This window comes from Diospyros lotus, chromosome 10 (assembly GCF_014633365.1).
Source record: "Diospyros lotus cultivar Yz01 chromosome 10, ASM1463336v1, whole genome shotgun sequence".
In the NCBI taxonomy this organism is placed as follows: Eukaryota; Viridiplantae; Streptophyta; class Magnoliopsida; order Ericales; family Ebenaceae; genus Diospyros; species Diospyros lotus.
Window position 1 is genome coordinate 15,556,265 of NC_068347.1, and position 121,896 is coordinate 15,678,160.

Below are 121,896 nucleotides of genomic sequence, written 5' to 3' on the forward strand. Positions count from 1 at the left end.
ACCCAGCATAGTGACACGCTCGGTTAGAAAAATCGGGGTGTTACACCTCCATTCTAATATCTGGCCTCCCAAAGCCCCACACATTCGGATGCCTCCTCTTAAACCCTCCTAACCCTTAACCACTCATCTTAAATATTCCGAAACACTTACATACACACTCACACCATGCCAAAACCCAATTTAACAAATAATTCTACCCATAAGACACCAAATAAGATCGAGTTGTTCATTAATATCGGCCCCCATCTTCAGGTCGTTACACAATTGATCAAACAATTCCTCAATCCTAGGGAGTGGGTATTTATTCTTTATGGTAACCTTGTTCAACTGTCGGCAGTCAATGTACAGTCTCATTGTTGTGCTATGAAAAAATGGGAGGAAAAAATGAGGAATTTTTTCAAAAATGAATGAAGGTGCGGCTGGAAGTTTGCTGCGAGGGCCAGCCTCGCGACAAGGCTGGTTGCGAGCTGCCTCATGGCAAGTGCCCCCCTCTCAATGAAGCTTAAGCCCCACTCAGCAATCACCACGTGTCAGCACTAGCCATCCCTGAGAATCGTGCCTTATAAATACCCAATTATAGGACATTGAAGGGGAGTTTGAATTTCGATAAAATTTAGACGCTTTGACTGCATCTTTACTGTTTTCGTGAATAGTCATTAGGATCCAATATTGACTTTGGCATCAGAGGGTCGTCACGGGAGAGGATTCTCGCTAGCCTTCTAACCCATTTTTGAGTGTCAACAGGACAATATCCCTGGGGCTAGGCCTTATGGCGAAGATAGAACCTTGTGGCGAGATCTTGTGGTAAAGACAGAACCTTGCGGAGAGACCTCGTGGCGAAGATAAAATCCTTGCGACGAAGCCTTGTGGCAAAGATAGAATCTTGTGGTGAGCCTTATGGCGAAGATAGAACCTTGTGGTGAGCCTTATGGCGAAAACAAATCCTTGTGGCGGAGTTAAAGCCTTGCGGTAAGACTTTGTGGCGAAGGCCAAACCTTGTGGCAAAGCCTTGTTAGGAAGGAGATTATGGAAAAACCTCGTGGCGGAGGAGCTTGTGGCGAAGACCTTGCGGCGAAAAAGCTTGTGTCAAAAACCTTGTGGTGAAGGAAGATCTTTGTGGCAAAGGAGCTTGTGGTGAAATCCTTGCAATGGGCATCCTTGCGGCGAACTCCCTTGAGGCAGCTTCTTTTTCGGCAACCTAACTTCACCTAACACCAAGCTCGAGTGAACCCCACATCATAAATTTTAATTGTTGTATTTTTGGCAACAACAATTTGGCATCATTTGTGGAAAATACAACAAAAAGTCAATCTTAACACAAGATGCCGAGAGGGACAAGATCAACCGGTTTGGTGAACCCGCCTAACCACACTCGAAGGAGCGCTCATACCAGGACAGGAGCCACAAGAAGCCCCAGTCAAATGCACCCTACAGTATCAGAATTTTCGAAGGATCACCCTGACAACAAAGTGCGTTCAGGGAACTTTCCTATGCTCGAAGGTGACCAGGGAGCCGGATTAGGGGGCATGGAGCGTTTAGAAGAATTAGAAGTACACATAGTTGGATTAAGGAGACATGCGACAGGGCGAGGGAAATAAGTCCCACATGCAACGCTCGTTTGTCAAGAACAACACTTTTTTGGGCAGTCTTCAATTCCGAATGGAAACCTCATGGTGACTTCAGGGATAGCTCCACCCACAGTCTTACTCTCAGATTATGAACTATTACAGAAGAATTTTGAGGAGCTGAAACAACAGAATGATGAACTCAGGATGAATAATGAGGAGAATATGAGAAGACTATAGGGAGTCACTACTTTGTTATGTGAACTAATGCCGAACATTCACATTCCCCACATTGGACAAACTAATATGATGGGAGAACACCGAAGATCCCAAGACAACCCTCCAAGGACCACACGACAGGGGATAACAATCAAAACTCCAGGGCTAACTAGCAAGTCCCAGAAATAACAGACTCGAGAAGGAAACATGACAGGAGGGCAAGGAAAGCTCCCATGTATAAAGAGACAGCAGAAAGCACCTACTCAAGAGTTCCTTATGACCCATCTCTTTTCCAAAATGAAGCAGAACAGGAAACACTCAGAGCATCTGACATCAAATGCCTCATAGAAGAGGTGCTAGAGCAGAAACGAGTAATGATGGTGCCAAAGGTAACTCCCCTGAAGGGGTTTCCTCTATCTAAGAAACTCCGAAGGTAACCAGTGCAACCAGGGTTCGAACTGGCGCAGCTTTCAGTATACTCAGGAATGGAGGACGCTGAGAAGCACCTACAACACTTTATCACAGTAGTCGTGTTACATGAATGGAATGAGGTCACTAGTAGGACATATACAATCATTCGAACAGTTAAAGAAAGAATTCCTAAATGTTTTCTCCTTCTATCTCCCGAAGAAGAAGAGTGTTATATATCTAATGAGTTTGCAGAAAAAGTCGAATGAATCCCTAAAGCAATATATCGAGCGATTCAGAGCTGCGACACAGGAAGTAAGGGATCTCTCAATCGGATTGGCGACGTCATCCCTACTAAATGGAACTACATACGCCCCGCTTAAAAGATCCCTAGCCTTCTCCGAGCCAAATTCTATGAATGAATTATTCGACCGAGTATAACAGTTTATCATCCAAATGGAAATTTTGGATGCAGGGGAAGGTAATAGATGAGGAAGGGAAACCCAGCCTGAATTATGAAGGACCCTACAAAATTCAGTAGATGTTAGGCCCTAACATGTGCATACTACAGACGCTACAAGGCGACGCGAAAGGAAAAGCTTGGAACACTGTGCACCTTAAGAGGTACTTCCCAACTTCACCAATCATTAACCCTAGGGAAAGGGACGAAGCGCGAGACACAGAGCCGAGCCTGTCACCAGAAGCGTTACTCGATCCGGTTAGGGGTCAAGATTGTCTTTAATTTTCCATTGTAATAAAATCCCTCAATAAATAAAAGAATATACCCTATGTATTCCCATGGAATAGGAAAAACTATAAGCCGAACCACGTAAAATCTCCATGGGCCCAGATTATTTGTATGTGTCATAGAATGTGATGCAGGTACGGTGGCTCAAGCACAGCCCACTCCCGAAGGTCAAGTCGCCTAGTGACAATCTGGTGTCGATGACCACAAGCTGGCCCGGGATCACCAGAACATTTGATGCCTATGCCCATAGACTCACCCAAATCCCTAGTTTGAGTTCGGTGCTATGCCTTTTTAGCTAAATCCAACTCCTTGGTTGATTTGGCGTCTAGGTCTCCTGGCAAACTTGGATGACTGGTAGGAATCCCGCGCTAGACCAGACCACTGGTCAAACCCAGATTCCATGAGGTAGACTAGCTCTAGGAAGGTGAAAAGAGGTGAAGCGATCACATGACAACTCTAACATGAGCTCGCTCCCAAAGGTTAAATCACCCAGTTGTAATCTAGTGTCGATGACCACAAGTTGGCCCGAGATCTCCAGAACATCCGATGCCTATACCCACAGACTCACCTAGATCCCTCGCTTGAGTTCAATGCTATGCATTTTTGGCTAGACCCAACTCTTTGGTTAATCTAGTGCCTAGGTCTCTTAGCAAACTCAGATGTCTGGTAGGAATCCCGTGTCGGACCACTGGCTAAACCCATATCCCCTGAGGCAGATTGGGCCAAAGAAGGCATGAAGAGAGATGGAACAACCATATGATGGTTCTATTATGATTCCGCTTATCGGAGTTAAGTCACCCAGTTGTAATCCGGTGTCGATGACCACAAGCTGCCCCAGGATCACTAAAACATCCGATGCCTATACCCGCAGGCTCACCCAGATCCCTCGTTTGAGTTCAGTGTTATGCCTTTTTTTGCTAAACCTAACTCCCTGGTTGATCTGCTGCTTAAGTCTCTCGACAAACTCGGATATCAGGTAGGAATCCCGCACCGGACCACTAGCCAAACCCAGATTCCCTGAGGTAGACCAGCCCCAAAAGACGGACATGGAGGATACAATAGCTAGTACGCTATGATCCATCCCGGGATTACTGGATGCATCGAAGCCTATGCCTGCAAGCTTACTGGGATCCCTTGATTGAATTCGGTGCTACGCTCCCAAGCTAGACCTGACTCTTTGGCTGATCCGGCTCCTAGACCTCCTGGCAAGTGATAGAGCACATATTCTCATATTATTTAGCCCTCAAATTTAGTCTTTTTTGCACATTAGTTGTGTCCTTTTTATTCATCTTGGTTTTATTTTATAGAAATTGGGCTTCACACTATTTTAATTTATTTTTCCAGGTTTAGGGCTATGGGAGCATGATATGGGGCATGAAACGTCTTGATGGCAATGAGATATCTTGGAAATTGGAGATAGAGAAGTGAGGGCCATTTTTAGCAGATTTAACCTCCTGCACTTCCTTCAGTATTTTGGCTTAGATAAAGTTCCAGAATGAAGATGATGTCTTCAGAGATATTGTAGAGGACTTCTAGGTCTTTCTCTAAAGGTATGGTTTGTCCAAATCCGAGTTCGTTTGGGCCTTCAAACAGCACTTCAAAGTCGGGGCTAGGAAGTTGGGTCAAATTAGGAAAGCTGCACAGATGCTGATTCCTTGAAAGGGCCATATCTTGGGCGTCCGATATCCAAATCAAGTGATTCAAAAGCCCTAATTAATATAATCTTCCTGATCTACAATTCTTATGAAGAGGCCGAAGCCCATAACGCGCTCTAACTTATCCGAAATCGGCTGTGAAGTGGCAGTAACCTAGGGTTTCCTCCTTAAGCCCTATTTAAGCACCTTAAGTGGCCGATTTTGAGAGGATTCTTTCGAAGGGCGTGAACAGTAGCCAGCTTTCATTCTCCCCATTGTTCTTGTCAAGATGGAAGGCTAAGGTTCTGTAATCATTTGCAATACCATCCTTGTTCCCGGTTTGAGTCTTTGGTTTTAATGGAAATCTATTTTTTTTAGTTTTAACTTCATTGTTCTCTTGTTTCTGTTCTCTCTTAAATCTGTGTATGTGTTGATGCCGGTTGGATGAATGCATGCATTGTCTTTGTTTGAGAATCCAAGGTTTTTGTGCTCGGTTGAGGCTTTAACTAGAAACAAGAACAACCTGTTTGAATGGTATTTCAATCAATCTCAAATCTGTACAATAAGGGGAATCAAAACTGATAAATCGAACTAAGAGGTTTCTGAAATCTGTTTATTGGTTTTCTTTCCAATCTTTGGCGGTTGTTAAAGGATTATTCTGGTTTTTGATTTGAGAATCGAAACTAAACAAATGGTTTATTGAGAAGGCGATGAAAACTGGGATAGAAGGTTGGTTTGCAATTGATTGCATCTTGATTTCTTGTGTTCTTGCTTGTTTAGTTTTCTGTTTTTCATCAAAACTTCCCCCCCCCCCCCCGTTTAACCTTGTTTTGACAGATTCGTTGAAGGTTCGTTGGGAGACGACTTAGGGTTGCACTCTTGCTGCAAATCCAAATCATCATTTATCTAATCTATCGGTGTTCGACAGCCCCGATCAGATTTTGGCGCCGTTGCCGGGGAACCAATCTCGTTTCTGTCAAAAGAAGACTGATTCAAAAAAAAGATTATATATATATATTCCTTGATAATCTAATAGCAGATATTGTGGTTGCTACTTGGTATATAGGTTGGAAACTAGCTGGTTGCGGGCTACTGGTCCAAAGCGAGTTAACCATACTCGGCACTGCTAGATACAATGCCACGTACCAAGTTTATGCCATAAATCAAGAAGTGAACATGCTTTCAAGAATAGCTGCTGATTGAAAACTCTTATTCTCTGTTTTGTAGTGAGACCAGCAAGCTGCATCCAAGTGCAAGAGATAGAAAAATTCAGCAGCTAAGTTAGAAAACTCAGCAAGTGCAAAATTCAGCAGTTTTGACAGCCTCCATGACAGATAGCAAAATTTAAGGATTGAGAACAAGATACCGGTTCTATCCTCTTCCTTTCTCATCCTTACTTGATGTTCTTTCATGTCTTTATGCCTCCCTTGATGTTTTCTTGCATTTAGAGTGGTCTTTGAGGCAAAATAGGAGCTGATTTGAAAAAAAACGATTTTGACAGTTACTGTTCACTGCTTCCAACTTTCTCCGATTTTTCTGAAATTTGGTGTCCAAAGAAATGGGGGTGTGAGGATTATGAGTCACCGCTATGCGGTGAGGAGATCGTTTTTTGGCCAAATTCCAACGTTTAGACCACTTTTTGGTCCATTTTTTGTTTCTCAGTGGCTAATTTTGTGTGGTTTTTAGTGTTTTTAGGTCCCTCAGTGTTTTAGTGGTGGAATTTTGTGAAAAATTGCAATAAAAAATCATCTAAGGGCTTCTTGTTTGACCTGTTTTAGTGTTTTAGTGTTTTTGTGTTTGTGTGTTTTTTGTGTTTTTCAGTTTTTGGTGTGCATAGGCCAGTTTGTGTGCTGTTTTTTGTGAGTCATTTTGAGTGTGTTTTCGTGCTGATCTTTAGTGCATGACCAGGTCCTCTAAGGACATACCAATTGACCTAGACCTTGAAATAGAAAGGACCCTTAGGAAGCAAAGAAAGGCTAGAGAGTTAGAGTTTCGGATACCTGAGAATCCTCCTGCCTCTTCTGCCACTGCATCTGATATTCCTTCTGTTTCTATACCTACCCCTGACTTCAGCACAATGGCAGGTAATGGGAATGAACACAATAGGAATGGAAATAATGTAAATCATGGTCATTTGGATGGTAGAACCATTAGAGAATTGGCTGCCCCTGATGTGCACTACCAGTCTTTATGTATTCAATATCCCCAATTGGATGCAACCTTTGAATTGAAATCTGGGCTAATCCATTTGCTTCCCAAGTTTCATGGCCTTGCAGGTGAAGATCCGCACAAGCACCTCAAAGAATTCCATGTTGTCTGCTCCACGATGAGGCCACAAGGAGTTGATGAGGAGCAGATAAAACTTAGGGCTTCCCATTTTCATTGGATGGAGCTGCAAAGGATTGGTTATACTACCTACCACCTGCTGCCATCACAAGTTGGGATGGGCTAAAAAGGATCTTTTTGGAGAAGTTCTTTCCAGCATCCCGAACAGTCGCCATTCGAAAAGAAATTTGTGGCATAAGGCAGAATCATGGGGAGACATTACATGAATATTGGGAGCGATTCAAGAAACTTTGTTCTAGTTGTCCACACCATCAAATCAGTGACCAGCTGCTGGTCCAATACTTCTATGAAGGTCTTATTCCAATGGATAGGTATTTGGTGGATGCAGCTAGTGGAGGAGCCCTCTCTGAAAAGACACCAGCAGCTGCTCAAGAGCTAATCTCCAAGATGGCACAGAATGCCCAACAATTTGGTACCAGGTCAGCCACTCCCATGAGACAAGCCAATGAGATTGGTGTTGCTGCCATCAATGACCAACAGAGAATAGAGAACAAACTGGAGGAATTGGCCTCCATGGTCAGACAGCTAGCCCTTGATAAAGGACAGTCCAAATCTCAGCAGGTATGTGGTATTTGTTCATTATCCTCCCATGGTACTGACCAATGTCCTCAACTGCAGGAGAATACAGAAGCTTGTGCTGGCATTTTTCCTGGAAGACCCTTCCAGCCACAGCAACAAAGATATGATCCATATGCTGCCACCTATAATCCAGGGTGGAGAGATCATCCGAACTTGAGGTATGGAGGTCCTTCCAACCAGCCATTCCAGCCACCACAGCAGCAGCAGCAACCTCAGCAGCACAGATTCAATGCACAAAGACCAAGTCAATCAATGCAACAACCCCAACCAGCTCCTAAATCCGAATCAAGCTTGGAAGATATCATGAAGCAGCTCGTTGCCAACAATCTCCAGTTTCAGCAAAGGACCGACACTGCCATACAAAATTTGGAGACACAGATTGGACAACTGGCAACCAACTTCAGTGAGCTACGGAGTCAAGGTTCGGGTCAGTTGCCTTCACAACCAGTTTCAAATCCAAGGGGCAATGTAAGTGCTATCGTTCTCCGCAGTGGCAAAGAGTTAAGCAGCCCACCCTCTCCACAACCAGAACTTGGGCAGCAACAAGAAAGCCAAAGGGAAGATCAACCTCCTCCCATTCAAAAGGACAAGCAGCCCACCACTATTGATCAAGATAGAGGAGAGACTTCTTACAACCATCCACTGCCATTTCCTCACCGAGCCACTCAAAATAAAAAGAGGGTAGAAGCTGAGTTGGACAAGGAGATCATGGAAACTTTCAAAAAAGTTGAGGTGAACATACCACTCTTGGAGGCCATCAGACAGATTCCCAAGTATGCCAAGTTTCTCAAAGACTTGTGCACCCACAAAAGGAAACTGAAAGGAAATGAAAAAATCAACTTGGGAAGAAATGTGTCAGCATTGATTCAACCTGCCATGCCTCAGAAATGCAAAGATCCAGGGACTTTCACCATTCCTTGCACTATTGGAAATTTGCAATTTCATAATGCTATGTTGGATTTAGGAGCCTCTATTAATATGATGCCTAAATCTGTATATTCTTCTTTGCAGGCAGGTGCAGGCACATTGACATCTACAGGAGTGGTGGTCCAGTTGGCAAATAGGAGCACAGCATACCCTGAGGGAGTATTAGAGGATGTATTAGTAAAGGTAAAGGATTTCATATTCCCTGCTAACTTCTATGTTTTGAATATGGAGGATGATCGCACACCCGGACACGCACCACTCATTCTAGGTAGACCCTTCTTGAAAACTGCAAGGACAATAATTAATGTGCATGAGGGTACTTTATCTATGGAGTTCGCTGGTAACACAATTCAATTCAATATCATTGATGCCATGAAGTATCCCTTAGAAGATCATTCTGCCTTGCATGTTAACTTTATTGACTTAATGGTGGAGAAAGCATGTGTTGAGTTGTATAGTCTTGAGTCTGAATTCCCCACCATCCATGATTTTACTGATGATATGCATTGCCCTCAGTCTCATGACAGACTTAGTAAGTGTAATGCTTGTTCTGAAATAGATAAGTTTTTGAGTATTGTTGATAGTGCACCTTCTCATACTATATCCGATTCTCATGTGCCTCCCATAGAGGAAGTTTCTGTTGTTGAGAATGTAGTGCAGGTAGGTGGCAACATAAGCAGACTGGTGCCTTCAATTCAACAGCCACCCACCTTGGAGTGTAAGCCCCTGCCCGAGAATCTGAAGTACGCTTACTTGGCGGATGGAGACAAGCTACCCGTGATCATCGCCGACAACCTTCAGCCTGACCAAGAGGAGAAGTTGTTGAATCTGTTGAAGCAACATAAGAGAGCCATAGGTTGGTCACTTGCAGACATTCCCGGTATATCCCCTTCCTTATGCATGCACAGGATTCATTTAGAGGAAGGAGCTCGACTAGTGAGACAGCCAGTGGGTGAGTCCAGTGCAGGTAGTTCCGAAGAAGACAGGATTCACAGTGGTAGCCAATGAGAGGAATGAGCTAGTGCCCATGCGAGTGCAAAACAGCTGGAGAGTCTGCATTGACTATAGGAGGCTCAACCAAGCTACCAGGAAGGATCATTTCCCACTCCCATTCATTGATCAGATGCTAGAGAGGTTAGCTGGAAAGTCCCATTACTGCTTCCTTGATGGTTTCTCTGGTTATTTTCAGATTTGCATAGCACCAGAGGATCAGGAGAAGACCACCTTCACCTGCCCCTTTGGCACTTTTGCATACCGGAGGATGCCATTTGGTCTATGTAATGCCCCAGGTACGTTCCAGCGATGCATGGTGAGTATATTTTCAGATTTACTTGAGCATTGCATGGAAGTTTTCATGGATGATTTTTCCGTCTATGGGACCTCCTTTGATGAGTGTCTGATCAGTTTGGGTAGAGTCCTAGAGAGATGTGTTGAGAAGAATCTTGTCCTAAATTTTGAAAAATGTCATTTCATGGTTGAGCAGGGGATTGTTTTGGGTCATGTTGTGTCCAAGAGAGGTATAGAGGTTGATAAGTCCAAGGTCGATATCATTTCTTCTTTGCCTTACCCCGCGTCTGTGCGGGAGGTACGTTCTTTCCTTGGACATGCAGGATTCTACAGGAGATTCATCCAAGACTTCAGCAAGATTGCCCTTCCAATGTCCAACCTGCTTCAGAAGGATGTGGAATTCAAATTTGATGAGTCTTGCAAGATGGCCTTTGAGGAGCTCAAGAGGCGCTTGACTTCTCCACCCATCATCCAACCACCCAACTGGGACTTGCCATTCGAGCTCATGTGTGATGCTTCCAATTATGCAGTTGGTGCCGTCCTTTCACAACGAGTGGAGAAGAAGTCACACGTCATTGCTTATGCCTCGCGCACTCTGGACAACGCCCAAGCAAACTACACCACTACTGAAAAGGAGCTTCTTGCCATTGTGTTTGCTTTAGATAAATTTCGCTCTTATCTCCTGGGTTCTAATGTTGTCGTGTTTTCTGACCATGCAGCTTTGAAATATCTCTTGAAGAAGCACGATGCCAAACCCAGGTTGATACGGTGGATGCTCCTGCTTCAAGAGTTCAATGTTGAGATCAAAGATAAGAGTGGAGCTGAGAATCTTGTGGCTGATCATTTGAGCAGGCTTCCTTCCTCTTCAGATGCCACTACCATGGACTGTCAGCCTATCAGAGATGACTTCCCAGATGAGTTACTCTATCACTTGCATGGTACTGAGCCCTGGTATGCTGACATTGTTAATTTTCTAGCTGCATCTGATATCCCTGCCCATCTTAAGAGAGATCAGCTAAGTAAATTTAAAAGTCAGGCCAAGTACTATGTATGGGATGATCCATATCTATGGTGCATGTGTAGTGACCAAGTCCTTAGGAGATGTGTGCCCGATATTGAGTTTTCTTCAGTCTTGCATTTTTGTCATTCACTTGCATGTGGTGGATACTTTGGTCCTCAACGCACAGCTAGAAAGGTCCTAGACTCAGGTTTATATTGGCCATCCCTTTTTCGAGATGCTCATACATTTTGTAAGAATTGCACACGTTGCCAGCACACAGGATCAATATCACGTAGGAATGAAATGCCTCAGCAACCCTTACTATTTTGTGAGATCTTTGATGTTTGGGGCATTGATTTCATGGGTCCTTTTCCTGTCTCCTTTGGTTTTGTGTACATTCTTTTGGCTGTGGATTATGTTTCGAAATGGGTGGAAGCTAGAGCCACCAGGACTAATGATTCTTCTGTGGTTGCAGATTTTGTTAGATCTCATATTTTCTGCAGGTTTGGCATTCCCAAGGCCATCATCAGTGATCAAGGATCCCACTTCTGTAATAGAACGATGCAATCCATGCTTCGAAAGTATGGAGTTTTACATAAAGTGGCGACGCCCTACCATCCACAGACCAATGGGCAGGCTGAGGTTTCAAACAGAGAGATCAAGCATATTCTAGAGAAGACAGTCCAGCCCAACAGGAAAGACTGGAGCAAAAGGTTGGAAGATGCACTTTGGGCCTACCGCACGGCCTACAAGACTCCTATTGGCATGTCCCCATATCGACTGGTCTTTGGAAAAGCATGTCATCTGCCGGTAGAGATCGAGCATAAGGCCTATTGGGCGGTAAAGCAATGCAACATGGATATGACAGAGGCTGGTTCCCAACGAAAGCTTCAATTGCAAGAGCTTGAGGAATTGAGATTGGAAGCATATGAGAACTCCAGAATTTACAAGGAAAAAACTAAGGCTGCTCATGACAAATTCATCAACAAGAAAGAGTTCAAAGTTGGCCAGAAAGTCCTCCTATACAACTCCCGTCTAAAACTAATGCCAGGTAAGTTGCGTTCTCGTTGGATTGGTCCTTTTGTGGTTACTCATGTTTTTCCTTATGGTGCAGTTGAGCTTATGGATGAGTCAACCGCAAAGCGATTCACAGTCAACGGGCAGCGGCTTAAGCCATTCTACGAGAGCTTTCAGGAGCATACTATGGAAGAGCTGCATCTCCTCAACGCCGCCTACAATTGACAAAATCAGGCTGTTCCTCTCCTCTTTCCTTATTTTTTATTATTTACTTGTCCTATACCTGATTCTTGCTGCATGCTTACATTGAGGACAATGTAATGTTTAAGTGTGGGGGGAGGAGTTTTAGAAAATTGAAATAAAAATAAAAAATAAAAATAAATAAATAAAATTTTTTTTGCAAAATGAGGCAAATTGAGTTTGAAAGAATTTAGCATGATTAGAAAGTTGATCTTATCTTTTTGGGCTTTCAAGTAAATTGGAAATGAGTTTGGCTTTGGTGAGTTGATTGAGGTAGCCTTTGTGGGGATATTTGTGCATGTTCTTGTCCTTTCTTATGCTATGCCTATATCCACTAATTATGGGTATCACTCCAGAGCTTGTTTTGAATCTTTATTGAAGCTATCAATGCTCATGCATGTAAAAAAAAAAAAAAAGAAAGAAAAAAAAAAAAAAAAAAAAAAAAAAAAGAGTTATCTTTTCCCTTCTTTAGGTTGAAGAACATTCATTGCATCCCTTGATTATGGCAACATATTAAGCAAGTCCTTTGGAATCAAAAAGAAAAATAGATAGAAAGGCCAAAGGCCAAGGTGAGATGGAGCGTAAAACGCACTCGCCAAGGTGAGATGGAGCGTAAAACGCACTCACAAAGGTTGGGATGGAGCGTAAAACGCACCCACCTTTCAAAAAAAAAAAAAAATTGTGTCTATTTTCTGCTTGCTTAATAGTTCTTCATTGATCTTGGGTTGTCTTGAATGTTTTCTTCCTAAGGTTTACTTTACTTTTCATTGTTATCTTCCTATCCCTTTCACCTTACCATGTTTGAGCCTTGAATAAAAGTCCTTTTGATATGCATGCATAAAGCACTAAGAGTGGAGATTTAGAAGATGAGCATATCTGGTAGTGGAATTATGATTGAGTGGAGTTGGGCATAGCATTTGAGGAACTTGAAAGCATGTTCTTATTCTATGAGGGTCTGCTTATTTTGACTCGCCTTGCCAAGTAAAATTGCCATGCTACTTGTTTGTTTGGGAAGTGTAAGAAAGATGATCTTTGAAGTGTTGAATTCCTATAAAACTTGCCATGCCTCTCATTTTGCATTCTTTGCATCTTTTTTGTTCGAAAGAGTGAATGTTAGTGTTTAGTGTTTTGCCCAGGAGTGCAAAAGTCCAAGTGTGGGGGAAATTGATAGAGCACATATTCTCATATTATTTAGCCCTCAAATTTAGTCTTTTTTGCACATTAGTTGTGTCCTTTTTATTCATCTTGGTTTTATTTTATAGAAATTGGGCTTCACACTATTTTAATTTATTTTTCCAGGTTTAGGGCTATGGGAGCATGATATGGGGCATGAAACGTCTTGATGGCAATGAGATATCTTGGAAATTGGAGATAGAGAAGTGAGGGCCATTTTTAGCAGATTTAACCTCCTGCACTTCCTTCAGTATTTTGGCCTAGATAAAGTTCCAGAATGAAGATGATGTCTTCAGAGATATTGTAGAGGACTTCTATGGCTTTCTGTAAAGGTATGGTTTGTCCAAATCCGAGTTCGTTTGGGCCTTCAAACAGCACTTCAAAGTCGGGGCTAGGAAGTTGGGTCAAATTAGGAAAGCTGCACAGATGCTGATTCCTTAAAAGGGCCATATCTTGGGCGTCCGATATCCAAATCAAGTGATTCAAAAGCCCTAATTAATATAATCTTCCTGATCTACAATTCTTATGAAGAGGCCGAAGCCCATAACGCGCTCTAACTTATCCGAAATCGGCTGTGAAGTGGCAGTAACCTAGGGTTTCCTCCTTAAGCCCTATTTAAGCACCTTAAGTGGCCGATTTTGAGAGGATTCTTTCGAAGGGCGTGAACAGTAGCCAGCTTTCATTCTCCCCATTGTTCTTGTCAAGATGGAAGGCTAAGGTTCTGTAATCATTTGCAATACCATCCTTGTTCCCGGTTTGAGTCTTTGGTTTTAATGGAAATCTATTTTTTTTAGTTTTAACTTCATTGTTCTCTTGTTTCTGTTCTCTCTTAAATCTGTGTATGTGTTGATGCCGGTTGGATGAATGCATGCATTGTCTTTGTTTGAGAATCCAAGGTTTTTGTGCTCGGTTGAGGCTTTAACTAGAAACAAGAACAACCTGTTTGAATGGTATTTCAATCAATCTCAAATCTGTACAATAAGGGGAATCAAAACTGATAAATCGAACTAAGAGGTTTCTGAAATCTGTTTATTGGTTTTCTTTCCAATCTTTGGCGGTTGTTAAAGGATTATTCTGGTTTTTGATTTGAGAATCGAAACTAAACAAATGGTTTATTGAGAAGGCGATGAAAACTGGGATAGAAGGTTGGTTTGCAATTGATTGCATCTTGATTTCTTGTGTTCTTGCTTGTTTAGTTTTCTGTTTTTCATCAAAACTTTCCCCCCCCCGTTTAACCTTGTTTTGAGAGATTCGTTGAAGGTTCGTTGGGAGACGACTTAGGGTTGCACTCTTGCTGCAAATCCAAATCATCATTTATCTAATCTATCGGTGTTCGACAGCCCCGATCAGCAAGCTCGGACACCTGGCAAGAATCCCGCAACGGAACCTATTCTTGAGGGCCTGGTTACCCAGAGGTAATCAGGTACCTAAGGCCCCGGCCAACGTAAGATCTTCGGGTATTCTGGAACCCTTGATTGAGTTTAAGTGCTAAACCCGACTCTTTGGCTGATATTTTACTCTTCGATTTTATCTAAAGACAAAATAGAAGAGTGGGGGGAAATTGTTGTGCCATGAAAAAATGGGAGGAAAAAATTAGGAATTTTTTCAAAAATGAATGAAGGCGCAGCGGGAAGTTTGTAACAAAGGGCAAGCCTCGTGACAGGAGCAAGCCGCGTGAGCGAGCCTCGTGGTAGCCTGCCATGAGCTACCTTGTGGCAGTGCTGGCCAAGAGGGCCACTATCGCGAGTTGCCTCGTGGCAATGCTGGCCGCGAAAGCCAGCCTCGTGGTAATGCTAGTCGCGAAAGGCTAGCCTCGTGGCAAGTGCCCCCCTCTCGATGAAGCTTAAGCCCCACTCTGTAATTGCCACGTGTTAGCGCCAACCATCCTTGAGAATCGTGCCCTATAAATACCTAGCTATAGGACATTGGAGGGGACTTCAAATTTCGATAAAATTTAGATACTTCAATTGCATCTTTACTATTTTCGTGAATAGTTATTAGGATCCGATATTGACTTTGGCATTGGAGGGTCATCACGAGTGAGGATTCTCGCGAGCCTTCTAACCCATTTTCGAGTGTCAATAGGACAATATCCCTGTAGCAAGTCCTTGTGACAAAGACAGAACCTTGTAGCAAGACCTTATGGCGAAGACAGAACCTTGCAGTGAGACCTAGTGGCGAAGACAAAATCCTTGAGGCGAGGCCTTGTGGTGCAGACAAATCCTTATGGCGAGACCTTGTGGCGGAGTTAAAGCCTTGCGGTAAGACTTTGTGGCGAAAGGCAAACCTTGTGGCGAAGCCTTGTTGGGAAGAAGCTTGTGGCAAAACCTCGTGGTGAAAGAGCTTACAGCAAAGACCTTGTGGCGAAGGAAGATCTTTGTGGCAAAGGAGCTTATGGCGAAATCCTTGCGGCAGGCATTCTTGCGGCGAACTCCCTTGAGGCAGCTTCTCTTACGACAACCTAACTTCACCCGACACCAAGCTCGAGTGGACCCCACATCATAAATTTTAATTGTTGTATTTTTGGCAACAACATTCATACTACTGTCTTTTTTCTTTACGAAGAGTATCAGGGCTCCCCAAGGTGACATGCTTGGCCTAACAAATCCCTTATCAGTCAGTGTTTGCAACTGATCTTTTAGCTCTCTCATTTCAGCTGGGGTCATCTTGTATGGTGGTATGGAGATAGGTTGGGTGCCCGGTACTAGATCTATAGAAAATTCAATTTCTCGATGGGGAGGTAGACCTGGTAAATCCTCGGGAAAAACCTTCGGATACTCATTCACGATCCTTATCATCCCTAATTCTGGATTTTCCTCTACTACATCAGGTTCTATTGATACCAGCACTTGCAATGCTACGCCCATCCTTTCATTTCCTTGCCCTTGGAAAATGACCCGTTCCCCGTTCCCCGTTTGGTTTTAGCAAACTTATCGACTTACCTTTATAGTCTATCTTAGCGGTATGTAATGATAGGAAATCCATGACTATAATCATGTCAAAGTCTTGGATTTCTAATAGTGTCAAGTCCATCCTACAATCTTCTCTTCCCATTTTTAAATTGCACCCACGACATCCCATTGTTGTTTCTATAGTTATACCCATAGGGGTAGCTACTATGTAATTCCTCGTCAGTACTGATGTTGATGACATTTTCCTTGTCTTCGAGATCTGCAGCAACAACATCTCCTGAGCTCCTTCATCCATGGCCTTTTCAAACAAGTCCACATACTAGCTCGAATTCTCACACAAAAGTCATACAAGGTTTCAAACTCCTCATTCTACTAAATCCACTGAGCATAAGTCTTCCATTCCCCTACCAACATAGCATAAGTCTTTCATTCCCCTACCAACAAGTTGATAAGATAATCAATCTGATACTTCGCTAGGTCTTCTAGCTGGTGATAACTAAGGGGTACGTCATCTATAATATCTTCCATTGCATTCAGAAATTCAAGCACGTCCTCCTCTTGTGGATTTCCTCGAGCTTCGATTCTTTGCGCCCAATGAGTCAACATCACTTGATCAACCACTATTGCTAATAAAATATAGATTCTACTCAAAAACCTCAAGCGTATATTTCCTAGAGTTTCCCTATCATTTTCCTCTAAGTTTTAAATGTCTCTTAGGACCCATAATCCTATTCTAAGTTTTTGTCCAACAGTTCAAACCAAGCTAAATTCGACAACTTAACTAATCTAGGGCTCTGATACCAATTGTAACACCTCGCCACGTCGGGCGTGTCACTATAAGGAGTTACCGGGATTTCCACCATACATAAGATCCACACACACGTAGTGTGACCAAAAGAACAATCTTCACATGCTAACAGAATCCTAGAACCCCAGTCCAGCCTTTTTAATTATTAAGACCAATAAATCTAAACTAAACAAGGCATAACCTCATGCAACAGAAATAACATAACTTGATAACGTAGGATACTACAACCGTTCATACAAACCGTCTTCCAAACAAAATAAGGATTACATAACTGCAAAAACATAAATAACATCTGTATCGCTTGTACTACATCGTCTCTATCCGACCACGTCATCATCCCTACTGTGACCCTCGTCTAGAACGTTTGAATGTTCTAGGGGCAGAACCCAAATTAGATGCTGAATCATCTAAGTGATGGCACAGGAACAATTTTATAGAATACATGAATGAACAAAAGCATGGCATATACAAAACAACACGACACGTCAACCTTGAGAAATCTCCCTGGCATACTCAACCTCCCGTGGAAAATCCATTCCACGTCATACAGTTGGGATTATCCTTACCACGACATACTTAACCTCAGGGTGCACATCATCGTTACCCGATCAACAAAGATTAACCTTGCCCCATTCTCAAGAAGACCCTATCCCATCCCACCGGAACATGACATGATTCAAAAATAACAATGCAATGAAATCACTTGCCATGCATTTTCACAAATCATATCCAGTTAATGCATCACGTAAAAAAAACTTGATACGCACAATATACTTGTAAGCAAATAGGCAGCACAACCACATGAAATCAACCACCCCTAGGTGAAATCAAAAAGCGAACCTCGGGCCAAACCACCCACATATATCACATTAGGTTTTAAAGAGACTACTCACTCACCTTAAATAGTAATTCAATGTGTTCCTCAAAAAATGAGCTGACCTCGAATAGTGTGTAAAACCTCTACACCTTTAGGGATCCTTTCTTGGCCAATAATTATCCAAGGAAATCAATATTTATGATTTTCTTAATTTCCTTATTTTTCTTTATTTTCCTTAATTTCCCTTCTCTTTGAAAATGTGTAATAAATACATAACACTCATTTTCTCCAAATATTTTTCCACAAATATTCCTAAAATAATTTTCTAAAAATTCAAATATTAATTTCAAAAATTTCTCATACCTCACGCGCCCTCACGCGCCAAGAGAGTAACCTATAAGTAGGGTCTGCGTGTGCAGCACACGCGGGTTGTCTTCTCCGGTCATATTCTCCAGTGACAACGACTACAACTAGCTCCGATGACCAATCTAATCCTACTAGCTTGAATCCCTTCTCAAGTCGGTCCTAGGGATACCTTGGGTTGCCTAAAAACTACACTAGAAAGGCCTCAAATTGCCCGTTACACGGTCGGCTCCGGCGAAGCCCGATTTTCTAACCAACTCACTGAAACCCCATGAAACCTATACCAAAACCTCCTAAATTCTCCAGAATCACTCCCTAGAACTCAAGGAACAAAAGCGTTATGCTCTCAATGTTTGATTCTTGCTAAAACTCCCCGATTTGCCTTCAATTTTGAATGAAACCCTAAGATTCGACAACCTTATTTATACCTAAAATCCATCTAAATTTCATCCAATAATAGGTTTTCCTAAACCCTAAGCTTCGAATCTTTATCATTTTGAGCCTCAAATCAAGCTAAATGAGGATAAAAATCCTCTGAAATTTCTGGCCAGATTCTAATCATTTCGAAACCTATTTTTCATCTTATCACCGTCGATCTTGGCCAATAACCATGCGTATTTGAATCATCATGGCCTGGAGAGCATCCCTGTACCCCTTGGAAGTCCCGCTAATGGCCGCCACAAAGTTGGACCGTGATTTGCTAGTTTCACACCTGTTTTCTAAATTTTGCACTTTCACCCCCCAACTTTTGGTGTTTCACATTTCTGCCCTTATATCTCAAACCCTGGGTTTTCCACTTATTCCATTAGACCCCACAAGTTTAGGATGTCTTATTACACCACCAAAAGTTTATAAAAACCTTCATTTTGACCACCCTCGATTACATTCTAGATTCTACACTTTAGCCCGAATGCCCCTGATCGTGTATTTGATCCTAAATTTCCTCGAATCTCTGTGTTTTTTTTGAAAACCCCTGACTCTTTGGACATTTTTACCCCCCAAGTTTCATTTTGGTATGGTCACTTATCTTTGCATTCATGTTTTGAAATTTTACACATTGGCCCAAAAGTATGATAAACTGCATTTAGACCCAAAAGATTTCTAAAATACTTTTGATATAAAACTTTGGATATTACACTCTCTCCCTCTAAAAAGAAATTTCATTCTCAAAATCATTGATTGCATTGCATCTGTCTCCAACAGCATGGCCCAGGCCCGTCACTGATTGCATCGCACCCGTAGTATAACTCCGAGCCTTTGGGTCTCAATTCCATTACCTCAAGCCATCATGGTTACACCACCACCCCTGTAATGGTCTTCTAGCCAAGTTTACTAGCCTATTTCCAATTCCATTTGAATATTTCTATATTCCATAATTCCTCGACACAACCTCACCCTCAGGGCACAAGACTACATAGCCATCCCTTAACAACTTACTTCTTAATTTGCAACAAACACCTGACCTTGAGACTCTACCATGTACAATGGTCATCTTTGTCCTCCTCGACCATGTCATTACCATGACCACAACGAGACTCTTCCCAAGGTCGTTGCATCTTAAATTTCACAGGTCGTCACAACCACTATGACCTCAATCTTGGATTAGTCTTTTCCTCATTACCTTGCTCTTCTTGAATAGCTTACTAATCCCCGAGAAACTTCAACTTCTCCCGAATTACTCTTGTACCTTTCACTTCCATCGAGCTCACACCATTTGGTTAGCAGCCACATTGGATTTAATACAACCATCATCAACCAAGACAACCTCCTGCCATCGCTTAGCGCCACATCCAGTCGTAACCGTGACTCCAAAGCCACCTAAGCCACTGATCGACTACTCTTACGATGTCGTGCGACCATGACCGGCCACGGCTCACCATTACAGCTATCACCGATCGATGCCTTCAGCCACCATCGGCCACCCCTAGCCGACACTTAACTCCATAGCTAATTTCTTTCACGACCCTTAACCTTAAACTACGAGGTTAACTCTCAACCATTGCCCATAGACCAGGGCATCCCTGTAGATGTATCACACACAACTATTGGCTAATCTCATTAACATCGAAACCTCATTCATGGAGGCTAATCTCATTCTCATGAATCACTCATTCGAGCTTTTAATACCCATTAGCGAATCTCAAATTTGCCCTCAACATCTATCTAATCCACTTCATTAGATTTTGTTGAATTATCGGGCTCACAGCCAACACAACATTCCTCTAGGCACTACTCTAGCTACAGAAACCCTCTCGAGCTTAGCAGCTCGACAGCTCAACTATTAGCTCTGCAGGTTAGCCTCCCCCCCAGCTCGGTAGCTCGGCCCTCTGCTAGTTCGGCAGCTTGGCCCTCCGCTAGTTCAGCAGCATGTCCCTCCGCCAGCTCGGCAACACAGCCACTAACCAACTCGGCAGCTCAGCCTTTCGCCAGCTCGATAGCTCGCTAAGGAGCACCACTCAATCGAGCTCATCCCTATTCCGATCAACCACCTTCTAGACCTTGGATCTCTTTCTCAAACCGACCGATCTGACTTCCAAATCTTGCTGAGCCATCATATAAGTGGAGTACATGGCAATCAACAAAGCTTTACTTCGCATTCATCGAGCCTCACACTCCCATCATTGTCATTACAAGTGTCATCACCTGGCAATCGATCTTGTGTCATTAACTGGAATTCCATCTAGTGCCACATGAGGATGCCTCCTCAGTATCACATCGACACATTCAGGATTAATGCTCGACTGTGCCACTGTGACCCTTCATAGATCCCGCAACCCTGTCATAGTCACATGTTCAGCCTATCACACTCACGTCACAAAGATCCATGTACCTGAAACCCTACACGTTTCAGTATTCCATCTCATGGTTGGCTTTCACGTAGCAAGTCTTGCCCTCCCCGACACTACTTCACATGACCTCCTGGGGTCACTTGCCAACTCTTCCAATCAACCCTCCATTTCGCATCGCTCAAGGTTACATTGGATCCATTGTAATACCTGGGAATGATTTGAGGCTATAAATAATATTTGATGAGGGGTACAAGTGGAATTATCGAAAGAATAAGGCTATAGGACACACTATCACAGTCTTAAGTGACCGAAACGACCCGAGGGAGTACCCCGGACCCTAGATAGCCAAGGAAAATGGTATAGTATTGACGAGTGATATGAGTTATGATTTTTAGTGATGAAAAAAATTGGATCAGGAATAGTTTTTGGTACAGCTGTCGACCGAGCTGGGAAAACTATATCGACGTAAGAGACGTTTGGAAGGTCAACGGAGCGTGTTAATGATCAATATTTTATGTATAGAACAACCATTAAGTGATTTTGGGTTGAAACAAATGGATTTAGGGTCAAAACGAACAATCAAGCCAAAGTGCAACTTTCTAAATTCGCCCAAGGGAGGTCAAAACAATGGATTTTCAGAAATTTCAAGGGTGAAATGAGAAGTACAAAGCTTATGAGCCTTAGTGACATAGTTGGATAATTTAGGGGTGATTTGGAAAAGGCCAAAATGAGATTGGAAGAAATCAGGGGGTGAAAAGTGCAATTAACGAAACTTCATGTGTGAACAAAAGCCACAGAAAATGGCCGCTGCCTACCACCGCTTGTGGCCATCGTTCCAGGCGATGGGATGGCCAAGGGTGGCTCAGGGGAGGTGCTATCCGGCGGTGTGAGTCTTGGGGACCAAGCCATGGCCGGCGATTGGTCGAAAAACGGCCGATTTTTTGCTATAAAAGGGGCCTAAAGTTTGAGAAATTTTTGCATCAAATTGGTCGCGTTTTGGCGAGAATCAAAGAGAGTTGATAAAGGGATTTTGCTCCTGGGTGTGAGGGCTTTCTTTGTAGAGCATTTAGAGGTGTTTTGGGAGCATTTGGTGGTCGTTTTAAGCTCAGACGGTGATGAGTGGCGGTTCGCCTAGGGCCAACCTACAACTCACCTTTCGAGGCACTTTCTGATGGCTTTTCCGGCCTAAAAATGGTGGCAATGGGATTTATTCAAGAAGGGCTTCAAAGGGGTACCACTTTTGTGGCCATCAGATCTGTTGTCGACGGTCGGAGAGTTGGAGAAGACGGTGACGCGTGGCTGTACGCGCCAGCTTTCACGCATAACCACGCGCAGGGCGCGTGAGGGCGAGTGGATAGGGGCATTTTTGGTATTTTTCTTCCAGTACTTTTATTTAATTATTTTAGGATTTATTGTGTTGGAATATTTGGAAAAATGTTTGAAGAGATAATTATTTTGGAATTATCGAGGGGAAAATTTGGAGAAAATAGAGGAAATTATGGAAAAATTGAGGAAAATGGATTTTAATGCTTCCTTAATTAAATATGGTGTTTAGGAAGTGTGGTGGCTCTAGGTTGAGTGTAAGTTCAAGTGATTGCGATTTGGCATGCAAATCAAGGCGTTGCACAAGGATCGAGGCATTCCAAATGCGTTCGAGGTGAGTGATTTAACTCTAGTTTTACCCTTGTTTTGGAAATGTCTTGGTGTGAGTGTAGTGAGTTCAGGTGAGCGATCTTACCAGAACTCGGGATGCTACGCTTATGCATTTTACTTATGTAATTGTGGCATCATTTGCATATTGATCATGTGGTATATTGCATCAATTATTTTTACTTATAAAAGAGTCAGTGCATGGCGTGTGATTTTCATATCATCGGGGCATTGGTTTTTCGTGTCATTATTGGGTCCGTATGGGACAGGATGGGGTCTTCTTGAGAATGGGACAAGATTAATCCAGGTGAACGAGTGACACGGTAGGGCACTCGAGAGATTAAGTATGTCGCGGCAAGGTCAACCCCAACGGTGTGTGAAATGGATTTTCCATAGGAGGTTGAGTATGTCAGGGAGATTTCTCAAGATAGACGTGTTGCATGTTGTTGTTTGGTCTGTATATGTCATGCTCGTGTGTCTTTCATGCATTATGTAAACTGTTTCATGCCATCACTTAGATGTGTCATCATCTAATCTGAGTTATGCCCCTGGAACATTCAAACACTCCAGCCAGGGACTACGACAAGGTTGAGAACGAGTCCAGCTAAGGCCGACGGTGTTTAGCTTGCTAGTCGTTGTATCGTTTTGGAAGCGTTAGTATGTATTTGGGTTGTGTATGAACGGTAGTTTGATAATATTGTCATCATTTGGTAGTTTTGTAATAAGTGTTTCGGTGTTGAAACACCTTGTATGAACTCGTGGAAGGCCACGACATTGATGTTAATGTATCCGCTGCATTATAATATGTCTCGTTTAGTTGTTAAGATTATTGATCTTGTTAGTTAAACGGGCAAGACTGTGGTTCTGGGGATTCATTGTTTGCATGTGAAGATTGTTCTTGAAATCACCGCGTGTGATGAACTTGAAAAAAAAAAAAAAAAGATTCCCGAAAATACCCTTGTAGTGACACGCCTGGCGAGGCGGGGTGTTACATCCATTACCCCAGTTTACTAGATTAATTACAATCAATTCTAGCCAAAAACGCACTAAGATCCCTTAATAAGAAGTATCATCACACGACTTTCCATGATTCCACAAGTCCTCACTTAACATGGAACTTAGGCTTAGCCCGAACATAACCTACAGTTGGCTCCAGATTTTTGGCATATAATCGTCTCCACTGCAGATTGGTTACTACTCTCCACAAAGGGCCGCAGTCCCTCGTCATGAGCTAACCCAATGGTCACCTGCCATCTACATCTGCATTAGTGGTCCCTAGCATTAGACCCTTCACTGGTAGGCATCACTTATAGCATTATTCCTTGTTAGAGCTTTCCTCATTCCTTGGGTTCCACTCTCTTTAGACATCTCGAGACACCACATGGTCTCAACATGCGGTGAACCATTTTATCACCGCTTCACTGCCACAAAGGACTTAACCCCCACTTGGGCCTTTGTGCACTTCGCCCAACTTAGCCCCCTTGCACTTACCCAGCTTGGAATTCTCAACTACTCAACTGAGCTCACCTTCGACACTAAGCGACTAATCACCACGACACACAGGACACGATTACTAATAGAGCTACCCTAGCTCCTCAGTCACCATGACCTTTACAAAAATTCTTAGTCCGACGAAACCTAGACCGCCACCTGACACCATTCCAATGGTGCTGCTCCAGCTCTTCGGCATCTAACTGTCACCTGTAGTTCACTATGTTACTCTAGCTATTGGGCCACCCGCCCTATCTACGAGCCAGCCCACTAGTCCTCTGCCACATGGTCCATAGCATCAGATCCGTCACCGTGAGCCTTGCACCTGTAGCATTAATGTTATGCTGAAGCCTCCACTAGCTACAATGGTTCCAACACCATCTTACGAAAGCCATCTTACTTGGTTATCCTTGCCTTGATAACCTCAGGCTCACCCCATGAGCCTCATTCCTCAAGACTTTGCATCTCTTACAACCTAAGAGCATCACAACAATCCAACTCTTACAACCTCACAATCTTACCCCACAAGGTCAAACCTTACGGCTTTTCAACCACGATCTGAAAGATTTATCTTTCCACATCAATAGATCTAGGTACATCATGTTGAGTCTAGCTCAAATTCCAAGACCCATCGTCCGGAGCACATACTGTCACCCTCTAGGTGAGTCGAGACCTTGCGTGTCCCTTACATGCCCCCATAAGCATTCAGTCACTACGCCCAGCTCGACCTTCCAACACGCCTTGCTCGGGCTCCCCTAACTTTGGAATCACAACCCGGGGCCTCTACATCTGTAACGGTCGGTGTCCACATAGCAATGTATTGTCCAGTTCAAGTCGCAACCAATCCCCGATTTTATCGCTCTGGGATTCAATCCCAAAACGCGCGTCACTATGTAGAACACCCTCCTCACTTATATGCCCAGCTCCCCCCCTTTACATGGCCGATGTGGGATTCGCCTAAGGTGCTTACACGCACCCCCCCTAGGGACTCAGTGTCCTCGCTGAGGTTTGCCCCACCATCGCGCTCAGAGGCTCGGGGGTCGGCTCTGATACCATTATGTAACGGTCTGGGTCCATATAGCAACGTATTGTTCGGTTCAGGTCGCAACCAATCCCCAGTTTTATCGCTCTGGGATTTAATCCCAAAACGCGCGTCACTATGTAGAACACCCTCCTCACTTATATGCCCAGTTCCCCCCCTTTGCATGGCCAATGTGGGATTCGCCTAAGGTGCTTACAGTTTCGATGGGCCTAGATAAAGGCTACACATGGGCAATCGTTGGGCATATCATAAGGCTTATGGAGATGGGTGCATAGTCAAGATGGGACTCGTCTATCCCTTGATAGATGATGATGTATCTAAGGCGCCTTTGGTGGATATTCACTTTAAATCCATGGCCATGGTGAAAGAGATCAGTAAAGAGTTATTGATTCACTTTCTATTAAGTGAAGATATCCGGATGACCGAAGAAATACTTATGTGATCATAATCAAGCAACACATTGCCAACTTGAGATCACATAGAATACATTGACGAGAGGATCGAATTACATGGTAACCATGCTCGTGAAAGGTTATTTGCGGATTATCAATCCTTCTGAATAATTGGGTAGGCATGATGCCTTGCTAGAGGCCAATCTTATCTTATGTGTTTGTACCGACACATTGCCAACATATTCGGAAACCTAATGAGTCATACGCAATAGGTACGGTCCTTGGCTTAAACCAGGAGAGTGGACGTATGGTTAAGTGGGACACTTCGGCAAGAAGTTGTGCCGTCGTAGGTTCTCACGAAAAAAGAACAAATAGACGTAATGACGTCAATATGACGAGGAGTCGTTATAATAGAAAGAGTTTCCTAAAATGGCAATTTATTAAATTAGGAAAGAGTTTCTAATTTAATAATTTTCTATTTGTTGAAGTGGCAAATAGGAAATAAAATATATTTGGGCTTAAGTTAATATTTGGACTAAATTAGATTTGGGCCAAATATTAAATTAAATATTATATTTGGACTAAATTGGATTTGGGCCAAATATTAAAATAAATATTATATTTGGACTAAATTGAATTTGGGCCAAATATTAAATATTATATTTGGACCAAATTAGATTTGGGCTAAATATTAAATATTATATTTGGGCTTGAATTAGATTTGGGCCAAAATATTTTATTTAAACCTATAAAATGATTTGGGCCATTTAATTATATTTCTAGTTGGACTAGAATAAGCCCACTTAAGATTCTAATTAAATTAGAATTAATGGGCTAGCCCAATCCACTAGGGTTTTAGAAACCCTAGGATATTTCTCTATAAATATCCCTTTATAGGTTGCCCAAAATAGAGGTGACTTTTGGTGTCGATTTTCAAGAGTTGAAAAACGTATTGTCGTTCACTCTTCCCCGTTTCTTTTTGGCATCAATTTGAAACGTGGGCGTTCTTTTCGGTCCATACACAAGCCACGAAAAGGAGAAGGAGCTAGCACTCCTATTCCGCTCTCCTTGCTAACGAACGCATCCCGCGTATCACGAGTTAGAGGCCGGACGCTTGGACGGCTCGAATCCGCAAACGACTCGATAATCTAAAGGTTAGATTTATTTATTTTTTTGTGAATGATTTGATTTCGACATTGATCCAATCGCTGGGATCATGGTAAGGTTCAAAATTTTTGAACTACACTACTTGCCCCGTAGCGATCTTGCTTTACTTTCAGGATGCTCACCTTAAGACTTAATTATGGTATATATATGTTGTAAGCACCCCCGCCGGGATATCCCAACCACTCGGACTACCCGAATGGAAGCGCCTACGGAAGGAGAAAGAATGAAACACAAGACAGGAACTACCCTGGCATGCATACACAAGAGTACAAACAATGAAAGCGAAGCTATATACATGCATGCACTACAGGTACCCTACTAGCACAGTGGTCACATGATAAATAAATGAAATACAGACTCCTGTGCCAACATACATGAGACACAAGGAATGACCTGGCATAGTCAAGAATAATAGAGAATCAATCCCTCTCAAACATCAAAGTTGACGGGGACTGAAGGAACTGCCTGTACACCATACCGACTCTGCCACTAGATGATATCTCTCTTACCCTTGACCCACGCTGCCACTACCTGAAATGATGGAAAGAAAAATGAGTTGAGAGACTCAGCAAGCATAAAGAAAGAAAGGCTACAGGCTGAACATATCTAGTAAACTCTCCCCAGAACACTAACCCCCAGGCACACACAAGCCATGAGACACCCAACACAGTATAAAAGCATAAATAAAAGCACGTATCAATCCTTGGGGCCCACACAAGACACATGGCACCCAAGTCCCATACCAACCTGCCCCTGCCCTGAAAGGAAACATAAATCTCCAACAAACCTGTGCGCGTTGTCCCAGATCGGTGCTCCCGTCACCCAAATGCTCGCGTCAGTCCTCCCGACACCCAAGCTATAGAATAGCCGAGCTGTAGGCTCCCTCAGAACGGTCCTCCCGTCCAAGACCTGTGAACTATCAGTAACTATGCAATGCACATAAAAATGCAATGGCGTAGTGAGCATCAACGTGATACACCGATGCCCATACATCCAAGCATCAGGTCATGCTCCACCCACATAGTAAACCACACGTGATGCATATGCTCTTGCCAGATGCCATCTAACTACGCTAGAATGTCCATGTCCAAGCATACTCAATAAATGAATACCCCAACATGCATCCCATACCCATGTGCATATCAAATCATGAACGGTAATACAATATATCGAATCATGCAGTAAATCACATAATGGTAGAGAGCTAATCAGTAGTGTCCGGTACCAGTCAACGGTCAGTGACTAGGAGTGTCCACCCGACAATCCACATCAGGGCCGTACGATAGTCTACTCTAACGTTACCAAACAGCCGACCACTGCCCCACTGCTCGATAGCCCTAGCTGAACCATAAATAAACCCGAGAAATCCATAAATAAACCCGAGAAATCCATAGAGAACCTAGTCCCCAAGTTGAGTTCAGCATCATTCCGAAAGGAATGGGGGCGGCACAAACCCCTATAGGCACACAACAATTAAAACCCCAATAAGTCTCATCTTTAATTTAAGTTAAATCATGCTAATAAAATCCTCAATTTGTATAATTAATACATGAAACCAAAACGAATTAAGGAAAGGCGTGGGGTTCATAAAATTAAAGGAGATCACAAAGGTAGAAGGGAGCTTGCCTCATTTTAGCAGATTGGAGAGTTTTTACACTTGTATGCCACCAAGTTAATACACGCCGCAAATTAACATAAACTCCCAAAATTAATAAAATTGGACCCAAAATGAAATTTCAACCGTACAGAATGTTTAGCACATATTTCTCTACTTACCTGACTAATTAAAATTCACTTAAACCTCATTTAATCTTCACTTTTCTCCCAAATTTTCTCCATTTTGCATCACTGGCGCCGTTTCTTATTCTTCTTCAATTTTTTCCTGCTAAAACCCCTTCTATTTGCTCATGAAATCGGCCTGAATTGGGCCTTAAATTGGCCAAAAATGGGTGGCCAAGACGCGGCCACGCGACAGCCGCTGGGCTGCGTTGGGAGGCCACCGCCTAAGGACAAAACGACAACATTTTGGGCACCCTTGGCCTGGAAAAATCAGCAGAAACCTCCCCAGCGTGCACACGGCCTCAGCCTCAAACCCCGACCTGCCACTTGCCCCTTGCGCACGCGACCGTCCGCACTAGTTGCCCTCACTCAACTTATATACACACTTCATTAAACTTAAGGTGATTCTCTACCACTTCCAAAATTTACATTTTAACCCCATAATTCCCAAAAATTAACTCACACACCTCTATTCTTAACTTCCACTTATTTCACTTCCACCCCAAAATTTCCAGAAATCACATAATTCAACTTATTTTATTATTTTCCTAAATACTCCCCAATAAATAATTATTTTATTTAAACAATAAACACTCAATAATCACCAAAAATACAAATTAAATCAATATTTCCTTTTAACCCACAAATATTCAATAATATCCATAAACACAATAATTAATAATTATCAACTGTCTATTAAATTATTCAATTTCAATAAATCAAAATCACGTCATATGCAGAATTAAATAATTATTGACTACTCACAAATTATCGGGATGTTACATATGTCTTACCTTTTGCCACATTTCTTTACTAGTTAATTGATGAGGAGGCAATGCGAACCATTCCTTATAAATTATATGGTGGCACAAACCCTATTCAAAGTTCTACTAGGCTTCAACAAGATCAACCAAGAATCAAGGAATATTTACAAACTATTTTACATAGAAATCATTTTCAAGAACTCTCTTCCAAAATAGAGAGCTTTTCATAAATAAAACACCAAGATCTCAAGATTCAAGGATTTAGAACTAGGTGAGGAGTTAGAACTTGCCTTTTCTTGTTTTTCTTTCGATTTGAGCTTGAGAATAGCTTCAATAAGAATCCAATACACCAACTGTTAGAAATAATGAAACAAATGGATCATTAAATTAAATCGGACTTACCTGATTGCACAGCGGAGATAGCATCAAATGGTTGAATTACTGGTGTAAACAAAATCACAGTGGATCTTGTTTGTATCCATAGCCTAAGTGTCTTTCACTCACAAAGAGTTTTTTTAGAGAGAGTTTTTCGCATATTGCATTCATTCTTTTCTGTCTACTAACTTAAATAGATACACTCACACCCCATCTATCCATTTCCTCCATAAATGAAGGAAGTGGGTTCAACTGTTGTTGATAGTTTTCTTCTACAACCGCACATAGTGGTTGCAGACCCACATCTAGATTTGGATCTGGAATTAGATCCAGAACCCGTTATGGGTGGATCTACCAGGGTACACAACTCAAATTTACTTCATCTTCTACTCACACATAATGGGTTCACATACCCACATACTCTCATTTATCTCTGTGTTCCATATAGACAAATAGGTCGTGCAACCAACATACTCTTTTTTGAGAGCTTGTTGCTATACAACGGTTAGGAATAAATAGTAGCTCCATAATTCGAGTAAAGTTTGTATGCTATACCTCAGAACTATTAAGTCACATTTATTCATATTTAGATCTCAATTTGATTTATCACTTTTCAATAAAATCTGTATTCACAATTATAATTCAACGAATGATTATAATTGGTCAAACTTTGAATACATCCAAATGTGACACTCAAATAGATCTTTCCTTTTTCTTGTAATCCTTCCATCATAATTCAATTGTTTTTCCATATATGCTCCGTCCAACGAAATCATACATGGTCTTCGGTAGCATTTCAAGATAACTTCACCAAATCATAACTTCAAGAATGCAATTAAAGGTCAAAAAGTATTTTACGAGATCCTTGTGACCTTAAGGGTCTCACACAATTAAAAGAAGAGATTCATATCTTTTGTTACCCTGTTTTGGTTGAATTTTGCACACATGGTATGAAACACGTGCTACGATATTCTTCTTCTTTCCCATGGAGCGTATGTCTTATTTTATATAAATATCGTACATATGATAGTTTAGATACACTCAGTATCTAACTTGAGTCAACAACTCTACTTTTCACATATCTGTTAAGTTGGACTCTCACCTGGCATTCTTAAACGGGTAAGGTGAGAAACGGATCTTCACCTTTTAACTACCCTTTATAGTCTCATCTTAATAACTCATCAAGGTGATTTTGTTAACTTGCCTTTGTGATATGTTTAAAACTTATCTTTTATCTATACACCACTTGTCATAAATATGGTTGCTTGTGTGAGAAAGCCAACCATCTGTCCAACATACCTTTAATTATTGCACTTAGCAATATGCACAAAGCATTATATATATGTGTGTATGAATTATAAATTGTGTATTAAACACAATTGGCATTAATAAACATGAATCATTTATTGACATAAATTGGGAAAATATTATATATCAATGTTCACAAAAAAAAACATTTAACATCTACGCATTCCCAAGGATTTAACATGACTCTGGAATAAATCTCTCAGAATGGGTTTTGTGAACGGATTTGCTATCATTTTGTGTGTAGAGATATACTCCAAACACACCTCCTTCTATGTAATAATATCTCTCACAAAATTATATCTTGTGTTAATATGTTTGGTCTTCGAATGATACTAGGGATCCCTGATGAATGCTATTACATCTTGACTGTCGCAATTCACAATAACAGAATTCGACAAATCATTCACAATTCCTAAGTGGTTCAGAAACCTCTTTAACCAATAGCTTCTTATACTTCAACTGATAATTCTACAAACTCAACTTCCATGGTAGACAAAGCTACACAAGTTTGTTTCTTGCTATTCCAAGAGATAACTCTATTGCCAAGTAGAAAAACATATCCAGAGGTAGATTTCCTTTCATCTAAATCTCTTCCCCAGTCAGCATCAGTATATCCCTCAAAGTAAAAATCTTTTTGTAATATCTCACATCGAGCGATAAAAAGGACGAGAACAACTTATCCTAATGGGCCTACGCGAACTTCCTAGGGGGTCACCCATCCTTAAGCTACCCTAACTCAAGCACACTTAACCTCTAAGTTCTTTGCCTACATTCATCTTAAAAGGTATCCAGCTGGTGTTGTTTCCTTCCTTACTTATTCTCGATATATACTATCATTCTCTAGGCTCTTGGGATATTACATTCTCCCCCCCCTTGAACACATGACGTCCTTGTCATGCGACGTTACAACCGGTGCCAGATCTCCCCCCTTTGCATAGCTGATGTGGGATTCGCCTAAGGTACCTACACGCACCCCCCTTAGGGACTTAGCGTCCTCACTGAGGTTTGCCCCACCACCTCGCTCAGAGGCTCGGGGATCGGCTCTGATATCACCTGTAACATCTCGCATCGAGCGATAAGAAGGATCGGAACAACTTATCTTGATGGGCCTACACGAACTTCCCAGGGGGTCACCCATCCTTGAACTACCCTAGCTCAAGCACGCTTAACCCCAGAATTCTTTGCCTACATTCAGCCCAAAAGGTATCCAATTGGTGTTATTTTCTTCCTTACTTATCCTCGATATATACTATCATTCTCTAGGCTCTTGGGGTATTACACTTTTCCTGGATAATAAAGGGAATAATCCATTATACCACTCAAGTACCTCATTATCCTTTTTTCGGCTTTCCAATGGGGTTGGCCTAGGTTTGACTAATATCTACTCACCATGCCAACTGCATAGCAAATATCTGGTCTTGTGCACATCATAACATACATAAGACTACCCACGGCATTAGAATAAGGAACTCTAGCCATCTGTTCTTTTTATTGTGGAGTTTTAAGACACATCTTTCTAGTTAAGATTTTGTTTTTAGCAATTGAAGTATCTACAGGCTTGCAGTCTTGCATGTGAAATCTTTCAAGAATCTTTCGAATATATGACTCTTGAGAAAGAGCTAAAAAAAATTTTGAATGATCTGTGTTGATCTTAACACCAAGAATATATATGCTACTTTGCCTAAGTCCTTCATCTCAAAATTGGAGGACAACCACTCTTTGATACTCAAAAGATACTCCTTATCATTCCCAGCCAAAAGTATGTCATCAACATAAAGAGATAAGATTACAAACTTATCGTTAGATCTTTTGACATACACATAGTGGTCTTCATCAATCATTTGAAAATCACATGAGATAATCGATTGATGAAACCTTAAGTACCACTGTCTGGAAGATTGTTTCAATCAATAAAGGGATCTCATGAGTCTACACACTTTGTACTCTTCACCCTCTTTTATGAAACCTTTGGGTTGTTCCATATAAATTTTCTCTTCTAGTTCGCCATTTAGAAATACCATTTTTATATCCATTTGAAGTAATTCCAAATCTAAACTGGCCACTATTGCTAGAATAAGGCGTATAAAGGTAAATCTTACAATAGGAGAAAACGTTTCCTCATAGTCAATTCCTTCATGTTGAGTATACCCCTTGACTACCAGACGTGTCTTATATCTCTCAATGGATCCATCAGCTTTGAGCTTGATTTTCAGAACCCCTTTATTTCCAATAGCTTTGCGATTCCTCAAAAAGTCAACCAATGTCCAAACTTGGTTTGATTTCATTGAGTCAAATTCTTCTTCTATTGCCTTTTTCCATTTTAGTAGGTCTAGAAAGAGCCTCTAGGATAATGTTAGGTTCTTCCTCATCTTGTAGGGTAATTAGAAAAGCTTCACCCTCAACATCAAAATGACATCGAGGTATGTGTCCCCGACTACATTTTCTAATTTGAGATTCACGTGAAACAGATTCAGGAACTCTTGTCTCGCTCTCACTTGGATCAGATTCCCTAGATACATTTTCAGGTAAATGTACTAAACGATTTTGAATAATCGAATCATCCTAATCCTCAATTTCATAAAGAAACTGTTGTTGCCAAAATACAACAATCTATTTTTTTTTATGTGGGAGAATGTAAGGTGCGTGGTTGACCACGGGAGTTTCTAGAGACTTGTGAGTCTTGAGGGTTCTGAGAGTCAAGTGTCCCGAGAGACTTGTCGCTAAGGTACGATGAGAGTAAAATCTCGTCTCCAACGTGCACGTGCGCTGAGGGTCTCGTCAACAAGGCGCATTAAGGGTCTCGTCACCGAGGCACGCTGAGGGTCTCGTCACCAAGGCGCATTGAGGGTCTCGTCACCGAGGCGCATTGAGGGTCTCGTGACTAAGGTGAGTTGAGGGTCTCGTGACCAAGGTTAGCTGAGGGTCTCGTCACCGACGCGCGCTGAGGGTCTCATCATCGAGACGCGCTGAGGGTCTCGTAACCAAGGCGGGCTGAAGATCTCATAACCAAGGCATGTTGAGGGTCTCGTCACTAAGGTGAGCTGAGGGTCTCGTGACCAAGGCGCACTGAGGGTCTCGTGACCAAGGTGAGCTGAGGGTCTCGTGACCAAAGTGAGCTGAGGGTCTCATGACCAAGGTGCACTGAAGGTCTCGTCACCAAGGTGAGCTGAGGGTCTGATGATCTGGTGGCCTTAGATAATCGAGTGGCCTCATAACCGAGTGACCCTCATAACCGAGTGACCTTCATAACCGAGTGGCCCTCATAACCAAGTGGCCTTCATAACCGAGTAACCCTCATAACCGAGTGGCCTGCAAAATGAGAGCAATGTTAGGGCGCGAGTAGGGGTCCCCATGCAAACCCTCCGATGCCTAACTTAGTTCTCGAGAGCCAAAAGTATGGAATTGTATTGAGGGGCCCAAGAGTGCATACCTTGCCTCTAGGACGTGACCTAATATTTATAGCGGATGAGAAAGGGGAGACATATGAAAATCAGGGCGAGAATCTCGCAACCCATTTTGATGATTTTGCAGCCCATCCGAGAGGGAAAAGAGGAGAGATTAGCCCAAGCCCACTCGACCATGACCGAGTGGGGGGGGCACTCGATCATGTCTTCTTTTGCCCTTTTCCTTGGTTTGGTCTTGAGTGGTTCCCATACCTCAACTGCATGCCCGATTTACACATTGATTCAGCTTGAATATCTCAAAACTCAAAACATGAAAGTTGTATATAATTATCTTAGATTTCCATAGGACTTTGAATCAGCTCAATCAGAGCTCGTATGAGAGAGTTATGACTGAAAAACCAAAGTAGTATTGTACCCACTCGGCATAACCAAGTGGGTCATGAAAAGTAAGGGGAAATTGGTCACCTACCCACTTGGTCAAGATTGAGTGACCCCCCACTCGGTCATGGCCGAGTAGGTATTCATTCCCTTGGATTTGAGGGCCTCTTTTGCCTTTTGTCTTGGTTCGGATCCATCTTCGCTCCAATACTTGACTCTGAGCCTTAATAGTGCAGGTGCATCAACTTAGAACCCAATTTCAGCCTTGATGAAGCCTGAATCTCTCAAAACTTAAAATTCTAAAGTTGTAGATAATTCTCTTAGATTTCCATATGACTTTTAATCACCTCAATCAGAGTTTGTATGAGAAAGTTATGGCCAAAGAACCAAAGTGGTGTTGTACCCACTCAGCATAACCGAGTGGGTCTTCCCCACTTGGTCTCTGCTCGACCTCTTGCTTCTTCGTCTCATTTCCTTGATCTCCTACAACCTGTCGGGCCTTTGGGATTCATGTCCATGTCTCACGACTCTTTTAGGTCTTGTGATTCTCCAAGTTTGCAAGGCATATCAATTGCTCCTTGCTCTTTTAGGCGAGAGCTCCAGGTGAAACAGTATCTTGTCCTATAAACTTTTGAACATTACTTCTCTTTTAGCTACTTAATCTTCTATACATCCTCTCGAGCTTGTTTGCACACCATGCTTTTAAATTTATGGGCTCTAGTGATTTTCAATTCCTTTGCAGAAGTATGAGGTAGTTATACTAGTAAGTTCGCTTTCCATAGATGTCGAACTATGCATCGAACAATGTGTTTGATTCTGCTCCCAATTATGGTGTTGTGTGTAGGACAATAGGTTTGCACTTTCTTTTCACTTGTTGTCGGGCGATGAGTAAGACAATGGGCTTGAGTTCATTTTTCCCTCGTTGCCAGGCTGTGGGCAGGACAATGGGCTTGAGTTCATTTTTCCCTCGTTATCGGGCTGTGAGTAGGGCAACGCGTTTGAATTTTTCCTCCTGTTGTCGGGCCATAAGCAGGACAACGAGGTCGCATTGGGTTTTTCCCTCATTGTCCGGCACTGAGCAAGACAATGGGCTTGAATGTACTTTTACCTCATTGCCGGGCTATGAGCGGGACAACAAGCTTGAATGTATTTTTACCTTATTGTCGGGTTATAAGCGGACCAACGGTCTTGATTATACTTTTACCTCGTTGTCAGGCTATGAGCGGGGTAATGGGTTTGAATGTACTTTTACCTCATTGTCGGGCTATAAGTGGGACAATGGATTTGAATATACTTTTACCTCATTGTCAGGCCGTGAGCAGAGCAATGGGCTTGACTGTATTTTTCCCTCATTGCTAAGCCGCGAGCCAAGCAATGGGCTTGAATATACTTTTACCTCATTGCCGGGCCGTGAGCGGGGCAATGGGTTTGAATGTACTTTTACCTCGTTGTTAGGCTATAAGCGGGACAACAGGATTGAGAGTATTTTTACCTCATTGCTAAGCCATGAGCGGGGCAATGGGTTTGAATGTACTTTTACCTTATTGTCGGGCTGTGAGTAGGGCAATGGGTTTGAATTTATTTTTTCCTCCTGTTGTCGGGCCATAAGTAAGACAACGGGGTCGCGTTGGGTTTTTCCCTCATTGTCGGGCTGTGAGCAGGACAATGGGCTTGAATGTACTTTTACCTCGTTTCCAAGCTATGAGCGGGACAACGGGCTTGAATGTACTTTTACCTCATTGCCGAGCTATAAGCGGGGTAACGGGCTTGATTATACTTTTACCTCGTTGTCGAGCTATGAGCAGAGCAATGGGTTTGAATGTATTTTTACCTCATTGCCGGGCTATAAGCGGGACAACGGGCTTGAATGTACTTTTACCTCATTGCCGGGCCGTTAACGGGGCAATGGGCTTGACTGTATTTTTCCCTCGTTGTTGGGCTGTGAGCAGGGCAACGGGCTTGAGTTTATTTTTCCCTCATTGCCAAGCCGTGAGCGGGGCAAAGGGTTTGAGTTTATTTTTCCCTCATTGTCGGGCCATGAGAGGGGCAATGGGCTTGAGTTTGTTTTTATTTCCTGTAAGCAGAGCATAGCAAACAACTTTCATAAAGCAATGTGTAATGAAAACACTAACATTTTTTGAAATAAGTGAGTACATCCACTGTTTCATTTTAGGACTTTTTGTTGCCTCTGAGCACGAAATACACAGGTCATGCATAATTTCAAAAAGTTTAGTTTCTCGATCTTTAACATAGGCTCTCTTCAATGTGTGTGAATTTTGCTCCCAGTTTTCTCTTTGAGGGCATTAATGGTGGCTAACTGTCTTCTTCTAAGGGCATGTCCTTTTGTGGCTTGTCTTGGTGGAATAGGAGGAGTCCCCTACCATAGTTTCACAGCCCGAGATGACATGTATGGGCTTATGAACTGGTTCATTGTCTAGAGGTGGATTCTCTCCGTAATCCCTTCCTCTCTCTTGACGTCTCTGATTTGATCTCTCCTATTCTTCTTATCTATCTTCTCCTCTTCGAGGCTCCTTGTCTTTGACCTGTACATACCTTCAAAGATGTCCTTCACGAACTAGCATCTCAATCTGATCTCTCAACTCCTGTCATTGGTCAGTGGAATGACCACTAGTTCTGTGATACCTGCAATATTCTTCTTTATTCTTCCCCATGGGATGGTCAACCTTTTCGGGAGTCTAACGAGACCTGACCCATCGATGGCTGCAAGTATGGTCGATTGAGGTTGAAGAAGTCTTGTGTAATGGTGGAACTGGGGTCGAGGTATATCTGATCCCCTAACCTGTCTGGAGTCCTCTTCAACATCACATTCCTTTCTTTTTCGCTCTTTGTCCTCATTCCCACCTACAGCTCTCATAACTTCCGTATGGTGCACGTATTTATTTTCTCTAGCAAACAAATCTGCTAGGGATGTTAGTGAGTCCAAAGATAATGATTCTTGTAGAGGAGTTAATCGTGTTCCTTGCAACATAGCAGACACTGCCATTGCAATTGGTAAATCATGAACTTCGAGGGTGGCATTCTGAAATCTATCTACATACTGACACAGAGTTTCTTTGTTCCCCTGTCGAATACTAAGCAAGTATGTGGCATCCTTTTTTCTTCGACTTTTAATCATAAATGTCTTAACAAATTCTGTTATGAGCTAACCGAATGAAGAGATAGAGGATTCAGGTAAACTGTTGAACCATGTTCGAGGCATGCCCTAACAGAGTTAAGGAGAAGGCTCGGCACATTATGTCATCATCCAATCCGTGCAATATCATCAACGACTCATAGTTTTGAATGTGATCATAAGGATATCTTTGCCGGAATAGAGGGTGATATAAGGCATCTTGAATTTTCTGGGTAGTGGCTTCTCCAATAAATCTGTAGTAAACGGACATTTTCTGCGTTGTTGCTCCTTCATGGCTGAGATCAATTTCTTTCATTTAAGTACTTCTTCGACTACCCGATTCATGTCATCCTGTATACTTGTTGTTGTTTGGTTATCATGTCTTGTTGGCGTGCTTGCTCCAGTTTCATGGTATCTCCGTCTTTGGGGGCTTCTAGCCTAGTTTTCCTTTCGTGGGCTCTCATTTCTTCGGGGCGTAACGCGAGGATTCTTCCTTGGTGGTGGTGATCTATCCTCCGGACGAGGAGTAGATCGGGAATGAGAATCGAGAGTGGCCTCTTGATAGGAATTAACTCTCATGTTAGGCTGAGGCTCAGACGGTGGCATAAACTTTTCAAGGTATCGGGCAACGTCCCTCCAGGCATCATACCTTGGAGTATACCGGCCATGTCTCGAAGTGTCTGCATACCCTCAACATGTTGTTGTCTCAATGCTTCATACTCCTCCCGCGGGACTGTACGCGGTAGCTGTCGTGAAGTCCCAGCTTGATCAGCGGGAAGTGGCCCGGAGCCAATGTTAAGTGGAGGTGGGACTGATTGGTTCGCCACCTGTTAGCTTAGGGAAACAGAGAGATCACCTCCTTGGGGTTGAGCATTATGAGGGGGAGGAGGTGCTCCTTGTGGGTGAGAATCGAGAATAATGGGAGGCACTCCCTGTTGTTGAGAGTTCCATTGTGGTAGGCATGTTTCTACGCCTTGAGAGAGAGTTCGTCGGTGTCTACGGGTGTTTGTCATTCTTAAGTTGACTGTTTGTCTTGTGTTTCCCACAGACGGCGCCAATTGTTGTTGCCAAAATACAACAATCTATTTTTTTTTTTACGTGGGAGAATGTAAGGTGTGTGGTTAACCATGGGAGTTTCTAGAGACTTGTGAGTCTTAAGGGTTCTGAGAGTCAAGTGTCCCGAGAGTCTTGTCGCCAAGGTGCGATGAGAGTAGAATCTCATCTCCAACGTGCACGTGCGTTGAGGGTCTCGTCACCAAGGCACATTGAGGGTCTCGTTACCAAGGCGCATTGAGGGTCTCGTCTTCAAGGCGCGTTGAGGGTCTCATCACCGAGGCGCGTTAAGGGTCTCATGACCAAGGCGCGCCGAGGGTCTCCTCACCAAGGCGCGCTAAGGGTCTCCTCACCAAGGTGAGCTAAGGGTCTCATGACCAAGGTGAGCTGAGGGTCTCCTTACCGAGGCATGCTGAGGGTCTCGTCACCGAGGCGCACTAAGGGTCTCATCACCAAGGCGCGCTGAGGGTCTTGTCACCCAGGCGAGCTGAGGGTCTCGTGACCAAGGCGCGCTGAGGGTCTCGTGACCAAGGCGTGCTGAGGGTCTCGTGACCAAGGCGCGCTGAGGGTCTCGTCACCCAGGCGCGCTGAGGGTTTCATGACCAAGGCGCACTGAGGGTCTCATGACCAAGGCGCACTAAGGGTCTCGTCACCAAGGCACGCTGAGGGTCTGATGATCTGGTGGCCCAAGATAACCGAGTAGCCTTGGATAACCGAGTGGCCTCATAATCGAGTAGCCCTCATAACCGAGTGGCCCTCATAACCAAGTGACCTTCATAACCGAGTGGCCCTCATAACCGAGTGACCCTCATAACCGAGTGGCCTTTATAACCAAGTGGCCTGCAAAATGAAAGCAACGTTAGGGCGCGAGTGGGGGTCCCCGCGCAAACCCGCCGATGCCTAAGTTAGTTCTCGAGAGCCAAAAGTATGGAATTGTGTTAAGGGGCCCAAGAGTGCGTACCTTGCCTCGAGGACGTGGCCTAATATTTATAGTAGATGAGAGATGGGAGACGTACGACAATCAAGGCGAGAATCTCGCAGCCCGTTTTGATGATTTCGCTGCCCATCCGAGAGAGAAAAGAGGAGAGATTGGCCCAAGCCCACTTGGCCATAACCGAGTGGGGGACCACTCGGTCATGACTTCTTTTACCCTTTTCCTTGGTTTGGTCTTGAGTGGTTCCCATATCTCAACTTCATGCCCAATTTACACATTAATTCAGCTCGAATATCTCAAAACTCAAAACACAAAAGTTTCAGATAATTCTCTTAGCTTTCCATAGGACTTTGAATAAGCTCAATCAAATCTCGTATGAGATAGTTATTCCCAAAAAACCAAAGCAGTCTCGTACCCACTCGGCATAACCAAGTGGGTCATGAAGAGTGAGGGCAAATTGGTCACCCTCCCACTTAGTCATGATCGCTCACTTTGTCATGGCCAAGTGGGTCTTCATTCCCTTGGATTTGAGGGCCTCTTTTGCCTTTTGTCTTAGTTTGGATCCATCTTCGCTCCAATACTTGACTCTGAGCCTTAATAATGCAGGTGCATCAATTTAGAGCCCAATTTCAGCCTTAATGAAGCCCGAATCTCTCAAAACTCAAAACAAAAAAGTTGTAAATAATTCTCTTGGATTTCCATAGGACTTTTAATCACCTCAATTGGAGCTTGTATGAGAAAGTTATGTCTGAGAAACCAAAGAAGTGTCGTACACACTCGGCATAACCAAGTGGGTCCTCCCCACTTGGTCTCGGCTCGACCTCTTGCTCCTTCGACTTGTTTCCTTGATCTCCTACAACCCGTTGGGCTTTTGGGATTCATGTCCATGTCTCGCGACTCTTTTAGTTCTTGTGATTCTCCAAGTTTGTAGGGCATATTAGAGACAAATTCTGAATTATCTCTCCCCTGTTAGGAAACTCATTTTCCAAGAAAAAAACATCCTGAGATTCAAACTCAGTAACACTCCCACTTGCTTGATCGCCAATAAAAACATATCATTTTGAGTGTGCTAAGTATCTTATAAATATACTCTTTTTTCCTTTTGGACCCAAATTTCCATGTTTGTGAGAAGGATCATGACCATAGGCAGCACATCTCCAGGGTCTCAAATGACTTAGATCAAGTTTCCTTCCAATCCATAACTCATATGGGGTAGAAAGTATAGATTTAAAGGGTACTAAATTGAGTAGATAGGTAGCGGTCAACAATGCATCACCCCAAAAGGTGATTGACAATTTTGCCCTTGTCATCAATGACCTAACTATTTCTAGAAGAGTTCTATTTCTTCTTTTTGCAACACCATTTTGTTGTGGAGTATATGGAATGGCTAATTGTCTCTCCATTCCCTTTTCATCACACAAAAATTTAAATTATTCACACAAATACTCGCGACCCCTATCGGGTCTTAATGCTTTAACTTTCCTATCTAACTGATTCTCAACTAAGTTCAAATATCTTTCGAAGCACTCTAAAGCTTCTGACTTATGAGAAATCAAATAGACAAAGCTAAAACGAGTACAGTCATCAATGAATGTAATGAAATAAACACCTCCATTCCTGTCCCTAACATTTATTGGACCACATATGTCAGAGTGAATTAATTGCAATGGATTTTCAGCTCTAATCGCTTTGCCAAATAGTTTTCTTTCCATTTTCCCTACTAGACAACTTTCACAAGTTGTATATTCACTTTTGAAACTTTTGAAACTTTTGTATTCACTTTTGTATTGTTTCCCACATAGATCCATTTAGTTCCACATAGTATTCGACGATATTCCACGAAGGAACTTTTGTCTCTTGTTACATGGTATGTGGCTCTTGAATCAACAATCCACAAAGGATTAGATTCAGTTAAGAGTATATAACTTCAAACATAAATTAGCCATTGAATATGCATTTAAGACATGTACCTTTCTTGGTTCAGTGCAGTCACGTGTAAAGTGCCCCTTATGGCCACAATTATAGCACTTCACATTCACCATGTTCTTCTTTTTCAAGGGATTATGGGCTAGTCCTTTACCCTTGTCATGGTGACTCTCAAATTTTTCAAAACGAGCACCTTTACTTTTCTTTGGGATATAATTCCCTTTCTTTCCTTTATAAGGAAATTTACGCTTAAACTTGGGAGAGCCTTTGGAGCTAGATGCCATCATATAGACATTAGTATTAGGTCTAGAGGCTTCAATATGATCCTCCTCGAACTCCAAATGTCGTGAAGCATCGACCATTGTCTTTATGTTCACGTTGTGGGTAAGATAAATCTTCATGTGCTCCCAATTGTAAGGTAAGGATCTGATAATAGCTTGCACTTGTTGTTCGTCAATGTGGTTTGCACCAGCATCTTTGAGTTCATTGACCATATTGGTCATCTCTCGAAGATGCTGCCTCATGTTGTGGTTTGGGCAATTTTTGTAGGTATCAAAGTTGATAGTTAGTTGTCTTACCTTTGTAATTGAAGTCGCCCCAAACTGCTCTTTAAGAGCATTTCATATTTCATGCGTCAGCTCATATTTTATGAATTCTCACATAATATCATTCTCCATACTACTAAGCACAACGTAATGCGAGCAAGGGAGTTCTTTTTCTTCCAAGCATTGTAAGCCTCTCTATCCCTCCTATGTTGTGCAGTGGTTTTTTCAGTAGGTTCCACCATTGCTTGATTGGAGTTTCTATTGACTCTTATTCCTTAAGGACATACTGGATTTTCATACTCCAAATTTCATAATTATCCCCATTCAATTTTTTACCTCTTATCAAATCAGAAATTATGTTCTTTAAAGAAGCCATTCTAAAGGAAAATCTACACAAGATTTATTTCATTAATGCCATGCCTTACACACATTTACCAAATAAATTAACAATAAATATTCAATTGGATACAGGGTTGAAAGTTCACGATGTTCCCAATCATCGCCCATATTCCAATTGTCCAACTATTGTAAATTTTATTTTTCTTTACCTCAAAAACAAATTTGGAGAACATTTAATTCCACTTAATAAGGAATTATTGAAACATATTTGATCACATAAATTAAATAACTAATAATAGAGCATGCATATTTAATCACAAAGATTAAAAAATTAATCATAATTCATTTCATAAAATAAAATAATAAACACAGAGTTTAGAAATTTGCTACAAAAGCAAAATAAACTAGATACATGATTGAGCAACACATTACTCAATAATTCTAGTCATATGAGGAATTGCATGAATGACATCATGAAAAATGACTCTAGGAGTCCTTTGAGTAATATCACTAACAATATCAATGAGTAAGCTACTTGGATATAGAGTCATTACAATTTCTCTTATTCTGTATGCATTTGAGAAAAAACACAATGTCCCACAAAAACTTAGATGACTAAATTCGCAAATACTAGAGATGTCAAAAGGGTCGGGTTGCTCAACCCAACCAAAGACGAGTCGAATTGTTCAAACAGGTCGGGCCAGGGCCGGGCCAAAGAATTTGTTCCCACGACCCAGCCCATCTAAGGCCCCAGCTTCGGCCCGGCCCATGGGGACCTTATGAGTTGGGCCCATGAGGCTCTTATGGGCCCGACCAGTTAGGGCCACTGGGCCCGGCCTGTTGGGACCTTATGTTATTCCCAACGTTCCTTGCTTATTTATTTTTTTAACTATGTTATTTTTTATTAATTATTGATATTGGATGCTAGAAAATTTACATTTCGCAATATATATAAATAATAACCATCAATATATTTAAAATTTTTAAGATAAATTTTTTATATATTTAAATTATAAATAAACATTCTTCTTTTTATATGTGCATTATTTTTCATATCAATTCACAAGAAAATTTACAAGGCATATAAAACTTTGAAATTTAAAATGATGACATAATATTTAAAACTTAAGATAGAAAATTGTTTAAAAAGGAAAAAAAGAAAAAAAATTGATTTTTATATATGCATTTGATATTTATATATGTATTATTTTTTTAAAAAAAATTATTTTAAGAAAAGAAAGAAAAAATGGGTCGGACTCAGTGGGCACGACTTACCAGGGCCTGTGGGCCAAGCCCACTAAGCCCGGCTCGCTAAGCCCTATAGGCTAAGGCCCAGGGCTGGCCTGGCCCGACCTCCCTATAGGGGGGCCGTGGGCTGGGTCGGGCCTTACCCACGAAAAAAAGGGCCAGACCGGGCCCAACCTTTTTAGTAAATGGGCCAACCCGACCAGTTTAAAAAGCTCGTGGGCCGACCAGAGCTGGGCCGGGCTAGCCCTTTTGAGATCTCTATCAAATACTAGCTATTAATTCTTTGTCATGTGGCAATAACATGGTAAGCAAAGATTGATACTGTGTTTTTTCAGTCCATAACCCCTTATAGCCGACGAATATAAATTCTTGCATCATATCACACACAATAATAATATGCTCACGTATATTTTTCCATTCCATCATCCGATAATCATCTAGCTACCTTTTCATTTACATAATTTGGACTATTTGGGCAATAGTTCAAATAATGCTTGGGGTTCGCACTAGTGTCATTTTCTTAAAAAAATGAATTAAAGGAAAAATGACAGAGTAAGAATTTGACAAACAAATTCTTTAGACAATTTTGTACAAAATAAAATGTATGTTATGGACACATCCACTTATGGTTAACTAATAACCTCAAAATATGCCATAATAAAATATTTATGATTAACTAATAATAAAATTGATTTTATTGTTAACTAATAACAATAAATATATATATATTTTTTTTAATTTAAATTGAAAAATAACCAAACAAAGCCTTAAATCATAAAACCCACTTTTCAAGATTTTAAGGCCATTTGTTTTCTAGTTCAATTTTTTTAATTTCAATTCTAATTTTAATTTGCATTTTCAATATTGATTTAAAACCTACCAAACATGCCCTTAAATTGATTAGCAGAATCTAGAGAGCTTTGCCACTGATCAATTTCAAATTGACTTCATGCATGCAGTTCAATTTTACTCACAAGAGGACAAAAGTGAATAATAAATTAAGTACATGATCTTTAAATCAAGGCCACCTTTTTTAGACTATCAAGAAGGCTTTTTCTGCATAGCTACAAGAGTTTGACAATTCAATTCAATCACTTGATTTTGCACAAAAGTCTCATAGAAATCCATTTTCATTTTAATTTCTTTTACAGAAGCCACTGGCCACCAGCAACGGACCAGCAGCCACCAGCAATGTCTTTATTCTTCTCTATCAAAAATCTCCATTTGTAGCTATGAAGCTGGTTGGAGAAGATGAAGAGAAACAAGTTGTTGGCGGTCGTTGTAGTCACCAAAGAAGAGGCGGACGCAGAGTAGTGGCGGTTATCCTCACAAAAAAGATGACTAGCGAACTCTCTTCGCCAGATCTCCGGTATTTCCCTTCTCTGGTTGCAGATAGACATACATACACAGCAAGATTTTTGTATAAAAATACACATTTTGTGTATACTAATTCATCCATTCAATGTGTATACATAAAAATAGTACTGTGTGTATGTGTATGTTATGTATATGTTGCATTCAACACAAAAATGACACTGATATCTCAACCAGAAAACAACCTTAGATGCTCTGATACCAATGTTAGAAATAATGAAACAAATGGATCATTAAATTAAACCGGACTTACCTGGTTGCACAGCAAAGATAGAATCAAATGGTTGAATTACTGGTGTAAACAAAATCATAGTGGATCTTGTTTGTATCCACAACCTAAGTGTCTTTCACTCACAGAGAGTTTTTTCAAAGAGAGTATTTTTCAGATTGCATTCATTCTTTTTATCTACTAATGTAAACAAATACACTTACACCCCATCTATCCACTTCCTCCATGAATAAAGGAAGTGGGTTCAATTGTTGTTGGAAGTTTTCTTCAGCAACCGCACACTGTAGTTGCAGACCCACATTCGGATCTGGATCTAGAGTTGGATCCAAAACCCATTATGGGCGGATCTACCTAGGTACACAACCCAGATTTACTTCACCAAGCACCACTACAATGGAAGAAAAATCTAGCAAGGGAGGGAGATGATGAAGAACAACAACCAACTTTCATAAAATCTCCTCTTGGAGCTCTTATGATCTAAGGAGAAAGAGAGAAGAAGAGGAAGAAGAAGAAGAGCTTCCACCGTCAAGATCAAGGAAATATCTCCAATTTGTCTTTCTTTTCCCTTTTATACTTATATATATTAACCCTCCCCCCCCCCCATTTTCCTATGTTCCCATAATTTGACAAACTCAATTCACATGTCATATATAAATACAACTTTAAGTTCCACAACAAACATTCTTTCCAGAACAATGCCAATTTGCAATCCCCTCAACATTTTCCAAATAAAGTTATATGCATTTTTATCACTTTAACTACCTCATGTTCCAAACTTCACTGAATTACTATACCTTCTATATCACTAACCATCCATTGCCAACTTTTTTATTAATAAAGAAAATTTTCAAAGAGAGCTTATCGATAAATTGTACACTGGACTCAAAAGAGAAAGGTAAACCCATAACCTACAAAAATAGGAAACCCATAAATGCTCCGGCAGTCATCGCCGGCCACCCTGGCCAGCGGTTTCCGGCGATCAGAGGCAACCACCTGACACCCTTATCCCCATCGACCAACATACCCAAAAACTAACAAAATTCAACGGCCAAAACTTCATTGATCTAAGATTAAACTTCCAGCCAAACCCAACATCCTTATATATATGTATATATCATGAATCTACCTCCTTGTAGATCAGGGCCACATTGATGGTGAAAATGTGGTCAGATCGAAGATCAGACATCGATTTGCAGTCGGATGGGTTCTTGGTTCTTGCTTCCTTCAAAGGAAGATATGCGGTGGAGAGTAAGAGATAGAGAGAGAAGTCAAGTATGTGAGGTGGAGGAGGAGACGTTGACGATCGACGAAAATGGCGGCGTCCAACCTCTGACAGACAAACTATCCGTTCGAGTAAAGAGAGAGAGCAAATGAAGGTTGGCGAGGTGGGTGGCTCTGAGGACCAGAAAAAATAAAAAAATTTAAAAAGAAAATAAATTACATATATTATATATACAGTATAAGTTTTGAAATTGAAGGGTAGGCAATTATAGTTGTTGATCCTTTGGTGCTTAGAAAAAATTAAAAAAAAATTATACATAAATAGTGATAATTTTTCAAATTGAAGGGTGTGCAATTACCAACCCTTGGCTCTAAGTAGCTCCACCCCTGACCTTGCACTCTTGACAACCCCCTTCCCAATTGCCCTAAGTTTTGACTTCTCAAGCCACTCAAATTCTCCTTATTTGACTTTTCCACATGTCATTTCACTTGCTCCTTCTCTTACTTTGACTTAGACTTTTCAACACAAGTATACCTCTCTTCTTGCCTTAATTCTTTCCACCATCACCTATAACATCATAAATAATTTCTCAAGAAAAATAAAAATTCAATCACCATGATAAAAATCACTTGAGCGACCTAAACCCACAAATGGGTGGTTACACCGACTTCTATTAGAAAGGTATATCGGAAAACCCTCTATGGCATGGTTTTCCTTTTGATGCATATGGATGAATTATATCAAGTCTTGCAAGGATTATTTTCACTTTTGCTTTGTATTGCTTGGTTGTGTGTTGTTCTGTTTTGAAAATTTTTTAAAACCCGTAGATCTTTGCAAAGATTCACTCATAGTTGGTTTTTGGCCTCAAGCCCTTGTTTCCTTTTAGATATCATAAGCTCCTTTCATCCTCTTAACATCCTCGAACCATAATGTCGAATGATGACCCACTTATAGGGTAACCTTCTCTCCATCCTCTTGCCTGACAGTAGCATAGACACGATTGTTTACCATATTAGATAATTACCTTCTTTAACTTAACTTGGAAGTAGGTCAAATTATTTAGAGCAAATAAGCTTCTCTAGGACAACTTTGATTCTCCAAGATAACTTTGGAGTCCCTCTAGCAACTAATAACATTTTCCCGTACAAATTACAAATGCTAGTCATTCATTGGGATAACTTTGTGAAACTCTTTAAGGCGACAATATTTCTCCAGGACAACTACTTCACGTTCTTTTAGACAAGTTGAAAACACTCTCCAAGAAGCTCTTGATAGATAGTAAAAGTAAGAAATTATAGTAGGGTAACTCCTTATTTACATGCTAGCTTTTGAAGAAGGCCAATTGCCGCACCAATGGCAAAATAACCATACCACCTAACATTTGTCAGAAAGTGTCAAAAGTTAACGGCTTAGAATAACTACTCTTCTCTAGGGAAACTTTGCTTCAAAAAGTGATACTTTTAGGTTGGACTTTCAATCAAATTAAAAAGTGAGGAGCCTTTATTATAGCATAGACTACCGTATAAGAGATGAAACAATAATAAAGTTCTTGCAGGAGAATAACGTTCTCCCAGAAGACCAAATTCCTAAACAATGTGTTGTCTTGAGTTCCTCTAAGAGGGCTCACCCAAAGTAGCATTTGGTCCACCCAAAGTCCTCCCAAAGCAACATTAGTCATCCTCTCAGTGATCTTCCAAGAGGATAACTGAGATAAAAGGAAGATAAGGCCATCCTTTAAAGGACTCCTAAGTAAACAAATCTAGGTCCTCTAAGAAGGCCTTCCTGGAAGATAATACTTCCCTGTTTATTGAGGAAACTCACATAATAATGTTGGAATGCACAATATGTCTCCTTTGACATGTCACATAGAAGCTAATGCCTTGCTTTAGTAGCCACTGTAAGGCCCACCTTTTCTTGGAGGAAACCTTAGGCCACTAAGCCTTCCACGGAGGGAGAGAGGGATTCCTCTTAAGCCCATCCAAGCTTAACTCTAGATAGTTGTCCTTTCAAGTGACACATTGTAACGCCCCGCTCCCACTTATGGGTGTTACTCGTGAACAATTACCCAAATTGTCCACCTACCCGGCCTTTAGTGAAGGATGGACCATGTTTCAAGACGAAACGCCCTAGGTGGGAACTAGGCTCGTCCTTCCCTTCCCTTAACCCCAGGATTTATAGCAGAAATGGGCTTCAACCACACCGCATTCGGTTAAAAAGAAAACTCATGAAGATGCCCAACCACCATTTTCTTATTCATATTTAATTCTTTTCCATCCAAGAATTTTACCGAGCTCCATAAATCACCATTAAAATCAATCCATTGATTGATTACCAATTTTGGAGGAAAAACTCATAATTTTCAATTTTCCAAAATTTCGGCATTATTCTCCAAAATGTCCAAAAAATTCCTTTATTTTGAAAATTCCTTCGGGGCCCAAAATCAATTAAGAATTGCCCCAAAATCTCCAAATTTTTTGAATTTTTAAAAAAATTCAACCGGCAAGGCCTGCGCGGGGCCCAACTGCGCCCCCAGCCTGCTGCCACCTACTGCTGCTGCCTCCTACTGCTCCTTCACTTCTTTTTCTTTTTTTTCTTTTTCTTTTTTTTTTATCTTGGGCCTCCTAATCCAAAAATTTCCAGAAATAACACTCCAAAAAAATGCATTGAAAATCTCCACATTTTCAATTCCCAAGCCTATTTTCACAAGAAAAATTCATTTTCTCCAACCTCATGATTTATTCCAAATAAATTACATCCATGGTTCTAGACCTTCACAAGCCATTACAAACCATTAAATTACATCACAAGAAGCACTTACAATAAATAGGCTTCCCCAAGTCATAAAGCCACAAGTTAAATACCACAAGCCTAGGCTTCTTTAAGCCATAAATTTACAACAAAGAAAGAAATATCCATCAAGAGCTTCCAACCACAAGCTTGCAACTTTCCCTTTTCTCTTTTGACATAAGAACAACCTACAAGGGGAAGGTAAAACCTCATGAGCCACAAAGCTCAGTAAGAGTGCATATGCAAAGTAAATACAAACATAACAAGTCTATGTAATGGTAAATCCATGCAAGCATGGTTAAGTCGTTCTATCCTCACAACCCAACATGATTTGAGGCATCAACCTACCATTTCTTTCCCACCCCCATGGCCATAGGTCTCATGAACAAGTAAAGCATGCAAAGAGATACATAAAAATTTATGCAACCTACTTACAACGCAATGCAAGGCCTCCTCCACATGGGGCCATCCCTTACCTCTTCTTGAATCTTTAAATCTTCATTTCAAGAGAGCTTTCATCTTCATTCCCTTCTCTTTTTCTTCTTCTTCCTTTCCTCTCATCTCTTCTTTCTTTCATTCTTTCTACAAATAGCCAAAGGGAGACAAGTCTTCCACACTTGCCATTTTATACTAGGCCTCCATATTTCAAGAATGAATCTAGGCCTTTGGATCTTTATGGATTTGAGAGAACAAATCCTAGCCCTCTACCAAAAGCACAATCCATGTGCTTGAGTCTTCTAAAATCCCAACCATTGGATTTCTTTCCCTTTTTCAAGGCCAAATCTCAACCATTGAATCCCTCTTGAAAATTCCATTTCTTTCTCATTTACTTTAATGAGACAATTTTATGCCATTTTCAAGACTTAATACAAGCCATTGGATATAATTCACCTTTTTAAGACTTGATCCTAACCCTTGGATCAATTTAGTCTTCCAATACCAAAATTAGCCATTTGCTCATATATTTACTTTGACTAATTTCAACACATCAACTTGAGTGACTAATTTCACTCATTTTCATTTAAATAATCCTCCCATTTTCACTCATAAATGAGTGACTAATTTCCATTTCTTTTTTTGCATTTTTCTTTAAGCAACCTAATGATTATACTCACATGGGCAAAAAATGACCCCTTTTTCCTTTTCTTTTTGATTTATATAAATCATTCTCCAACTCATAAATCCACATATATATATATATGCCCCCACATTTCTAATTATATATAATTTCTCTCAAATTTTCAAGATTATGCCAAGTGTCACTCTAAGACACAAACTTGGCTTCCAAGTCTTTATCTTGGCCATCCATGTGGCATCACCACTTTTATTCACCAATTTAGGGAAAAATAATTATTTCCTCCAATAATTTCATATTCTCAATTTTCCCTATTTTCCATAATTAATTTCCTCCATGGAATCACTCCAAATTACCAAAATACCCTTTCATGAATTATTAATCCCATATCTCCACATAAATACAAAATTGTGATTTAATTCACTTATTCACCTAAGTCCACATAGGAATTATTTCTAACCTACCAAAATACCCCTTTATTGGACTTCACCATCCAAATTACCAAAATGCCCCTCTCATAGGGCACTAATATTCTCAAGGATCTATCACCTTCTCAAGGGCATCTTTGGAAATTTTCTTACTTTCTTTCTCATTCTCATACACTAGGCTTACTGGGTGTTACACACATGTCCACCTCCAACATTAACAATAAAAACACTTATAAATACCCCTTTCCCCATTAGGAAAATGATATTCTTTTTATTTTTTTTTGGGATAGGGGTGGGTATATTGACATCAACTATTTTAACTGCATATTCCATTTACAAGCACCTGCAAAACAACCATTTTCTTCCAATGCTAACTTAAGTATTAGAGGGCTTACATGGGAGAGGAATTCTCACATGGCTTCTAACTTGTTATTGAATGTGTAGTTCAACCGAACATCTAGGAGTTCTCTTGAATAGCCAAAAGCACTTTCCCAAACAATGAAGCTCATTTCGTGCACTTAATTTGCTTATCCTGGACAATGGGGTTACCTACAGCCTATTCTTGCAAGTACATATCTAACAATTGTTTGCTTTGCTTTGTCGTGACCGAAGCATTCCTACACTACAAATTCTAATTTTTGTATTTTGGCAACAATAATTTCCCATATCTTTTAAGTCACATTTAAGCACATTCATATCTCAATTCATTTAATCATTTGTTCAATATACTTTGTATTCAAAGTTGTAATCCATTGAATGATTATAATTGGTCAACTTGTGAATACAATCAAATGTGACACTCAAAAAAGATTTTTCATTTCTTTGAAATCTTTCTATTGTTGCCAAAATATAATAATGAATTTGTAATGTGAGAAAGGTGATCTTGATAGTCTTGTGTAACGACGATCGGGAGACTTGGAGGTCTTGCTGTAATGATCAGGTGCCTTGATGAACAGGTGGCTGCTAATGAAAGAGAGGCCCTTGATGACCAAATGCCCTCAGATGACCGAGTGCCCTCCAATAATGGAGAGGCTTGTCTGTAACGATCCGTTAGTGGGATTAGGCTACTCGGGTGATTTAATATGGGAGTTGAATTTTTATTTTAAATTAATGGTAATTTTTTAGGATTATATGTGTGGCTAGGTGTGGTGGAGGAATCAAGTAAAGAGAGCAAGTCCATGTTGAATAGTCAAATGCATGAGGAAGAAGCAAAAGAAATTATATAGTCAAGTAAAAGAAAGAAGCAAAGGTGGAAGTCAAAGCAAGGAAATGGCAAGAGAACTTGGAAAAGGCAAAATTGAATTGGTTAGGTGAGGGAGCTTCCAAAATTGGAAAAGTGAAATATCTATATATATATAATATTTGATTTAGTATATATATATTTATATATATGTGTGTGAGTGCGTGTGTAGGTATAAAAAGGAAAAAAAAAAAAGAGAAAAATATAGGGGCATGTTGGCAGAAAAATAGGGACTAGTTGGCTGAAATTGGGAGGGCTTGTCATGCTTCATCTTCTTTTCTTCTTCTTTCTTCATTCTTCCTCTTCCTCTCGTTATTTTCCATAGCTTCCAAGCTCTCCTCAATCATCATAGAAGCTTTTTTCCAATAAGAACCAAAGGAGAAAATCATCCAAGGCAAGTTCTTCAACCTTCTTTCCATCTTAGAAGGCTTATTCCCAATATTTGCTCTTAAATTCTTATTTTTGACTTCACTAATCTTGTTGTGTTCTTTGGCCTATGATTTCTTGTGGTTATATCTGAATTGAATTTTGTTTTTTTTTTCTAAAAAATAGACATCCTAAGATTCATTTGGACATATTATTGGGGTTATTTGACTAAGTTTTGAGCCCATAATGGCCCTGTGAATCATAGCTTGGAATATGGAAATTTACTATTTTTGTGTAATTTGACGCTACTTCAATTTTTGGGGTATAACTTTATGTGTTTATATTAAAATTGAAATTTGTTTGTTATGTTATAAACTAGACTTCATAAGCTTCATTTTGATATATTAATTGAATCATTTGGTTGTGTTTTAAGCCCGTAGCAGTCTTATTAATTTCTACCTAGAATCTGGAATTGTTTTTATTGTTATGAGTTATCTACCTTGCTTCGGTTTTTATGGAATAACTTTTTGTGGTTATTTTTGATTGCTAATCCTTTTGTTGTTACAGAAACTAGAGTTCCTAAGCTTTAATTTTGATATATTTTGTGTGGTATTTAACCAAGAATTGAGCTCGAATCATATCCTTAAAAATCAGCTTGAAATTTGGAAATTTTGGAATAATGGATTTTAGTCTCCTTTGCTTTGTTAAATCTTATGATAGCTTGAATTCTTGTTGAATCTTTTTTTGATTCACCCTATCTTCTTAATGAATGATGCAGCATGAATCTATGTCTTGGGTAAATGTTTTTAGGAAATAAATGTGCATGCATAAGCATGAAATAGAGCTAATGTTGGGCCATATGGAAGCTTGTGATTGGATAGCACTTCATGAGCATGTTTTATATGTAATATGTTATGAATGATATTTGTGTGCCAAGGCTTTGGGTTGAGCTAATGGGCCTCAAGGTTCGTATGTTGTATGGGCATAATCCTTGAGTTGAGCTAATGAACCCTAGAGATCTCGTGGCGTATGATACGGTAAGACCTTGGGTTGAGCTAATGGGCCCCAAGGACCATATGCTATTTATGGGCATAGGCCTTGGGTTGAGCTAAAGGGCCCTAAAAGTCAAATGATATGTATGTATATATGAGTTTATATGGTTTCAAAAATTTGCATACATTATTCATTGAGCATATGAGGATGGTTCATGGCACGGGTGCATTTGATGTGGCTGTGGTTGGGTATTTCATGAGTCTATCTATTGTTTCAATCCATATTCATATGCTCTTTCATTTTATATTATACTTGTTAGGGCCTTGTGGCTCACTTTTGTTTTACATCATTCCAAGTAAAGGCAAGGCTAAGGTGGAGGGTGATTCTAGCGGGGTTTAATCTTTTGGTATAGATGTGTACGGAGCTCTCCTGAACCCAAAGGTCTTGGGATGTCAGTTTGTTTATGCCACCTAGTTGGCTGTGTCTTTGTTTTTAGGGCTTAATGTATATCTTTTAAGAAAACCTAATGAGATGTAAAAAAAAAAAAAAATGTTTATTTTGTCTTGAATGGGAATATGGTTGTGGTTTTTATTATTGGTGTTAAAGAAGTGAGTGTTCTTAATTGAGTTTTATGTTGTGCCCATTTTGCAAGGACTTCCTCTCGGAACTCCTTTGCTAGCAGAATTTTTAGGAGTGAGCCATCACACTGTCGATATGAACAACCGATTAGGGGTGTGGGTGGATGTCCTCGCGCAAACCCTCTGATACTTAAGTTAGTCTTTAGGTGGTTGAGTGCAAGAATTAAAGTCAAAATAGTAGAGTGAGCGTACTTGAGGGACAAGGAGGTCCTCCTATTTATAAAGGAGAGAGAAGGGGACACACGGCACCATCCCACGTTTTTAGGATAGAATATTCCTAACATATTCTATAGAATTTTAGAATATTCCTATAGGTCCCCAAAAGGGTCATGGAAAGAAGCTTTCGAGTTCTATTGGAGGAACACCTTGAGAGGGTCTTTTGGCTACAAAAGAGGCTCCTAGGGGTGACAAATGGCATGGTCAAACTTCGTAAGCAATGCAATCATGGAGATGGACAGATGGGCATGTTCCTACTCGGTTATGGCCAAGTTGAGCTTTTTGCTTTAGTGAGACATGATTGAGTGGGGCACTCAATCATAGCTGAGTTGAGCTTTTTGCTTTGGTGAGACATGACCGAGTGGGCACTCAATCATGGCTGAGTTGAGCTTTTTGCTTTTGGTGAGACATAACCGAGTGGGCACTGGTCATAGTTGAGTTGAGATTTTTCCTTTGCTTGATTGGCTTTCTTTTTGCTAGCTTCTCTTCAATAAGGGATCGTTTTCTTCTTATCTGAGTAAGCACTTGGTCATGACCAAGTGGGGGGCCACTAGGTCATTGTCTTGTTCTCCATTTACTTGGCTTCTTCCTTGTTTGATTTGATCAATCATTGCTTTGTTTTAGGGTAGTTGTTTTTCACCATTGGACCAATGGAGAGACCTCATTGCCGTGAACTTTCCATGACCGAGTGCCCACTCGGTCATGGCTTGATCTTTGATGGTGCTTATATTTGTTCTTTGTTGATTTTGCCTTGTATTATTGATTTCAGCCTATTTTTGTGTTTGTGTGTGCCCCAAGTGTCCTTTTATAAATCTGACCCAAATTTGTCACTTAGATCTGCTCCATATCCCAATTGCTTGTTGTTTGCAAAGCATATCACTTTCCATCATAATTCAATCGCTTTTCTAGATATGTTCTGTCCAACCGAATCATTCATGATTTTAGGTAGCATTCTAAGATAGCAACATCGAATTGTAGCTTTAAGAAACAATTAAAAGTCAAATGGTACTTTTACGAGATCCTTGTGACCTCAAGGGTCTCACACAACTAAAAGAAGAGATCCATATCATTTGTTACCTTATTTTGGTCAAATTTTTCACACATACTATGAAACATGTGCTACGGTAATTTTCTCATTTTTTTTCGTAAAGTGTACGTTTATTACTAGATAAATACTGTATAGGTGATAAGTCAGATATACTCATTATTTATCTTGAGTCCACAACTTTGCTTTTCACATATTTGTTAAATAGGACTTTCACCTGGTATTCTAAGACATATAAGGTAAGAAGTGGGATTTTCAATTTTTGTCTACTTACATAGCCTCATATTAATAACTTATCAAGGCAATTTTGTTTTAAACTTAAGCTACCATTAACTTTCCTTTGTGATATTCTTAAGACTATATTTCATTTATTATCACTTAGTCATAAATGTGATTGCTTGTATGAGAAAGCCAATCATTTTTGTGACATATCTTTAATTCTTGCACTTAACATTATGCACGAAACACTATATATGTGTGTGTGTGCTTTAATTAATCTGTGTACTTGTTGTTTAATTATAATAATTAAATTTATTTATCTTAGAGAACAACTCAGACAGAGTCTAGGCCAAAAGCTCAAGGTCTGAGACACTATAGAAGGGTCGATAGGTGCTAGGCTCGACCCACTGTTGGGGATAGCTAAGAGGATGCAAGGAGTCTCCAGATGACTTTTGAGAATCTCTAGGGGCCTTGCTTTCCGGAGAGTCTTTGGATGGCTAGTCTTTTGCATGGTTTGAATGGTCTTCGGAAAGGTGACACTAGAAGGGTCTGCAACATAGAAACAGTTAGAAGGCACGCGTGGATCTTCTTTACATGGGTTATTTGATGTCTAAGTCAGACAATAATGTCATGAAGTAGAAGTATGAATGTATGTACGTGTGTATGTTGTATGTATTTGATAGGAGTCTTCCGATAGGTTGTCTCCTAAAAGGAGGTTTTGGGTGGTTCAGGGTCTGAGTCTTCGGGTCCTTAGTCTGTGTGTGTGAGAGAGAGTCCAATAAGGTCCAGAAGCTCCCTTTGTCGTAAAATGAGCGAGTATTTATAGACATTTGGTGGTAGGGTCCATGTGACATGTGGCATGCTGATGTGAGTCTCCCGACTCTTTGGAGAAAATGCATCGCATGAGACCGGAGGGCCTAGAGATATTCGGGGTCAAAGTCCCCCAATAAGTATCCTTCGGATGAGTCTGAAGATTCTTCGGAGTCATCAAATGGCTTGGGTTGACATTCCCGGGAGATACGAGTTTTGGGCCTTGGGGATACTAAGGGGTAGGCTATCCCAGAAACTCTTTAGAGGCTCCAAGAGACTTTTGCCCCAGAATATTTTTTTGGGGTCATCGACCTACTCGGAATATTTATGAGTTTTGGAATTTTTGGGTTTGATTTTTCTAGACCCAACAAAAAGTACTAAAATACAATAGGTATTAATCAAAATGAAACATGAATAATTTATTGATATAAAATAAAAAAATAATACTACACGTCACTGTTTACAAAATATCAGAATACATTTAACATCAATGGAATGGTTGCCTCGTCCGTGCTCACCGCAAAAACAAATTTATAGCACTCTAGCAATGTGGATTCCAATCCCTAATTGGAGTTTCGTAGCCGTTGTCCCCCCCAACCCCAACCCCCACCCCCACCCAATCTGTTTGTTTCTTTTTTATTTATTTATTTTCTCTGTATTTTTCGTTATTTCGTCCCATAAAGCCTCGCAACAAATATAATTTGGCGGTAACGTCTAGGGAGAGAAGCCGAAGAGCGTCTTTCATGTGGCGAAATCAGAACCGTAAACTCTCCACATGATGCATCAAGTCTAACCCTGCCCGTCCGATCAAGACCGTAAGTACAGTCTCCTGTGACGCGCGTGGGTAACGCGGCCCCCTTTCTCTGCCTATCCGCCCTAGTATTGTCGTCCCGATTCGCAGCGAAGACTCAAAAAGTATATAGCGAGAGATCGATGGAAACCTCTCTCTAAAACTCCCTATCTTTACGGAAACCGGACGAAGACTTGGAGAGCGGAAGGCGACTGGATTATCGAGGAAGCTTTCGTCGTCCTCGATGAGTTCTAGGGTTTGTTTTTCTGTCCATTTATCCGATTTGAATTGGTTTCCTCGCTGGTGAATCGATGAAACGGAGCGATCACGGGGTCGGTGAGTAGTCGTTCAATGTTCGCCGATTGAGGCGGCGAGGGGATCAGTCATAGGATCGATAAGGTTTTGTTTGGACTAGGGATAGGTTGAGACGGAGTAGGAAGGCGCAAACGCAGGGGTGTTCGTCGATTGGTGGTTCTTGTCATGCGATTGTCTCGGTCGGCGTCGGTGGTTTCGGAGCGAAGAAGGGAGCAGGGGTTTGGTAGTTTGAGGACTCGGAAGAAGCACAAGAGGCTTGATGCAATCTGCGAGAAGGCGTACAATCGGAGCCATCGGGGTGTGAAGATCGAAGCGAACGTTGGGGATGAGATAGCGGGGAATGAGTCGGAGCTCAGGAGGAGCACAAGGGTCCGGCGGGCTCCGGTGGTGCTTGACTCTTCGCCTCCGCCAGCCAAGAAGCGGCGAAAAGTTGATGGAAGGAGTGAAATTGATTCTGCTGGAAGGGAAAAGAGGAAACCTGGTTCAGATTCGAGGAATGTAGAGGAAGAACCCGCAGCTTGGAGGTCTAGGTTGAGATCTAGGGCAAAGAATGTAACTTTTGAAAGGGTGGGAAAGGCGGAATCTTCCCCAAAAGGTAAAAGGAAGCTTTTTCATGATTCTGATGAGTTTAGTGAAGAAATCAAGGTGAAGGGTAGGGAATTGGATGGTAAAGAGGAGCTGGAAGTTGGTATGTCCACAGTTGTTAAGTCAAAAAGGCCGGGTAGAGTAAAAGCTTCATGTGTTCTAAGGAATGCAAATCAGGAGATTGGATGGTGTTCTGACAAGGAGCATGACAAGCAGAAGAATAAGGTGGAGCAAGACAAAGAGAAGACTGAGTTGGATGAAAATGAGAACAATGAGGTGGAAGAAAATAAAGAGCGGAATGAAGTGAATTTGTTACAGAGTGGTGATGAGATGGGTCTTACACACCTGGATAATGGAGCTGGACATAGCTACAAGCATGGAGGTAGAGATGGTGATACGTCACAACCAGTCGAGAAAGGGGAGAGTGAGTCTCCTATTGGTTTACAGTTAGAAGTTTGCATTGGCGATGACAACGTGGAATCAATGGAACAGGATATGCCACGGGAATTACCAGTGTCTGTGAAGGAGGCGGAAAACCAGAGGGAGTCTACACAGGTTGACCAAGTTGAGGACGGAGGATGTCATGAGAAACCTTTGGAAGATTATAATTCCAGGAAAGATCATAAGTTGGATCCTTCTTCAAGTGATACATGTGGAAAGCTGTACACAAGAGAAGGGAGGAAATGTGGCTTGTGTGGAACAGGGACCGATGGAAAACCTCCAAAAAAGTTACTGCAGGATGGGGCTGGGAGTGATCATGAGGCCTATAGTGGATCTTCAGCATCAGAGGAACCCAACTATGACACATGGGATGGATTTGGTGATGAACCTGGTTGGCTTGGACGCCTCTTGGGTCCGATAAATGATCGTTATGGTATTGCTGGAATCTGGGTCCATCAACATTGTGCTGTATGGAGTCCAGAGGTGTGAGTTCATTTATAGAGTATTTTTTAATTTTGTTCTAGTCTACATCACATCTCTCGTTTGCATGATAAATGTGCTGATTTTTGGAATTGTCCTTCTATGCTGGCAAAGATTGGGCATTTTTCAGTTATCATATTTAGTTCCCAGCTGTTCTGTACCTGTTCTTTTATTTTAACTTTTGTACTATTTACCCTTCTAAACTTTGCAGCAAAAACAGGGCTATGTTAACCCTAATTGAGGTTGTTTCACAACTATGCTTTTGCATAAACCTTTTACTATTTTGACATTGTGGGCGTGGGTAGTCATGACTGTGCTACATTCCCTTAGACAGAGTAGGCCTGAGGTTAAGACAGAGTGCTACCCTATAGTTTTGACTGGATACATTATGGTGGAGATAACCACTCTACTTGCATCAGAGGCTTATAATGCTCCGTTTCACTGGATGGTATTTGATTGCAAGAGCAGCTGGTTGGAGCATGTAATGCACATGCGGACTTTGAATAGTATGGTGGATATAACAGATGTTTGGACCTCCCTCTTCAATTTGGTTACGATTAGTTGAACCTTCTGAATAGATGGACCTTATGTTTGGATTCCTACAAACATGTACCAGGAGAGCAGCATGTAGCTATCCACTCCCGAGTTTACTGAATCATCTTATTCCTTCCTAACTATTACAATCTTTAACTCTTTAACTTTGATCTTCTTAACCGAAAAGTCTCTAACTTTGTGATAGCAACAGCTAGTTGTCATCCTAATATACTGTATCAGCTTGTTTCTTCCTACAGAGAGTTATTACAAAGAATAACTTTTCTTTACTAATAAGAAAAGGTTGCTAACTTTGTGATGGAGTTAAGATGATCGTGACCTACAAGATAACAATAACGATTTTAGTTTTATGTGATGAAGAGTTTTTGAATTTATGTTGATATATTTTAATTCTTTTAGCAGTTTCTAATAGATTATAGGGTAGAATTTTCGGCAAAGTTCCAAATAAGCCATTGTACTTTAAGTTTTGTGGCCAAATTGGCCACTATACTTTAAAAAGATGTAAATTGCAATTATGTGGGGGGTTTTTTGAATATTAATTTATGCTTGCGACTATGTGGGGTTATTTTGATTGGGGATAGAGTTAACGCTATTAATAGAATTAAAAGTTGTTGAACAGTGTTAAGTGAATATCTATAGTAATAGCTAATGTGGCCTTTGAATCTGAAAATACAGTGGCTTATTTGGCAATTTTTAAAATACAGGGGCCAAATTTGTCTCGATTCTGAAAGTAAGTGGCTTATTCGGCCGGGCCCTTCTTAAAGTCAAGTGGCCAATTTGGCTGTCAGGATCTTGAACCTGATGGAACTAATTCTCTTTAATTGATGAGAATTAGGACAAAATGTAGGGGAGAAATGAGAGAAGAATGGAGAGAGATAAGAAGAGCAGGAGGGAGTGAGAGAGCAAGAAGGTTTGAGAGGGAGAGAAATTGAGAGAGAGAGAGAGATCTGAAATGACTGGAAATTCTCATAATTCGCATTAGGCTGGATTAGTTGCTTATATACTAATCCCAGCTAGAGTGTGAAGTTGGCGCCAAGCCAATTTACAAGTTACAACCCAAACAGCAGCTTGAAGGTGCAACCACCTACTTAATTGCCATACAAAAAATAATTAGTCGCTTTATAGAACATTAGGGTTCCTGACAATTAACTCCCCCCCCCCCCCCTCCCCGAAAAAAAAATTTCTTGTCCTGAAGAAATGGACAGCAGCCTGAGGGAATTGAGTCAGCAAATCAGGTAGGTATTTCCACGTATTGTTATTCGGGTGTAGGTGAGTCCATTGCACCAGCATTCGGGTGTAGGTGAGTCCACTGCACCAGCACTTGTGTCAAAGGAGCACCATGCTTGAGAGCGGGTTCAACATCACTGTTTGAGCTCCTTGTTGTTTCGAATTCACGTGTATCCCTCTCAAAGGATTTTTCTGTTTTTTCATGATTGCTTCCATTGATAACTTCTGCAACCTAGCACTGTCCACAGCCTGTTTAACAGTCCTTGGTTGAAACATCTTGATTATAGGCCATAGGTCTTTGCTCAAGCTACTGATGAAGCTTAAGATGAAGTACGCCTCAGTTAGATATGGGTTGAGGTTAAGCATTAAGGACTTCAATTCCTCGAACTTCACTTGATATTGTTGGATAGAACCCTCATGCCTCAGTTTGTTAAACTCTTCGACTACTATTCCTAGGATTCATTGGATTAGATTTCTTTGAAGGAAATTAAGCCTCTCATCAACTTACTCACTCACTAATTGAAAACTCAAGAACAGAATTAATGCAATCAACAGAAACAAATGAACAGAATAGTAAAAGAAACGCAAACCACACAATAGAGACAGATCTTTATCCTAGTTTGGATTATCCAATATTGATGACCCTACATCCAGCCTTCAAACACCCGAGAGCAGTCTTGATTATTCAGAAAACGATCAGTACAGCAATCCCTTCTTGGCTGAGTACACACACTTTATTCTCTCCCAAGGCACTATCGATTATCTAACCTTTCCTCTCAGAGAATACACATGCACTTGATAGAATTTTCATCTCATCAAATGACTCCCCTTTGTCATGACCCTAGGGTTTAGCTAGGGTCTAGGAAGGAATTCAGATAAGAATTAGAGGAAGGAAGAGAAGAAAGGGAGGGAAAGGAAGAACATAACAGAATTGAGGGAGAGAGAGAAAAGCCGTGGGAGAGTATTGAGAGAGGGAATTGAGATTCAAATCATTCATTAAACTTCTTTCTCTAACTACTCAAGCCAATTTATAGGCGTACAATTGAAGATGCTAACAACAATAACATAAAATGCAACTAATGCAACTAATAAGGAAAATACATGACATGTATTACTAATATATCCTTGGGGTTCCTTGGGGTCGTGACAACCTTGCCTTCTATTTATAACAGGTGGACACCCCAATACAACTGATTGGATTTAGATAATTCCGGTTTAAATCCCCCAACTTAAACTAATTACAGTTGAGCCATCGCCTATCTAATTAGTCACTCGAGACACTTGACTGCTTCCACTTGGATATAAGACTTAACTTAATTAGGCAAACTGATTCACATTGACCATGTTAGTCATGTTTCTATCTCCAAATCTACGACAGAAATCTTCAACACAATCTGGCCAATTGTGATTACCTTGCATCCAAATCCAACTTTGAAACCATGAGTCTACTACATCATTGAATTACATAGAGGCTAGGGTGATCCTTTGCTGATTTGGTATATGGTACAATGAGAAGAGCTTCTCACATCGCTTTATCCACTATCTTGCATTCTGCCCTTCGAACATTGGAATATCCAGCTTCGACATATGAAAGTATGGCAGATTTTGCATAGCCGGTACTTCCTGTTGCCTTTTGACCGTCCTTTCCTCCAAATTCTCTCTGATTGCACTAGTTTCCATCTCCAATTCTATGGAACCAGCTGTCCTGGGAGCTGGTCCGAATCCTAGAAGGATCAGATCAGTCCGTACCCTGGAAGGAAAATTGGGAGAGGTACTTACTTGAGGGTGCCTTGCAAGCATCATCATGAATCCATCGAAATTTCTTGATACACCTTCCACCATTGCCTCAATTGATTCAACCCACCAATCCACTCTTTCAATTTTCTGATCCATCACGAGAATTGCCTAGTGATTCTTGTTGGATCCAACTACCAGCGAATTCACGTGTGATTGAAGATCGGTTGCTGTCGTGTTCATCTGCTACAGTTGTAACTCGAAATTCTTCATCCTTGTATTGTCGGCCATGGCTAGATCTCACGAATAGGGGAATTCAAAGGCCTAGGAACTGCTTTGATACTACTTTGTCAGGATCTTGAACTTGATGGAACTAATTCTCTTTAATTGATGGGAATTAGTACAGAATGTGGGGGAGAAATGATAGAAGAATGGAGGGATATAAGAACATAAGGGAGCGAGAGAGAAAGAAGGTCTGAGAGGGAGAGAAATTGAGAGAGAGAGAGAGATCTGAAATGATTGGAAATTCTCGATAATTCTCATTAGGCTGGATTAGTTGCTTATATGTTAATCCCAGCTGCAGTGTGAAGTTGGCGCCAAGCCAATTTACAAGTTACAACCCAAACAACAGCTTGAAGGTACAACCACCTACTTAACTGTCATACAAAAAATAATAAGGAATCCCTTTATAGAACATTAGGGTTCCTAACATTGGTCTCAAGGCTAAAGTACAGTGGCTTATTTGGCACTTTGCCCTAGAATTTTTGAATTGTGTTACATTGTCATATCAGGTGGGACTAGTTGTAGAAAAGCTGGTTGTCTTGGGAGTTTTATTAAGCCCGTAGATATGGATTATTCATGTAAGACAAAATAATGAGTTTCAAGGTAGATAAAATTTGGAACTTGGACAGTCCTCATCTCACTTCTCTCCCATACACTTTCTCCTTGCCTCTATGTTGCAATTTCCCTTTCTCTTTTCCTCTTGTTATTCCCTCTATCTCCAGGTTTCTCTAGTCTTATGTTGTCTTCCGTTTTTCTCTCTCTTATCTATAATCTTCTCATCTCTCTCTTTGCACCAATTCTCTATTCTTTCCCTTTTGTTAGCCTAGATCTCACCTCTTAATATGATTGCTCAACCCTCAAAACACACCCGAACAATCTCTCACTCTCGCAACACAAAAGTAAAACAGAAAACATACAAGAATTTAACCAAGAACAAAAAAAGAACACAAGAGAATTTATCCTGGTTCAGTCTCAAATGAGACTTACATCCAGATTGGCTTTGCCCTTAGCTTTCTCCACTATCTTTGAATGATGATACACGATTACATGTGCCCTAAACACCCAACTCTCTCGCAGCCCATAAACCTGAAAGCTATACAAAGTTGAAACCGAAAGATATGCCCTCTTTCACACACATCATACACTCGCACAAGATAGAATGAAAAGCTCTCTCTAAAGCCAACCTCCCGATTCCTATTTATAAGCTATAAAGGCGAGAGTAACAACTTGACTGATTGCCCCTAAATTGTAGTTAAAAAAATCCAGTCAGCCTTCTAAAAACATATCCTTATAGAAGAGTTTAAACACAAAATAAACCTTGACATCTCTCTTACATTACAAACCCTAATCTAGTACAAATGCCTTTTAACAAATTCTCCACCCATTTGACTTGATTAGGCTTCTCCCAGTTCCTGCAACCTTCAATTCCTTGCTTGACCAAACTGTGGGATCTTCATACAGTGCTGAAGCTTGGCTGATGGTACTGCTTTTGTAAAGATGTCTGTTGCATTATTTTCATCTGCAACTTTAGTTAAGAAAACAGATTTATTTTCAATCATTTCTCTCATAAAGTGGAGTCTCACATTTATATGTTTTGTCCTCTCATTGTGTGCCTGATTCTTAGATGTATGGCACTTTGACTCTCACATAACAAAGTGGCCTTAACCTCTAAACTTGGGAGTTCACTCACTAGTCCCTTAAGCCACATAGCCTCTTTAAAAGCTTTCGAAATTGCTATGTATTCAGCCTCGATTGTAGATAATGCTACTACATGTTGGAGACTTGATTTCCAACTAATTGTGGAGTTTCATAACCTAAACACCCATCCAGTTGTGGATCTTCTTTTGTCTATATCAGCAGCATAGTTTGCGTCCGAATACCCTAGAATACTTGGTTGGACTCCTATCTTAGCACCACCATAGGTTAGGACATGACTTAGAGTTCCATTTAAATATCTAAACATCCATTTTACTGCTAACCAGTGGGCTTTCTCTGGATTTGCCATAAAACAGCTCACAACACTCATAGGATGAGCTAAATCTGGCCGAGTGCACACCAAGCTATACATTAGGCTTCCTACCGACTTGAGTATATGGAATATGCCTCATTTCCTTCCTTTCTTCCTCATTCGTAGGGGATTGGACAGAGGACAGCTTAAAGTGTAGTGCAAAAGGCACACTAACTGCCTTTGCATTTGACATTCCAAACTTGGATAAAACCTTAACTAAGTAAGACTTTTGAGATAGGTATATCCTCCTATGGTGTGTATCTCTAGAAATTTCTATTCCTAGAATTTTTCTAGCTTCACCTAACTCTTTCATTTCAAATTCAGTTTTCAACTTTCGCTTGAGAAGTTGGATTTCTTGATGGGATTGACTTGCAATGAGTATGTCATCCACATACAATAGTAAATATACTGAAATGCTAGGTGTAACATGCTTATAATACACACAACTATCATAGGAACTTCTAAAATACCCTTGGCTTACCATAACCGTATCAAATTTACGGTACCATTGCCTTGGGGACTGCTTAAGCCCATATAGGGACTTCTTAAGCAAGCATACCTTCTCCACCTTTCCTTTAGCTTCAAATCCCCTTGGTTGATCCATTAAAATTTTCTCCTCTAGGTTCCCATGAAGGAAAGCAGTTGTAACATCCATCTGCTCTAGTTTCAGGTCTAAATGAGCTGTTATGGCTAATAAAACCCTTATAGATGTATATCTCACTACTGGGGAGAATACTTCATTAAAATCAATGCTTTGAACTTAGGTAAACCCCCTAGCAACCAGCCTAGTCTTATACCTAGGCTTAGGGTTAATTCATTCCCCTTCCTTAATCTTAAACAACCACTTGCAGCCTACAATGCGCTGCCCTTTTGGCCTTTCAACCAATTCTCAAGTTTGATTTTTCTTTAAGGATTCTATTTCAGACTTCATGGCTTCTAGCCATTTTTCAGCATCCTTAGAGGACATTGCTTCTTCATAGGTAAGTGGTTCTTCCCCCCCTATTTCGGTTGCACTAGTAAAAGCATAGGCCACTAGATTAGAATAACCGTACCTCTGGGGTGGTTTGCGAACCCTAGGTTGTCTATCCCTTGCAACACTATACTTGTCCGGATTTGGATGGTCTCCTAGGCTGGAGTTTGCATCACTGTATACTTCATTTTCTTTATAGTGAGAAGATTCTTGGGTCTGGTCATGGGCATGGTCATCTTCACGATCACTACCATGAAACTCATATGCAGTTTCAGGCGGTTTTGAGGTATTAGATGGGTTAATTCCTAATATTTCTACATGTACAGATTCTTTTTCCTCTCCTAAGCTATGCTGGGTTTGAAGGCTTTTTAATTTCATGGTAGAGGACTCATCAAATGTCACATTTCTTGTGACTATAGTTCTAGGTCCTTCTGATTCTAGGTTCCAAAGCTTATAACATTTAACACCTGAGGGGTAACCTATAAATAGGCATTTCTTGTCTCTAGGCTAGGGGTGTTCAAAAAAACCGGTGCACCATGGAAACCACCCAAACCGAACCAAACCACACCGAATCGGTCGTTTTTTTTTTTTTTTTTTGCAGTCCAAAACGGGTTGGAGACTATACAAACCGTGCGGTTTCTCGGTTTGTATAGTTGGCGGTTCGGTTTTAAACCAAACTGCCCAAGAAAATATAAAAAAAATATTATTATTAAAATCACCCAACAGTCCCGCGCAACCCTTATTATTATTATAAAAATATAGGGATAAAAATCACCCTATATTTTTATAATAATATATAACAAGTTTATAATAATATATAACTAGTATAATTGCCAACAGATTTTAATAGTTTATAATAATATATAACTATTATATCCAATATTTTTATAATAGGTTATAAATTCTAACAAGTTATAATAATATATTATATGCTGCCAACATATAATTTTCAAACCGCGGTAAACCGCACCAAACCAGCCGCAAATGCGATGCGGTTTGGCGTGCTAAAAATGATTCAGACTAGCCAAACCGCACCGTGCACACCCCTACTCTAGGCTCTAATTTGTCTTGCTCCATATGAGCATAGGCTAGGCATCCAAATATTCTAAGGTGTGTTAAGACTTGGTTTGTGCCCTGTCCACCTTTCATATGGGGTCTGAAAATGAATTGTTGCAGAGGGTGACCTATTAATAATATGGGCTGTTGTGGAAACAGGCTCCCCCTAGAAGGATTTGGGAAAGTTTGCATGAAAGAGCATGCATCTTACCCTTTCCAAAAAAGTCCGGTTCATCCTTTCAGCTAACTCGTTTTGCTTAGGGTTCCCTAAAGTTGTTAAATGTCTAAGTATGCCTCCCTCCTTACACATTTGATTAAAATTCCTATTGCAAAACTCTAACCCATTATCTGTCCTAATAGCCTTCACTGATCTGCCTTTTTGGTTCTCTACCATTGTCTTCCATGTCCTAAAAGTTTCAAAAGTGTTATCCTTAATCTTTAGAACATATACCCATATCATTCTTGAAAAATCATCTATTATCGACAGAAAGTGCTGAGAGCCTCCGTGAGTCATGGTTTGGGATGAACCCCACAAATCTGAATGACTGTAGTCTAGGGGTGCTTTTGATGAGTGGATAGCTATTTTGTTAAATTTTATCTTAGTTGCTTTCACATACATGCAAGATTCACACTTGCTTAGTTCTAGGGACTGACCTAACTCCAATATCCTTTGTTTAGCAAGTTCCTTGAGCCCTTGTGTTAAAAGATTGTCTCGAGTATATGGTATAAGAAGAAGATGATGGTAGTAGTAGTAGTGCATGATGGTAGTACGCTAGAGTTCCTTTAAAGAATTAAATAGAAGTTGTAACCCAAAAAACTATAATTAGTAATAAGTGGGGGGTTAAATTGTAAATATTTAATGTCTTCTCTAGGGATATTTGCCCACTCTATAAATAGAGGGCAAAGGGGTGTGCGAGAGTGCTGAATTAAGTCTCTTTCTATTGTAATGAGTGTTGTATGTTCTCTGAGAGGAAAGGCTAGATTTTGTGATAGCTTTTGTAATCTTGAGAGAGAACTAAGTGCTGGGTGTACTCGGAAATAGGGAGGATGTTTTCTTGCTGCTGTACTAATTGATCCTCTAAATAAAGACTGCTCTTGGAGGGGGTTTTGAAGACTGGATGTAGGGTTGCATCATATGCAATTCGAACCAAGATAAATCCGCGCCTACTGCTGTTGGTTTGATTGTTTCTTGTTCTTATTTTCATTATGTTTGATTGCTTAAGTTTTCTGTTTCAATTCCTATTTACACCAAGAGTATTTGTGAGTGTTGAGAGAGGCCTATATCATCTAAGGGTAATTTCGCATAGTCCTAGGTTAACACCTTGTTCACTAATGTGTGACATTCTTAGATGCCACAATCTTGCCTTATCATGGGAGTTTGAACTTACAATTGCAGTTTCGCCACATAAAGTGGTTGCTTGCAAAAAATAAATTCCATTCCTTAACACAGCTTTCATGCATACTAGAGAGCCTTTGTTTATTTTCACCACTCCTCCCTCACCTTTAAATTTGAAATCGCTCCTATCCAATTCCCCAAGAAAAATCAGGTTTCTCTTAAGTTCAGGGACATATCTCATGCCTGTGAGGGTCTAAAAGGTTCCGTCATGCATCTTTAATCTAACATCCCCCACCCTTTGAACCTTACATTCATAATTATTTCTTAATAGGACTTTCCCCCATTAATTTCCTTAAAGTTTTGGATCCAATGCTTCCTTGGGGTCATGTGGAAAGAACAACCTGAGTCCATGACCCATTCTTGGTTGTCTATTCTGTCACTCACTGTTAGGGCATTTGGACTATCATACTTGGTGTCACAAATATTAACCCCCCCATTAGAACTTTCTTTATCGGCATGGTCTTTCTTCCTCTTAGGACAGTACTGCTTAATGTGACCTTGTTGACAGAAATAGCATTTTATTGGGCCTTTTCCATTCCTAGACTTAGACCTTGATTTACCTCTGTTCTTAGAATCTTTCTTAGAACTTCTTGATCTTGCTGTTAAAGCATCACCCAGTGAAGGTTTACTATCCATTTTAATTCTCAATTCTTTAGAATTTAATGCCCCTATTACATCTTCAAAGAGAGTTTATTGCTACCATGCTGGAGAATATCGACAAAATTCTCATAGGTAATGAATAAAGAAGGACAGAGGCTTTGTCTTCATCCTCATATTTTACATCCATGTTCTCTAAATCTAAACATAGTTTGTTAAAGTCATCTATATGATCCTGAAGTTTCTGATGATCATGCATTTTAAAATTAAAAAATCTGGCCTTGAGGAATAAATGGCTGGAGAGTGTCTTTTTGAGATACAAATCTTCTAACCTTTTCCAGATTTCTGCCACAGACTTCAATCTTGACACTTCCTTGAGCACTTTGTCTCCAAGGCTCAGAATAAGAAGGTTGTAAGCCTTCTTCTTAATCTCCACTCGGGCCTCCTTCTGTTCTACTGTTAGAACTGGTGATTCTTTCCCGGTTGATGCCCCCCCTCGATCATATCTTCTTGTTCTAGCGCCCCTTCCAAACCGAGATTAGAGAGGAGAGCCTCCATCTTGATCCTCCATAGCCCGAAATCATTTTTCCCATCAAACTTGTCAATGTTTGATCGAGAGGCAATTGGCGCCATTCTTTGTCCCTGAGATCATCTCCCTTTTCTTGAGATTCTTGAATTCTTGATCAATTCCAAAAGTGACCAGCTTTGATACCAAGTTGTTAGCCTAGATCTCACCTCTTAATATGATTGCTCAACCCTCAAAACACACTCTAACAATCTCTCACTCTTGCAACACAAAAGTAAAACAGAAAACATACAAGAATTTAACCAAGAACATAAAAGAACACAAGAGAACTTATCCTGGTTCAATCTCAAATGAGACCTACGTCTAGATTAGCTTTGCCCTTAGCTTTCTCCACTATCTTTGAATGATGATACACGATTACATGTGCCCTAAACACCCAACTCTCTCGCAGCCCATAAACCTGAAAGCTATGCAGAATTGAAACCGAAAGATATGCCCTCTTTCACACACGGCACATACTCACACAAGATAGAATGAAAAGCTCTCTCTAAGCCAACCTCTCGACCCCTATTTATAAGCTATAAAGGTGGGAGTAACAACTTGACTGACTGCCCCTAAATAGCAGTTAAAAAAAATCCAGTCAGTCTTCTAGAAACATATCCTTATAGAAGAGTTTAAACACAAAATAAACCTTGACATCTCTCTTACATTACAAACCCTAATCTAGTACAAATGACTTTTAACACCTTCATTGGCTTATTACTTCTCCATATTCTGCTGTATCTTTTATTTTCCCTGCCTCTGCAACATGTCTTTTGTCCCCACACCAAATCTTCTTCTTCGCTATGTTTTCTGCTAGTATTATTAGATCCAATCTCTGTCTGCATTCCCTTTTCCCATGTTGCTGCTACCTTTTTCTTCTCCTATTACAATGGATTTATCCTGTCTTTCATTTGAAGACTGGTCTTCAGCTGCAGCACTTTGTTTCTCAGACATTGTCATCATTGTTTGCAGCTGTGTTGCTCTTTTCTAATGGGAAAGTATATGGCTATTTCATCTTGTGTTTTGGAAAGTGTGGGAGAGTATAATAGTGATCCCAGTGTTGAAGAAAGTGATAACAGATAGTATACATTTCTGTTTCTATTTAGCTATTGTTTCAGTTCAAGTTTGTTAGTTTTCTGTTAGCTTATTTTAGCTTATGTTGCTGTTAAGGCTTAGCGCCTTCTCTATCAGCTGAGTATATATATATATCAGCTGATTCATATTTGTAATTAATCAATACAAGATCGAGGCATTCTTCTCTCAACTTTTCTCTCGTTTTTCATTATCATTTCTTACATTGTATCAGAGCCACTGGTCATGGCTTCCGATCCGAATTGCAGCGCTTCATCTCTTCCTCGATCTATTGCATCTTTTCTTTCAAATTTGCAACTCGATTTTTCTTCAGTTGCCAAAGCTCTTAATTATAGTCCGATCAATCTAGGAACAAGCAATTATTTGTTCTGGAAGGCACAAGTTCTAGCTACGGTTAGGACGTATGATTTGTCGGAGTTTCTCAACAAACGTCCTCCTCCTCCTAAATATCTTCCTCTTTCAGAATCAAACTTAAATTCTGAATCAAATCCAATTGGAGAAGATTCAGATGCATCGGTTCTCAATCCAGACTATATGAATTGGATTACATTAGATCAGCTGTTGCTTGGATGGCTGTTCTCGACAATTGATCAAGAAGTACTTGCGCAGGTAATCCACTGCGAGTCTTCATCGAATGTATGGCTATCTCTTGAGAATTTATATTCTCAACAAACCGTAGTCAAATCTTTCCAGTTGAAACAACAACTATGATCGGTAAAGAAAGACTCTCTGTCCATTAATGACTACATTCTAAAAATTAAGACAATTGGACATGCCTTGGCTGCCATTGGTGTGTAATAAAACGTAAAATGAAGATTATGTGAGAGGAGAAACTCAAGAGAGAAAACTAGAACCTCGTCCAGACTTTGATTGAGAAAATCAGAATAAAATCTCAAATACGATTACAATAGAAAGGCTACTGTATATATAGCCTGGATTACCGCAACTATAAACATATCAAGCTAGCAATCCTCTACAACCGAAACCACATCCTAATGATACACTCAACTCAACCACCTACAAACACAACATATAAAGTGACAAACAATACCAAGACAACTACAACAGATCAACTGCCTTAGTATCTTCAACATTCCCCTTCAATTTAGACCTCCTGAAAGTATCCTGCAGGACTGCGTCTGTAACAACATCAGTGCTGCATTCAGTGTCTTCAACATGCCCCTTCAATTTAGACCTCCTGAAAGTATCCTGCAGGGCTGCGTCTGCAGTAGATAAGTGCTGATACATAGGAGTCATTTGAAGACCAAGCTTACCACACAAGAACAGAAATCGATCTTTAGGGAGAGCCTTAGTAAAAATATCTGCAACTTGATACATTATAGGAACATAACGAATGTCAACAGCACCACATTCAACCTTTTCTCGAACAGAATGAATATCAATCTCTATGTGTTTAGTTCGGGAATGAAAGACTGGATTTTCAGAGATACACCTGGCTGCCAAATTATCACACCACAGTATAGGAGGAGCAGAACATGAAAAACCAAGTTCATGAAAAAGAGATTTTAACCATAGGATTTCAGTAACTCCTTGGGCAACAACCCGATATTCAGCTTCTCCAACCGACTTGGCAACCACAGTTTGCTTCTTAGAACCTCAAACCAGAAGATTATTCCCAATAAAAACACACCAGCCACTAGTAGATTGCCTAGTGATCTTGCAGCCAGCATGATTAGCATTCGTATAAACACTAAGAGGCAAATCAAGAGAGGATGGAGTAAACACCAAACCAAGGCCTACAGTCCCTTTAAGATATCGAAGTAATCGCTTACAAACCCACCAATGTTGATCCTTAGGACAGCTTAAGAACTGACTCAGCTTGTTTATGACAAAAGCAACATCTGGCCTGGTGTATGTAAGATATTGAAGAGACCCAATAATGGTTCTATAAAGTGTAGGATTAGAAAACAAATCCCGTTCATCAGTCAACGAGGTGGCAGAACTTAAAGGAATAGCACACCGTTTACAATCAACCATAGCAGCCTTTTTGAGCAAATCGATAGTATATTTGGACTGTGTGAGATAAAGTCCAGTGGAATCTCGATAAGCTTCAAATCCAAGAAAATAGTTGACTGAACCAAGTGTCTTTAGGGAAAAATGTTTATTTAAATCACCAATAAACGCATGTAAGGCAGTAGAATTTGACCCAGTGATCAAGATATCATCAACATAAACAAGCACAAACAAAACAAACGTGGATGTCCTCTTAATAAAGAGAGAGGCATCTGAGACTGACCGCACAAAACCCTAGCTTTGAAGAGCAGTTCGAAGCTTAGTATACCAAGCTCGTGGAGCTTGCTTAAGACCATAGAACGATTTCTTCAAGTGACAAACATAGGAAGGACGAGATTGATCAAGAAAACCCTCAGGTTCCATGAACACTGCCTCATTAAGATCTCCATTTAAAAATACATTATTCACATCAACTTGCTGAATATCCCAACCATAGGTAACAACCAATGAAAATAAAACCCTAATAGTTGGGGCCTTGACAACTGGACTAAAGGTTTCAGCAAAATCAATACTAGGTGTTTGGAGAAATCCTTTAGCAACAAGTCTAGCTTTGTACTTGAGAAGAGAGCCATCAGGATTATATTTAAGACGAAAAACCCATTTATAGCCTATGATGTTCATATCAAAAGAAAATGGAACAAGATCCCAAGTCTGATTTCTTAGCAAAGCTGAATATTTTTCCTCCATGGCTTTAGTCCAATTAGGATCTAAGAGAGCTTCTTGAGCAGAATGGGGTTCTAGAGAACTCACCAAGGCATAAGGAGAAGTGAGAGAAAGTTGTTTAGCTTTCGCATGGGTAATCATAGGATGAGTAGGAAGATTTGAAGCCGGTTTAGATAACGGAACAGTAGGTGAAACAAGAGAAGAAGAAGATTGATCAGGAGCAACAGAATCAGGAGAAGCAACAGTAGTGACAGGATGAGGAATTAAGAAACCAGAGGAATTAGGGTGCGGTGCTACCAAAGGTGAATGATCAGAAGGGAAAGAAGAACAGGAAGACAAAATGGCAGTAGATAAGCCAGGACTGAATACCGACTGAGGAGTAAGAGAGGAAGAAGGAAACAAAGTTTGAAATGGAAACTCCTTAGGATTAAAGATGACATGTCTGGAAATATAAACGCGACCAGAAGAGTGTAGACACTTATATCCAGGTTGAACATGACTGTAACCAAGAAAAATACACTTTGAGGAATGAAAATTAAACTTGTGCTTGTTATAAGGCCGAAGATAAGGAAAACAAGCACAACCAAATGGCTGTAAATGCATGTACTTAGGCTGCTTGTGATATAATTTCTCAAATGGAGTAAGGAATTGAAGGGATGAGGCTAGAAGTAAATTGATAATATAGACAGAAGTTTGAAAAGCTTATACCCAATATTTCAAAGGCATATTAGCATGAGCTAACAAAGTAAGACCTATTTCAGCAATGTGCCTATGTTTTCTTTCAGCCACACCATTTTGTTGATGTGTGTAGGGACAAGAAAAACGAGATTGAATACCATAGGTATGAAGATAGGGTAAAAAGGCTTTAAACTCTCCACCATTATCAGTTTGAAGAGCTTTGAGTTTACACTGATATTGTAATTCAGCAAACTTATGAAAGGTTTTGAAAATAGACAATGCTTCAGACTTGAGTTTCATTGGATACAACCATGTATAATGAGTATAGGCATCAACAAAAACAATATAATACCTATAACCCTCAACAGACAACATAGGAGCAGGCCCCCAGAGATCTGAATAGATCAACTCCAAGGGATGAGTTGCTGTAATCGGACATTGTGCAAAAGGTAATTGATGCAATTTACCTAATTTGCAAGAATCACAAAAAGACAAACCAGTAGAAGAACAAGGAATACTGATTTTATTTCAAACTTGTTTCAATACAAAAAAAGAGGGATGACCCAAACGAGCATGCCAATGCTGACAAATTTTATTAGTACAAGAGACTTGCATGCAAGACTTATTACAATCTAAACGGGAATCAGATGAAATAGAAGGCCTTGACAATTTTGCAGAAGAAACTGCAGTAAAAGAGGATGAAACAGCTGGTGAGGCAACAGGAACAACTGCTGGATCCAGCTGATAGAGGCCATTTTTAAGAGTTCATCGAAGTAGCACCTTGCCCGAAACTTTGTCCTTAATTAAACAAAAATGAGAATGAAATTCAGCAATGACATTATGATCATTGGTAAACTAAGAAACACTCATTAAATTCTTTTTCATACATGGAACATGAAGAACTTAAGATAAAGAAAGAACTGATGGAGGAATAGTTTGAGTAAGCAAGTGACTAGATCCAACATTAGTAATAGGCAGAGTCTTACCATTGCCTATTGCTACTTTGTCGTTGCCACTATAAGGAGTATGAAGAGAAAGATTGTTAAGGCTAGAAGTGATATGGTTTGTAGCACCAGAGTCTACACCAAGAGGCATCTCCGAACTGATAGGAGGAGGATGAAGAAGGTTGATATTGATCAGGCACAAATTGGGAGGACACACCATGATGAGCCTCAGGTGCAAACCCTAAACCTGTCAAGAAAGCTCCATTAGACTCATTAGACGCCACAAACGCCTGAGAATTAGAGTCATTACCACCTCTTCCAAAAGAAGGTTGCTGAAAATTGCTGTCAAATCGATGATAATATCTATCAGCTAAATGTCCTAGTTTTCCACATAATTGACAATAAAACCTCTTGCCATATGAACGACCTCTACCTCTTCCTCCTCTAAAACCATTTCCGCGACCACCTCGAGTTTGAGAATTGCCTCTACCATTATTCATAGTGGTATTTCGACCTTGTTGTGGAGCATAACTAACATTCATAGCGGCATAATCAAACTTATGCACGGCGTTAGACAAATTCATATTCTTTATAGCTAACCGCTGCCCATGCATCATTAAAAGATACTGGACTTTTTCCAGATCAATTTCATCCATCTGATATGTAATTAAACCAACAACTGTGTCATAGTCCTCATCTAATCCATGCAGAATCGTCATTAACAGATCTTGATCATTTAATGGCTCTCCTATAGTTGTTAATGCGTAATTAATGGTTTTGACTTGTAAAACATAGTCATTCACAGTCATATCACCTTTTTTAATAAATCTAAGTTGTTGTTTTAATTGAAATGAACGAGCAACTTTTTGACGAGAAAACAAGCTATCAAGTGTAGACCATTCCTTTGCTGCAGATTCACAATGTATAACTTGACCAATTACCTCCTTGTCTATAGTCGAAAATAGCCACCCTAGCAGAAGCTGATCTGATCGCATCCAATTCAGAAACTCAGGATTGACAATCGGCTCATTTCCTTCTGACTGAACATATTTCGAAGGCATATCTGACTTGTTCAGGAACAATTGCAAATCAAAAGTCCTAACTGTGGCTAGGATCTGCGCCTTCCAATATAGGTAATTATTCGAATCTAGTTTCGTAGGAATGAAACTAAACACCTTAGCAACATAAGCAAAATTCGATAAAGCAGTTGATGACAAGGAGGAAGCAGACGAGGTTGAATCACGAGAAGCCATGGACGCAAGTCGCGATGGCTCTGATACCATGTAATAAAACGTGAACTGAAGATTATGTGAGAGGAGAAACTCAAGAGAGAAAACTAGAACCTCGTCCAGACTTTGATTGAGAAAATCAGAATAAAATCTCAATACGATTACAATAGATAGGCTACCGTATATATAGCCTGGATTATTGTAACTATAAACATATCAAGCTAGCAATCCTCTACAACCGAAACCACATCCTAATAATACACTCAACCAACTACAAACACAACATATAAAGTGACAAACAATACCAAGACAACTACAACAGATCAACTACCTTAGTATCTTCAACATGGTGAACATCTAGGTGATAAAGATTTACTATTATCCATAGATTTACTATTATCCATATTAAATGGATTGGATCATGACTATGAAGCTGTCGTCAGTCTAATCACCTATCAAATGGATGACATTAACATTGAGAAAGTTCAATATATGCTGCTTATGCATGAACAACGTTTAACTGCTAAGAATCAGTCCGTTTTGTCTACTGTTAACGCTGATATGAGTAGCTCAATGAATGTTAATGTTGCATCCTATGGATCAAAATCTGGTGATAGATTTTCTAATAATAGAGGTAGTTTTACTCCTCGAGGAAATGGTTATATGAATAGAGGAGGTCGTGGCAGGTTCGGTGGCAGACGCATATACTGTCAACTCTGTGGCAAACCTGGCCATCTAGTTGATAAGTGTTATGTCGCAGTCGTTGGGACTGTGGTCAACTTCCGTCCGAAGAGTATTAGAATGGATAGGGAATGGTAGTAGAAGAGAAAGGTTTAGAGAGAAGAAGAAGGTTGAGGGAGAGATAGAGGGAAAGCAGGGAGTAAATCTGAATTTGTTGATTGATTCTCGATAATGATTCTTAGGAGCCGTTTGGGCTTATATAGCTATCTTAGGTGCTGCCACAGCAGATTGCAGCTCCCATAACCAATTATTAGGAGTAAATCTGAATTTGTTGTTTGTATCATCTGTAAATAAACCTAGTCATCCTTCTTCTTTGTGTCCCTCTACTGCTATATTTCATTCTCTTCCCTCTTTTCATTCTAAGAGTTCTCGGGTAGCACAGTCTTCAATGCCTTCTCCTCCTGTCACTCAAACAACATTTCCATCTTCGTCTTTGGAAAACTCTGATTTCCCTTCTTTGTTACCTGTTTCTTCAGACATACAACAAGGTCCTTCCACTTACCCGCTTCCTTCTCATTCTAAATCTGTACCTCTACCTTTTGTTCATCCTATGATTACCCGTTCTAAGTCTAAACAACTTTGTTCTTCTCCTCATGCCCTCCTAAGTGCTCTAGAACCTAACACAGTTGATGAAGCTCTCTCTGATCCTCATTGGACTCAAGCAATGGAAGAAGAGTTTTCTGCTCTTCAACGCAATAATACTTGGGAATTGGTACCAGCTTCTCAAGATATGAATTTAATTAGATGTAAATGGGTGTATCGGACTAAATACAAAGTTGATGGATCCATTCTAAAACACAAGGCCCGTTTGGTTGCAAAAGGTTTTCTCCAAACCCTTGGAATTGATTATTTGGAGACCTTTAGTCCAGTTGTTAAAGCTCCTACAATTAGAATTTTATTCTCCTTGGCGGTCCATTTTGGCTGGGATATTCAGCAAGTAGATATAAATAATGCCTTTTTGAATGGAGAACTATTAGAGGATGTTTATATGACTCAACCAACTGGCTTTGTTGACTCTAATTTTCCTTCCCATGTTTGTAAACTGAAGAAATCTTTGTATGGATTGAAACAAGCACCTAGAGCTTGGTATCTTAAGTTGAAATCTGTGTTGCAAGGCTGGGGATTTTCTAGAGCAGTATCAGATGCATCACTCTTCATTAAACGGACTGACACAACAGTTTTATTTCTCTTGGTGTATGTTGGTGACATATTAATCACCGGATCCAATCCTATTATCTTGCAGAAGTGTATTCAGGATCTAGATGATCATTTTGCTCTCAAAACTTTGGGTTCTGTCAGTTATTTTCTAGGTTTTGAAGCTCATAGAACTGCTGATGGTTTGTATCTTACGCAATCAAAGTATGTTTTAGATCTCTTGAAGAAAGCTTCTATGCAGGATTGTGAACCTTGTGATACACCTCTGATATCTGGTTTTGTTTTTACTGACAAGGGAGAGCCATTTTCAGATCCTACTCTTTACCGAACTCTAATTGGATCTCTTCAATATTTGACAAATACTAGACCTGATATTTCTTTTGTGGTAAACAAGCTTAGTCAGTTCCTGTCTTATCCTAAAATATAGCACCGGTTAGCTTGCAAATGGCTTCTTTGATATCTTAAGAGTACAATCGGTTTGGGGCTAGTTTTCCGGCCTATGGTACACGGTCTTTCTTTGACTGTGTTTACTGATGTTGATCATGCTGGATGTCAGCTTACACGAAGGTCAACAAGTGGTGTTTGTGTGTTTCTTGGTTCTAATTTGATGGCTTGAAGTTCTAGAAAGCAATCAGTTGTGGCTCGATCAGTTGGTGAAGCTGAATATCGCGCATTGGCTCAAGGAGTTACTGAAATTCTGTGGTTAAAATCTTTGTTCTCTGAGCTGGGCTATTCTATATCTCATACTCCTATTTTGTGGTGTGATAATATGGCTGCCAAAAGCATAGCAGAGAATTCGGTGTTCCATTCCCGCACTAAGCATATAGAAATAGATGTACATTTTGTGCGTGAGAAGGTTGAAAAAGGGGTGGTTGAGATTAGATATGTGCCCACTTTATATTAGGTTGCTGATATCTTTACTAAGAGTTTGCCTCGTGATCGGTTGCAGTTTTTGTGTAATAAAATTGGTTTGTAGTTTTCTCCTACTATAAAGTCACAGCTGATTGGCAATACTGCTCCTATAAAGAAACAAAGGAATTCCAAGTCTGAAGGGAGGTCTAAACTGAAGGGAAATGTTGAAGAAAGTGATAACAGATAGTATACATTTCTGTTTCTATTTAGCTATTGTTTCAGTTCAAGTTTGTTAGTTTTCTGTTAGCTTATTTTAGCTTATGTTGCTGTTAAGGCTTAGCGCCTTCTCTATCAGCTGAGTATATATATATATATATATCAGCTGATTCATATTTGTAATTAATCAATATAAGATCGAGGCATTCTTCTCTCAACTTTTCTCTCGTTTTTCATTATCATTTCTTACACCAAGATTATGTTTTTTATGGAGATAGACAGCATGATTTATTAAATCACGGTGATGTGGTCTGGAAGAAGTTGGTTTTGCAAACAAAAAGTTCAGTTTAGTTAACCAGGAATTAGATCACATTGATAAAGGATTGGATGGAGTACTTTGGGTTGAATTGTTTGAATTAGTCTACTTGGATTTGATGGGACACGTCATCTAATGATGGAGTTTATGAAGTGATATTAGTGGTTGCACAAATTCTTAAGAAGAGTTCATATACTTCCATTCTCATTCATGACATGCTCTTTGAGTTTCTTCAGCCAAATGATCCATCTCACTTTAAATGTTATTTTGGATCACATTAAAGGCTTAATGGTCCATGTTCTATCCTACTGGCAGTAGCTGTCATGATTGTGATTTCCTTGAGAACTCCTTACCCCACGTATAGAGAAACATATAGAGAGAGAGGGGAATTGGTGGAAGGGGTTTCTCCTTTACAATTTTCATATACACTCTTAGTGTTTGAATTGCCTTGTGTTTTCATGATATCAGCTACATGATGCCATATCAATTATCTTCATTCACCGCCATCTCATAAAGCTTTTTCCTTTGCTAGAGGTTTGCATCAAGAAGGGCATCCGGCGTAAATTTTGCCATATTGTTCTTTTGCTTGGATTTATATTGTCAATGTGACTTTTAGAAGTCAATTGACATTAGGAATATTGTTCCATTGACCCTAACTTGGTTAGGATAAGGTGCAGTTGATGATGATGCGGTTAGTGTTTGAATTCCATTTCCATGCGTTTTAACAATAGCAACTATTGTTGACTGTGCTAACTAGATTAAGTTTTCAGTTTGTGTTCCCTTTATTTCTTTTCTTACTGGCTGGTTCAAAATAATTCTTCTAATGATGATATCAGAGCTAGTATTTTCATTTACCTGAGTTGGATGGCTTAGGCCTAGGTGGTCTTAATGCCATAATTTTTTTTAAATTTTTTTTCATGTTTTACTGATATTGTCTGTTCATAAAGATTATTGGTGCTCAAGACAATACAATTTCAAGTTTTGCTATATAATCAACCTTGTTATAGAAAGTAAACTACAAGTTTAAGTGCTAATTTTTAAATGTTTTAGTCTATTCACAGCTCTTGATCTTCTAAGTTTACCACCTCCTCTAATTTGCCACATGGCTATCAATTTCAGTTTACATTCATTCTGGTTTGTTGTGTTTTCAGGTTTATTTTGCTGGCTTAGGATGCTTAAAAAATGTAAGGGCAGCCCTATGCAGAGGAAGAGTATTGAAATGCACCCGCTGTGGGAGGCCAGGGGCAACAATTGGATGTCGTGTTGATCGTTGTCCAAAAACTTACCACTTGGTTAGTCATCGATGTCTCTTTTATAACATGGCTTCTTCATTGTTGTATATCTTTCGTTCTCGTCTTTCTCTTGCCTTGATCTGATGTTGCTGGGACACTTTGATTTTATCAAGTTTATATCTTTTGTATGCTCATTTTCTGATATTTCCCCTTTGCAGCCTTGTGCACGAGCTAATGGTTGCATTTTTGATCATCGCAAATTTCTCATAGCATGCACAGATCATCGACATCTTTTCCAACCTCATGGAAGTGAATATTTGTATAGAATAAAGAAAATGAAAGCTAAGAAAATGAAGTTGGAATTGAGAAAGTTATCAAATGATGCTTCGCGAAGAGATATTGAATCAGAAGAAAAATGGTTAGAGAATTGTGGTGAGGATGAAGAATTTTTGAAACGTGAGAGCAAAAGGCTATATAGGGATCTATTGAGAATTGCACCTGTGTACATTGGAGGCTCAAACTCTGAAAATGATAGGCAATTTCAGGGTTGGGAGTCTGTTGCTGGGCTTCAAGATGTCATCCAATGCATGAAGGAGGTTGTCATTTTACCATTACTATATCCTGAGTTCTTTAATAATATGGGAATTACACCTCCTAGAGGTGTTCTTTTGCATGGCTATCCTGGAACTGGTAAAACATTAGTAGTGCGTGCTTTAATTGGTTCCTGTGCTCGTGGTGATAAACGGATAGCATATTTTGCTCGCAAAGGAGCTGATTGTTTAGGAAAATATGTCGGTGATGCTGAGCGTCAGCTAAGGCTTTTGTTTCAGGTTGCTGAGAAAGCCCAACCATCTATAATTTTCTTTGATGAGATTGATGGGTTGGCACCTTGCCGCACTAGGCAGCAAGATCAGACCCATAATTCTGTTGTTTCCACCTTGCTTGCTCTGTTAGATGGTTTAAAATCTAGGGGCTCAGTTGTAGTAATTGGTGCAACAAATCGTCCTGATGCTGTTGATCCAGCTTTAAGGCGGCCTGGTAGGTTTGATAGGGAAATTTATTTTCCATTGCCATCAGTAGAGGACAGGGCAGCCATTCTCTCACTTCACACAAAAAGATGGCCAAAGCCAGTGACTGGATCATTGCTCAATTGGATTGCAAGAAGGACTGCAGGTTTTGCTGGTGCTGATCTTCAGGCTCTTTGTACTCAAGCAGCAATGGTTGCCCTGAGAAGGAATTGTCCCTTGCAAGAACTATTGTCAGAAGCTGAAAAGCAAGCTTCCCACGGTAAATATCCTCCTCTCCCCCCCTTTGCAGTGGAGGAGAGGGATTGGTTAGAGGCACTTTCATGTGCACCGCCTCCATGCTCTCAGAGGGGGGCAGGAATGGCTGCAAATGATGTGGTATCCTCACCTCTCCTACGTCATCTTATTCCTTGTCTGCTGCAACCATTATCCAGATTGCTCGTTTCCCTTTATCTTGATGAACGTCTCTTGTTGCCGTCTCCTCTTTATAAAGCTGCTGTACTGATCAAAAGTATATTTGTTTCTTCTTTGGATAAGAAGAAAGTGCCAAGTGATCACTGGTGGACCCATGTTGATGGCTTGCTTCAAGAAGTAGATGTTATGAGGAATATTGAGACTAAACTTTTGCACCTTGGCATTGTTACTGGACAGGATAGTGATTCTAAGCTTGATGCTTTCAGTGAGAATACTAATGATGGCAGATTGATGCTCAAACATCAAAAAGTGCAGCAAATAGGTGCTCGTACTAGTTTGTTACAGAATGTCTCTGATGCATCAGGAAAGAAGTCAGGATTCCGGACGGTAATTTCTGGAAACCCCAGGTCTGGTCAGAGGTATCTTGCTTCTTGTCTTCTCCATTGTTTTGTTGGAAATGTTGAAATCCAAAAGGTTGATTTGGCCACAATTTCACAAGAAGGGCATGGAGATGTGATGCAAGGGGTTACCCGGATATTAAGTATGTCCCTGTTCTATTTTGATATTTTCATTTTGCCTTAAAGCTGCATGACTGAAAATAATCTGCACTTCAAACATCACAGTCCACATGAATGCCTCCATTAACCTCGTTTCTGTTTACTTCGTTTTCTATTGACAGATTAATACCCATTTTCTATGAAATGTTTCTGTGTCTGACATGTCTCCTGCCCCGTTTAGATTGATTAAGGTTAATGGAATTGAACACAAAAGATGCATTTCTTGGTGAAGGATTCTTTTAGTCTAGGAATTGTAGACACAGTCTCACTAAAGAGTCTAAAAGAAGGATGTTAAAATGCTATTGCATCTGGTGAATTTGGACCCTCACAGCTATATCTTGCTGCCTTGATGGCCAAATTGATTGTTTAACAGTGCATTTTTCTTCCATGTTTAAATTATTTATTTTATTTTTTCTGTAGTTATGTTAATATATGTCATAAACCTAGGTTTGACCTAGGGTTTGGAAGAAATCAAGGAAGATAGAACAGAAAAGAAGGGAGAAATCAGAAGAGCAGAAAAATATCAGGGAGAATTAGAGCAGATGGAGTTTGGAAGAAATCAAGGAAGATAGAACAGAAAAGAAGGGAGAAATCTGAAGAGCAGAAAAATATCAGGGAGAATCAGAGCAGAAAGAACTGAGAGAGAAAGAGAACAGAGAGTACAAGAAGAAAGAAATACATATATTCTACAATTACTATTATATCCTTGGGGTCATGAGAATATAATGCTTGATTTTTAGAGTTTTAAGCTATTGCCTTGATTGTTTCTACCATGTTGTATTTTATGTTTTTATTTCTTCCTGTCCAAAATTTTGTTATTTATTTTCTCAATGTTACCGCAATATGACTTTGGGTCACAACAAGATGCAGTTTGTTTTTGTTGGATGAAAGGAGTTTGACAGTTCTTTATTTTCTAGTGCAAATTCCCAACCCCCTTGTCTGATCGCTGAATATGACAAGGGGTATTTGAGGGGAAATCTTCCAGAAGCCAACGGGAATTGAGAGAAAGGAGAAAGAGGGAGAGATAGAGAAAAGAGAGAAAGGGGGAGAGCAGAAGATACGAGAGAATGGAGAGAAAGGAAGAAGAGGGAGAGGTAGAGGAAAGAGAGAAAGAAAGGAAGAGAAGAAGATACGAAAGAATTGGAGATAATATTTCAAGTCTATTTCATTTCTGCCCCCATCCTCATGCTGTGGCTTAATATATAGGCTCACAGCCACTACACTACCATGTGTGATACAACAGATTTGTAACCGCCTTAGCTATAGGACAAAAAAAGAAAATATCCATAACAAAAAAAAAAAGAGGCAAAATTACAATAGCTACCCTTGGCATGTGACACTTGCATATTAGGCTTTAAGAGCCATTGACTGAATGGAATCAGGTAGTATTTTTAGAAATATGAAATGTAAGTTATCAGTAATGTGATTTAAGGTTAACAATACTTCCAATGGGGGATCTATTGAAGATGTAGTTGTAAACATAGTTGTTTATAGATATATAAGAAAGAAATTATTTACAGTAAAATTTTATAATCAAGCTTCGATGGAGTTGTAAATAAAAATATCCAATATTCTTTCTACATGTGATATATTTGTTTTGGTGATATCAGTCAAAATGCAACCCTTATACTTTAATAATTTAAGCAAACACAGGGTCTTCAATTGATCTTTTAGAATAAGTTGTAGAACATGGTCGCAACTTCTCCTCACTTATTTACTTATCCGAAGGAAAAAATATACATATACTTCCCCTTAATTCTTTATTCCAAGTTCCAACTCCACTCGTGGATTGAGTAAGACCCTCAACATTTTTAGTGTTGAAGCAAAGGCTAAGGATTAGACCATGGAATGTTGGCACTTTAAAAAAAAAAAAAAATTGAAGCAAGAGATGTAATGATGATTAAAAGAAATGAACAAAGATATATCAAGCCTTTATCCCACTATGTGAGGTCGGCTACATGAATTCTAGCTTTCCTTTCATTTCTATTTGTTACCTTATTTTTTGTAAGGCTTGTATTTAATACCAAACCTAAGTGTGTCCCATAGTGAGTTTTTGATCTTCCTCTTTTGCTAAGTACTTGTTGCATTCCATTAAATCTCTCCACAAGAGCCTCTAATTGGTATTCTTCTCACATGACCAACCAGACCGTGTTAATTTGACTCATGCATCTTAACTTCAATATGAGTTACTTAAGTCTTATTATGAATAACCTCATTTTTAATTTTATCTTTTCTTGTATGCTTTAACACTCAACTTAGAATCCTCATCTCTATTACACTCAAATTTTGCAAGCAATGGGGCCTTACATTCCAACACTTTGTCCCATATTACAAAGCTAGTCTTATAGCTATTTTGTAAAATTTTTATTTTAGCTTTAATGGAATATTCCTATAAAACATAATGTTAGATGCACTTTTTTATTTTAACCATTATGACTCAACTCTATGGGTAACATCCTAATTAATCTTCTTGTCTTTTTGGATGATTCATCTAAGATATCTAAGTTGATCTTTTCTTGATATGATTTGATCTCCCAATTTTACCATTACATCATCTACATTAGTATTTTTACTAAACTTACATTTCAAATATTCAGTAGATTCTGAAGTCTTCCTTCATGCCTTGAGTTTTGTATTCACATATTCTTTTGTGTCATCTGCCAACACTATATCATCTACAAGTAGCATACACCACAATTCCTTTGCTTGAACATGTTTAATGAGTCCATCCATTAGTAGGGTAGATAAGGACTTAATGTAGATCCTTGATGTAATCCCATTGTAATTAGAAAAGCCTTAGTATCTCCATATGATTTGAATTTCTCTGCTTTATGATGCATGTCTTTAATAACTTGTATATAAACTTTTCAAGCTCTTTCTTCTCTAAAACACGACATAAGACTTTTCTAAGAACTTTATGATGTAAGAGCAGTTCTTTCTGTTATTAATGTTTTTATTTTATTTTTATTTGTTTAATTCTACTTAGTATTAAAGTTATTAGGTTTTAAATATTTTTTTATTTATAAGCATTAAGAAGTAGTCATGTGACTAGCATGCGACTATTAAAATAGATAGAGTCTTAAGATTAGATGGATTCCTTTGTGATCAAGGACTGCATCAAATTGTTGTCAAAGTGAAATGATCATGTAGTTGGGTTAGGTTTTTTAGTTTTGAGCCATTGTTGGATGTGCTAGACGTGGAAGAGGCAATGAAGCCCATGAAACAGAATTTGTTGCGATGTGGAATATGATTGAATTTTTGTTGGAAGCTGTGCATGCTATGTAGCGACAAGAACGTGTGGCATCCCCTATGGAGATTCCTGAAGGTGACTACAACCCTTTTGACTTGCAAGAAGGTGGTCTTGAGGCAGAACTTGATGATGGATGTCAGAATGCAAGGGCTTACTAGGGAAAAAATAGTAATTTGCCTATTTTACATTTTACTTGTATATTCCTCTGGTTTTATTTTTTTGTTAGTTTGTTATTTTCTATAGAGTAACTATATAAAGCTACATAAGTTTGTTGGTAAGATATGTTTTGGAATGACAATTGAATTCAACTTTCCCTTTTATCAATTCTCTCTCAAGTTTCCTCTGCTTTCTCCCTAATCTCTCATTTCCTCTGTTCTATATGCAACTTTCCCTCATTTTTGTCTATTATTTTCCCCATTTCTGTCTAATTCTCCCTTCAATCCTTCTGCTCTTGGTTCGAATTCCCTCAGATTCTTCCCAAACCCTAGGCTAAACCCTAGGTACATGACAATTTGGTATCAGAGCAGTCAATCATGGGCTATGATTTCGATTCGATTATCTGTGAAATTAATCGAGCAGTGATTTGGCGGATTCAGTTTCATTGATTTCAACGAAGGAATTCTTGGCTATTTGACCTTGAGGCAGTTTATTATCCAACAGATTTTGCAGAATTTCGGGGAATGGAGGTTTATGTGATAATCAACGTTACGTAGGTTGGGACAATAAATCCTAGCTGCAATTGAAGGTAATTAAAAGCAATGGAGCCGGTCCACTATCAGCTGATTGATTTCTGACGTTATTAATCTCTGATGTGGAGCCTTTCTCAACTCAAAATTGTAGGTGAAGTAGAGCAAGCAATTTTGACAATCAGCGATTCTGACTGTTGCCTAGTTGTCGATTACTTAGCAATTGTTGCAGCAAGTGACAAAAACGATGATGGAGAGGCAAATCCATATTGGATTTGTAGAATCGGTTGTGGATAAAAAGCTAGACAGTGCTTTCGGTCTGATGCAAGGGGAGATCAGTCACATGCTTGAAATTTGGGATGAATTCAAAAATTGGATGATGGACCAATACATGATAATATTTGCTAGATAGAATCAGGTTAGACTACTTGCTTGTTTGCTTTCCAGAGAATATTCAGATTTGATTATTATAGGGAAGCGACCAGATCCTATGATTAATCCTTACTCTCCTTGAAGAATTGGACCAGATCCTATTTCAATTGGGAATCCTTACCTTACTCGTCCACGAAATCAGAACTCCATTAACAAATCTTAAGAGTCCAACGCAAGGAGACAAAATTGTTTTTTCAGAAATGGATTTTGGAATGTCTAAGGAAGAAAACAATAATAAGAGGGGCGTGGTTAAGGAAGCATTACAACCTCAGGAGTTCCTTAAAATGCAGCAGTCTAAGGAAAAGTCAAGGTTATGGGAAAATGATTCATTGCTTACCTCCAATTTTGAGCAGATGAAGTATTTTGATTTAGGCAGTATTGACAAGAAGGATGACTGCAATATCAGATATGATATTGTTGGTGAAATGCATTCTTCAAAGGGAAACTATAACGATTAGGTTGTTAGGATAGTAGATCCAAAGGAACCATCTGATCCCTTTGAAAAAGAAGTTCATGAAGAGGAACATTCCGGCAAACAGAAAGAAAAAGATGTTGCTGAATTATCTGCATGGAATTAGGAAGTTTCGACTAAAAAATTAGTCAATATTAAGGAAGTTAGTGTTGGAGTCCTTCCGCAAGATTCTAATTTACAGGGATATGAGGAACCAAGTGAAGTGAACCTGTCAATGGTAACTCAAGATTCCAAAGATGAAAGGAGATTGGATAAGGAGATTTGTGTAGACTACATTTTACAATGGTAGGAAGCTGATGATTCGGTTGATATGTAGGCTATAAATTAGATTGGAGATGGGAACTACTATGAAGATGGCTTTCATGCATATGATATTCTGGACAGGGATATTGTTTCATCAGATAATCTGGTTATAAATCATGTTGGGGATGGGGGTCATGATGGAGGCCATGTTTCAACCATTGAGGAGCCTGTGGAAATTTCTTATCCCTTACTATGCAATTAGTATGTCCAGACAGGAAGGGCAGTTGCAGGAACTGACACTGGAACACCATTGGAGGAGAAAATTGTTGAAGATAAATCTTTGGTGTACAACAGTGAGCAAAAAATGACTTGGGAGGAAGAGTTTTCTGCTGTTTTATTTGTTCAAGTTTTAGTTGGTGAGTTGTAGGGTCAGATCGGCTCTGGGCTAGCAAAGAAATTTGAGTCCCATACTATTATTGGAAATGCTATGATTGGAGATATATCCTCAACTGAGATATCTTCTAATGTTGTGAGGGTGTGTGGATTTGATAAGGAAGTATGGGGACAACATGCAATTGGAGGACAACTATAGAAAAGAAGACGCTACAAAAAAGAACTGAAGCAGGCTTTATGGTTGGAAACAAGGTCTTTTATGAGTTGGGCAATTCAATTTTTCAGGGAAGGTTATGGTACTTTGTGCCAGTAAAGCAAAACACTGCTCTGGAGATGTCAGAAAGTATGGCATTAACAAATAAATATCTATCAAGGTTTCAGTTAAGGGAAATAGCTAGAGGAGCCAAAAGTTCTGCTGTGGATAACAAAGCTCCTGCTGCTTTATTTATTCTTATTCCAGCTGACCAATTAGGATTTTTGTCTACTGTAATAAAGGATGGAGTGATGAATGGAATTGATGTTGCAACAACTCCTAGTTCTACTACTCTCAAATAGTTTTTGTTTGGGTATCTGAAGCAAGTCTACATTACTCAATTGCTCAATTGCTCCATCTGTAGGTTATTGCAGATATTTTTGCAGTAGAGAATGGCAGTTGGTTTGTCTAGAATACATTAATTGTAGCTATGGATGCGTGCCTGCCATCCTTACTTGTATTAGATGGTGATGAACTATTATAGGAAGTCACGGGCACAGTTAGTCATTCCTCTGGACTCCAAACAGCCAACATCGAAGGATCAGTGATGGGGAAAATTGGTGTGAACAGCAATCGGCCGGTTTCAGCTGCTAACTACGACAACCAGAGAGTGGTTGCTTCTAGTTTTGTTTCAGCTAATGAGTCCAAGAGAGCTATTGACAATGTGTAGGCTTACACAAGTTTTTCAAGATTGCGCCATCCAAGTTGTGGAAGAGAAGGGAAAAGCATATTAGAAGATGTGGAGGGTTGGCATTTCTTGGGGACAAGAAATGTTTTAAGGCGAGTGAAAATGTTTGGACCCAAGGGTTTACTAGGGCTAAAATAGTAATTACCCTATTTTACATTTTACTTGTATTTTTCTCTGGTTGCATTTTTCTGTTAGTTTATTTTTTTCTGTAGAGTAGTTATATAAAGCTACTGAAGTCTATTGTCAGGACATGTTTTGGAATGATAATTGAATTCATCTTTCCCTCTCATCAATTATCTCTCAAATTCCCTCCCGTTTCCCTACTTTCTCTTTAATCTCTCCCTTTCTCTGTTGTCTAGTATCTTCCTCATTTCTGTCTAATTCTCCCTCCAATCCTTCTGTTCTTGGTCTGAATTGCCTTAGATTCTTCCGATTTCCAATCCAAACCCTAGGCTAAACCCTAGGTACATGACAATGGAGAAGATGAAAACCTCTTTCATGATGTTGGAACCTCAGAGTTTCTGGCACTAGGTGGATTGGAAAGAGTAGTCAGTATGTGAATTTGATTTGTTGGATGGAGTCAAGGTAGAAGCTGCTGATTTTTATGGGAAGATGCATGTTGTGGACTATTTGGATTGGAAAAGACTAGAAGCAGAAGTTGAGCTTGAAGAAGACATTGGAGAACCTCTTTATGATTATTATGATGAAGATGAGGAGGAAGAAATTGACTTATTACCTGTCCAAGGCAATAGTTGTGTTTTACAGCAAGTTTTATCTACTCCTAAGGTAGTGGAACAAGAAGATTGGAGAAGACTAGAAGCTGAAACTGAGCATGAAGAAGATATTGGAGAACCTGTTCATGGTGAAAATGTTGAAGATGAGGAGGAAATTGACTTATTACCCGCACCAGGGCAAAAAACACCCCCAAGCATATAAAGTCTCATGGATCTGCAAGTACAATGAGATACCAGTCACTTCGTGATGTTTGGTTCAATTTAACATGAGTGAAGTGAAGTCTACAAGGATGACATGTGGTGTGATATCTTACAAATAGATGCTTGGGTTTACAACCAATCTCAAAATTCCCCCCATACTATTGAAGCATACTTAATTCAGATTCTGAAAATTGGGTTCTTTAATGTTGATTTTCATCGTAGAAATTTTGCTATTGATGTAGATGAATCAGTCATCGACTATGACTTTGGTATGATGGAAGAGATTAAATCTCTCATCATGTGGGAGGGAATGTTGGATCTGTTTTATGCAGTTTATGAGAAAGACACCAAAAGGGTTATATGCAGTGTCATCCATTAGGAGATTTGTGCTATTTTTCTTGGATAATTTGATGAACCAAAGATCAGATCAACAACAAAATTTGGCTGCAATCTCTGAGGATTTCTTTACCATAGCACTAGATCAGTCATTCTGGTTTTCATTCACTTTTATCCTTGGGCTAAGGGCTTTTTTGACACTTGAAGGTATAGGTTATATCCTAGATCCAGGTTTCTGCTTTTAAAGGATTGTTGCACCTTGTGCACAATGGTGGATTTAAAACAGCAGCAATGCTCTGCTTTTAAGGAAACAACCAATGGTGCTAGAACACACACCATATCCATGCCATTCAAAATACAACGGATTGAGGAGTTTGTGAAGGAACTTGAGTTTGGGAGACCTGAAACTACAAGTTCAAGTTCTTGATATGAAAAGAGGCAATCTTTTCTTGTCAAGTGGTTGGGCAAACCTCAAATAGAAAGCCCTTGGATATCTGAAGAAGAGTTGCAGAAAATTGATCTTAGCATTTATGATCCGCACCTCCAAATTTTCTTGTTGTAACTGAGTTTGTTTTCAACTGGGGAGATTGATGCAAGAGCATTTAGTGTTTTTATTTTATTTTTATTTGTTTAATTCTACTTAGTATTTAAGTTATTAGGTTTTAAATATTTTTTTATTTATGAGTTTAAATAAGTAGTCAAGTGACTAGCATGTGGCTACTAAAATAGATAGATTCCAAAGATTAGATGGATTTTGTTATGATCAAGGATTAGGATTTGTTATAGTTAGAGCCTAGTATAAATGGTCTTTTAAGAGATTTCGTAGGCAGCTGTTTCTTATTCTATTTCAGTTTTGAGGTCTTATTAGACCTCCAGAATTGATCTTACTTTGCCAATTTTTGCACTTGTTTTTGCTGATTCTTCCTCTCATACTGCATCACTTTATCCCAAACTTGTCACTTTATCCCAAGCTTTTTCTAGATCTAAAAAAACCTTTGTTTATCTTCATACCTTTCCATTAGGTGTCTCAACAAATATATAGCTTCCACTGTTTTGACATTCTAGGCATGAAACCAATTTGGTTTTCTAGGTACTTTGGTTTCTCATCTTAATCTTTGCTTGCTCACTCTCTTCCAAAGTTTTATAGTGTACCTCTGAAGTTGATTACTTTATAGTGTCCACAATTTTGATTATCCCCTCTGTTCTTCTAAATAGGCATTGACGTCCTCTTCTTCCACTCATTTGACATCCTTTTTGATTTAAGGTTCACGTTAAATAATTTCGTTAACCAAAAAATGTCTGCTCCCATGTATTGTATACTTCTGTTGGTATATAATCTACTACTTTACTATTCTTCATCATCTTTAATGTTAGCTTTATTTCATTTGGATATGCGTCTATAAACATGTAATTTCAATCTTCTTGAGAGTTACTAAGATGTTGTGACATAGCTCTTTTTTGTCTACCTTCACTGAATAACATAGAGAAATATTCCTTCCATCTATCCTCGATCACCCCTTTGTTTACTCATACTTTTGATTTTCATCTTCATGCATTTCATTTGGCTTAAATCTCTTATTTTTCCTTCTCTTTCTTTAGTTATGATATATACATGCATATATTAATATATATATATATATCTTTCTCCATCTTTTATATGAAGTTGTTTGCATAGTTTTCATAAGCTTTTGACTTAACTAGGCCTTTTTTTCTTCTTTTTTTGCCAAACTACACCTCTTTAGATTTTCTTCATTATGTCATTTACATAAATTCTTGTAGGAAGCTCTCTAAGTTTTGATTTTCTCTTGTACTTTTTATCCTACCACCAAGATTCTTTTTGATTTGGGACTTTTCTCTTTGTCTTTGTGAGAACCATTTGTTGTTTTAAGTTCAAATAATAGTAGCCATTTCATTTTACATTTGGTTAGTCTCTTCTTCTATGGTCCAATATATTCTACCATAGTTTTTTTCTTGAAAATTATTTTATTCACCCTTTATATCCCAAAAGTAAAACCATTTACTCCTTAGGCTTCATTTTTGTCATCTTTTCTGTTCCATTTTTTGATATGTATGTCAAGGATCAAAAGGATATGTTGAGCAATCAAACACTCTCCTAATGTAACCTTATAACATTCTTCCCTCAAAAAGAGCAATCTTTTGGGTGGTTGATATGCCATTTTATTTGTGATCAAGTGTTCATCCAATTTTTTGAATTTAGTGTTGGCTATGATGAGCTCATATGTTATGGCAAAATCCAAAATAGCTTTTACCCTTATTATAATTTATTTTGCCAAATCACCTCCTATAATGATCTTCCATCCTCTTAAATATCTCCTGTATCAAGCCCTATAAATATTCCCTAAATTTTGCCTTTATCTCCTCTCCTTACCCAACTTTTGAAGCATATGTACTAACAATATCATAGTTATATTGACATGTGAAGATCAAGGAGAAAGGAAAGCAACAATCAAGGAGAAAAGGAGAGAAAAGGAAAGCACCCTTATATGCCTGCTTCTAGAATGCTATGCCTTTTAGAGAGTTTCTAAATTTTCTAAATCTTGTTCTTTTGGATAGTTTCCTATTATCTAACTGGGATACTTTCCTAATGTACGTTATTGTAATCTTTCCTAAGCTGTAAATATTCAACCCTATAACTAGGGTTGTATGTGAATAAGATAATTAAGCTTTTCCATCCAATTTTACAAGGTATCAGAGCCCAAGTTCTAAAAGAATTCCGGCCTTCACTAGCTTCCAGTATCGTGTCTTTGTTTTGGCCTTCATTGCCATTCCTCTCAATAGATACCCACTGTTCTACCTTCATTGCACCATTCTACTCCATCTATCTCTTCAAACATGTCTGAAAATTTCTAAGATGGCTCCATAAGTGACCTTGGGAGGGACTAACACTTTTGATACTCCGATGGGATGTCTACCTACCTGCAATCTACTTGGAATGCATCAATCTTACTGGTTGGATGGACGAAACTACTTGTAGTGGGCTTAGTTGGTAAAAACCTTGTTGGTAAAAACCTTTCTAAAGGGAAGAGGAAAGATGGATCACCTAACTGCTCCAAGCCCCAATGCATCAGATCCCGGATTTCCAGCTTGGGATATAGAAGACTCCATGATTGTGTCATGGTTATGGAATGCTATACAGCTGAAGTTTAGTAGAAATTATATGTTTTTATCCACTGCTTGAGACATATGAGAGACACTTAGACGTACTTATTCTAAAGTCCAAGATGCTTCGGTTATTTTTGAGATCAAAATAAAATTGAGTAATACTAAGCAAGCAGCCCTAACTGTCACTGAGTATTACAATGAATCGGTATTGGTTAGAGCTTGACCACTACTAAGACATTAAAATGGTATGTGGTAAAGATGCAGCCACTCTGAATTCTATACTTGAGAGGGATAGGATTGTAGAGTTCTTGGTTGGACTCAACACTAAGTATGACCAAGTGAGGGTTCGAGTTCTTGGAAAAGAAAAGCTTCCATCACTCAATGAAGTTTTTTCTGTTGTCTAGAGTGAGGAGAATAGGGGAATAGCAATGTTGGGGGAGGTCAGTTCTGAAGGATTTGCCATGTTAACTAATAAGGAAGGATCAAAGTTTAGATTTCAGTCACAAGGGAAAGAAGATTTGTGGTGCTCCTACTGTAAATAACCAAAGCATACTTGAGAAACTTGCTTCAAATTGCACGGGAAAGAGGTTGTGCTACAAAAATTAGGAGGGTTCATGTAGAATCCCTACCCGGATACCCCAGCCAAGCTAACGAACTCGAGCAAGAGCCCCAAAAGGAAAATGGATTAGAAGAACCACACTGGCCTGCCATGCATGCTCAACTAGGATCACCTGAACACATACAAGATAAACAAGCAACGGAAGCACAACTCACATCCTAGGCATGCATACAAGAGATACCCGGCCCATAGGGTCACATGGTTTATAGATATATATATATACAAGTAGTGCCAAAACTCAAAAGATTGGCAACCAAGGCACTACACCACAAGATACATATCAAGACAAGATCCGCTAGAACTACCCTGTACACCGTCTACTGGGATAGGTCAAACACTACTAGGCTCACCCCCAACCTTGTCCTTGCCCTTACCTAGAATGAATAGAAGCAAAAGTGAGTGACAAGACTCAGCAATCATATACAGAAAGAAAGGATGACATGAGTATGGAAGCTAAAGAGTAACCCGCACCCCACATGCAACATCCATACATGACATGTCCATGAATCACATGACAGATATAAAGAAATGTCGCATAATAAGATATGCATATACCGGTTCTTGGGGCCCACATATGACACAATGGCACCCAAGTCTTAATCACAAACTTGTCATTGCCTTGAAAGGCAACATCAACGAATCCCGTGCCAAAACTCCCTTGGGCTGGTGCTACCAGCGCTAATAGCGTCCGTAAACTCGACATGGCATATTCGTCCGTAAAGCAGCTGCACACCCACACGACGCCAGAAACTATGCAATGCACAAATATAATGAAGTAGCATAATAAGCATAATCGTGATACATGACCCCCATAAACCATGCATTTAGCCACTCTCGCCCGCATAAAGAAACACATACGATACAATGCTCGTGCCTAACTAACCTAAGTATAAAAACAACCTAGTATGTTCGTGCCCATGCACACGAGTCACATGGATCCCCAAATGCATAATCCCTATCCCCTGCATGCGTATGAATTGGCAGAGTATAGAAAGCATAGCAACCACATGCACCACCCACAACTAGAACTGGTCCCTGTGGTGATCTATCTTCATTCCACAAAGAGTTGGAGAGGGAAACTAACTCTCCGTAGCCACATTCAAAACCTAACCGAGACCTTCCCAATTCGGCATAACAGCCAACCGCTCAAACAAAATTCCAAACTTGACATATGTGAAAAGGAACAGAAGGTAGGAACTCGCACATGGAGGAGAAGAGGAAAGAGAACTTGCCTGAATCGAAGGATCCAAACCCCAGAAGCTTAGCCCAAAGCCTTCTTCTCCCTAAACTTCTTCTTCTTCTTCTTCCTTGCTCTTAACCGAACCCTCTGAAGATATCCCTTCTCTTCTACACTCTCTTGATATATATAGGCAAGGAGCAGAGGATAGTGGAGGAAAATATGTGGCAGGATCGGGAGAAGGACCTCCACCATTGACTGGAAGTGGGTTTGAGCGAGGAAGTGGCCTGGGAAGTCGATCTCGGAGAAACCCATCTGAATGCTTAAGGAGATATCTGAACATGGAAGGACCTATCCGAATGCCAAGGCTACATATCTGAATACTAGGGACAAAAGCCGAGACGATATCCAAATACCCAAGCTCCTATCCGAATACAAGACTCAAGGATTCCATAGGGTATCCAAATAGCTACCAAAACTCCAAGCCATATCTGAATGCATCATCAAAACTCTACCATATTCGAATGCAAGGCACCATATCCAAATGTTCCAAAGCCAAACAACACCATATCTGAATACATTAGGGCATATTCGGATATGCCAAGGCCACCATGACACCATATCCAAATGCCTAGCCCCCTTATTCGAATACTACACACAAACATGCTTCATGGTATCCGAATACCCCACACCATATTCAGATACCTCACCCAAAATTCCACCCTATCCGAATATATCAAGCCTCCATCCGGATATCTCCACCTCCAATTCGAATATCTCACAAGGCCTATTTGAATACACCACCCCATATTCGAATACAACAAGCCTAAACCAAACATGCATTCGGATATCATCCTCTGGCCCTTAAATCCAAAACACAAACACCCACATGCTCATGTTTAGGGCAGCAGACCACATGTACCATAATTCCATTGCTTTTGATACCTATAAAACTCTTGAAACCCCTAAACAAATCCTCATTGCCAATGGAACATCTATACCTATAAAGGGCCAAGGTAGGGTTACACTTAGCCCTACTTTTCCTATCAACCGGGTTTTACATGTTTCTAACTTATCAACCAACTTGATTTCTATCCATCAGCTCACTAAGGATCTTAATTGTCGTGTTATTTTCTCTCCTTATACATGTAAGTTTCAGGAAATGGACATGGGGAGGATGAATGGTGTTACTGAGGAGAGGAATGGATTGTATGTTCTAAAAAGGGGGACTTTGTTGCCTAATGGGACTAAGCCTAAGATAGCCCGCACATCTTAGTCTCATCCAACCCTTACTGAAGTCTGGTTTCATCACTATTAGCTGGGACATTCATCTTTTCAATTATTGAAATCTATGTTTCCTGCTTTGTTTAAGCAAATAGATCCTAGTATTCTGCATTGTGATGTATGTGAAATCTCAAAGCATCATCGGGTTTCTTATCCTATTAGCAATAAACTGTCTTCTCATACTTTTGTCCTAATTCATTCTAAAGTTTGGGGGCCATCTGGAATACCCAATTGTTCTGGGGCTAGATGGTTCATATCGTTTATAGATGATTGCACTAGACTAACTTGGGTATTTCTTCTAAAGGATAAGGTTGCTATTAGTACTATTTTGCCTCATTTTTGCTCAATGATCTCGACTCAATTTGACTATCCTATTCAGAAAATTAGGACTGATAATGTGAGGGATTATTTTAACCAGCATTTGCACAAGTTTTTCCAAGAAAAATGGATTATCCATGAGTCTTCTTGCATCAACACTCCACAACAAAATGGAGTGGCTGAGAGGAAGATGAGACACCTCTTAAATGTCACTAGATCTCTCCTACAACATCATGATGTCCCTAAGAATTTATGGGGAGAATCAATCCTCACAACAACCTATATAATCAATAGAGTGCCTTCTAAAATTCTAGGTCATCAAAGCCCTTTCCAATGTCTTTCCTCTCTTTTTCTTGATTTCAGTCAGCATACAGCTCTTCCCCTTAGAGTTTTTGGCTGTGTAGCCTTTGTTCACATTCTTAAGCAAAATTGAGACAAGTTGGACCCTAGGGATCTTAGATGTATCTTCCTTGGCTATTCTCCTACCCAAAAAGGCTACAAATGTTAGCATCCTTTTATTAGAAAATTCTTTGTTTCAAAGGATGTAACATTTGTTGAGTCTTGACCCTTTTTTGGCCCCTCTCACCTTGGTCCCCAAGGGGAGAATCAATTAATAGGTGACCAAGGCTCATCCCTTCCTAGTTTGGACTTAATACCCTTTTGAGTCTTCTGCTCCTATAGCATCTACTGGGTCTAGACCCTATCTTTGATCATTTTGATCAGATTGCTACTGATCATCACAGCCCTCATCTAAGCCCTGATCAAGCAAGTAAAACTGAGGCATCTACCCTAATAAGGTTCAAAGGCTCTCTCTTTGTGTATCACAGAAGACAACAACCCATTCCTCATTCTTAGCAAGGATTAGCATCTGACTCCCAGCTAGGTACTGAGACTATTTCTTCCTTAATGCCTGTTCATCCTAATTCGAACCCTGTTTATTCTAACCCAAATTTATTTGGACATGCCTATTACCCTTAGAAAAGGGGTTAGGAGGTACACTCAGCATCCTCTAGCCCACTATATTTCCTATCACAGGCTATCCCAAAGATATCAAAGCTTCTTGACTTCCCTAGACACCATTGTCATCTCTAAGTGGATGAGGCCTTAAAAGGATCAAAAATGGAAGCTAGCCATGCAGGAGGAAATGAAAGCATTGGAGAAAAATAGCACATGAGATCTGATGCCAAGACCAAAAGGGGTAGTTCTAGTGGGTTGCAGATGGGTTTTCAACCTAAAATACAATGTAGATGGGTCTTTGGAGAGGTACAAGGCCCGATTAATGGTTAAGGGCTACACCCAAACATATGGGATTTGACTACTTGGGGGACTTTTGCTCTCGTAGCCAAGATGACTACTATAAGGATTATCTTATCCATGGCAACTCAATGTGGATAGAGACTACAACAACTAGATATGATGAATGTATTTCTTCATGAAGATTTAGAAGAAGAGGTGTTTATGGAACAACCACCAAGATTCAATGAGGGAAGAGAAGATGAAGTGTGTAGACTAAAAAAGGCCCTCTATGGCCTTAAGCAATCACTGAGAGCCTAGTTTGATAGGTTCTCTAAATCTATGAAGCTGATGGGATACCAACATAGTAGAAGGGATTGCACTCTTTTTTTTAAGCACTTGGTGAAGGGAAAGGTGATTGCATGTCTAGTATATGTGGATGACATCATTGTAACAGGAGATGATATGGAAGAACAGAGAGTGCTAAGAATCCAGCTGGCTTAGAATTTCGAGATTAAAGACTTGGGATCACTCAAATACTTCTTGGGAATAGAGGTTGCCTATTGCAAAGCATGTATCTTTCTATCCCAACATAAGTATATATTGGACCTCTTAAAGGAGATTGGCTTGCTAGGAGGAAAAGGAGTGGCCACTCCAATGGAGCCTAATGCTAAATTAGGGGAAGACACCAGCAGTCTATCAATGGATAGAGGAAGGTACCAAAGGCTGGTGGGCCGATTGATTTACTTATCGCACACCTAGCCAAATATTGCCTATGCAATGAGCTTGGTAAGTCAATTTATGCATAATCCTACTGAAAATCATATGCATGCTGTGGGATATTGTGCTACTTGAAAATTATCCCAGGCAAAGGAATTCTACTCAAAACTAGTGGTATCTTGGATATACAAGGTTATATAGATGCAAATTATGCTGAATCATTGGTAGATAGCAGGTCCACTATTGGATATTGTGTATTTCTAGGTGGGAACTTGGTTTCTTGGCAAAGTAAGAAGCATAGTATAGTGGCAAGGTCAAGTGTTGAAGTTGAATTTAGAGCTATGATACTCAGCTTATGCGAATTGCTATAGCTAAGGATTGTTCTAGAAAACCTAAACATTGTTGTTAATGAGCCAATAAGGTTATTTTGTGATAACCAATCAACCATAAACATTGTTTATAATCTTGTGTAGTGTGACAGGACTAAGCACATTGAGACCGGCATTTTATAAAGGAAAAGCGTGAGAAAGGTATACTTCAAATACCTTATGTTCCATCGGAGAAACAGGTGACTGATCTTCTAATAAAAGAATTGGCAACTAGAAGGTTTGAAGACTTAGCATTCAAGCTAGGAATGATGGATATTTATTCACTAGTTTGAGGGGGAGTGTTGACGTGTGAAGATCAAGGAGAAAAAGAAAGTAGCAATCAAGGAGAAAAGGAAAGCAGCCTTATACCTCTGCTTCTAGAATGCTGCCTCTAGGAAGTTTCTGAATTTTCTAAATCTTGTTCTTTTGGATAGTTTCCTAATATCTAATTGGGATACTTTCCTAATGTACTTTATTGTAATCTTTCCTAAGCTGTAAATATTCAACCTTATAACTAGAGCTGTATGTGAATAAGATAATTAAGCTTTTCTGTCCAGTTTCACAAGTTACTTCTCCTAAAACAACTATAATTGCAATAATCTTATCTCCTATTTTCTTCACGATCTCTAAAGTCTTATCCATAATAATCCCCACCCCATTCTTTGCCCATCCCTTTCATGAATTCTATCAATGTTGTAGCCTTGTTTCCCATCCATCTTGTCTCGTGGAGGCATGTAATATTAATTTTACTCCTAATCATCACATCTACCATTTCCATAGATTTTCCTTTCACAATCCGTCCTAATATTCCATGAATCCTTAATTTATGATCACGAATCCTTAATAGATCTTGGACTAGCTTCTTTACTTTCATTCATCCATGAAAATGTGAGAACCTTGCAAATTTGACTCTATATTCAAGCACAAATGCAGCAGCTCTAACTCATTTGGATAATATGATAGTAATAATATTATAATATTAAAAAAAATATTATAAATTTTTGAGAAATTTGCAATAAGCGCCACTAAGGTTTGACATAATTGCAAGAACCTCCATGTTTAAGAAATAGCAATAACCTCCCCTAATGTTAAACAAAAGGACAAAATGGCCATATCTCTCCCTTTAATTTTAGAAAAAAACAAACTTAAAAAAGAAACTAGTGGTTGTCAAATACTGGTGACCACTGGGTATTTGAGTTCAAAATTAATGATTGCCAATTGCTATTTTCATGAAGTTCTCTCTCCCTTTCTCTCTTATTGTCGTTGGAGCCTTCTCTGTAAATTGAAAGTGTTCAATTTGAAGAGGACATCTTTGCAAATTGAACCACTTCGATTTGGAGAAAGAGAGGAAAGGATGATGTCACTATCACCGGAAAGGAGAGATCACCATCGTTGTGAACTACCACCATTGACAGACTATGAGAGAGAGGAGGGATCACCATTGTTATGAACTACCGCCATCAACAGAGACCGGGGGGGGGGGATGGAAAGAGAGTTTTAAACATAAGGATATTTTGGTTATTTTAAAATATTTTACTAGGATTAACTAACAGAAGGGAAAAACTGCAACATGGTATTAAAGCTCAAGGGTACCAGTATTTTTCCAAATGTCAGAGGTAGTTCTTGCAATTATCATAAACCTAAGGGGTACCGCGTGCAATTTTCCCTAAAGTTTTTACATTATGATCTTTTATTATTTCAATTGGCAGTAGGGTCTTTCAACACCTGTGGCTCTAGCTCAATTTGCTGCTTTGTGTCACGATCTTCTGAATCCTTTGGGATCTTTGTGTAAATTACAAATTGATCCAAATTTCATCCTTTTATTATTCTTGCTATTTACTTTTGCAGGATTATGTTGTGTAATTGCACTAGCTTGGTTGATGAGACTACAAGCTATCTGTTATGGTTTATAGTTTTTTTTTTCTTCTAATTAAGTGCTTGTGTAGGAGCAAATGGTGCTAGTTTTGTGTTTTCCTAAATGTTTCTTTCATAGTAAATTGCATATGGTTAGTATTTTTGGTTCTTGAACAATTCTTTTCATTTAGTTTGCCTAAGGATTATCATTAGTATGAACATGGAGAGTATTGCTTGAATTTACAACATCGTTTTAGTTATTTTGGCATTTCAATTTTAATTTACATTTATATTCTGTTTTTTGGATCTTGTTGTATAAATTTCAATCATTCAATTTGCAATTTGATTCACATATTGTTAAGAGTAAAAATAATAATGTAAGAAATACTGTTAACCCCCTCTATCTCGTAGTTTAAGCTTTTAAATTAGATGATGGTTAATAATTCAACATTGTATCAAAGCAGTCAAAGGTCTCACGTTCAAACTTGACCGCTAACTCAATATTTAAATCATTGCATGTGTTATAGCCGATTATCTGGAGAAGTTTGGCCACAAGTGAAGGCGCATATTGAGAGTAAAAATAATAATATAAAAGATAAAGTTAACTTTTTATCTACCAACTTAAGATTTTAGATGAGATAACAGCTAATAATTCAACACAAATTTTATAATGATTCTCTCTATTGTTCATTCATTTTGTGCTATGGTTAGATTATGTCTCCATTCTCATTAGCTTATAGGGTCTCTAGTTGTTTTATTTTTCTTTGCTGGTTAGTTAAGACTTCTCTTTAGGAAGGGCAACGGAGCAGATGCACCTTCCATTGTACACATACCCATATTCCCCTTTTCTGATACTTGTACCCATACCAGTTAGTAATCTATTTAGTCATCCATTCCTATCTCCATCAGGTAACGAATATCCATCAAATATTTGGATTCTTTCAATTTAAATAAATAAATTTATTTATTTATTTTTTAATCTCAAATTTTCCATTAAAATTTTAGGTTATTAAAATTAGTATTGTTGTCGAATACTGATTTTTTATTTGGTTCAGTTAGATCCCAATTATAAGTTGCCTAGTAAGAGAGAGTGTGGCCTAAGTAGTAGCGTGCAACTAGCTTTGGATTAGGTCATGTACTTGGGTCTAGCCTTGTATGAAATAATGCTCTAACGTTATGCTAAACAAAATATATATATCGATTAATACTTGTGGGTATCTTTTCCCCTATGTGCTCAATTGAACAAAATTTTATGTCCATGCCTACCCCAAAAATGGACCAGTTTCCTGGATGCCCATTGGTTTGGGTATAAATTGCCACCCCTACTCTAGCTGTTTTCTTTACTAGACACTCCTTTACTAGTCCGTGCTTTATTGTTGCTGCCTTTTGTATGCAGCTTTTGCATCAAGTTCCCTCCGCCCTCCCCACACTGCCCCCCCACCCATCCCCCCCCAAAAAAATTATGATATTGCTTTATGGGAAGCATTTAAGGCTTTTTAAATTAATTTTAGGTTAAAAAATAATTTCAGAAGACTATTGTCGTTTTGATTTTTTGGCTGGTTAAAGTCTTATATTTTTCTATTTATGAATTTTTCCAGGATTCATGATTATGTTGGCATTTTTTTCTCTATTGATGTCGATGGTCCAACACTAAACACTAGCACCTAAATTTTATGAATAATTTATTCATGAATGTTTGTATTGTGGTTTGATGATATATTTATCAGGATGCTAAACATTATCACTTTATAAATTTTGGCAGTGAGATGTGCTAGTGTGGGTTCTTGCATGGTATTCATGCCAAGAATTGATTTATGGGCCATAGAGACGTGTCATCAAGTTGTCAACAATGAGAGTGATTCCTCTTTAACAAACCCTGAAATATCTGACATGTCTTTTGTGGAAAGCTGTGCACCTGTCACAAAGAAAAATCAACCCCCTCACATACAGGAGTTATCAGAGGTGGCGGTCTCTGAAGATGCTTCGCAGCAGACATCATATATCTGGAACTCATTTGTTGAGCTGGTGGAGTCTATATGTGTGTCTACATCATTGATTATTCTGGTATGAACTTTTCCCTTTTCTTTTCCTATTACTCCGGCAAAGACTTTTTTATCTTTTTGGGGGACTATGAAGCTCTTAAAAATTGTGACAGCATATACAATTTATGATTTCTTGGTACTGATGTTATTATAGGCAATCAAATCTCATCCTCTCTCTTTCTTTAAACGCATATATTCAATAGGCATATGTGCAAATAATTGAATTGTCACTGGCAGATGTGGGAGTGTGGATTTTTCATATGGTGGACCAAAACAGGAGCTAATTATCTGTAAGTTTTACTTAGGTCAAAGTTAGGAATTCAGATAATTGTCCTACTATTACCTCGTGTAATTGACTAAATCTGTTTGTAATTAAAATTTATTACAGCCTTCTAATATTATCAAAAATATATCTAATTTTTTGCATGGTGAGATGTTTCTAAATTAATTATGCTTCTTGGCAACAGAATAAAACTTCTACTTTAGTGAAGAAGGTTGTTTCCAAGTGACCATCTCCCACCAGACCATAAATCATGAAAAAGAGCATGATCTGTTGCATGGAGAAAATTGAATATGTTTCGTTATGGCTGGAGGTGGTTACCTAACATGCATAAAGTGTGTAACATTGGTTCAGCACAGCAATTTTGGGATGAAAACAAGAAAGATGTTTTAAGTAATTATTTATTCTATTTTAGGAAACTATGTCGCAATATTTTTGGAGCAAGACATTTGCCTCAATACCAATGGTTTTAGTAAAAACATCACTGGGGTGAATTTGAAATTTTTCTACCACGGACCCTGACTTGGTTAGGATATGGTGCAGTTGATGATGATAGGGTTTTTTCTTTTTCTTTTTTATAGTTTATTTTCAAATTTGGTTGCAGTCAATTGACCCATCCAAGTGTATGCACTTTCCTTCCTGATTATTTTTCCTTTTTTTTGTTTTTGCTTTATATCTTTCTTCACTGTTCTGCTTGGTCCTCGACAAAGTTTTTAGGAAAACGATGTGGAGAAAGCACAAGCTAGTTGCTTGAATTTCCCAAGTATGAATCCTCTTTTTGTATGTGGTTCATATAATGAGAAAGTAATTTAGTTAAATTACTTTTTATTTTGGCCAGTGAAAGTAAAGAGGTTGGAGTTACCTGCTTGTCCTTGGAGTTTGTGGCTCAATTGATTTGAAAGTGCTGGTGGAACTGAGTCTTGTAGAAATGGAGAAAATACATGTTATGTATTTTTGAATTACATATTTTCTTTTTTAATGTACTTGCTAAAACATATTTTCTATGCTAATGTTACAAGTATGAAAGGGCATCTAGCAACCCCTGTGCACGGGGCTGTCCACTTTGGGAGGGTCCGGGTTGTTAATGTTACCAATCTAGTAATTATGTTTACCATTTACTATTGAATCATCATCATGATGCAATTGAAGCAGTCAGCCAGTCACTGTTATAAATCTTGTCCTTGATTTTCTTCACTCATTTTGGTATCTTAGATCTCACTCCTGCAATTGCAATAGCCTTTGAACTCATATTATTTATTGTTAAGAGTTCCTGTTAGAATTTTATTAAAGTATTTGTTAATTTTATCTGCAGGCTACTTCAGAAGTGCCTTTTCAAGTACTCCCTCTTAGAGTAAGGCAGTTCTTCCAGAGTGAGATAACAGATTGCATCATTTCACCTGACTCAGAGCGGACAATACCAAGATTCTCCATGCATCTTGATGGGAAATTTAGCAGTGATGCTGTAATCAATTCATCTGCAGTGGAGTTATCAAATGATTTAATTCAGCAGTTTGTTCAGTTCATTCATCATAGAACTCATGTCTGTCCGAGCTCATGCATGAAGGATAAAAGTAGTGATGCCATGGAAGTTGATTCAGTTAAAATGAGTCAAAGAAGCAATCCTGAGCCAGGGGCCAATGAACACGAGAAAGTACAGCTTCCTGAAAGTTCTGAGAAGCCTTTGTCTGCACCAAATATTAGACCTTCGAAAGGGAAACCAAACTTGCTGTTGGCAATATCTACATTTGGCTACCAAATTCTTAGATATCCCCATTTTGCAGAACTTTGTTGGGTCACTTCCAAGTTAAAAGGAGGTCCCTATGCTGACATAAATGGTCCCTGGAAGGGATGGCCTTTCAACTCTTGTATTGTTCGTCCTAGTAACTCATCAGAGATGATGGCCATTGCTTGCAACTCCAACGATATTAAAAACAAAGAGAAATACAGTCTGGTGCGAGGCTTGGTTGCTGTTGGTCTATCAGCTTACAGAGGCATGTACACTTCACTTAGAGAAGTTTCATCAGAGGTCCGGAAGGTTTTTGAGCTCCTTGCTGAAGAGATTAATGCTAAAATTCAGGCTGGGAGGGATTGGTATCAGTTTAGTCGGCTTTTATCACAAATGGCTTATCTTGAAGATGTTGTTAATAGCTGGGCATATACACTGCAGAGGTATTGTCTGATTAATGCTTGTGTTTTGGCTCATTTTTTGTTTACTGCTAACTAACTAGAACTCCATTTCAGTTTAGAGGCTGATGCTCAAACGGCAGTGCCAGCCCTCAACACCACTAGTTTGGGCTATCTGGATAATCATAGGAGGTTCGAGGATAAGGTGTCTCAAAATGATGGGTGTGAGCCAGATGTATCTATCAGAAGTTCCCATCAAGATGAACTGCTGGAAGAAAGTCCCCAAAGATTTGATTTGAACAAAGGAGCAGAGGATGTTGATCCAATATCACAGGGAAGTGTAGATGAACATTCAGCTGCTGCTGTTCTTCCATTGGGTGGTGAAGATGAACAGAACGGAACTAGCCTTGGGCCATCTAGGAAAGAGAACTCTGGTAAGCATTCTTGTGTTGTTGGAGAATTTGGATCTAGAGGACATACTAATGGATTTTTGAATTCGGACCCTCTGGAAGATGGTCCTTGTTCACTGAAAGTGAGTAGTAGTATCATGCCTTTTACCCACCAAGAAGCTGAGAACCAACACAATGAGGTGTCGATGGAGACTTGCACGCAATCTGAGAATGGTAGGTCAAGCACTAGTGATGAACAAAATGCAGATGTCAACAACAATATGCCAGGGGTTTTTTGCTTGTATCGTTGTTGCTCAAAATGCATATTCAAATTACGTGACATGATGCGGAAGATTCTCAATTATGAATGGGGATTAAAAGAGAGAGGCTGCACAGTAGAGGATGTCCATGACATGGTTGCATCAAAATCAGCGCGGCTCCATTCAGCAGTAAGGACATTGTTTGCTACTAAAAGTACAACTATATTACTTGACAAAAACCAGAGGCTTGATACTGCTAGAAAAATGTTCAAACCTGAGGAGATGGACGCATGTCGATGTAAAGTTTCAGACGATAGATCAATGATGCCGATGGAATGTAGCTGTCATTCCAGAAGCGAGAAAAATGTAACGGCAGGAGCAAGTTCCTCACCGGACAATCAACATGGCTTTGATCTGAAATTCATCTGCAGAGATGGTGTGATCTCCCCTGTCGACAACCCTGATAAGGTATTGTTTCATTGTAAATTCGAAACTCTTTGTCTTTGTTCTCTTATAGAGTGGATAGAAATGAGCAGGCTGCCTTCGGCTTGATGTGATATGATCATAGAAAGATTGACTTACCTTTGGCAATTTTTGGTGTTCTTGCGGAATTTAGTTATGTTCCCCAAGAGATGTAAAAAATCAAAATTTTGTCGCCTGAATTCATTTTCAATGGAGCTTTTTCTGATGAGCAACATAATGTGGCAGTTGCTGCTAACTGCTGTGATTTGCATCTCGCAGAAACCGTCTTTCGAAGCCTAGTTTTCTTTCTGCATAACATAAATAGAATGATAATTCAAAGTGTCTTGTCTGTGACTTGAAAGAGTAGAAGATCAGATTGTTAAAATTGCGATTTTAAATGAGATCGGGAGAGGGTTCATAAAATCGTAAAATTTTAGAGATAATTAAAAATATTTTTTAATGTATATAAATATATGTATAGAATGACATGATTTTATAAAAAAATAAATTAATATTACTTAATAACATGTTTATTATAATTTATAATTATATTTTTTTGAATAAAATATATGTATACATTTATTTTAAAATAAATTTATTTATTAATTTTAAAAATATTAAATAATATAAAATTTTTAAATATTAAGTTGATCTTTTTGTCTTCATTCATTCATAATTAAAATTTTAAATATTAATTTATATATAATATAAATTTTCATAAGTCAATTATAATTTAATATAAATAAAAATAACATACATTATTAAATATCTTATAAAAGTATAGTTTACAAATTTATAGACCGAATGTACAGTATTAAATCGTGAATCAACTTTGATACAATAAAAATCTAAATTTATAAGTTAGTTGACTCATTTAAAATTATGTGAGTCTAAATTCGTATGAGTTGAATCACAAATTTGAGAACAATGGTAGAAACTAATTCAGAACGTGCAAATGCTCTGACAACCGACCTGAAGAGCAATGTTCCCAGTTTCAATGCTTGTTACAGTGTCCAATGTCCTTGATGCTTACCACATTTGATGTATATCAAGTACACAATGGAGTTTGTGTTCAGATCGTAACAATGGTAAAGTTGTTCCTTTGAGATTGAGAAATCTTTGGTTTTAGTTTCTTAAACAGCTATTTTTTTAGTTAAGTAATGAATGGCAAGGGAGTATGTATGTATGTACAACAAAAGTGGACCCACTCGGCTCTCTTGTTCATGCAAAGCAATGAGTGCCTAGGTATTAGGTTCATCATAACTAATATTAGGTTCAAAAAATGGGACGAATATTTAATCACATATAAAAATGTCACATCAAGTATCCAATTAAATTACTTCCTCATGAAACAAAATGATCGGTTATGTTATAGGAATTATAAGGTGATACCAGGAAAGTGTTTGACTAATCAACATAGAATTTTGGTACTTGACTTCCAAGTAAGAAATTGGAAGAGAAAAAAAATCATATAAAACAAAATCCAAAAATTAGGTGGTGAGATTTAAAAAGGGATAAATAATTAGTCTTCAAAGAAAAATTAAGAAGTAGAAAGAAATAGAATGGAGAAGGATAGGTAAACCAAATGTGGAGGGAAATCGTTACTACCTTAAGAAGCACGACAAAGGTAGTCCTTGGAGAGATAAATGGTAGAACCCCAAATCTTAAGGAGTCTTGGTGGTGGAATGAAGAGATACAATTGAAAATTAGAAATAAGAAAACTTGCTATAAGCCTGTATATCAGTGTAGTAATGAAGAAAAGCTAAAAAATTATAAAGAAGAGAAAAAGGTAGCAAAAAGAGCTGTTGTGAAGCAAGGTCAAAAGCATATTAGAACCTATATAAATAACTCGATACAAAAGGTGGAGAAAGGGATATATATGAATTAGTTAAAGCAAGAGAAAAACAAGGGATCTAAATCAAGTGAAATGCATAAAAGATGAAAAATAAAATGTATTAGTGAATAAGAGAGCGATTAAGGAGAGATGAAATGAGTATTTCACAAAATTATTCAATGATAGTGGGGACACAAGAGTTAGGTCAGGACATCTTATTAACTCCGAAGGGAACGTGAGCTATACAATTTATTGATACATAAGTTCAAAAGAAATAAGGCAATCATTAAAAAAGATGAAAAATTATAAGGCAGTGGGACCAGATAATATATCAATAGAAGCATGAAAATAAATGGGAGAAGAGAGCATCTCCTGGCTAATGAAATTATTAAACGCGGTCCTTAAATCAAAAAAGATGCCAGATGAGTGGAGGAATATGTTATTGTACTTTTTGTATATTAGTTTTGATGATGAAAAACATATTTTTTAATCCCTAAGTCATGAGTCAAGATTGTGGTTTTCAACATAAATCAATTTCAATATCAAGTATTACTTTGTGAGAATGAAAACCAAATGAATTTCAAGTATCAAGATTTCAAAGTCATATTTCTTTCTGAGTCTGGAAGGTTAGCACCTTATAAGAAGACCTATAAGAAAATATTTTCTTTTAGAAAACTATCTCCCGGTATATCAATAGCTAACATTCATTGGTGATAAAATAATTTTTAATGTTTTTTTCAAGAAATGAAAAGTATGTATTTTAGAGGTGGTACTATTGCTAAATCTTGAGTTTGTACTAAAACTCAAATTCTACTTTCTTATTGATAAGGATTTTGATTTTCTAAATATTTTTATTGAATCCAAATAGGGGGTACTTTGTTATTTACATTTATGTATTAAAAAAAATGAAAGGTAAAATATAAATTAAAGAAAATGAGGACATTTACTTGAACTAAAGAAATGTAAATATGTTGTAATGTATTGGATTGAATTTGCTCTTCATTGGTCAGCTAACAGTATGCTCATTTACCTTTAAAACTTGACTTGGTCGACTAAAGTTATGGGATCTGTCGACTAACAGTGTGTTTGTTTTTGCCTTGGTCGACTAACTATAAGCATTGGTCGACTAATAGTATATATGTTATGGTCTTGGTCGACTAACCTTAAACCTTGGTCGACTAACAGTGCTTTTGATATGATTTGGTCGACTAACTCTTTGAGTCTGTCAATAGATAGGTACCCTTGGTCGACTAACTGTCGTGCCTATTTTTGTTTTGGTCGACTAAGTGCCTTGTTTTTTTTATGACTTGGTCGACCAACCTATTTTTGTTTGTCGACCAAACTTGTTATTTTATCTAATTTTGTCGACTAACCAATTTTATTTGTCAACTAACTCTCTTTGCAAAAAGCTTCCAACAGCTAGTTTTTCAAATCCTAACAGTCACAAACGGCTAGTTTCTTCTTAGATCTTTTGGGATGCCTATATATACAACTCAAGAATGATCAAGAAAAGGCTAATGGATGGAAATGAAGTGAAGTGAGCTTAAGGATTATTTCATACTTCTCGATTTACATTTGTGCTTCAACTTTTCTCTCAAAAGGCTTTGTACTAAATCTGCTTCATTTGATTCAAGCCTTGTATCTTTATTGAGAGACATTGTAACTAAGAGTGTATACTCTTAGAAACTCTCTTTTGTATCTTTATTGTTTTTCCTATCTTGTATTGCTAGAGGGCTTGCTTGAAAGCAAGAGGTTGTATTTCCTGGCTTGGTGCTAGAGGGCATATCCGAAGTGATAGGAGGTTTTAGTGAATTGTTTGCAAAATCCTTAGTGAGGAGCTAAAGTAGTGGATTAGGCTTAGATTAAGCCGAACCACTATAAATCCTTTGTGTTCTTTTGTGCTTGTGTTATTTGTTCATTTATCTTTCAAAGCATATGCTTATTCCTCACTAGATTTGTATATTTAACCTCTTATCTAAAAGTTTTCATATTTTTCAATCTTATGCTCTCCATTGTCAAAACGATATTGTCTTTATACGGTTGATACCTTATTGTGCCATTTCAAGGTCTTGAGGTTTAACGAAGCTGTGGTCTTCATAGACGACATCTCTTTTTATCAAAAGAATTTTTAAGGAAAAAGAAGAAATTTTTTTATATACCAATTCACCCTCCTCTTGGTGTGTGCCATAGTACTTCTATTCTAATAGAATAGTACTTTGGTTCCTATATACAAGAATAAAGGAGATGTTCAAAACTGTGAAAATTACAGAGGAATTAAGTTAATGACTCATACCATAAAATTCTGGGAGAGAGTAATAGAGCAGAGGCTCAGAAAAGAAACAAATGTCTTAAAAAATCAATTTGATTTCATGCCTGGTAGGTCAACAATGGAAGCTATATACCTACTGAGGCGCTTAATGGAAAAGTATCAGGATCATCAGAAGGAACTACATATGGTGTTTATAGATCTAGAAAATGCCTATGATAGGATCCCTAGAGAAGTATTATGGAGGGTTTTAGAGAAGAAAGAGTCTGAATAGCCTATATATAAACCAATGACATGTATCACGGTGTAGAAATAAAGATCAGAACATGCAGAGGGGATACTAAACCTTTTAAAATTATAATAAGACTGCATCAAGATTTTGCACTAAGTCCATACTTATTTGCTTTAGTAATAGATGAACTCACTAAACACATTTAGACAGAGGTGTCAGGGTGTATGTTATTTGCAGATGACATAGTGTTGGTGAATGAAACAAAAGAGAGAGTGAACACTAAGCTTGAGTTGTGGAGAAACAATTTAGAATCTAAGAGATTTAAATTAAGTAGAAGGAAAACATAATATATGGAATGTAAATTTAGTAAGAATGCAAGAGTAGAGAATGTTATAATAAAATTGAAAAATCAAATCACACAAAGAAAAAACTATTTTCGATATTTGGGATAAGTGATTCAAAAAGATGGAGAAATTCACGAGTATGTCACGCATAAAATTAAGGCAAGTTGGCTAAAATGGAGAAATGCATTGAGAGTATTATGTGATAGTAAAATCCCATTAAAACTGAAAGAAAAATTCTATAGGACAACTATAAGACCAGTTTTATTGTATGACTCAAAATGTTGGGCAATCAAATACCAGTACAAGCAAAAGACGAGTGTAGCAGAAATGAAAATGTTAAGATGGATGTGCGACCATATAAGAAAATATAAAATTAGAAATAAGGTTATTCGTAATAAGGTATGAGTAGTGCCAATCAAGGAGAAGATGATAGAGACTAGACTAAGATGGTTTGGTCATGTGAGAAGAAGACCAAGAGATGCTTATGTGAGGAGAGTTAATGAAATGGAACAATTAGTCAAAAAAAAAAGTAGAGACAGATCCAAGAAGACTTTGAGAGAGACATTAAAATTTGATATGAAGTATATGGGTTTAAATAAAGATATGATAAAAGACATGAAAGTCTAGAATTTACGTAGCTGACCCTCTAATAGTGGAATAAAGGCTGGATATGTTGTTTCGTTTTACTATTCTCTCTATTAAAATAATATTATTACAAATTTTTAATATAATTTTCTATTCTAAAATTTCACAAGGTTTTATGCACTTAAATTGTTAGCAAGAAGATGGTAAGTTGGCAAATGAAACAATTTAATGCCTTTTAATAATCATTTCATTCTCCCACTTGGTTAAATTCCAATCATAAGCAGGCAGTTAAAATTAGTGTTCAGGCCACCCATGGATGGCTTTTTAGCCCAGCCCAGTCCGGCATGGTTCTCATTACCATAGAAAATGGATTGTGTTGGGTCAGCGGAATGTGACCTACGGCCTAGCCTAAAAGGCCCCTATCATCTCGGCACGTCCCATTTGGGCTTGTTTGGCCCATTTGACAGAGAAATTTTTAAAAATTTAATAAATCAAGCAATGTTTACAATAATTTATCTTTTGAAGTTAATATTATATTTATTATTTAATTATTTAGTCATTATGAGTGTTATGCTAAAAAATATTGTCTTATGCAGGGGCGGATCTATGCATGCTCACAATTAAAAATATTTTTTTAATATTAAAAATTATTTTTAATATTAAAAAAATTAATTATTTTTAATATAAAAAATTAATTTTTTAATGTAAAAAATAATAAATTTTACTAATAATTCAGTCAAAAAAAATTTCAGCCCACCCCAAAATTTGTGATGTGTAATTTTATACATAAAAAAAAAAAAAATTAGCCTCCCCATACATAGATTTTTAGATCCGCCCCTAGTCTTATGAGCTCAATAGTACAGATATAAATTTTAGTTTCATTAATATTTGAATGGTCTTATGTCATAAAATTAATCGTGTGCTACAACACACTCAAGTCATGTAGAGAAATCCCTACAAATATGTGTGTGTTTACTAAATGATAGAGTGCATGTAAATGTTAACTTAGAAATAATAACATATAAGAAGAAGAAATAAAAAAACAAATGAGCAAACTCTCATATACATACAAATATAAATATATATATATGTATTTCAATCCCAATCATTTATTTCTTCAATCATCTCGTATGTATGTGCAATTCTTTCAATTATAGGAATTCCTTACACAAATTTAAATTATATACGGCACAATTGTTTTCTTCTTCGATACTTCAAATTTGTAATATATTAAAAACTAAATTCACTATTCAATTTGTAAGGATTCTTGCTTGTAGGGAATCCCTACAATGCACACAATTCATTTGAAGTTTGAATGTTCAAATTTTCAAGTAGTTATATAAAGGATTTGAAGTTGTTTTGTTTAATACATTACTGTCTCTCCCTTGATATTATCTGCTTACTAGTATACTCTGTTTCAACTCTGTATTCTAGTGTTTTGTTATTGAAATGTCATGGGTCATAGCCTACTAAACGAGAAGCACTAGGCCCAAGAAAAAGGATCATAAGCATAAGAGAAAACAATTGAGTGAGGTTTCGAGAGACTTTCCCAACGAAAGGGTCTCTTGCAGACCTCTTCTAGACAAGCTCCCACATAGGGGAGAAGAAGGAAGCCCTAGAAACTTGTAGGTCTCCCAGAGACCTCTCCTGCTTGGTGTTCCCAATAAAGAAGGGTAAACAAATAAGTTCGACAATCAGAAATCCCTTAAAGAATCTCACAGAGGATAAAACTTATTTGTTAGAAGTCCAAATCTTAGTAGATTTCGAAATATTAAAGATTCTTATCTCGAATCCTCATGCTTCCTTATAAATAAGCCCTCATCCAAGAAAATGTATGTCTCAAATACCAATTGAAGTTCTGCATTCAACTCCTCAATAATCTCCAGTATCTCACTTAAGCATCTTAGTGTTTGCGTTAGGAACTCCATACGCCATTTGATTATTCTCTTTCTTGTAGATCTCGAGTGGCTTGATGACTAATTTCCCAGAAAATAAATTTATTGTTGTGTTCAAGCAACAACAATTGCCATCATCTATGGAAAGCATTCAAAAAGCCTAAACAATTAAAAATGGTTTACACAAGGTCTTAAGCCATAAGAAATCGTCATAGTTTGGAAGGTCATTATATTAACAATCCTCCTAATTTGAGACCCCAAGAGATCCTTCCACTAGAGGCTTTCAAAGCCTTTGGGATAGCTCTTCAAATTGTCCCACTTGGTGAACATGAAGCTTTAAGATGACGGTATGAAGAGAGCACCAAGTCTCTTTGAGAAATGGCAACCTTCCTCTAGAATGCTCTCTCGCATACACCTTTTCCTCTCATGTTGTAGACTTATGCACTTCCACCTCTCATTACACCCAAAACCTTGTGGGAGAGTCTCTCACAGGAGCCCATGCCTCCACTAGAGAGAAAGCTACGAGAGACTCTGCTAGGTGGATCCAACCACCTAGATGGGGCTCTCGTCCAAAAAGAAGTTGGGGCCACTCAATCCCCACGAGAAAAATATCTTGAGATCATTGAAAATACCATGACTGGGGTAACCAAAATCTTATTGAGGCCCCATTCTGCAAGGAATTAACAAGTAGATAACCAATCTACTTTCACTACTTGTGAAAAGGAATATATGGAAAGGTCTTAGAACAAAAAAGTTGGGCATCCATAGAAGAAAACAAGGATAGAAGAAGAATCCCCTTCACTGTTCAGATCATGGAAAAGTCTCTTCCTCCCGAGTTCAAGATGCTTCAGATTAGTTCTTACTCAGCTAAGGGGGATCCCTATGATCATTTACAAAACCATGAATTAGTGATGTTGCTACATGGATAGGAGGATGCCATCGTATGTCAAGCTTTTTCTTTAACCCTGATAGACCATGCTTGGACTTGGTTTAATGGCCTAGTAGAAGTTTATTTCCTCTTTTAATCAATTAAGGAGAAAATTCACTAAGGCATTCATTATCAATTGTCAGTGCAAGAAAGATGCCACATACTTGCTCAGTATTTGTAAGGAAAGCAAAGAAACTCTAAGGTAGTATGTGGATAGTTTCCAAAATGTCACTTTAGAGATTTAAGACTTGCAAATGCGTGTAATAGTAACCATAATGCTCCAAGGAACCAAATCAATACCCTTATAAGAGTCCCTTACCTTGAAACAACCAGCCTCCTTAGCCAACTTGTTTGTATGGGCTAATGAGTACATGTTACAAGCTAAGGTCATGAGACTTGTTATACTTTAGTTTTCAAGCATTCTCGAATTTTATACGTTATCATGCCACAAAGAAAAGAATTAGCATAAACTAACAAGTAACAAGAGAAAGGAAAAAATGATCATTTCATTCATCGAGGAAAAAGAAGTACATCCATTTAAAAAAAATCTATATTTTCGATGGCTTGGGAAGATGCTCCACTTGGGGGACAAAAGAATAAGCAAGAGCAGCGTAACGAACTAGAGCTAATGAAGGGTCAACAACATCAGGAGTCAGCTCTGTAACCCATAGAGAAAGAGAAGGACAAGCCACAGAAGAGGGAACAAGATTGCTAACCACCTCAACTTCCAAATTATCGGAAGCACCAATCACCTCAGTAACCTTTTGGCCACTCACTTATGTCTACCAAGACCCCAAGAGATTTTCCTAGTTGTCCACCAAGGATGAGTTAAGTTAAGTGCCCAGGTTATTAGAGTCAAGCTTGTACTTTTGCGAATTAAGAGCTTAAAACTCCTCAACCTCTAGGGAGAAAATGAATTCCTTGAATAACTGGCCCAGCCTTTTGGATTAAGGAAATAATGATCCAAGTAAAAGTCATACATGATAAAGATCATGTCATACATTTCTTTCTTGTTGAAGCAGTCTTGGGAAAGACAAATACTCCCAAACTACCTCAATCCGAATAATCGAGGGATCCCACATGCTTTGTGGCTCAAAAGTGTTAAGGTCATTCTACAGCTTCTGCTTATAGGCATAGCTTTGAACCAACTCTTTCTCCTACTAATCCTTCTATTGAAGAAGAGAGGAACATGCTTACTTTAACTCCCAGTTATCTCTTTTATGATCCCAATTCACTCGCTTCAAGCCCTCTGTCTCTTCCTTGAGGTCCTTAACCCTACTCGCATGGTTGACATCCATACTAGATAACCGGTTGCAAAAATGTACAACTCGTCATGAGGCAAAATAGTGCAGTAGATTAAATGAGACCCAATATCAAGTTCCTTCACTAAGTTAAAATCGGCCACTCTAAGATAAACATGGAAATGGTCAAAGAGCACAGGATTAACTTAGGGAAATATTGGAGGAGATAGAAGAGAGTCCTTGATGGCAAGCCTCATCCGTTCCTTCTAGAATGAGGAACAAGGATGGTTGCACTCTACCCTCTCCCGACAAGAAGGCTTGTTTGATATCACTGTGTTGAGCCAACTTGCTCTACTTAAATTTCTAATTAAGTTTTGATAATTAACAAAAATGTTATTTTGAATGAATATACTAATTGTAGTATTGAATTATTTTTGATTAATTTATGTAATATTTTTTCATAGTATATGTATTACCAAAAATTTTATCTTCCATAAAAATTACTTGAAAAATAATTTTATAATGCATAAAATAATTTTTTAACCATTGCTACAGTGTGAAAGTCGACCCTTTGATTTTTGAATATTGACCCTTCGCTACAATGTGTTGGTCCCTTAGGGTATGACTACTCAAGAGGGGGGTGAATTGAGTGATTAAAATTTTTCTCAATTTTAATAAATAATCTTGATTAATGATTTTATTGGAGAATATATATTTAATAAATATGTTGCCCAGATAAATATCCAAGAAGGGGATGAATTGGGTTTTTTGAAAATATTTAACTATTGCTCTATGTTGCAAAATCTTTTAATGTGATCTTTTATCTTGAGATTACAATAAATATGGATATAGATAAAGCATGCAATCACAAGACACAAGAGAATTTTATAGAGGTTCAACTCTATAAAGAGCCTAATCCTCTCTCTCAAGACTGAACTTGAGGTTCCACTAGGGATGTAACGCCCCGCTAATCCCAGGATCATTTCTAACGCATTAGTTTCAAAATTAAAAGTTAAGAGGCGTTAATTAACTCGTTATCATTTATCCCATTTCCTTATGGTATTTAAACGTCTTAATCATTTCCCAAATTTGGTATAGAAGATTAAAACAAAGATAGGTTAATACAAGAATTTAACTTGAAACCCTTAAGAAAGTCAGCATAGTTTGTACCTTGATTCTTCGATGCCCTTCTGATTCCAATTATTTACTCTAGTTTAGTCAATAGGAAATCAACGTGCAAGGGGTAATCATATGGCTGTTTACTGGGTTATAGCGTGAACCAATCAATCTTCGATATCTTGGGTTTCAATAATACTCTTTAGAGATTTGAGTAAAAATACGAGTACAAAGGATATGCTTTTAGGGATTTGAATAAAGAAAGTAATACGTACGTGATATTGTCATAAATATGAACTCCAAATTTAAGGACAAAATGGTAGTTAATACAAATGGTTTTGTGTATATTGCGTTTCTTAGGAATTCGAGTAGAAACATAAATATACCACAACATTAGCTTTAAATCTTACCAAGCTTCAACACTTGGTATCCCCATATAAATAGCTGATTTCACAAGACATACGAATAGAAATTTGTAATAGATTAGAATGATCATTTAGGAATTTGATTACACCAACTTGATTTATTGGAACGTAAACAGAATGAAGTAAATATTAGGTAGCAGTTTCCTCTTTGCCTTTGCTTGCTCCCGAGTACCTGAAACACTTATTGTACCTGGAACGTTGAATGTTCCAAGGGTATGAAACACCCAAATTAGATAGCGATATCTAAGTGGATAACTCAGTATTGGAAAGTGCGTGCAAATGCATTATGCAGAATGTCATGCAGTATGATGGTAGTGACGTCAGGGCGTTGCAATCACCCCCGCTGGCCATCATGCAATCACAAAATCATAGCCATTCCCTGACTTGGGATGGTGTGGTCCTAGACCACGTACATGATGCATCCACTTCAATGCCACTAGCCATGAATGTAGTGATGCATGTCCATATGTATAAAAATGCGAACCAATGGTTATAAATGATATGCAAACCACTCAAATGAAAGTAAAACATGTAAGATATGCAAGAGTTCAGAGATGAGGCGTCACCCACCAAGTTTACCTGACCCGGTACTATTTACGAGCGTCGATTGGGCTGTTCTGCATAAAACGTAAGATTTCATAAAACCAAAGTTAAATATTTTTACATAGGATTGTAGGGAATAAAAATAGGAGTATTTGATCAAAATTTCAGGTCAAGAGGGGCCTTCACGCGCCTCTAGAAGTGGTCCCACGCGCCCCCACTCTCGGCCAGCAGCGGCGCGTGTGTTACACGCGCCGAGTCTTCTTCGGTGCAGGTGTGCTGTAGCCTGGTTTATTGAGCATTTCTCTTTCGTTTTAACTCCGATTCAACTTCCATTTTTTCCTACACCTCCCTCTTTCTTCCCTATACAAGATTATCAAATTAAATGAAACTTACCTTGTTGTTTTCTGACAATTCGGGCTCAGATTCCGATGGTGCGCAGATTTCGTGTCGAGGCTCGTAACTTCTTCGTTTCTTCACCGATCCAACTTGTTCTTCTTGCAAAATCTCTCTTTTTCTCTCAAGAACAGATTCCTCACCATCAATTCTCTCACATGGCCCAACTTGCCTCAACTTTTCATGATTTGATCTTTAGTTGGGTGAAGGTTTTTATAGAATTTGTGGCCAATTAGATTATGCCACTTGGAGGGACACTTGGCCATTTGGCCTGGCTGATATTTTGATAATTTCATGATTGCTCATGATGACTAAGGTTTGGCTTTTATCAGTTTGGCCCACAGTTTCCATAAATTGTACTTTTACCCTTTGAAACTTTTGGAAATCTCATTTTAGCCCTTAAAATGCTATTCTTCTCTTTCTATGGATTCTAACAATCCTCCTTATACTTTTAGCTACCATTCTTGACTCCAAAATGGCCTTCAATCATTTTTGAGAAATTACGCTTTTGCCCAAAATCTTCCTGTTTCTTCTTAAATCCTGAATCCATCGTATTCTTCTTTAAAAGAGATCACTCTTATAAAAATCCTGGGTCTTACAAGGGAGATGATAACTCTAGTTTTTAATTAGAGCTAGAACCAATAGAAAATCCCTTGCCTAAGTAAGAATAAACATTAGCTTACACTAGCAAATACAATTCCCTCACATACAAATGAGTAAACAATAAACTTACACTCAAGAGCTTCAATCAAACAAGTAATTAGCAACAACAACAAATTGTTCGCCAGCATTTGAACTCTCTTGTTTGAATGCTCTTCAAATTTTGTTCAACCTCATGATCATCACCAACTGATTCTCCTTATATAGTGATCATTAAAAGAAAAATAACAGGAAAATGGAAAGAAGGGAAATCTGAAGGCATTTTTAAAATACATAAGCTTTATCTTCAACTTTTTTAGCAACTGTTGGGATTAACAAAAACATGAGAGTACTTTGTACACAAGGTCAAATTGATAAAGATGAGGGGACAATCTTGAAGCATAAATGAATATAAACTTTATGGAGACAAAAAGTAGCATATGTGTTAGAGCAAATCATAATCTTCAAAAAACAAACTAAAAGTAGCTTTATTTAAAAAAAAAAAAAAAAAGCTTCACTTTTATGCATTGGAATGTCAGGTCTGAGTGATAGGGTACAAAGAAAAGGATGATTGTGGAATATAGCTCTTGGCATGCATCAAATATGAAAGAGGAATCAAAGATTATCGCTTAACTTCGATTAACTAAAGTTACATCTTCGGTCTATCGAAGATCGAACATCAACGGACTTGTTTCCTTAAGTCGATTGAGGATAATGCTTTGGTCGACTGAAGTTAACCAGTGACTCAAGACAAAGAGTTCAGTCGACTTATCAATTGATTGAAGATGGAGACCAAAACATTTTGGCTAATTTCGGTCGATTGAAGATAAACTTCTATTAACCTAAGTTATATAAACAAGTATGCACTTTCTGTCTTACTTCAGTCGACTGACACATATCTTAAGTCGACCGAAGATGTTTGGACACAAAGGAATTATAGAGCATGCATACACAAATGTATACAATACCTTGATCATAGATTTTATAGGAATCAAAATCATTTTTGTGATTTTTGAGAAAATAATTTTTTTGTAAGCATCAAAATCATTCTAACACCCTTGAGTATAACAATCTCCCCTATTTTGATGATGACAAAATTTCATGTTTTTCAACCAATTCTCCCCCTAAGAACATTGCTCCCCCTAAATTTATGCATTTATAAAGCATTTTAAGGAAACCACAATAATCGTAAAATAAAAGTTGCAATGAGATAAAGGGATATACGTTAACATTCATTCACATAGTTAAAAGCTTTTAATAAAATAAACATGAAGATCATTCTCCCTCTTTTGTCATAATCAAAACTAGAACGAGGATGTACTCATCAGCTGGAGGCAGCGGTGGAATACGGTACTCAACCCGAGTGAGTCTGTCCTCAATTGCAGCAAACCGGTTGCCAAAGCGAGAGAAACCATCATCAACTCTAGCTTCGACAGCCAAAATGGTATCAAGAAGATCTTGCATGGAGGGAGTGGGGTGAGCAGATGATGGGGCAGTAGCAGCAGCAAAATCATGGACTAGATAAGAGGCATGTCAGTGCTACGATCATATGCGGCTTCTTCATTTGTGTCCTCATCTTTAGCGGAGCCATAGAAGGCTGGATTCTTTTTCCAAATACCATTAAGTTTGATACATCGCATGCGACGCAATGTACCAGTGTAAATACGATTGGTGGGATTGAGTGAGACAGAATATTCATTTTTGAGAGGGATGTTGAAGAGTTTGAAAATACAGGTAAGTAGCATTCCATATGGAAGTGGGGTGGAATGTTTAGGATTGTAAATGTCCATATGGTGGATAACCAAGTAGGGTATGTTAATAGGAATTTTGTTTATTAGACACCAAAGGATTTCAAATTCAAAAAATGAGATGTGTTCAAATGACCCACTCTTTGGAACAATGCAGTGGCAAATGACCAAGTGTAAAAGGCAAGTGGAGATGGCTAGATCCTTACCTATAGGCATATATTTGTCGAAGTCTGGGTGAGTGAGGGCACGAACCGCAATGATAGGATTAAAATTTGGAATTTTCTATGACCATTGTTGAGTTTTAGGGATTTTAATATCAGAGTTCTCGGAATGGATATTTAAGAGTTGTTGAAAAATACCGACATTGAATTCAATATCCATACCCTTAACTTTAAAAGATATACGAAATGGGTGGTTAAGAGTTACGAGGTTGGCATAGAAAAGACGCACAACATTTGGATAAACAGGTTGTAATCGAATCCTAAAGAATCGCACCTACTAGCCATTAAAAGAATTTTCAAATATTTAATTGAAACTCAAAATGTTGGATTATGGTATCCAAATGGGGGTAATTTTGAATTGATTGGATATTCTGATGTGGACTTTGTCGGTTGCAAGGTAGATCGAAAGAACACTTCTAGAACTTGTCATCTATCACTACAATAGTTTCGACTTTTCCCGACGGTGAAAAAATCGTCGAAAAAAGTTAAAAAACTGCCGGTAAAAGTTTTCTCAGCGACAATTATAACCGCCAGAAATACCTCCGTCAGGAAAGCTTGTCGAGGGTTGAAAACTGCTGGGAAAGACTCTTTGCCAGCGGTTTTCATAAACTGCTGGTAAAAATAATCATTACCGATGGTATTTTAAAATCGCCAGAAATTTCCAGCTATTTGCAAAAATCGTCGACAAAGTTAGAACTTTGCCGGCGATTTAAAATCGCCGGTAAAAAAACTTTTCTGATAGTTTTTAAACCGCCTAGAAAATGTATTTTACTGGCGATTATTCAGAAGTTTGCCGGCAGTTTTCAGATACCGTTGGCAAAACAAAAGAATCACTGGCAATTTTAAAAAACAAGATTTTCAAAAAGCTATATATATAATAATTAATAAATAACCTGTATAATAATCAATAATCACGGCAACAAAAAAACCATCAACAATTTTAAAAGATTCACCCGCTACACACAATAAGTATAACAACTGTATACAATAGATC

General features: G+C 38.9%; 2 protein-coding genes across 3 annotated transcripts; both read left to right on the forward strand.

Moving 5' to 3' along the window:
• The first annotated feature begins 6,474 nt into the window (after window positions 1-6,474).
• Window positions 6,475-9,434, forward strand: LOC127811135 (uncharacterized). The gene is given in 2 exon segments (XM_052350845.1): window positions 6,475-6,940; window positions 6,943-9,434. Coding segments are annotated over 2 exon segments (2,958 nt in total).
• Window positions 9,435-57,287: 47,853 nt separating this feature from the next.
• On the forward strand, window positions 57,288-106,760 carry LOC127811372 (uncharacterized). Of its 2 annotated transcripts, XM_052351162.1 has the most exons (7): window positions 57,288-59,016; window positions 80,475-80,615; window positions 80,774-82,535; window positions 102,698-102,999; window positions 104,570-105,426; window positions 105,499-105,815; window positions 105,894-106,760. In XM_052351162.1, the coding sequence occupies exons 1-7, from the start codon at window positions 57,673-57,675 to the stop codon at window positions 106,580-106,582; spliced, it is 5,412 nt and encodes a 1,803-aa protein (XP_052207122.1). In that variant the 5' UTR covers window positions 57,288-57,672; the 3' UTR covers window positions 106,583-106,760. The 2 variants fall into 2 exon arrangements, with proteins under 2 accessions (XP_052207122.1, XP_052207121.1); XM_052351161.1 differs by having other exon boundaries at window positions 57,289-59,016; window positions 105,499-106,760.
• The last annotated feature ends 15,136 nt before the right edge of the window (window positions 106,761-121,896 follow it).

Coding starts and splice junctions, on each gene's coding strand:
- LOC127811372 (XM_052351161.1), top strand. CDS start 57,673: ATGCGATTGTCTCGGTCGGCGTCGGTGGTTTCGGAGCGAAGAAGGGAG. Junction 80,616..80,773: donor GTCCAAAAACTTACCACTTG/GTTAGTCATCGA, acceptor TCCCCTTTGCAG/CCTTGTGCACGAGCTAATGG. Junction 105,427..105,498: donor TGGGCATATACACTGCAGAG/GTATTGTCTGAT, acceptor ACTCCATTTCAG/TTTAGAGGCTGATGCTCAAA.